The sequence below is a fragment of the Coturnix japonica genome, unplaced genomic scaffold (genome assembly GCF_054131305.1).
Source record: "Coturnix japonica strain WE unplaced genomic scaffold, WE-NBRP24 Scf040, whole genome shotgun sequence".
NCBI lineage: Eukaryota > Metazoa > Chordata > Aves > Galliformes > Phasianidae > Coturnix > Coturnix japonica.
In genome coordinates this window covers 1,928,097-2,072,275 of record NW_028188943.1, presented here as the reverse complement: position 1 = coordinate 2,072,275, position 144,179 = coordinate 1,928,097, and the positions used below count along the sequence as shown (strand labels likewise).

The window sequence follows — 144,179 nt, the reverse complement described above, 5'->3', positions numbered from 1 at the left end:
AGTTAAACAACAGGCCTAACTTTCGTGCTGACAGAAGCACAAGACAGAACCAACTTTCTCTGTATACTTGTAGGTTTTCACAAATGTAATAATGAATCTCTGAAGAGACGAATAAATGCATTTACTTCATAAATCAAAGGACAAGACAACTTAACATGGCAGACAAGTTCTCTAAGAACACATACATTAATAGCCTACAGCAGAAACAAGCCATTCTACAATGTCTAGAAAACATGGAATAAAACTTATTCTACACCAACCTTTAGAGTGTATAATAGAAGGAGAGCTTTGAATAAAATCTCCAACTTTTTGCAGTGTTTCATCCTTCTTTTTAGTCAGTCTTGAAGCATGTACTCGCTTTCTCAGGAAGTAGTCTTTTCCGGATTTCTGTTCAACAGAGATGTGAACATGTGAAACAAGAGCATTGTTTAAACTTCATTTTAGTTCAACGTTATTTTAAGTTGACATTTTGAGCTTTACTACTGACACCTCTGTTCATTATGCTGATGATACCACAACGGCAAGTAATGTAGACAATTTTATACCCTTTAGGGAGTTGTCAAAATCTCAGCTATTTCAAGGCATACGTTTCTGAAAGTTTCTTAATAAGGCAGTAGTTTCTTTAAAAGTAGCTCCCAAGCGGTGGAGTTGTTTCTTACATAAGCTGTTCTAATTACATAAAATAAACAAACATACAAAACAGAAGACAACAGATGGGAAAAATCTACTACTCATACTCTGACCATGCCAAGGATACTGCTATCACATGTGAACATCTGTTTTTAATAACTGCCATGCATATTAATGATATGAACCTTAGTTTAATACAAGGGCTTCACTTACAAAAGCACACGATAATACACTAAAGCTTCTCTTCCCAACTATTCAATGTGCAATATCCTTCCCTCCAAATCATTACACAGTACAGCCATTACACGCTCTGGGGACAGACTGACTTGCCCTTTGGTTAGCTTATGGAATTTAATAGGAAGAGCTCATAAGCATGTAAGATTCCCATTCAGGTATACACATAAGGATAAGACACTGCTTCTTTCGTGTGACCACACAATTACAGGAAGTCCCAAGCTAGCTTCAAAACTAGAACAAAAACCAACCATTTTCTCGTCACTTGCAGAGGGTGAATTAAAAGCCATGACAGATTTTGTATTTTTCGTGTTCTCACTTTTCACAAAATCCTGGGAAAATAAGACAAGTTTCAGCCATGATTCTTTTGGAAAGAACAATTGATGTCACAAAAGTGAACACTTTAAACACTTTTGCTAATAGTAGGGAAGTATTTGCTAGTGGTAACTATTCCACTGTAAATCAAATAATAAATAAGCATTCAATTATAAAAACAGGACATTAAGATATCAGTATTAGACATCTCATGATGTCTAAAAAGCTGATTTATGTCTACAGGTTTCAAAGAAAATACACAATGAAGTTAAGAGAAATTCCCTTCTCTTAAACCATTATCACTGTGCTTGGCTATTACTTTTGTTCATTAAAGCAGTTCATTGATTAAATTCTTCAACTACTTTACTGAGGTAGAAATAGCATTTTTTTAATGCTTAAATGAGAATGGTAAAAAGGCATCAGATATTTTGTTTTCTGTTGGGTCTAGGTCATACCTCATCCATGTCATCACTTCTTTTCTTTTTTGCCTTAGGCATTTTCACTCCTAAAGGTATCATGCTGCCGTGCTGCTTTATCTCCATCTTATCAGGTTGCAGAGGTGTCAGTGGGATTTCCAGCTCCGGTTTTGGGAACCGACTAGTTTTGCCATTTTCTGCGGACACTCCAGAAGAGTCGAGAACAGTTCCCAAATGCTCCTGATAGCACAGAAGAATTTTAAGTGCAAGTGTTAAGGTAGCCATGAGATTAAAAAGCTATAAAGCATCTGGAAAAGGATATGTAAGCATTCAATTTTCCTGCTGTAAGAACACTTGTAACAGAAGGAGTCTATTTCAGTTACAGCAGAGTTTTACCCCTCTTTCCTAGAACTTGTTACATTTAAAATTATTTCCAATCTATGATCACAAAAAAAGTTCTCCATGTTAAACTGAGCCTGATACTTTACAAGTCATTTTTTCTCAAGGGCACAGACAACTACACTTTTTTTAAATAGAGGATGGTGGTAGAACTGACACGATTTTCTTCATCTCAACTCTGCTGCGTCAGAACTGGGCAGGAACAGGAGCATTTGATTCAAGTGTTCAATTAACTTCCAGCTTAATCTTAGGGAATTTTCCCTTCCTCTTCTACACTAGAGATGTTATTTACATAAGTAAGGTCCAGCTGGCAAGGTGCAAGCCCAGTACAAGTCATTAAAGAACTCCATTGCTATCTTTTCCCTGGAGAGAATACAGACATTCAAGCAATGACACCGTACTTAAGCTGAAGGCTATCATGTACCTGCTCATGGTCAAATGGCAGCAAATGCACAGCTAAGTGACAGGGAAATGTCAGTATGCATTTCCCCAGCAGCACTTACTGTCCACAATCCACCCAATCCTGTTTTTCTCAACAGGAACAACAAAGTCAGAACTGAGATCACCTGGACTCCTCCTTCTCTATGGCAGGAATTCAGCTAGCATATCAAAAATGAGTTCAGATGCTGGTTGAACACATGGAAGACAGGCTGCTGGGGACATCAGAAAATGGTAGATGGCTGCTTCTACTGCTGCTAGTAACTAGCAAACTCCAGTGTCCCAAACACAGACTAGCAGCTTTTACTACTTACACTGTTCCGACCCCCTGAGGGGAGTCTTCTTCCTCTCAAAAAGTTACCGAAGATTGTAGAAAGACAAAAAGTAGTCAGAGCCACTTTATCAGGCTCTGCTAAGAATCTGAATGGAGTATCACCACCCACTGTATTTCCAAGAATTAAGTTGGTTAATAAATACTTTGTTTTTAAAATATATGTAACTGCTATTTTATGAAAGTTAGCAATTAAAAACTTATATAGGAATGATTAACATCATCTGCTAACAAAACAATATCCAGAAATCCTGCAGAGGAAGAAAATAAGTTCAATTTGCTGTGCCCGTTTCAGTGGCTCCATGAATTTTTTCCAAGTAACTTATCTAATCATGAGCCACTTCATAAGCATCAACATGAGGAGAGTTTTCAACAGCACCTGACAAAAATTCATCACACAATTGTTTCAACAGCTTTTATTCCTATCAAAGGCTATAAAAACAGGTGATCTGATCACCTTGAAAGGGATAAATAAATTAAAACTTGGGAATTGTTTAGAGAACATGAGATCTTTTCCTACTCATTCCTTATCAAAAGCAATACAATCACAACATTTTCAGATCTGAAGTTTCATACTAACCTCAGATTCATTTAATGAAGTGAGGCTCCTAGTACATGGAGGTGACAAATAATTGTCTTCAGCTTTGCATCTTAATGGAATACTTTCTCCAGTTTTAGTTTTGCTTTGTTGTTTCCTAGGCTGTAAATATTTAAAAGGAGTAAAGATTAGGCTATGCATTAGACCTCCAAAATATCTCGAGTTTTCTAAAGTTACAGTGTAAAACCTCAAGCTCAGACGCCACATGAACACGTAAGCTGAAACACAGCACAAGTGTGGGAAGGTAGTAACATCTATTCATTGTGTGATCTTCAGATACACCCTACTGGGTCTCACTAACAGTCTCAGGCAGTATTCTGCCTCCAAAAGAGAGAAAGCGAGACATTATTTAGGGACAAAATCTGTAACGCTGGTCGTTTTGTCATCCATACCCCCCATACTCTGCACGCTCACAGCTGCTATGTTAGAACACCAAAGGCTAAACCTCTGCCTAATCTTCAGCATCCACATATGAATACATGGAAAACTGCATGGAAAAGTTCCATAATGTAAACAGAGAGATGGTGTTCTAGTAAATAAAATATTTTTGAGAAGATGAGAGCTCATGTTTGAGTGGAAGACAAAAAGAACCAACAAGTACTCATCACTGAATATGTAGTTAAAGGACTATATGCTAAGAAAAATGATTCCAGCTCCAGTATCTCCTAGGAAAACAGAAGAACAAAAAGGGGTTAACAAGATGTTAAGTACTTACTTTCTATAAATATAATCATACTTTTTCATTTACAGAGTCATTCCTTCTACTTTGTCTTTCTTCAAGTAAAGGTATTTCTGGCAAACACTGAGGGCTACTGTGGTTAATGCGTTGTTTTAATTCCTTTATAAAGTCATCTTTGTCAGCCAGTTCTTTTCTTAACTCTTCTATCACAGTTGCATTATCCTAATAAACAGTAAAAACTGCTGAGTTGTGGGATTGGCAAAAGGAATTAACACACACAAGCAGTATTGCAATTACTTAGTAGCATCAGTTTTAGAATTGCAGGCTAGAACACTTAACTATTCAAGAACAGTAACATTTCACGGATTTGTACGGTCACTGTTACAAGTGCAGTAGTCACAGAATTGCCTGGGAAGTTGTAATACAATATATTTTGATTCTTCTATTTTACTTATGTGCTTCAGCCTTCATCTCCCTTAAGATATAATAACCCGAGCTTTTATTTGTTCCCAAATCCTCGGTACTGTGAGAAAGTCGGCAGTTGTAGGGGAAGTTTTGCTATGAGAACATCTTTCTTCTCAGAGAAAGTGAATCCAAACATTCTCAAAAGAGCACAACTCATTTAGTCTTCTGTTTAGCTTCTGAAATTCTATGCTACGGCTTAGATTGGCTATCCTGATTAAAAGCTGGATGTTGAAATAAGAAATGCAACTTCCAGAGATCATCCCCCCTCTGCTTTTTGATGCTTCCCTTAATCTCTCTCCACATCCCCTTCTGTCTTTTCATGCCATTGTAGATACTACCTCAGAGAAAGCAAAGAAAGTAAGAAACCTGAGACAGAACTACTGTCTGAGTATTGAGCCTAGCTTGGGATCCGGAAATGCTGTGAATTATCAGAAAAAGCTACAGATGTCCAGTCTGACTGTAGGATCATAAGCATCAAACTGACATCTGCTTATCTGAACTACTGAAAAAATTGAAATTTTAGTAATTAACAGAAATTCTGTTTCTGAAGAACAAAAATAAAAGCTGGTGCTTTTTTTGGTTAGTTGCACATGATGTCAATACAACAGTGTTCAAGAACAGAAGCACACCCAGAATACAAAGAGCAGGTACAGGAGTTTTACAGAATTTATGGGTAGCTAATCAGGTAGGAGGAAAGGAGAGCTGACCTTGCTTGAATCCTTTAAGGCAGATTGTCTCAGTTCTGCTATTTCTGTCTCTTTTTGTATGACATTAGAAGCCAAAGTTTTGAGCTGTTCTTCCAAAGCTTCAACAAACTGATCTCTCTCTTCACGCCACTTTTGAAGATTATGGTCCTTTTCCTCCAGCTCCTATATTTCATGATGATAGAAAAGCATACACAGTAGAAACAAGCAGAATTTTTAAGACAGCCTAGAATTAATAAGTTTTTCATATAGCATAAATAAGGACTCAAGCTGATAAAAAGAGTTTATGGTAAGACATTTCAATTAACATATCATGATGTCACTCAACAAGATCAGGTTACATGCATGTATTACATATGTATTTACTATGCAGATTATTGTATTTAAAGCAATCTGCCAGTGCTCTGTAGTGACTAATTATTTGAATATCTTTCATGGTCTACCACTAATTTCAGTTGGCCACTTTCATTTTGCTCCAATTTTTTTTTTCACCTTTTTCCTGTTGCTTTGAAAACCTGCATCATTCATTTAATAAAAAATAAGAGCAAGAAAAATACCTGTTTAAGTTGTTGGATAGTATAGTCTTTATAATCCAGCTCATCCTTAAACTGGTTATTAATCCTTTCAAGTTCATCCATCCTGTTCCTGAGGGATTCCTCCACAGAACGCATCGTGGACACCTGTAATGTAAGCACAGCTCACGGTTCATTAAAAGACTTCTGTAATCCAACCTGGCCAAATACTTCTTTGTTAAATAAAGAGGAATTCACAAACAAGTGCTGAGTAGGAAAACGACAGCAAGTGCAAGGTTACCAAGGAAGACATGAATTCATTTTTAAGCTTCAATTTTCCACCCCAAGCACACCCAATAAACTTTCAGACTAAGATCCTGCAAAATGGGTTTTAAGATATCTTCTTGTTTAATAATTAAATTTTAACTATTAGCATCACTGAAGCTGAAATTGAAGAAAAAAAATATACATGCTTATATTAAAGAGCCTCTGGAAATTAGTCTATTTCTCTTCAAGTAAATAGCATTCTTCTTCCCAGTTATCAGCGTTTTTTCACAAGACTTAGGTTTTAGGCTTTGGAGTTACCACGGATACCAATGGCAAGTCACCAGTAACGTAGAGATAATAACAAGTCCCCTCCAGAGGCAGATTAGCTATTCTCTTCACAAACCTTATTCCAGACTACTAACCAACTTTACTTTCCTCTGTTCATTATCTATGCGAAACCATGTTTTAACTTCTGGTCCCCTCTAGACCTTCAATGGCAACTTTACCTAAGATTTGCTGCTAGCCACACTAGTGTGAAATTTCCAGCTTCATAGTTAAAGTTTGAGAAGTTTTAACAGCAGAAAGCCAAGCATAATCTTACAGCAAAAAATATCTCAGTTGACTACAAACCTCGCTTTGTACTTGCTGAATTTGTTTCTCGGCATCAGAATGTTTGTCTTTTAGATCTGCATACTCTTCTTCTTTCCTCTGCAAATCTTTTTTCAAATTCAGTACAAGGGCAGAACTCTCAGAAAGAATATTTTCTAGCCTTATGATAAAAATAAAGAGACAAAGAACATTACTGTTACACATCTCATGGAAACAGCAATTACAGCTTAATCCATGCCCTGCCTGTTGGTTTCTATTTGTAAATAGACTCTTAAATCTATCTAGACCAGTGACAAGATTTAAACAATTACTTTTGAATTTCAGCTTGCTTCTCATAATCAGATGCTGAAGCAATAAATTATTCAGATGCTATTCTGAGGGATGGACAACAAAACCACCAGAAATCCCCATATTATTCTTTATTTCCTTGCACACTCCTGTTTTCCCTTGGAACTCAAGTAGCATACCAAAGCATCCTAAAGTAGTAGTTTGGCCATTGATAAGCATGCAAATGCATTAAGTCGAAGGGATGTTCCCATTAACTATTTTTAACTCTAGTTCATTCTCAAAGGGCTCTAAGTTAACTCAGTGGTTACTTACGATTCTATACGTTGCACTTTCTCCATTTCACTCTTTTCCTTTTCCCGAAGAGAATGTTTCATCTGCTCCAAGCTGTTTTTCAGCTGCATAACTTCTTGAATCAGATTTGCTTCTTTGCTACTTAACTCTTCAACCTTTTTGTCTGCATTAGCAGACTTCTCCTGCAGAGTTGCTGTAACTGTCTCTAGATTAACAATAATAGATTCTTTTTCTTTAAGTAATTCATTGAGTTTTGACACATTGTCTTCCATTGTCTTGGAAACCTCCAGGAGATATTCAAGCTCTCTTATTTTTACCTCACAGTTGGCAACTTCCTCCTGAAATTGTGCAATCACTCTCTGATCTTCTGCAGTCTTTTCTTCAAAGTCCTGAGTTTTCTTTTCTATTTGCTCATGTAACTGATTCACAAGATCATCTTCCTGACTAGTGTGAGTTGTAACCTCACATAGCTTCGTTACAAGTTGACGATTATGATTTTCAGCATTATTCAGTCCCGCCTTTAGGTTTTCATTGTCTTGAAGCAGTGCTTTGATGTGCTGACTTTTTTGTGAGGAAACATCAACAATACTTCTGCATACTTCCCAAATCCTTTCAAGACTATAGTTAAAGGAGAGGTCCTGCACAAGATCTGAGATGGAAGAAGTCTGTGACTGAATGCATGCAGAACTAATTTGAGATGTCCCTGGCTCATCTTTTTCTGAGTCTGAGGAATCCTTTACACTGACAAAGTCAGTACCGATGGCGTGAAACTCTACGTGACATTTGTATAATTCATCTAATTTGGTCCGCATTTTTTTTACTTGTGACACTTTATCAATTATATATTCTTTGGCAACTTCTATGTTGTTAGTTAGTTGGGCATTTTTGTTTTCAAGTGTCATATTTATAGATTTCTGTTCATCCAGTTTAGAAGCAATTCCCTGATAGTCAGCTTGACCCTGCAGAATTTGTTCACGGAGGGCATCAGCTGTTTCTTCATAAAAAGAAAGCTCAATACGCAGGCTTGTTACCTGCTTACTGAAATCTTCTTTTTTATTTTGTTCTCTGCTGCATTGTCTTCAAGCACAGCTAAATGACGTTCCAAGATTTCAGTTCTTTCCCTCAGTGCTAGTACTTCCTTTCGGTACGTGGAGCACTTTTGTTTCATGTGTTCAATTTTCTTTTGCTCTACAGTGTTCTTTTTCTTTCTCTCATTTACAACTACTGTAAAACAAACAAACAAACAAACAAAAAAGGGAAAAGGAATGTAGCTCAGATTGATTAAAATCATTATTACATAGCAGTTCACAACACCAAGTAGCAACTTCTAAGTGAAAAACTGTCGTAATATGCAAGCCATGCCCTCACATCACATAGTATTTGATACTAGTGAAGGAATTCAAGTCCTCTGAACACGTAATCAGGTGCCTCAGATTTCTATACAGAATTAACAGCAAAAGGTTTTCAGTCTGGAAGAACACTTTTACCATGGCACTACTCAAACCTTCCACTCCACACCAGTAGAAAATCTAATTAGATTTAAGAAACATGGGAACGAGATAGATAATTCACAGCTATATTCTTTCTATCTTCCGTGCTTCAGCAATCCCTATAAAGCAGCCAGGAATCACTCCATCTACATCTAAATGGTAGATAAACAGTTCTCTAAGAAATTTCATTCCAACTCACAGTCCTCTTACTTTCAAAAGAAAGATAAAACCCTGGACAAGTTGATCACTTAAGTGTTGATATCTGTCTCTCTTATTCAGTTGATCTCTAAACAAAATATGAGGATTCCTACTTCTGTCCACACTTACTCTTTTGCATATAAAGTTCACTCATAAAGTTGTACAAATTTGCAGTATGGAGGAGTCCACATCCCTCCCTCAGTCTCTGGTAAGATGCTTATATGTGATGCCATTCAGTGGTCACATTAGGATTCAATATTTATGCCAAATAAAGGCAGCAGGGACAAATCATCCAAGAACAGCATCTCATCCAAAGAAGGCCTTGACTTTCTCCCTTGCACATATTTTGCAAGAGGAATACAAGAAAGGAAGGGACTACAGCTAAGTTTTAGATTTTCCCTTCTACATTGTATATGCCTTCCGTAATTCTAGGAACACTGATGCTCAGCTGTGCCCAGAAGTGAAGTTAAATGCATCAGAGCTTATCCAAACCATTTTGCTCAAATATTGCCCATGAGCGAGCAATTAGCAGGTCGTCAACAATTTTGATAGTTGCTTCAGGAAAAACAAAACAAACAAACAAAAAAAAGCACTTGAACAGCTGATGCTACTCAGAAGATCAGCAACAGCAGTTGAAACAATCCTAAAGAAACTGCTTTAAAACTATTACCAAATCTGCAAGTGCATCAACAGATGAGGAAAAAGCAGCAAAAAGGAAAAAAATAGTGCAAAAACCTTTTATTCTTAAGCATTCAAAAATGAACAGCATAGGACCTTCTGAAAAAGGGATATTTACATAACAGTTACTTCTATTTACAGTTTAACACAGTGGCTTTTCTCCTTATACCATAAGGTACGCGCTTCACAGCCTTTTGCTTCCTATCCGGAATAGGAAGCAATTTATTGTTTTGGAAGACACCCTGTTCAAGGATGGAAGAAACTGTACCTTTCTTTGGAGGTGGCTCTTCCACAGTAGGCTTATCTTCATCAGTACTGCGCTTTCTTCCCACTTCCAACTCAGTTTTCTCTTGTTTCAGTGCTTTAACTGAAAGCACTGAAAATTGGCTACTTTCAGTTCCTTTATTAGTGTTCTCTTCTGCCGGTTCTGCTTTAATGGTAGTTAAATGGTAGGTAGTCTTTTCCTGTATTGATATAAGATCAGTTACATTGAAGCTTAACAAAAGGAGCACTTAAGTCTCAGTAATCTTCTGTAGGCAAATATTTACACAAAACCATACAGCTAAAATATTTACCCGGTTACTCCATAGACATCAGTTACAAATCTCAATAGCAGACAGAACAAGTACACCTTCAGATAATGACAAGTGCAATACTCGGTAGAGTATACAAGGGAAAGCAAGAGCCTAGCAGGTTACAAAGTAAAAGACTTGCACACAATCAAGAGTTTACCAGTTTATCAAAGAATTTCCTGTTTCCAAGAAGTCAACAAAATTACAAACATGGTCAAAGAGCAAATGGTCAGCTCTCATACAAGTTCATCACATCACACTTCTGCTAAGCTGCTAAAATCACTTTCATCGTGACAGATATAATCCAACCTTAATGCTTAGTCAGCTCTGTCACGCATATTTTAGATTGTGTCCTTGAGCACAAGTGAAGCTTCCTTACTTACAAGATGACAATTGTTAAGCCATGCTGGCACTGCCAAGGACTGATTATTCATCTTTAGTAACTTACGAAAAGAAAAGCCTCAGAAGTGTTCAGGCCACACAATCTCACAGATAGAGTTGGAGCCTTGTTCTTGGAAGAAGTAATAGGTGAGGACATGACTACTCATCACAGTCAGCTTTAATGCCATGGAAATACTAAGTTGCAGTGATGCAGACAGTCAAAGACTAAGAAGGGTCAAGTTGCTAAGCTTACAAGGTTAGAGATCTGAGTGACAGAATTAACTATAAATGTTTTCAGAGCTACTTCAGGCTACCAAACATCAAAAAATGAACAAAAACCACCAGAAGTGGAATGCACACATACTTAATCAAGCTAGTCTTCACATATTCAGTAGCTCGCAGTACATTAGTCAGGATAAAGTTTTATGGACTGCATAGAACGTGGAGATATCCTGAGCATTCATAGCATTTTAAGCTACCACAAGTTGGTATTAAAACAATTTTACACAACATCTTCTTGATAAAGTTACCTCAGTTGCTTCTTTAAGTTTCTCAGCAGACTCATCCAATTTAATCGCCTGCATTTCAAAGTCTGTAACACACAGAAAAGGTTGTGTTACATAAGTAGCCAATAGATAGTTTATTAAGTAATCAATTTTTCCAGATATTCTAATGTTTAGGTAGCTTTTGAACAGATTAATTAATTTGCATGTAGTCTTCACTTATTGGGAGTGATTCAAAAGTTTTCTATATTTCTTGGAACGAAAACATTGCATCAACAAGACATAAAGAAGAGTAGAGATTACAATATAAAAGTAAAAATCAAGATATAGACATTTAACCCCATACTTACGAAAGCGTAAAGCTGCTAGTTGCAGTTTAAAGGAGAGGGGGAAAAAAAGAAAAGAAAGAACCAAAAACCGTGGAATTGCTGAACCTGAATATACACAAGGAACAAACTATCACTATGTTCCAAAGGTAGAACATCTCCTCTAATTCCTACTCAAACTGGTTATTTCTCTTTTAGATTAATGAACTATTTCTGTCTTCTACCTTTCACATTGCATAACTCACCTTTGTTCTTCTGCATCAGCTCTTCTTCAGTTTTAAGTAGTTTGGTGTTTTCCTCTGTTAGCTCTTCTTTGGTCTCCATCAGTTCAAAGTTAGTTTTCTCCAGCTGCTTTTCAAACCAGCCAATATCTTCCTTCGGGTCCTCCACGGATACAATGGAACTATGTGCTGCCTCAGCTTGCTCTTTAATATCCATGACATCATAATGCACAGAATCAAGAATGCCCTCAGGATCAACACAGGTGTCAGGCACTATGCTATGTTCTCCACCCTGAAACGTAATTTATAATCAGTTAAAACTGGTGAATAGCTGACTACATAATAGCTGTTATTTCTACAGATAGTCTGGATAGCCACTATGAAGACAGCCATACAAGAAGTTTTTAATTTCAGCTTCAAAACCCACCTCACAAATTCACATACAACATGACAGTGATTCGTATGGGGGGAAGATAAGTGGCATTCTAGTAACAGCTAATATATTTTATAGTATTTGATGACCACGCTCCCTTTTTTTTTTTTTTTTTTTTTTTTTTTTTTTTTTAAATATTACCCCAGATTGATCTCCTTCAAATTTAACGTACAAGTTTGGACTCCCCTTTTCTTTGTATACAGCGTAAATTTTCATTTTGTGTTGCAGAAACAAGGAAAATGCCCAAATTCCCAAAGCTTTCTGAAACTGTTCTTAAGGCTCAGCAACTATTCCTGCTAGATGAAGAATAGATGTATCTTGCTCATCATACAGCAACACAGCATGCACTTCTTTGTAAACAGCCTTGTGTTTCTATAAGATGTGCCCATAGCATTTAAATAGTAAAAAGGAAAATATTTAAGAAAAAAAAAAGGAAAATATTGAAGAAAAAAAAAGAAAAATACCAGGGTGTCATGGTTTAATAATTTTGTAATTTTGCTATCAGTATTCCACATCATAACATCATAGAAAGCATGAATAATTTTACTGAATCTGCAACTTACAGAAGAAGACTACATCTCCCAGGGAACAACACGATGGGTCACGGGACCTGGACTCTATATTAACTCTGTCGCAGAACAGACTGACGTCTTTCGAGTTCTGGCGTTCAGGGCAGTGTGTGGGAGCCTTCAGCCGTTCGCCCAGATTCACAGTAGGCCTCTCGGTTACGGGACTCATTCTCTCTCCTATTTTGCTTGATCTGTTAGCTCAATTTTCAATTTTCAATTATATTGTATTATATTGTGTTATCCTGTATTTCGATATAGTATTTAGTAAATAAGTGTGCCTCCTTAGATCGTTGCTGCTGTTTTCTTTTCCTAATTAACTTTTTCCTTTCGGCCTGGGGCCCCTGCGGGGCCCACGGCCCCTGTCACGGACGCAGGTGGACTTTTAGTTCAAACCGTGACAGATTTTGGTGGAGAATGCGGGCAAACTGAGTTGCTGTTTTTCTGTGTTTTCTTCTGTTGCTCTTTTAGCTTTTAACAGAGCTACAAGTTTTTTTTCCTGTTAAGGAGCTATCTTAGGTTTGCGATTCTGCACCTGTGAGCTTGACCTTGAAAGTCCAGGCGGACTGCCAATACTCCGGTATATTTTATAAACACTGCTGAGCTTTGGTTTTTAGGTTTTTTTTTTTACTTTTTTTCCCTCTCTATTGGAAAAAAAAAAAAAAAAAAAAAGTTCCCTCTACTAAGTGTGCTTTATAAGGTACTGCATTTCATTAGTTCCTCTTTTACGATGCTCCAAACATATTGGACCATGTTTAAGCTAGCCTATTTTTCCTATGAAGTTATAGGAATGTATAATAGATTGAAAGCATGGTTAGCAACGCTTATTTGGTATTTGCATGCAGCTTCAGAGGGAGCAACTAATTGCAACTAATGCAACCAATAGTACGGAAATGGTGGTTTTTGAGCGTGCTTTTCCTTTTTTCTTTGCATCTTTTAAGCAGTCTTCGACTGACCAGTTGTCCCAGTGGACCACACTGTCAATCGTATTAATCTCCCTGAATTTTCTGTTGGTTATTGTAGTGATCTCACTCCGTATCTGGATTTATAACATCAGGAGGAAGTCTTCCTTAGAGTCAGAGAATACTGAGTGGCAGGGAGTGTGGAGAAACTTTGGAGAGACTTTTAGAGGACAGACATCTTTAGTGTCATGGAGCTTTACTCCTGAACACTTAAAGAATCCTGAGAGTTTGACTGCATATTTGAGACAGGAATGTTGTGGCTCAGGCAGATCTAAGGAGGCACAAATGACTTGGGGCCTAGCTAATGCTTATCAGGCCTTATTCAATACCATTCCTGAGAGGGAAGATTTTGAGGTTGAGAGAGAGAGTCTCAGGGCCGAGAATGAGAGTATCCAATCCAAACTCGACACTCTCCAGTCCGAGCATAACGTCCTCCGGTTCGGGTACAACACTCTTCAGTCCAACTACGACAGCCTCCAGACTGAGTTCGGTGCTGTCCAGTTCGAGCGGAACGCTCTCCGAGACCAGCTATGTGCCCTCCGGGGTGAGCTGAATGTATTTAACCAACTACCAGGGTCACATGTAGTCCAATTTGGCCAGCCACTGGGGGCGCATGTAGTCCAATTTGACTAGCCACCGGGGGCACATGTAGTTCAATCTGACCAGCCACCGGGGGCACATGTAGTCCAATTGGACCAACCATCGAGGACACCAGATACAATGTTGATTGCCCCTGTAAGAGGGCGAAAGACAAAACAAGTTTCAACTCTGTTAGAGAAAATGCAGAAGGAGTTAGAAGAGCGGAGGGAGTTAGGAGAGCAGGACTCAGGAGAGCAAGGGGACTCAGGAGAGCAGGGGGAGTCAGAGGACCAGAAGAAGGTGGAGGAGCAGAGGATGTTAGAGCAGTATAAGAAGATGTTAGAGGAGCAGAAGAAGTTTCAGGAGCAGATGAAGTTGGAGGAGCAGAGGATGTCTGAGGGGAAAAAGAAGATGTTAGAGGAGCAGAAGAATTTAGAGGAGCAGAGGAAGTTAGGAGAGAGGAAAAAGAAGGAGCGTTACCTGGAGGAAATAACACAAGGGTCGGGGTCAGAGTCTGAAGAGGAGCCAAAAGCTAAATTTTCTTTACGAGAATTTCTCGAGTCCAAACTTATAGATGGGGCAGCCTCATCAACACAGTTGCCACCATCAACACCTGGGACGCTTCATAGAGCAAAAGGTGAGCAAAGTATAACGACCATTATTGATCGATCTTTTAAACTGAGTGAAATTCGAGATCTAAGAAAGGATTTCACATGTCAGCCAAAAGAAAATATGGTCACTTGGTTACTTCGCTGCTGGGACAATGGTGCCAACAGTGCATGGCTCGATGGCAGTGAAGCTCGCCAACTGGGTAGCATTTCCAGGGACTCACGTGTGGACAGAGGTATTGGCACATGCCAAAATCGGTCCTACACCCTCTGGAAGCGGATGTTGATAGCGGTAAGAGATAGATTCCCCTTTAAACGGGACTTGGAGCCTGAGAGAAAGAAATGGACTGATATAGAGAAAGGTATCCAATCTTTGAGTGAAAGTGCTCTGGTGGAAATGCTATACAGCCCCGAGTTCAATTGTAACGATCCAAACCAATTACATGATCCTGAAGCAGTCCGCGTTCCACGACAAATGTGGCGTGACTTTACAAAGGCAGCTCCAGAAAAGCATGCCAGTGCACTTGCATTAGTATATGGCAAAGGGGAAAGGAAACCCTTTGTGAATGAACTAATTGGCAGACTTCAGGAACTTGAATTATTTATAAGCGCTACAGAAGTTAATCTGTATACTTCAGCCATTGTCAAAATTGTGGCAAGATTAAACAAAATGGAGGGAACACAAAATGATATTATTGACAAATTGGCTAATGTGCCTGATGTAGATGAATCCACGGTGGTACAAGATGATGGAAACCAGGATTTCCACGATCGCCTATTGAGAAAGCTAAACAACATGAGTTCCTCTCGACCTGTATCATCGAAAATCTCAACCATTAAAAAGAGACGTCCTCGTATTCAAGCAAATGACAATGATAAGTCACCTCGAATCAACGATGAGACTACACGTCTTGCCTTGTTGCTTTTCCTCTGTAGTCATGGGGAGGACATGAAGAAGTGGTGTAATTCATCCACTTCTGCACTTCAGGCACGAGTGGAAGAATTACAAGGTGAAACAACTACCAAGGTGAACTCTTCCAAGAAGGGGAGAGTTCCAGTTGCTGCAAGCCACCGAGGTAAACAATAGAGGGGCCCTGCCCCCAGCCAGGGGGGGGAAAGGGACAATAGAGTATACTGGACTGTGTGGATTAAGTGGCCTGGCACATCTCAACCACAGAAATATAAAGCCTTGGTGGACACTGGTGCACAATGCACCCTAATGCCCTCAAGTCACCAAGGGACACAACCAATATATATCCATGGAGTGACTGGGGGTTCCCAAGAATTGACTATGTTGGAGGCCGAAATAAGCCTCACTGGTAAAAACTGGCAAAAACACCCTATTGTGACTGGTCCAGAGGCTCCAAGTGTTTTGGGTATCGATTACCTTAGGATGGGATATTTTAAGGATCCCAAGGGGTATCAATGGGCCTTTGGGATAGCTGCTGTTAACACAAATGGTGTTTATCTGCTGTCAGCTTTACCTGATCTGTCAGATGATCCTTCTGCTGTGGGGTTGCTCCAGGTAAAGGACCAACAGGTACCAATTGCCACCAGAGTGGTTCACAGACGGCAGTACCGCACCAACAGGGACCCATTGCTCCCCATTCACAAGCTAATTCGCCAATTAGAGAATCAGGGAGCGATTAGCAAAACTCACTCGCCTTTTAACAGCCCCATATGGCCAGTGCATAAAGCCAGTAAAGAATGGAGGTTGACGGTGGATTACCGTGGCCTAAATGAAATCACACCTCCATTGAGTTCTGCTGGTGTGTATGCCACCATTGACATTGCTAATGCCTTCTTTTCCATCCCATTGGCTGCAAAATGAAGGCCACAGTTTGCTTTTTCCTGTAGAGCTGTTCAGTATACCTGGAACTGTTTAGCTCAAGGGTAGAAGCACAGCCCAACAATTTGCCATGGGTTGACCCAAGCTGTCTTGGAACATGGTAATGCTCCCGAACACTTGCAGTATATTGATGATATTGTCGTGTGGGGCCATACAGCAGCAGAGATATTCAAGAAAAGAAAACAGATAATCCAAACTCTTTTGCAAGCTGGTTTTGCCATTAAGCGCAGCAAGGTGAAGGGGTCTGCCCAGGAAATCCAGTTCTTAGGTGTAAAATGGCAAGATGAGCATTGACACATCTCAGCAGATGTGATTGAAAAAATCACTGCTATGTCTCCTCCCACCAACAAGACAGAGACCCAATCTTTTCTGGGAGTAGTGGGCTTTTGGAGAATGCGTGTCCCAAACTACAGCCACATAGTGAGCCCCCTCTATCAGGTAACACGGAAGAAGAATAATTTCTCATGGGGTCCTGAGCAGCAGCAGGCTTTTGAGCAGAGAAAACAAGAGATAGCCCGTGCCGTGGCCTTGGGGCCAGTACGGACAGGACAGGATGTAAAGAACATCCTCTACACTGCTGCTGGAGAGAAAGGTCCCACTTGGAGTTTGTGGCAAAGAGCTTTAGGAGAAACCCAAGGCCAACCCCCGGGACTTTGGAGTCGAGCATATAAAGGGTCTGAGGAGTGCTACACTCCAACTGAGAAGGAGATCTTAGCCATGTATGAGGGGGTTTGGGCTGCTTCTGAAGTAGTTGGGACAGAGGTTCAGCTCCTTCTAGCACCTCACTTGCCTGTGGCCCCCCTGTCACGGACACAGGTAGATTTTTGTTTAAACCGTGACAACTACCCAGAATGCAGCATAAGGGAATTTTTGCCTAGAACTCTGGAGGACTATTTTTAACTCAGAAAGGTCAGAGATAGAAAGTTCACACTGATTTCTGGGTCACCAGTCTCACCGTACATCAGCATTTTTGGTTTTTAAATGATACATAAAGTTCTCAATGGCACTGCTCTAGTCGGTAGTTCTTTCCCTTTCTGTGCAGCTTGCTCTGTGCATGGCTTGTGAACCGCTATTCAGGCCAGACAGCTGCAGCCCCAAAGACCTGCCATAAATGTACAAATTCTACCAGGATAATGTCTTGGTAGTGGAGAAACAGGATGCGCAGTCATATGGCTCTCACACATACCTTGTACAACCAGCTTGGCTCTGGACTGGGCATCACCAATGTCACAGGTGTACACGTCACTGTCACTTTTCTCCAGATTTTTTATGCTCAGCTGCAGGTCTCGTCCTTTCTGTGCCCTCTTGTATTTCCTGCCAGGCCTGAGCTCAGCAATGCCTTTCCTCCATATGACGAAGGATGCGGCTTTCTCGCTCTGACATGTAAAAAGTGCACTTCCACTTTCTTCAATTTTCACATCTGAAAGTTCCTTGATAAAGTAATTAGGTTTTTCTGGAAGGAAAAAAAAAAGGATGATGGTGTAGGTCAAAGGGATTTGTTACCCCAACAAGTCCCAAGCATACAGAGGTGTCCTGAATCTCCTTTGCCCTCATTTCAGAATATCACATAGAGATGCAAAGAGTCTAAGAAGACCACAGAGTCCACCCATTTACATAGGTTTGATAATTCCAGTAGATATCTGGAAAGTTCAATACCATTATACATGCGCTGGTAGGATCTCATCTGATCAACTGCATATAGTTTTGATTACACATATTCAATATAGACTAATTCAGATTGCCATCTTTTCTTGGCTCACTAACACCCAAGATCATAGAATCATAGAATGATCACAGAATCATAGAGTGGCCTGAGTAGAAAAGGACCTCAAAGAGCATCTAGTTTCAAACCCCCTCCACGGGGTCACCAACCACCAGACCAGGCTGCCCAGATCCACATCACACTGGAGAATCATTCAGTTTCCAGATTATTTTAAGGAAAAGATTTTAATCCATCATATTTTCTGAAAACTAAGAATTGATCCTGCTCAAGGAAACAGAAGAGAAAAACATCACCCACAGGCTGCAGATATTTACCTCGACTTCTCTACATGCCATCCCCAGTGTGCTTTTCAACTCACCTTGCACAGTGACCCTGGCTTTTGTTATGGAGTCCTCTGTCTCACAGGTGTACTCCCTGCTGACCTTGGCAGTAGAGTCATGGATGATCAGAATGGCCCAGTTCCCTCCTGCTGCAAGTCGTACTTCTGGCTTTTTCTGATTACTTTGCCATCCTTGTACCACCTGATGTTCAAATCCGATTTTGACAGCTCACAGCTCAGGCTGATGTCCTGCCCTGCTGCTGCTGTCTTATCCTCCAGCTGTTTTGAAACCTCAGTAGGTTTTCCTGGAAGAAAACATTGCTTTTTGAGTAACATACACTTAGGGTAGGATGCCTCTCTCAAAATACATGCATCTACATGCTGGAGATAAGTTAGAGAGGCTCTTGCAACAGACGCCATCCTACAGCCAGCAGTAATCTGCAAAGTACAGACAATAGAATTCCAGGCAGCATTTATTCTCTCTTAAATCTACCCAATTGAGGATGATGAACCATGTCTGAAAACTGCCTCTCTCTTCTCTCCACTCATCACACTGGGAGCCTCGGATGATGCTCTCAGATGCACATGTTCTAGATAGGAATTTGTTGTACAGCTAGATGATGTGAAGGCCATCCCTTCAGCTTATACTTAGAGGATATTTGCTCCCACAGTTCCCTCAACAGATCATTCCTGATTTACTGTTAATGGAACAAGCTGTAGTTTTATGTAGAGATGCCCATTGCCAACACTACCCCAGAGCTTTGGGTAGTTCTCACATTTGTGTAAAATGTTTCCTCCTTTTACTTATTTTTAAGAGAAATTCTCGGTGCTTTGAGGTTCAAGTAGAAGGTTGCTATTCACTTTAACCATATTATGAGTTAGCTCTCACGACAATCTTATCAGAAGACAGTTGAAGGAATCAGACCCCAGAATCTCTCCCATCTCATTACCTTTCACAGACAGAGAGGCTTTGGAGGTTAGACGACGGGCAGTAAAAACGACTTCCTCAGTGTCAGTAGGAGTCACACTTTTGATAAGGAGAGCCTATTTCTGACTCACGTTAGAAGCTTTAAATCGCCCACCACTTTCCACTCTGCTTCCATTCAGTGTCCAGTTGAACTCATCAATGCTTTCATGGGACGGAATGCATTCAAAAGTACAATCTTCTCCCTCCTGGATTTCAGTGTTTTTCAGCCTTTTGGTAATGCCACTATTCAGCTCTGGAAGGTAAGAGATAGGTTAGTATGAGGTTTATATGGAGAAAAGGCATTTGTTACTGACATGAGTAGCAGTACTGGTGTTTTAACTCAGGATTTGCAGAACATGGCTGTGTTCCTTACTGATGTATTCTCTAAGACATTCTCCACTCAGAATTACCAGAAAGCTATAAAAAAAAAGAGACGTGAATCTCTTGGCTTTGCTCTGGAAGAACTACAATTAGAGCAGCTCAGTCCATGGAGCAGAATGAAGATTCAATGAGCTACAGAGGGAACAACCTAACAGAGAGGACAACTCTAGGATGCTGCGTGAAAAAAAGGGTTTTGCCTATGACAAGAAATTAACTGTTTCTATTAGCTCATTTGTTACCATCCTACCCCTATTGGTGTTCAAACCATTTCTCCATTTTAGGGATGGTTTGAAAGGAAATATTTCCAGGACATTCTTGACATGTCTGGTGATTTTCATGGCAAAATGAGATACATTTACATCAAAAGCAATGGGAATTTTCCAGACATCACTGTGCTAAATTGCAGTAATACACTTCTATTGTAGAAACTATTAAGGCTCGTGGGGGAATAGGTGTAAGACATAGTGACCACACTGAATGTGCTTTCAGCACTCCTTTACTTTCCACAGTACTTACCCTGAAAGCCGACCTTTGATTTGGCAATATCACTGCCAATATCACAGGTATAGAAACCTGCATCTGACTTCTCGAAGTCATGGATAAGGGGACATAGGGTCTTCCCAGACTGTACCAGCTCATACTTGTTGCCAGAAGTGAGCAGAACACCGTCCTTCATCCACACTGGTTTGACCTTCTCTTTAGAGACTTCGCATTCCAATTTAATCACACCCCGCTCCTCAACAAAAACATCATCCAAGGACTTCATGAAGACAGCAGGCTTCTCTGCAATTAAACAGGCAAAACAGAACACCATTATACAGAAGATCAGACATTTCCAGTTGCTTTCAGATTTTTAAAGAGGGATAAATAAATCTTCACCACTACTGATGACACCAAGATAGAACCTAAAGCGGTTTCATGTGTGTTGACTGAATGCACTTTATGGAATTCTGAACTAATCAGTAGGAGAATACAGGGAACAGGAGGGACAGCCTGCATTGCCGGTGGGTGGGACTGATATCATATGAAGTAATTGGGATACAGCTCTTCTAAAGCTGGAGAGCTGGCATTGCCCTCACATGGAGCAGAGCTCATACAGCAGGCCACAGGATTAAGAGGATAAGCTGCTGAACACTTTTGATTTTCCTGTTTTATTGACTCCTTTTATCTCTCTTCTATTTCACACATCAGATGTTTATACTGGGGAAAAAACTTCCACCAAATGCAAAAGAAAGGAGAAAGAGGAAATCCTTCAAACTCTGAGCGCATAGAGTAAAAGAGCTTAATTGCTGGGGAGAGCAGATTAGAATCACAGTACCCTTAGAATTGGAAGAGACCCTTAAAGGCCATCTAGCCCAGCTCCCCTGCAATAAAAAGGGACATTCACAGCTAGATCAGGTTGCTCACAGCCTGGTCATTAGTCATCCCAGAGGCAAAACACACACTGAATGATCTCTCCCTGCAGTCATAAATCCTTGGAGACAACAGCATTGACACTGCATGTTACTGAAGCAGTAAAAGAAACTGCTCTTGTAACTCTGCTTGTGCTAAATAAAATGATGATAGAAAGCAATGGAATGCTTTGGCAGGACACCAAAACCATCCTCCTTCGTTGATATCTGCTGCAATGGAACCTTCCAATAGAAGAAAGCCTCTGATGACTTGTCACCCCAGAGAGGTGAGCTTTAGAAGCAGGACTGCTGCACAATAGAATGAACTGGAGCTCCTTAGCATCTCTTACATCCAGGAGGGGTGTGATCAGACCCACCTATCACCTTCAGGTGCGCTTTCTGACACCTTGTCTGACTTCACTGTCACTGTGCCAGCATCCTCAGGCTTAACCTGCTTCATTGTCAGTGTGCAGCAATTGCCAACTTTCTTGATGTCACTGTAATTGTCGGTGTAAAGGAGGTTGCCATTCAGGAACCATTCCACGTCCTCGTCATTATGGGACAGCTCGCAGGATAAGACAGCAGAGCTCTCTTCTTCAATTTCTACATCCTGCAGGTGCTTCGTTACTTCTACATTGCGGGCTGTGGGGAAACAAGGTGAACTGTTACCACTGTTACTCTAAATCATACTGGGATGTGGTAGAATGGTTGGACTAGATGATCTTTGTGTAATCTTCTCAGTGAAGATTATACATTTATAAAGTTAGCAGGAGAGAACGGCAGAAATCAACCCCAAGAAGAGAAATCTGAGGTGAAATAGGACGTGGAAGAGGCCACCCTCCCTGCTCATACCTTCAGCTGTCAGCGTGGCCTCAGTCTCTGCAATTCCTGCCTCGCACTTGTACACACCAGCATCATCGGGCTTCAGCTTCAGAATCTTGAGCTCTGCTGAATGCTTATCCCTCTTGATCTTGTACTTCTCAGAGGGCTTGATGAGTGTGTGGCCTTTGAACCATTTCACAACCTTTGGAGAAGGCCTGAAGTCACAGGACAGGATGACAGAATGACGTTCCAAAGCTGTCTTGTCCTCCAACTTCCTGGTGATTTCTATATGGTAATCTGCAAAGCAGGGGTGGAAGAGAAGAAAGGATGAGGACAATTGGAAGAAGAGGAAAGTCTCTTGCGTGTATTCCATTCCAATTAATGTCATGTTCACAATGGTTCTTTGAACGACTCTAAAGATAAAACAAACTATTGTCTATAGGGAATGCCATTGACTACATTTCTATAAAGTAATACTGTATATTATCTACCAAATGCAAGGTCCAGCTCTTGTTCTGTGCTTATTAAATTGCTCCCAATTGTTGAGGCTTTTATTCAAATAAGAGTGAGTTGAAAATATAACAAGTACTTTAGGATGTGAATGGAGACTCTTACGCTGGGGACAACAGCAGATAAAAAGCCTGCAAGTTTCTTTCAGATGAAATCAATGACAAACTGCATCAAATTTAGGTGCTACCAAACTTAACCTTGTCTAGTTCAGAAATACAATTAATTTCACCTGATCTGACTTCTTTGGTATAGCCAAGGACAAAATCTCAGCTCTGTAGATCTGAATAGTAAGCACATCACAGCTATTCAAACAGATCTTTTACTGAGATGCAGCTGTCTCATTTAGTGTCCAACGACTTTGAACTGGAAATGGAGCAGAACCTCCAGACACACACAAAATATTTCAAAGACCCCAGTGAAGGAAGACTGTACGTTAATTAATTCTTCATCTTCATGATGTAAACCAAGCCAGGATATGTTACCTCTGACAAGCAGATTGGCTGTGGATTTTGATTTGCCAATTGAGAACTGAATGGTGCTTGTCATATCAGTGGTGGTTTTCGGTATGGTCAGCTGGTGGATGGTGCCTTCTTGCTGCATAATCAAGTTTCTGCCAGCCTGTAAGAGTTCCCCACGTAGGAATACCACTTGGGAGGTTTCACAGAAGGAATGGATATCTCGCATTCAAATTTGGCTTGTTCAGGCTCAGTCACATAGTCATCACACAGCTCCTTTACAATATTAACTGATTGCTCTTTAAGAAGGATGGAACAAGAGAAAGCAGAGATTTAGAAGGAATGTAAAAAACCCTTACATTATCACCCCACTTACTCACGTCAGCATTACTGCACATGAACACTACACCTATCAGCTCAGAATGCCTTGAAACATCATTAAAAAATAACAGAAAGAAAAGAATGTTGTTAAGAAGTCAGACAATAAGATTGACAACCTGAAAAGAGCCCAGATCTTCTGATTCCCAGTCCAACATCTAAATCAAACCATGACCTTCCCATCCCAATATCAAACTCCTCGCATAACGAAATGGAATAGAGGTTGAATGAAACACGGACATTGATAATTACTTTGGTTAAATACAGCAACATAGCTCTGAACAACAAGTTTTCACCTAGTAAAGGTCTCTGTAGCTCAAATGTAATGACTCTACTTAGGAGAAATTCATTTTCCAGGAAGTTCTTGCCCTTATAATTGTAACAGTGGCAAAGCTGGGGACTGAACTCTTGAGTAGTGTGCTAACTCAAACGTCTCCCTTTTCTTTATCACACTTAACATCATATATATACCCTAACATTGTATATATTAAAAAAAAAAACCAAAAACAACCCTGTGCTCTTTTCAAACAGCAAGAGAAAATGAAGAAAAAGTCAAGCTATGTTTTTTATCCCTCAACGTTCAAACACAAATCTGAAGTCTAAACGTAGAAAATCAACCTCCTAAGAAAATAATCTGTTTTACTTAGCAAAAGTAAATTCCAAAAGAGAAGCTGGATATTTTGTGGGCAGAAAGGTAGGTAGGTAGGAGTTTTTATTTCTGTGAAAGGTCCTGGTGGTGTTTAACTTCCTTGACATTAAAGCAAAGGATGTTAGCTCGTTTATAACATAATTTAATCAAAATCGTCATCAGAAGCATAATTACCTTTAACTGTAAGATGGGCACAAGATTCACGAGATTCTGCCTTTTCTGCTACAGATTTTATTTCTGCTGCATCCTTGACTTGGACACGTGTGTAAGTCAGCGAGTAGCTCTTTCCTGAAGCAGAGAACCACAGAGTCACTAAGGCTGGAAAGGACCATTAAGGTCATCTAGTCCAACCGCCAACTCATCCCTACCAAACTGTGCTCTTGAGAGCAAACCCACAACTACTCTTTGCTTCCTTGAGCAAAGAGCTCTGAGGCACATGGCCAGGCTGAGCATCATCCATCTGGTTTCACAGCATCACTGCCTGTTCTCTCATGTCAATGAAACCACCCATTCCCCCACGTCCACATCCCCACCAAAGTGTAATCTAAACATGGCTTCTACAAGGACTGACCAAATGTGGCCGCCGTCACCTTCAAAGTACCTGATACAGAAGGATCACACTCACTGTCAGACAAAACCTCTTTGGAGAGGTGAACTGACTGCCCTGTTCACCCTCACTTTGGAAATAACTGCACTCATTTCCTACCTGCTCCTGGCAGTGTGGGATGGTGGGATAGCATCACACTTCCCACACTAAGCATCCCACCATGTCACTTGTTCCACCCTAACCTCAGTCCCAAAACAAAAGGGGAACTCGCTTCTGAACCTTCTTCACTTCATTTCAGATGTCTTATATGCTTGATCTCCAACCCACCCCCCACTCAGGAGAAAGATCCCCCTCTTACACCCTACCATCTTGCCGCATTCTGATGTTGTCATCAGCCTTCAGCTTGTTGTCATCTTTGTACCACTGGCTCTGAACCTCATCGTGTGAAATCTCACAGACAAAAGATGCACTCCCATATTCATTCACTTCCACATCTTCCAGTGCTTTAACAATCTTGATATCTCCAGCTGTGAAACAGTAGAGATATATTTGTCAGGGTATTTCCAGAACTGAGTGCAGCATCTTTTCCTTACACATATTTGCATAGAAAATAAGTAGGATTATGTTTTATTCTAAACCATCATCCATTCCTGAGTCATTTCTCTCTTCAACACAGTCAATGCATTATTGCCCTTGAACTTAAAGATAGACTTACTAGCTACAGTGGAGCTCCCTGCAAACAGTTTTCTTGGAAACGAGAATCTCATTTATTCTGAAACATTTTAAGTAAAATTAAGGGTAGAAAAACAATAGAACTGAATGAATCTTTAAGGTCATTTAGTTCCAATCCCCCTGCTATAGGCAGGGACACCTCCCTCCACACCAACTCTTCTCCTCAGGGTCAAGGCTTCTCTCAAATCATTCTCCTCTAAGCCTGTGCCTGTGCTTGGGATTGCCCTGACCCAGGTGCAGGGCCTTGTACTTGGCCACACTCAAGTTCATGAGGCTGCCAAGGGCCCACCTCTCCAGCCTGTCCAGGTCCCTCTGGGTAGCATCCCTTCCCTCTAGCACATCAACAGCACCGCTCAGCTTGGTGTCATCTGCAAACTTGCTGAGGCTGCATTTGATTCCACTCTCCATGTTGCCTACAAAAATGTTAAATAACACTGGTCCCAACACCACCCTCCACCTGGACACTGAGCTATTGACTGCAGCTCTCTGAGTGTGACCATCCAGACAGTTCCCTAACCTGCAACTGGTCCATCCATCAAAACCATTTTTCTCCAGTTTGGTGACCAGGATGTCATGCAGGACGGGATCAAATGCTCTGCACAAGTCCAAGTAGATGATGTCAGTTGCTCTCCCATTATCCACTGATGCTGTTACTCCATCATGAAAGGCCACCAAGTTTGTCAGGCATGGCTTGACCTTGAGGAAGCCATATTGGTTACCACCATCACCTCATCTTTATTTTCCAAACTATGCCAAGGAGAAATAGACAGGACTCTACAATGTCGTGTCACTACAAACCTGTCTGAATCATTGGCTTCTCTGCATGCTCATCACTAGTCTCTCCTTAGCTTGTGTGCCCACAATGTATGGGGAATGTCAGCCACAAATCTTACCTAGGGGACATCTTTGATTCAAAATCCCTTGAACATCACACAATCCTTTTTAACTGTCCAGGTCTGCACTTATTTATGTCAGAATCAGACCATATTTCTGTGCTGATATTTCCCTTTCCTTCTGAAGGGCCTGGATACAACTTGGATTAACCTCAGGAGCAGAGTTCCTGCATAAAACAGCCTGTACTGAAACAGCAACTCAACCTGGTTGCAGACTGAGAGAGAAAATGAGAGTTCACCGCCTGTGAATAATGAGACTTCTCTTATTTCCCTGGGAAGTAATGCCCACTTTTTTATTTTGACTGAGCTCCTTCCCATCCTAGAAGGGAAAATATCAAGTCAAATCTACATTAGTCCTTCCATCTCTGCACTGGGCAAAGGCAGCCTTCAGATCTATGCTTAATTCACCCACTCCCCTAGAATTAATGGAACTGTGCTTACTGGAACATATGCTGAAGCTTAAGCACAGTGCAGTGTTTTCAACATGTAGGAATGGCTATAGAACATGCATAAATTCTGGCTGACCTATGACAGCTTAAAGCACTGCAGAGGACTGTTAACAAGCTCGTTTGGACATCACCTTGAATAAATGACGTTATCCCCAAGTAAGGGAAGGAACAGCTGAGCACCGGGGAGGTACACAAAGGGCCAGAGCAAATTCTCACACTGTCAGGTGCAAAGAAAACTGAGATTTCACCCTAAAACCCAGTTCACAACAAGGCTACAAAATCCTGGCTGAGAATTTCTGAATGCTCACCAGTTGTTTCCAGCTCGAAGGTCATCTTCTGGCCAGCAGCCTCGCAGATGTATTCTCCAGCATCTTTCTTCTCCAGCTGCTCCACAACCAGACGCCGTGTTTTGCCCACAGATTCCATTCTGAACTTTCTGGAGGAGGCAAGCAGTCTTCCATCCTTGAACCATTTTACTCCAGTAGGATCCTGTGCTACTTCACAGCTGAGGGAGGCACTTGCTGCCAGGGCAGCACTCACCTCTTTCTGCACCTTCTCCTGGTTTATAAACACAGGTTTTGGCTCTGAGGGAAGAAAAGAAAAACAGAAGGACTGAAGTGAGACCATCTTGCAGGTTTGTATGTACAGGTTGGAACAGGTTTAGGTTACCACTTGTGCCCAAACTAATAGCCTTCATAGAGAATATCAGCTCTTCTGTTGAAACATAGTGTCAAATCTAGGCAAGAAAGAACCTAGGAACTGAAGGAACCAAGAGGGTCCTTGAACACCAGTCCCATGGTTGCAAGTCACTATGCAAACATATTGAACCCAAAAGAACATCTGTCCTGCAGGCAACCAAAACCTGAGTTCCTTTTGCTTAAGACCCACTGTGAAACATCAAAACACATAAACATGTGATAGTCAAACCACTGGCTGCCTTTTCATGACCCAGAACAGTACTCCTGGCTTCCTGAACAGACTCCTCATGGCCTCTACCATTGCCACAACTGTGACTGTCGAAGGCACAAAGGAAATATGCTCACCAACGCAGTCTTTTGTTCTTTGTGTGTGATTTGCAGATATCTTACTTTGAGCTCTGGGAATAGTCAGCTCTACCAGGTCTCTTACTGTGAGTAGCAGACTCACCTATCCAGATGCAGCCTCCAACATAAAGGCATAGTAAAAAGGCAGTGTACTACTAGGAGAAGTTCCTGCTTCTCCTGCCATGAAAGGCTGCACGTACAACATGCACTCCAGCCTCACTGCACATACTTCTCTTAGTCAAATGTTTCGGTGAACAAGAATTACAGTTTGGGATCTCAGGCACAGGAGAGATTTGAATAATATCTTGAATATTTCTTCCACTGTACATATATCAGTAGTTATTATTCTACAGACAGACTGAAACAGGTCTTTGTGCCATACTAAATCCAAATACTTGCTACAAACCCAGGCAATCAAGTATAGGGGAAAAAACCTCAGCACAGACTACTGCACCTGGATCACTGTATAATGGAAACTAGATTTTACTTTACTGTTCTCTGCTGTATTTCAGACAACACCTGTCTTACCTGTGACATGAATCTTGAAGGTGAGTTTCTGGCCAGCAGCCTCGCAGCTGTACTCCCCTGCATCTTCTCCACCTGGCTCACCACCAGCCGACGCTGTTTGCCCTCTGACTCAGCCTTGAACTTCTTGCTCGAGGTGATCAGTTTCCCCTCCTTGTACCACTTCACCTCCGTCTTCTCCTGGGCCACCTCGCAGCTCAGCGTGGCATTTTCTGTTGGTGCAGCCTTCACCTCCTTCTGCACGTTCTGCTTGTTGATAAAAGCATCTTCTGCTTCTGGAATTGAAGGCAAATGGGCACATTTAAGACATGAATCTTTTCTACACAGCCTTCCCCAAGTGCCCAAATTAGTCTTTGGACTGTACCGTTGAGGACAGCTTTCCCACTCACATTTCCTGACAGTGCTATGAACTGAATGCCAACATCTGAACTATATCAATTGCCAGTGAAGAACTTCCTCCCTGCCAGACCAAAACAGCTTAGATAGCCCTAAACTTGTTTTCATTTCCACCAGTATCATGTTCCAAAATCTTCAAAAAGAAAACAACACCCCTTTCCCCACTGTCCAGCAGCACACCAGCATACGCAGTCATTGAAAAGTCTGTTTCATACAAGGGGACAGGCATTACATTGTCCAAACAAGCTGACAGCTGTAAGTTGCTTTGCCAGCAAAAGCCAGGTGAGGGTCAAGGTTAAATTCTGTTTGTGATTAAGTCATAGTGAGGAAATGTATTTTTCTCACCTAATAATTTCTGAAAACAGTTCTAATATCTCCTGAGTTTACAGAGGCAGTAATAAAATGGTTTCCCCTATGGAATCATAGAATGGTTTGGGTATAGAAGGAAACTTTAAAGATCATCCAGTCCAACCTCTTGCCGTGGTCAGGGACATCATTCACTAAATGAGGCTGCCCAGGGTCCCCATCCAGCCTGGCCTTGGACACTCCCAATGATGAGTCACCCACAACCTTCACTGGACAGTCTGTTCCAGTGTATCACCACCCTCATCATAAAGAACTTTTCTCATGTCCAAACTGAGTCTACCCTCTTCACTTTTGAAACCATTGCCCCTTCTTATGTTGCTATAGACCCTGGTAAAAAGCCTTTTTCCACTTTCTTATCAGACTCTCCTAATAAATAGAACGCCTGTCTTCCTCCATTTCTGGAAAGAAAAGCACCAGCTTGAAGCCTTTCTATTTTTAAGCATTTCTTTTGTACCTGCTATAGAGAAGAAAACAAAAGAAAATACAGGAAAACCTTTTTAATTGCAGGTTTCATTAATTTAATAGAAACCACCAGTGCCGCCTTCTAGCATTGTGACCAAATGCTGTCTCTGAGACTATTTAGGAAGAAGCATTTGCAGGGGTGTGCTTGTGCCCTGAAGATATCTTTAATATTCTTCAATTTCCCCTGTAATTATTGACTTCTCATTTTGCTATCATTGCATCTACTTGAGATCCCCAGGGAAATTCCCCAATTATTTCCAGCCTGTCTTAAGCTGAGGCTACCCAAGTCCTCTGCGTTCATAGCTTCAGAAAGGAAACAGAAAACTATATGAATTAAACAGAATTTAAGCACCGTCTACATCACTGAATGCTGGGGTTAAATGTGTCAAAGCACTTAAATTTCCCCTCCTTCTTTGTTGGGGGGTTCAATACAGTCGAAACAATTTCTCTCAGCTGTGACATGAATCTTGAAGGTGAGTTTCTGGCCAGCAGCCTCGCAGCTGTACTCCCCTGCATCTTTCTTCTCCACCTGGCTCACCACCAGCCGACGCTGTTTGCCCTCTGACTCAGCCTTGAACTTCTTGCTCCAGGTGATCAGTTTCCCCTCCTTGTACCACTTCACCTCCGTCTTCTCCTGGGCCACCTCACAGCTCAGCGTGGCATTTTCTGTTGGTGCAGCCTTCACCTCCTTCTGCACCTTCTGCTTGTTGATAAAAGCATCCTCTGCTTCTGGAACTGGAAAACATTGGTTAAAATATACATTAGATATGAACAACTTGTGACTGGAAGACATTAAAAGTTGCTTCTATGTTGTATTGGACCATTTCCTGGAGCAACACTGCTTCACAGTGTTTATCACACATTATAATGCATCCTCAGCACAGTCCCTATGGTCATCCCATCCCTCTGGGTAGTCTTTACTATCAGCTTGGACTCCTAATTTTCAGATTTCTTCTAATGAAGACAATGACAGATCTTCATCTGTCTGTCTTTTTGATATTGCTCCACTCTGCACTGGAGATCAGCCAAATACAGCTCAATTATGAAGTGAAGACCTCAAAATCAGGAAACCATAGAAATTTAAGAGCAGAAAACCATCTTTTGACTCTACCCTTTGGTAATGATATAGCCCTTGATATGGTGAATATTTGGCCTACATTAGATTTTGTAGCTCGGTTTTATGCATAAAGCATGGTTTTGTACTCTCAGCAACCCCTGATTCTTCAGAGAACTGGCTGAGGTCATCTCCTCTTAATACCTAACACATATAGAAGAAAGTGTTTAAAGCCCACCTTACCCTTTGTGTCAACAAATGGAGTTAGCATCAGAAAGATAGCAAGTGTAATTAGTTAGGCATACACACTTCAGTTAAGGGGATTCAGTTAATCACTTTGCTAAGTGGGATCGATTGATACATTGAATCTTTTATTGATTACTTTAATGACTGTTTTATCTGGTTCTCCTTTTACCAACAACTGGTTGCTGAGAGCATTCATGCTAGTTCATATTTGAGACATGGGAGAACAGATAAACCCTAAATAAATGGGCTTCCATTTCTATTCCATGGTTTTCCCTACAAAAGGCTGTAGAAGTGCAGAATATTTCTGACGCACTTACATCATGGACTTCTCTAGTGCTAGCCAGCTTCTAACAGCAGAGCAATTTTGAATAAGCTTCCTATGCTTGTTTGGGTCCCAGGAAAGATCCCAGGGTCCTGATGTTGATACCAAGACAGAGGCTCCAAGCATGAATACAGGACTATCAGGTGTGAGGGGGATTGACATTGCCTTTTATTTGCAGTGGAGACATGGAAGACCACTCATTCAGATCATTCATGCAAGCATATTCAGGCATACCCAGCTCAGGTGACCGGGAAGGCTCCTGCTCCCCAGCAGTCATGGCAAACCCTTCCAGGACCTGTCCCCTATCTCCTTCCTCCCCGCTGTCACTCTGTGAAGCCTTCTGCTGCCATCCCTTTCCCTTCCTTCATGACTTTCTCCTCTGCATGCTGTCTGAATTCTGAGTGGCAGCAGCTGCCCAGGAGGGTAAGTTCAGCTCAAGTTCCTGTGCTGCTGACCGCTGCAGTACGTGCAATCCCAGGATTCACACCACAGCTCTACCACCAGCACTGCAGTCCACTGAAGGCCAGGGAGCAGGGCAGCAAGCCAATGCAAGAATGCAGTTGATACACTCTACATTTGATCTCCCTGCTTGTATTGACTGCAGAAGCATCATTCTCTCCGCCCATCTTCAACAGCCCCTGTTCTGACTGATGATTTTCAGGGGAGGTTCAAGTTGGATGTTAAGAAAAACTTCTTCTGAAGAGGAATGGTGATGTGGTGGCACAGCTTGGCAGGGAGGTGGTGGGGTCACCATCCCTGGGAGTGTTCAATAACCATGGAGATGTGGCACTGAGGGACGTGGGCAGTGTGCATGGTGGGATGGGGTGAGGCTGGATGTGGGGATCTTTGTGGTCTTTTCCAACCACAATGATTTGATGAAGATCAGAAGGCTTGCTTATTAGCAAGACAACAAACATGGCCTAGACCAACCAGGTGATGCAAAACTTCTCACAAATGCAATGGAGCTTTGGCCCACTTCAAATAAGGATTTCAGCATGCACCACAAATACTGAGATAATGAGATGGCAGAATCAGCCCTTTTTACTCTAGTTTTCTATAGGTTTCCAAGGTGTGCAGCACTTGTTTCTTTTAAGCAAGAAGGTCTAATCTGCATCCTGTAATGCTCAACACTCAGCACCTAACATTCAACATGTCCTTAAAATGGGATTGTTCTGTGCTACCAGTGGAACCCTGGGGTAGAGGAACCCTGAAAATCTTTCTGAGTGCAATGGTAAGAGGACAAATTAAGACTCAGGAAGCCATTGCACTTTGGGAGAAGCTAGTAAGATGAGGATTTCTGTAGTGAAAGAGCCAACCACTCCAAGAGTACTCATAATCCCTCCTGACTTTCACACCACATCATTTTGCAGTGAGGGCTGGACTTGCACGTCATGTTACAGTGGTAAACATGAGAAATACAGCAACGGTAGCTAGGCAAGCACTCTCCACGTATGGCAGAGGAGGAAGTATTACATTACCCTGTGCAGCCATGAGCTCATCCGGTCTGAAAGAGAACAGAAAACCTTTGGTTTCTGAGGCAAACAGCTAATCATAGCCCTCAGCTAGCAAAATTCAAGTGTAAAAGCACTACATTGCTGTGTTTTCTCCCTACACCTCTGCAATAAGACGTGGGCTGGCTTTGGCTGCTGAGGATTAACTTGGTAGATTCCAGCTGTTGCCATAGTCTTTCTGTCATTGTTCATATTTCATTTTCTCTGACAGATACCTCCCAAATCTACCCTTTCTGTAATCCACTCTTTGCTGAAACTGCCAGTTTCCTGAGCCAAAAGCATGAGCTACACAACTCACGGAACAGATCCAAAGGCCCCAGAATCACATCCACATGGTGTGGGAAACGTAAAAGCTGATAGTTTAGAGTCTACACCACAGGCAGCAGCAAAACTGTCTACTACAGGAGCAGAGATATATTGCACACCAGGGACTGAAGGAGCAGAATGCCCCAAGATGGAGAGAGCAAAGACTGCAACCTTTACAAGGGAACAGAACGCAAGCTATGCCCTGCAAGGACACCAGGTCTGTGTGAGCAGAAAGGCAGTAGACTCCCAGTACAGTTGCTCCTCCACATAGCTGATCAAATGCCAAACCTTGACCAGGATTAAGCTCCAATGTGTTCACTGCCATAAGAAAGAAGAGGAGAAAACAGATTCCCTGTCCTGATCAGCTCAGAATACAAGACAAGAACTGTAAAGTTAACAGAGAACAAGTTGACTTATGAGCAAAAACCAGTAGAGTGCAGCTACAAATAAAACAGAAGACAAACCCTCGTCATCAGCCAGCTCACTAATGGTCACTCAGAATGCAGCTGATGTGCCCATGGCTATCTGGAGTCTAAGTTAAAATTTACTGGATCTTGTGCAAAATATACTGACACCAGAGCAATCTCTACTGCAGTTGGAGTGAGAGATCTGCCTCTGTTCTAAACCCTCAGACTAATGAGAAACGTACAATTAGAAAGGTATCAATGGATTCATGACTGGTCATTACATTTACAGAACATGGAACGAATGGTTGTCAACATGGGATTCAACAAACCAAAGGCAAGTGCAATGCCTCTGAATAAAAGTTCTTAGGACACCAACAACCAAACCTCAGTGCAGCCACAGTAGAGATCTGTAACTACTACTGTTGAAATATCAACTGGAAGAGCAGTGTTGCACATTGTACAAATCACAGTTGGACATCCATGGACAGCTGATGATAAAGTAGTTGTAGGGGAAGAGCTGGATGAAACACTGTTAAAAACAAATAATCATTTTAGCTGCACGTTTGTAAGCATTTCTTTTCATCCTCCCCAAAACAGTTTCATGGCAGAATCAAGAGGACACATTCACACAGACGTTTCCACAGCCAGACTATGGAATAATCAAAGAATATCAACCAAAATGTGTTTCCTACCAGTTACATGAATCTTGAAGGTGAGTTTCTGGCCAGCAGCCTCGCAGCTGTACTCCCCTGCACCTTTCTTCTCCACCTGGCTCACCACCAGCCGACGCTGTTTGCCCTCTGACTCCACCTTCAACTTCTTGCTCGAGGTGATCAGTTTCCCCTCCTTGTACCACTTCAGCTCCGTCTTCTCCTGGGCCACCTCGCAGCTCAGCGTGGCATTTTGAGTCAGTACAGCCTTCACCTCTTTTTGTACCTTGTCCTTGTTTGTAAACACATATTCTTTCTCTGCAGGGACATCACAACAGTCACACCGTTTTGCTGTAGTCTGCTGCAGAGATTACTCCAGTTCCCCGTTTTCACTATACTTGCCCTTCACAGGGAGCATTGTGATACCTCATTAAGACAGGAAAATACTTTCCCCTCTATTTTGCCTTGGGAAATGATAAGCATATCATTTCATATCACATCATATCACATCATATCACAAAGCTAAACATTTCTCAGTCTGATAGCAGATTTGGACATGAGATTTAGAACACCTGCATGCACTGCTGAACCTCCTCCCTTATCTTTTTTTCTTCTCATGTCTCTCTACATTTCCAGTAAATCAGAAGGGAACGGCCCTCTAGAACAGGTTGCCCAAGGAGACTGTGGATGCTCCATCCCTGCAGGCATTCAAGGCCAGGCTGGATGTGGTTCTGGGCAGCCTGGGCAGCTGGTTGGCAACCCTGCACATAGGAGGGGTTTGGAACTGGATGAGCACTGTGGGGCTTTGCAACCCAGGCCATTTATGAGTCTGATTATTTGCATTTTCCACCTCATTGTGTCATTCAAATTTTGTAACCAGATCTCTTCAAACACCTCCCATTTTCTCACTCCTTGCATGCCTGGTGTGCTCTTGCACTGTAACCCTGCAGACACCAGATGACTACAAGAGCTGCACAAGTTACCCTCCTTGCCTATGGTTTGTTGCAGTAATTCATTCCTGGATGTAAAAGCAAATGTAGAAAAGTGTTGCTATGACACTAGATGACAAAGAAAGTCCTATAGCGAAAATGTTTTGCACCAGAGAGGCTGTCAGTTGATCCTCCAAATGCAAGACACACCAAATGAAGCGTTCCTTTATCTCTGGGTTTCCAAGCATTTTCTCACCTCTGACTTTCACTTGGAATGTTGCTTTGTCATCTTTTGTTTCACAGCTGTAGCTCCCTTGGTCTTTCAGGGTCACATTTTTGACCATGAGCTTGCGGTGCGTCCCCTGGGAGATGATGGTTGTCCTCTGGTCCTGCTTCACCTCTGTTTGATCTTTCTTCCATATGAAAGCTCCGCTTGCAGCTGACACCTCACACACCAGCTCCAGGTCTTCAGAAGGACTGACTGATATTTCTGGAGTTGTTTTGGGCTTGTTGACAAAATTAATGGCTTCATCTGAAGAAAAAAAGAGAAAGTGGTTTACATCCTGACTCAGGCTTATTCAGCACAGCATGAAGATACAGTTAGAACTGATTGTAATGTCTCTGCTCATTACATTTGGGTGATCGAGTTTCACCTCTGGAGGTACTCACATACAAACGTGTGCTTGATTCTCCTGCGTAAAGGAAAGAGTAAGTTCTATGCAGACAGTTCTTATATCTTTTAATCAATTCTGTATTCTGCACATGTTCTTCTGAAGCTAGAATGAAGGCAGCTAAGTAACATGTTTGCAATACATGAACAAACCTATTTAACACCTTGTCTCTAAGCTAACAAGCAGCGTTTGATGAGCACATCAGTATTTCATGCCCTTCATTCCATCCAGACAGAACCTGCCTGAGGAGCAAGCTGATGGCTGTCAGCTACAGGCAGACCTAGCTTAGTATTGCATTTCTTAGAGCAACAACTGTTGCTTTCAGTCACTGAATATGAATCCTTGGGACCTGATGAGGTGCATCCATAGGTGCTGAGGGAGCTGCTGGAGGTCGTTGCTGAGCCGCTCTCTGTAATCTATCAGAGGTCTTGGAGAACTGGGGAGGTGCCTGAAGACTGGAGGACGGCCAGTGTCACTCCTGTCTTCAAAATGGCAAGAAGGAGGACCCGGGTAATTATAGGCCGGTCAGCCTCACCTCTGTCCCAGGGAAGGTGATGGAACAGCTTGTGCTGGATGCCATCTCCAGACAACTGGGAGAAAAGGAGGTTATCAGCAGTCCTCAGCATGGGTTCACCAAGGGGAGGTCGTGCTCGACCAACCTGGTGGCCTTTTATGAAGATGTCACTAGCTGGGTGGACAGGGGGAGAGCGGTAGATGTAGTCTACCTTGATTTCTGTAAGGCTTTTGATGCTGTCCCCCTTGACATCCTTATAACAAAGCTGAGGAAGTATGGGATAGATGAGTGGACGGTGAAGTGGGTCGAGAATTGGCTGACTGGCCGAGTGCAGAGGGTTGTCGTTGGTGGTGCGGAATCTGGCTGGAGGCCTGTAACTAGCGGTGTCCCCCAGGGGTCTGTGCTGGGTCCGGTCTTGTTCAACATCTTCATCAACGACCTTGATGAGGGGATAGTGACCACCCTCAGCAAGTTTGCTGATGCCACGAAGTTGGGAGGATTGGCTGACACGCCTGAAGGCTGTGCTGCCATTCAGCGGGACCTGGACAGGCTGGAGAGCTGAGCAGTAAGAAACCGGATGAGGTTTAACAAAAGCAAGTGTAGAGTCTTGCACCTAGGGAGAAATAATTGCATGCACCAGTACAGGCTGGGGGAAGAGCTGCTGGAGAGGGGCTCTGCTGAGTGGGACCTGGGCGTCCTGGTGGACGACAGATTGACCATGAGCCAGCAGTGTGCCCTTGTGGCCAAGAAGGCCAATGGCATCCTGGGGTGTATTAAAAAGAGCATGGCCAGCGGGTCGAGGGAGGTGATCCTCCTCCTCTACTCTGCCCCGGTGGGGCCTCCTCTGGAGTACTGTGTCCAGTTCTGGGCTCCCCAGTACAAAAAAGACAGGGATCTCTTGGAAAGAGTCCAGCGGAGGGCCACTAAGATGGTGGAGGGCCTGGAGCATTTCCCCTATGAGGAGAGATTTAGCAAACTGGGTCTGTTTAGCCTTGAGAAAGGAAGGCTGAGAGGGGATTTGATCCAGGTTTATAAATACCTGAGGTGTGGGTGCCATAGTGGCGTGGCTGGTCTCTTTTCAGTAATGTGTAGGGACAGGACTAGGGGTAATGGGATGAAACTTCAGCATTGGAAGTTCTGCACGAAGATGCGGAAGAACTTCTTTACGGTGAGGGTGACGTAGCACTGGAACGGGCTGCCCAGGGAGGTGGTGGAGTCTCATTCTGTGGAGATATTCAAGATCCGACTGGACGCCGAGCTGTGCGACGTGGTGTAGGGAGCCTGCTTTCCAGGAGGGTTGGACTCGATGATCTCTAGAGGTCCCTTCCAACCCCTGCAATTCTGTGATTCTGTGAGGCAACCACAGCCTCACTGGGAAGACTGTTCCAGTGTTTCACCACCCTCACAGTAACGTTCTTCCTGGTATGTATTCTAAATCTACCCTCTTCCAGTTTAAAACCATTTCCCTTCATCCTGTCACTACATGCATTTATAAAAAGTCCCTCCCAAGCTTTCCTATGCACTCCCTTCAGATACTGGGAGGTGGCTATAAGGTCCCCCTGGAGCCTTCTCTTCTCCAGGCTGAAGAGCCCCAGCTCTCTCAGCCTGTCCTTCTAGGGGAGGTGCTCCAGCCCTCTGATCATCTCCATTTCCCTCATCTGGACCTGCTCCAACAGCACAGTGTCCTTGTGTTGGGGTCCCCAGAGCTGGACGCAGTACTCCATGTGGGGTCTTACGGGAGCAGCGCGGAGGGGCAGAGTCGCCTCCTCGACTCGCTGGTCACACTTCTCTTGATGAAACCTGGGATATATTTGGCCTTCCAGGCCGCAAGCGTACACTGCCACCTCGTGCTGAATCATCTGAGACCCCCAAATCCTTCTCCTCGGTGCTGCTCTCAAGCCATTCTCCACCCAACCTTTATCTGTGCTTGAGATTTCCCCAACTCAGGGCACTTGTCCTTGTTGAACTTCATGAAGTTGACATGGGCCACCAAGTTTGTCACGTCTGACTTGCCCATGGTGAAACCATTTTGATTACCACCAGCCACCTTGTCTTTATTTTTCCGTGTGGTGCAGTAGGGCCTTCAGTTGGATCTACCCCGCGATCTTACCAAGCACAGAGGTGAGACTGACTGGCCTGTAGTTCCCTGGATCTTCTTTTTTCCCGATCCGGAATAGGGGGGTTATGTTTCCCCTTTTCTGATCAGTGGGATCTTCACCAGACTGCCATGACCTTTCAAATACGATGCACAGCGGCTTGGCAAGTTCATCCACCAGTTCCCTCAGAACCTGCGGATGGATCCCTTGGACTTGTGCAGCTTCAGATTCTTTCGATGGTCTAGAACCTCATCTTCACTTACAGCACTTACAGATCCACCTTCTCCAAGTTTTACTGTTGCTTTCTGCAGTTTGGGCTCTGGGCCTAGAGCACTTGCCAGTGAGGCCTGAAGCAAAGAAGTCATTGAGCACCTCAGCTCTCTCTCTGTATTCCTCATGACCAGGCCTCTAGTTGCCTTCCAGAGAGGGCCCACATCCTCGCTTACCTTCTTTTTAATCACTGATATACCTGTTCCCCTTTCTGTCCCCAGCTAGATTTAGTTCTGCCTGGGTTTTAGCTTTCCTAACCTGATCTTTGAGGTTCCCATACTACTTGGAAGAGGAAGTTATCATCAGCACATTCCAGAAACCTCTTTGATTTCTGGTGCAATGCTGTGTTGTCCCTCCCACAGATATCAGGGTGGTTGAAGTCCCCTGTGAGGACCTCATCCTCCATGTCCTTCTTGTAGTGAGGAGCCCAAAACTGAACACAGTACTTGAGATGCGGCCTCACCAGAGCTGAGTACAGAGGGATGATCACCTCTCTGCTCCTGCTGGCCACACTGTTTCTTATACAGGCCAGGATGCCCTTGGCCTTCTTGGCCACCTGGGCACACTGTGGGCTCATGTTGAGCAGAGCATCGACCAACAGCCCCAGGTCCCTTTCCTCTTCACAGTCATCCAGCCATTCTGTCCCAAGCCTGTAACACTGCATGTACCCCCAGCAGAGAACAACTACATCCCCCAGAGGATTGCTTGCTGCTCTGTCACCCTTTATGTTCAGTGCAAAAGATAAAAGCCATCCGTATATCACTTGATCTCCCCTTTCCTTTTTGATCCCAGCAGCACGAGAACTCCCTGGGTTGTCTCACCTCGGCTTTAGAATAAGGACTTCAGTTTTCGGACACACTTTGTAATGTTATTTTTTTAATTTTTTTTATTGGTTTTAATTCTAATTCTGATACTAATTATGATATATTGTACTGTAGTGTGTTATCTTGCATTCTGGTATCATCTTTGGTCAATTAATTAAACAAATTAAAACGAATTAAACAAATTAAAATTAATTAAGCCAATTAAAACTAATTTGTTGCCACTGTTTTGGTTTTTGGCCAATCTCTCTACTTGTTTTCCCCTTTTTTTCCTTTTCCCTTCACTGGGGCCTGGATGCTTCTAGGGACTCTGGAGTTTGTTTTTGGGTCAGAAGCAGTACGAATGCTTCTGGGGAGTTTGGAGTTTGTTGTTGACGCAGAAGTAGTCTGGATGATTCTGGGGAGTTTGGAGTTTGCTGTTGGGTCAGAAGCAGTACGAATGCTTCTGGGGAGTTTGGAGTTTGTTGTTGACGCAGAAGTAGTCTGGATGGTTCTGGGGAGTTTGGAGCCTTCCCTGCCCAACGCAGGTTTGGGTGACTTCTCAGGCAGCTTCATTGCACGCCCTGTGCTCCATGAGTCTCCCTGAAGGCCACGCTCCATCAAAGCCACATTCCTTCTGCATTGTCCAGACAGAAGATTATAGCATGAAGGAGAGGGGCCAGCTGGTTTATGAAGCATTGTGGGTCTGATTTTCGAACCCGCAATGTAATCCACGGGACCGGGCTGGAACTTGTCCCTGGCCATCTGTAGTCTGTGGATCGATTTCTTCAAATTGGAAATCTCCTGAAGAAGCTCATCCTGGAAGGGAACAGAGGGTTTATGCTTGGTCTTGTCTTAGAGAGTGCTTCCCACCCTAAGTACTGCTGCTTTACGCAGAAGAGGGCAAGCACACTGCTTCAGCCTTGCAATGAGGGCAGAAGAGAACGGCTGCCACAGTGCTCTGCTTGTAAGCAAGCAACTTTCCAGGCTGCCTTCACACCAGCACGCTGTGCTAGCTCAGCTCTGAGCTGAGCTGTCCTTTCCATGCCTCAATGCCTAGACCACCAGCCCGCCCCTCACCTTTTCTGCTTTCCCCATCTCCCTCAGATCCATCAAGTAAAGCCCGTGCCCTCAGTGCCATGCTGCTGACACGTGCCTACCAATACTGGGCTTTGCCTACCTCTTCTCGCCTCTTTGCTTGCTTTTTCTCCAGCTTCAGCCTGGTCAGGTACTGCCTGTACTCGTTGAACTCCTTCAGAGTGCAGACAACCTACAGAAGAGACAATGACAGATGGCTGTAGTGTCAGGCCCCTGCCTGGCAGACTGGAAAGCCCTCCTGAGGAGACCCATGTTGGTCAGCCCAACAGCCAAACTTACGTCGCCATCCTCGGTGACCAAGCCCCGTTTCTTCAGGTTCCGCAGGTTGTTTTTGCGGTTGTGGAACTCCCGCAGATGCGGGTCATGCAGGCTGTTGTACTCTGTGCACAGATTGCGACTGTACGGATCTCTCAGGTCAAACTGAGGAGAAGGCTGGTGGAGCTGGAAGAGATGTGTTGTAGAGTGTGAATGGGGAAGGAGAGAGCAGCAAAGAGACAGAGACACTTCCAAGCTGCTCACACCCACAGGCTGGCCTCTTGCCTCTTTCCCAAACAGTCATGTCTGGGTTTTCCTAAGTCCTCCAAGAGGGAGAGCAGAGGGTTGCACCCTCCTCCAGGAACGACCCGGTCTCCACATTTCTGTGCCTGATGGGTGCCTGGCCCCAGCATCCCAACACATGGGATTGGCATCCCAACACAAGGCCTCCTTGGCATGGCGGCAACCCCAGGAAACAAGAGCCCTTTTTGACGCTTCCTTACTCCTCTCACCTTTTCCCCCAGCTTTCTCCTGGCGAAAAGGAGCTTGGTGCCGGGCTGCACAGGGATTTTAACCCCAAGTGGAAGGTCCAACAGCCAGCTACCTCCTGCTCCAACTTCCTGTCCTCTGGGTCGGAGCTAGAAAGACAAAGACACGCTTGGACACTCAGACACTCCATTCCCCTCTCCAGCCCACCTCCGCTCCCTTTGGCAGCTCCCTCCCCACTTCTGTAACCGATGCTGGGATGTGCAGAGAGGTGCGATTCCCTGCAAGCCTTCTCCAGCACCAGCATGAGGAGAAGTGTCCCTCAGCCTCTGGAGAGCATCTACAGCCCCAGAGCAGCCCTGCATACCCCAGGCTACTGCACTCAGCCCTCTATTGATGTAGCAGCTCTCACCTTTCCGCTCTTCCCCGCTCTGCTCAGAAATTCATCTGGATTTCGGAATCCAGCACTGCAACAGCACTCCATGGCTCCTGGTAGGAACTCTCTGAGAGCTGCAACCCTCCGCTACCACCTCTCGCTCCAGCAGCAGCGAACTGAGGCCACCCCAGCCGGAGTTCCAGCCTGCAGCTTTATGTCACGCTCACCCACTGTTGCATCACAATGACATGCAATGACATGCGGCAAGCCTGCAGCTGCATGGAGGCCCTTCTGGGTGCACTCGTGGTAAGCTGCTCCAGCTGGCCCTGCTTTGAGCCAAAAAGGCTTGCTGAGTCCTGAGGCCTGCTGTAGGCTTCCTTGGTTTCTATCACAGGTGATGCTGCACGTGGAACAAATACCTTCTCGGGTTGTCCCAGAGCTTGTTTTATAAGTAAATGACACTGAAACAATGTGGGAGAGCTGGTCTGTTTTTCTGTCCTAGAATCTTAGAATGGTTTGTGTTGGAAGGGACCCTTAAGATCACCTCGTTCCAACCTGCTATAGACAGGGACACCTCGCTGTAGACCACGTTGCTCACAACACATCCAGCCTGGCCTTGAGTGCTTCCAGGGAGAGGAGGGATGCTGAGGAGGTGGAAATAGTGAACGCCTTTTTTGCTTCTGTCTTTAGTGAAAGGGCTCTCCCTCCGGAATCCCAGGCCCTGGAGGTTAATGAGAGAGTGTGGGGAATGGGAGATTTCCCTTTAGTCAGGGAAGAGGTGGTCTGTGAGTGCCTAGGAAACATTAAGGTCCATAAATCCTTGGGACCTGATGGGGTGCATCCACAGGTGCTGAGGGAGCTGCTGGAGGTCGTTGCTGAGCCGCTCTCTGTAATCTATCAGAGGTCTTGGAGAACTGGGGAGGTGCCTGAAGACTGGAGGACGGCCAGTGTCACTCCTGTCTTCAAAATGGCAAGAAGGAGGACCCGGGTAATTATAGGCCAGTCAGCCTCACCTCTGTCCCAGGGAAGGTGATGGAACAGCTTGTGCTGGATGCCATCTCCAGACAACTGGGAGAAAAGGAGGTTATCAGGAGTACTCAGCATGGGTTCACCAAGGGGAGGTCGTGCTCGACCAACCTGGTGGCCTTTTATGAAGATGTCACTAGCTGAGTGGACGGGGGGAGAGCAGTAGATGTAGTCTACCTTGATTTCAGTAAGGCTTTTGATGCTGTCCCCCTTGACATCCTTATAACAAAGCTGAGGAAGTATGGGATAGATGAGTGGACGGTGAAGTGGGTCGAGAATTGGCTGACTGGCCGAGTGCAGAGGGTTGTCGTTGGTGGTGCGGAATCTGGCTGGAGGCCTGTAACTAGCGGCATCCCCCAGGGGTCTGTGCTGGGTCCGGTCTTGTTCAACATCTTCATCAACGACCTTGATGAGGGGATAGTGACCACCCTCAGCAAGTTTGCTGATGCCACGAAGTTGTGAGGATTGGCTGACACACCTGAAGGCTGTGCTGCCATTCAGAGAGACCTGGACAGCCTGGAGAGCTGAGCAGTAAGAAACCAGATGAGGTTTAACAAAAGCAAGTGTAGAGTCTTGCACCTAGGGAGAAATAATTGCATGCACCAGTACAGGCTGGGGGAAGAGCTGCTGGAGAGGGGCTCTGCTGAGTGGGACCTGGGCGTCCTGGTGGACGACAGATTGACCATGAGCCAGCAGTGTGCCCTTGTGGCCAAGAAGGCCAATGGCATCCTGGGGTGTATTAAAAAGAGCATGGCCAGCGGGTCGAGGGAGGTGATCCTCCTCCTCTACTCTGCCCCGGTGAGGCCTCCTCTGGAGTGCTGTGTCCAGTTCTGGGCTCCCCAGTACAAAAAAGACAGGGATCTCTTGGAAAGAGTCCAGCGGAGGGCCACTAAGATGGTGAAGGGCCTGGAGCATTTCCCCTATGAGGAGAGATTTAGCGAGCTGGGTCTGTTTAGCCTTGAGAAGGGAAGGCTGAGAGGGGATTTGATCCAGGTTTATAAATACCTGAGGTGTGGGTGCCATAGTGGCGTGGCTGGTCTCTTTTCAGTAATGTGTAGGGACAGGACTAGGGGTAATGGGATGAAACTTCAGCATTGGAAGTTCTGCACGAAGATGCGGAAGAACTTCTTTACGGTGAGGGTGACGTAGCACTGGAACAGGCTGCCCAGGGAGGTGGTGGAGTCTCCTTCTGTGGAGATATTCAAGATCCGACTGGACGCCGAGCTGAATATACCAAGGCCAATTGCTATGCCAGGCACATTTATGGCATCAGTGAACAAATAATGCCTTAAAAATTGTAATAGACAGGAGCCATCTATTCTTTTAAAACTAGGTGACCAAAGAAGAACAGTCCCTCTAGAGTCAAGCTGTTAAGAACTAACAGCATCAATCAATATCACATAGATAGATTACTTCCCTGCCCTAAGACCATCTTGTGACCATTTGGTGCTCCTAATTAAGCCCTCTTGATGGCATTTTGTCTGAGCCATGTGACATTTTGTGATAGGAGTTACTGCTAGTGTTCCCTTAACCCTACACCAAAGTAGGAGGTATCCATTCTCAGGGAATCATGCAGGCTTCCTCTGTATCTGATGCTCAGAGACAGCCCCAGAACTTTTTAAATCTTAGCTTAGCTCTCATCCAATAATGTTCATCAAACAGTGCAACTTGTCCTTTGGGGATGTCCTTTGTTCTGCATCAACCAGTTCCAACGGAGTCTTCTTGGCTTGTTTTAGATCAGTTTTTCAACAGATAAAGCCAGGGTCTTTGAATTACAAAGTGAAATTGCAGAATGCATGATTCTCAACCAAACAGAACAGGAGGTGGGATGCAGGGTGAATACCTGAGCCAACACCACCTGCAAGCAATCCTTCAGTATCTTAGGAATCTCTAGCCATCCCAAATCCAGTGTTGTGCTTGATCTATCATCTCTGCTGAGTTTTTAGCTAGCTGATGGTGAGCATCATGGTAGTGATGGGTGAGCAGTCGGACTAGAGGGTCTTAATCAACCTTAAGGATCCTGTGATCAGAGGAATGTGAATGTGCTGTTAAAGGTCACAAGCGCTGCGCTGCAGCATGAGCATACACAGCGAAAGGCTTTCAGTAGAGCTTCAGTTCATAAATGAGGACTGGGTTATGGAAAATAGGCTCAAGATAGAAACCAGAAAACAGATCTTAACGCCAGGTTCTGTGAATGCAGCCAGCTGAATTTCACAGATATTGAATTTCAATGACCATTTCTTGTGTTATTTTACCCTCCAGCTCCACCCTGAACATGAACATGTCAGTGACAAGCATTACTCCTCCAGGCTTGACCTGACAGAGCTTTACTTGTACTATGAGCTAATGCCAGGAAGAGCAGGAAAAGAGTTTCATCCACGTGCCTTCTCCTTCCTTAGTAAAACCAGTGTGAAACTGCAGCCACGTCAGGCTGAAGGAGACGTCTCAGATGTCCTGCCTGGATGCAGGAGGTCACGTGTCAGAGGATGTCTGGCACGTCAAGTCTCATGGCAGTGCAGTGCATGACAAACTGCAACAACACTTTCCTGTGGGCTCCTTTGGGCACGAGGCCCAGCGGGTGACACACCTCTGGCTGCAGCTCTTCAGAGCCTCCCAGCAGCCACGTGATGCCCATGGGAGAGACACAGCTGACCCGCACAGCAGATGATTTACCAGCTAGCTCTGGTTTACAGCAAGAGAAGATACAAGTGGTGATGCTGAATGGTGAAATACTGCGAGTGTGTGGCATGGGTATAAGATTGGTGAGCCTGAGGATGTTCAAAGTCAGGCTGGACAGGGCTCAGAGCACCTGATGGAGCTGCGGTGCCCCTGTTCATTGCCAGGCAGTCCAACTAGCTGACCCTTAAGGGTCTCTTCCCTATCTATGAGATACACGAAAGCTGATTCTGCAGTAACCAAGCTACCAACAGCAGTTGTTTGTCTTACAGCTTGCCAACACAGGTTTTAAAATAACAGCATTGATTACTCATTTGATAGTCACATTACAGTGCAAAGCACATGGAAACGTCCATCAGCTAATTCAGTTAATTCTGGGGGCAGACCTGCCAGTATGAAATATTATGCTAACATGACTGAGAGAAGAAAAGCAAAATTAAGACTAGCTGACAAGCCTTGGCAGGAAGTTCTGCTCTCCATCAATTTAGTCCCATTATTCAGTTCTGTTTGGAGCTGTCTCCATGTCTCTCTGGAGTTTGTTCTTTGAGAAGAAGCAATTAAGTAAGCTCTCCAATGCCAAAGTGCATACACTACTCTAGGGCTTTGTTGTTTCTCCATGGATCAACAAGGGTGACAAGCCAGCAGAATATGATGAAGAGCCTCATGCATACTCAGTGTGAAAAAAAAAAGGCAATTGTTGCTGGGAAGAAGGTGCATTTGCATTTGTGTCATCTGCAGAGGGTACTGCAGAAATGGAAAGTCTTCCACTGGAGAAAACAAAGGGCTCTCATTTATTGCAATCAAGGCCCAGCGTGTGGATCTCAGAGATCAGACCTACACCCTGCAGCAAAACAGAGACCTGCGTGGGAAAGTTAAGTTTCTCTCTACATCTGTGCAAGAAAAAGCCCACCATGGAATGACAGCTAAGTAAACATCCCTGTGACTCTTCACAGGTCTCTTCTACATTTGGGATCACTGCTACAAAAAGAGCTGTTTACATCATCTCTCGTGGCCACCCTGAGAGAAGAGCAGGAAGGCTGGGATGCTCTTTTTCCTATCTTTCCCTTCATTTCCTCTATATCTTAGGGACGAATCACAGGACAGAACACAGAAATCAAATGGCTCTACAAAGCAGATTGGCCAGTTCAAGTCAAAACAGCCACTGAAAACACCCCAGATGCTGTCTGACAACAGCTGGACTGTCGGGGAGTCAGGTGAATGCAGTCTGCTGGCCCTGGGCAGGAAGAGGACAGCCCAGACTGTCACATACCTTTCACTGAAAGCTGATAGAGCATTTTATCCCCCTCACAGATGCACTGATAACTTGCAGCATCATCCATGGAGACGCTGTGAATTTTCAGGGTGTGTTTCTTCCCCACAATGTGCAGTTCCTATTTTTCACTGGCCTTGAGCTCCTTCCCATCCTTCATCCACTCCACAGTAGCACCTGTGTCTGAAAGCTCAGCCTGCAGTTTGGCTTCCTCACGCAGCGGAGCAGAGATCTTTTCTACATCTTTGCTCTTCTAGGTAAATCTCACTGCAGCACCTGTCAGGAGCAAAGGCCTCGTTATTTCAATTTATATCAGGCTAACGTGGTCAATGTTTGCTGCAAGATCTCTGAAAAAGTATCACCTTCTGTTCCTGCACTCATCATTGTGTAGGTGCTGAGCAATTCAAGATATTTAATTTGTTCTTCTTGCCGGATTTACTAAGTAAAAATCAACCAAACATCTCCTTCTACTGATTAATAATGCTCTAAACATGCTTCTGCGGAGGTTTCCACCCAATGACAAACAGCTCCTCCCATAATGAATCTTTATTTGTTTTATTTTGTCATGCAAAGCTGATTGATAGAGATATTATTGGAATGATTGCTCCCCTACTTCTAAACTATTCCAGTGCAATCAGAAAGGCTGTCTGAACCTGGAGCTGAAAGTACTGCTCTATGGTGATGCAGTGGTAAACCTGGTGACTGAATGCACTGGCCAGTAGCTGTGAACTGCAGACATTCATCAGCTGGCATGAAGCAATCTGGTTCAGATACCAAGCAGCTGGGTAGATTGGCTTACCCTACACTCAGTGCTATCATGTTTAGGTCATTACCAGGACTCACGTCAGTCCATGGGATGCAATTTCAGGTATTTGGTACAGTCCGTGAATGCCTGCAGCCCCAGTTCTAATCATCAGATCACAGCAACTATGCCTTGACTGTAAGAGGAAAGGAGAAGGATCAAAGCAAATACCTCTCACTCTCATCTTGCTGCTGACATCAACATTTTTGGCAACAAATTTCACTTCTGCTCCATCCTCGTTCTTGGTGACGTTCTTTATGATTAGGCTGTGAGTAGTTTGGGTTCTCTTGATGATCCAGGTCTCGCTTTCCTGTAAGACTTTACCACTGAGGTACCAAGTGCCGCAACACGTTGTTGTAAGGTCAATAGTAAACATGGCATCCCCTCCAGGTACAGCTTCACCAGTTGTTAGGGGGGATTTCACAACCAGGACTGGTTCTGAGGAAGAACAACATGTATGTCTTAATGCTCTTTAGATGCAAGTCTGGTATCTCATTTAGAGATGGAAGATTAAATCATAGGGACATTTCTACTTCTCCCTTTGCATGAGTGCTGGAAGAAGCACTTCTATGCTTAAGATCTGTTACAGATCTTGCACATATGAGATATCAAAAGATAAGGATATTCATGTCCCTGTCACAGAAACATAACTTGTATCACTTTAGTGGTAGCTGGAGTTTGATAGGAGATAGGAGAACTAGGAATAAGGGAAAGCCTTTGGTGTGTTAATGCACTGCTATCCTTAAAGTCAAAGGAAGCATCTTTAGGGAACCAACACAGCTGCTCAGCACACACTGACCCATTTCCACTGGGGTTTTTGTGCTTACCAAGGTGCACGCTCCCTGGGAATTCCAGAGACGGGCTCTGTCCATGCGCATTGACTGCAGACACTCGGAACTGATCATCAGCCTCTTCAGACAGATTGCCCACCGTGAACTCTGGGACGGGGACATGAGACTCGTGGCACCTCACCCAGGTGAAGCCAGTTAGTTTCTTGCATTCCACGACGTAGCCATTGATTGGAATGGGGCGGTGCATCTTCGGAGGGGTCCATGCCAGCATCACTGAGGTTTCTGTTTTATTTTCCACCACGGGGTCAGCTGGGGGCTGGGTGGGAGGTTTTCTGGGAGCTGAACAGAAATAAATACAGAAATATTAGCATAAGGTCATGTAGGCTGGAAAAGACCTTCAAGATCAGCAGACTCAACTTTCAGCATGACCTACTGAGTCCCACCATTAACTACTGTGCTACCTGAGGACATACATGACAAGCTTATTCCTGCAGGTATTTGCATAGTGAATATATTCACCCTCTGGTTGCTTTGGAACATTTTAGAGGTTAAAATCCCATCAGACTTTTTCACTGTGTGCAGCCACTGATACAGGCAGGAGGCTGGGAATTACCTGATGGGCTCTAGTTACAGACTACTTACACAGTCAAGGATTGATTTCATTTCATTTTGGCCATCAGAAAGTTTGGTGTCTGGTTTAAGTCACCCAATTATAATTTAAGACTCCAAATATAATCATATGGAGAACAGTGCATTTAGGAGAACTCATCTCATCTTAATAAACCTGAGTGAAATCACAGAATCATAGGATCATGGGAGGGCTTGGGTTGGAAGAAACCTTCAAGATCATTAAGTGCTAGATGCCAAAGGTCCCACTAACATAGCATGAAGCCGAAAGCTAGACGCTGGTATCAGATCTCCTGACCTTACCATCAGAAATTGAGATGTCATATTTTGCTCAGAGGTGCCTGCTTGTAGGAGGGACAGCTTCCGAGCTTTTTCTGCTCCAGGAAACAGCTCGAGCTTCAGAATTTAAACAGCAGTCAGAAATTAAACTGAGCTTTGTCACCTTCATCAAATAGAAGGAGTGGTTGGGTGGTACAGCTTTCCAAATAACTTAGAAACTGTCACAACAATCAGATGCCTACCTTTTCTTTTTTAACTTGTTAATACATAGAGCTTAATAGCATCAGAATGCGCCAAGCACTTCAGATAACAGGACAGCTGTAAACCCTTCTTTAAGGATTCCTTTGTTTAATCACTGAGTAACTGTAATTCAGTGGTGCTGGTGGGAGAAGTGAAGTCTTAATCTTCCCAGATGGAGAGTAGAGTTGATGTTCACATGCAGACTGGTGCTGCAGCAGAGCCAGAAACCACTCATTTGGGAAACACAGCACCAAGAAAATAATGTGAATAGCTTCATAAAATCAGGCAGCTTCACCCAAATTTCATGGCAGGTCCATTATTCTTCCTATTTTCAGGAAGAAATGTTTTCCCTGTTTCTTGTAGTTTTATTTTCTCTTCCTTTCCAGCAAGCAGCTTTGTAGCTTACAAGTTGTTTTCTAATCACCTCCTGGTGTGGACAAATCACACAGGTTTTACTCCATGTTTTACATAGTTAGCATTTTATATTTGTTCCAGTATGGAACTGTACAGTCATAGAATGGCCTGGGTTGAAAAGGATCTCAAAGATCACAGAATCACACAGAATCACAGAATCCTTCTGCAAAAGAAAACACAAAAGCTACAGGGACTTGGAACTACTTTGTATATCGAGATCAGAAGGAACTGAGAAGTTTTCAAGTACAAAGAACTTACTTTTCCAGATTGCCTTTTCCAGACTGCTGTTCCAGCAGTGACAACAAGCGCAGGCAGCCCGGAGGACATGGCTGACATTGATGATCGGCTGGCATGGATCAGCGAGGATGAGTTTGGGCACAGCACAGCTGGCAAGGGATGCTGGGGTGGCTGCAGCAAGACAAGAGCTCCTCCAGCCTGAAGATATCCATCACCAGAAGAAAAAGGACAGGGTGAAAGTAAGGAAGACGCGCAGACGAGAAGAGCAGAAAGGGAGATGAGGAGGGAACTTGGTGCGGTGGCAATTCTGGGGGAGAAATTGTACTCTGATAATGTTACACTTGAAATTCAGTGTTGCAATTTGGAGGAAGGAATTATTGGGGTGGGAATCTGGGGGGCCGTTGTAATACCAGAAGAATTTTACAGAGCAGCAGCCATGCATCAAGAGAAGGGCTTCACACAGCAGCAGCTGTGGAGGGAGAAACAGCATGAGAACCAAGGACACCTCTAGGAAAAGAATGAGTAGCTCGGGGCTTTCAACGGGGGTTTTAGGGTTGTTATTGCGGTAGCTTTCCTCCAATTGGTGTCTGTGGTTTTTAAATGCCCTCGTCTGTCTGCTATAAAAGCATGGCTTTTCGGGCAGTCGATGGACGCAGCCATATTTAACCATACTGCTGTCTGGCTGTTTGTCCTAGCGGTCTGACCTTTTGCCTTCAGGTTCGCCAACTACTGTCTCAGGAACCAGAGTTATTAGGCATTATCCAGGTTATCTTGTGCTTCTACTATGTTAATAGATTGGATGTGAATCCAATGGGGTCTGATGTTACAAATGGTGCTGGAATCTGCGGCAATAATCATTGAATGTATTAGTAATGCTCGGTTATGATGCTATTACCTCTCTTATATCCAACTAATTTGGATTTTTCAAATATGACCACGCATCACTTGAGAGGAAGGCACACGCTCATAGAACTGAATGGGGGAGTTGATTTCATTTTCCAAGCAGGTGTTCCACTTGGGCTCTGTATCACGCACTGGCCACGCGGATATGGAGTACAACTGGAAGAAATCCCTCAGACCCTGAATGCAGGAGAGAATGTGTGGTGGGTGAGAGAGGAAAGGTGCACTTTGAAGCAGGGGACGCCCTGCTGGCACTGCCTGCCGCATCCACCACCAACACGGTTTGCTCTTTATCCTGCTCCACAGCTGCTGCTCTGTCAAGTCCTTCTCTTGATCCATGGCTGCTGCCATTCTTCTTGGATTACAACAGGGGGCTGGGAGGTTTTTGGCAGAGGGAGGGAAGTTGATTGGGGGTGGGAGTTTGAGGGGGTGGGATCAGAACAGATTGTTAGGATGGGAAATGGTTGGGAATACTGTCATTTCTTGACTGTTTGCTACGTTCAATGATTACATGTCTTTGCCATATTTCTGCCTGCCTGCGGCCGTTCCTTCAGTTACAAAGCCCACCTCCCCAGGCCCCCGGGCCCACCTTCAGGGCAATGTGAAAGGGCAGCAGAAAGGGCAGTGTCCCAGATCTGCCACCACCATTGGACCCATCCCTCCCCTCCTCAGTCAGTTCTGCGTGGGAATGGAGGGATGAGAAAGGGGGATGGACGGGGATTCTGGGAGAGCTGAGTGGCTCAGCCTGGAGTGGAGGAGGCTCACTGCCATCCCAGACACAGCCATCAGTCCCCAGGTGCAGAGAGGACTGAGCCAGGCTGCACCCTGCAGCACCCAGCAGCAGGATCCCAGTCTGAGGCCTGCCTAGGTCGTGTGGCTGCGCTGCAGGCTGAGCTATGGAGAAAGCCCCACTTGGAGATTTCTTCGCTCCCTGAATGTTCCCCCCTTTCTCCATCTTGCTCTGCTCCATCCCCAGCCGCAGCCCGGCGTCCCCGACATGTCGCTGTGCTTGCAGAGCTGGACTTGGCCCTTGACCTGTACAGGCCCCTGTCCCCACCTGTCGGATATCCACCTTGCCTTCTCACCCCTCTCTCTAGATCCAGTTCATGCCCCATCTATCTCACCTCCACGTCCCACCTACGTCCTCTCTACGTCTTTTGGTCTCCCCCAAACCACCCTCACGGTGCCTTACCTCCTGGCAGGCTCAGGGAAGGAGCACCCGGTGCCCTGAGCCCACAGGCCCAGCCCTGCACAGCACTGCACACAGCACTGTCATGGCGGCGCCCGGTGCTGCCGCACAGCATCCTGGGAGTGGTAGTTCCTGCGGGGCCTGCAGCTCCCAGCAGGCCCTGCAGCTCCCAGCAGGCCCGGGCGAGGGCAGAGGGGAGCAGTGCTGTCAGCCGGGAGCTCGCCCAGAGAGCCCGATGTTCGGAGCACTTCACACCAGGAACTTTGGACTCGGCTGCTTCTGTCCACAACGTCCCTGAGCTGCTCAGGAAGCACAACTGTCTCACCCTCTGAGAGCTGGGCTGTGCAAAGGAGGCTGCAGTTGCAGGCTCAGCTCTGCCCTGTTCCAGCAATGCACTTCCTTACAACTGGAGCACTGTCACGCTTGCTTCTTGCTTCAACGGAGCAATCGCCCACCGCTTTGCACACCTCTGTGCTCGTGCAAATGGCCACCACCCCATCCCTGCACACACACACACACACACACACACACACACACACACGTACCACCCCATCCCTGCACACACACACACACACACACACACACACACCACCCCATCCCTGCACACACACACACACACACACACACACGTACCACCCCATCCCTGCACACACACACACACACACACACACACACGTACCACCCCATCCCTGCACACACACACACACACACACACACACACACACACACCACCCCATCCCTGCACACACACACACACACACACACACACGTACCACCCCATCCCTGCACACACACACACACACACACACGTACCACCCCATCCCTGCACACACACACACACACACACACACCACCCCATCCCTGCACACACACACACACACACACACACACACACGTACCAACCCATCCCTGCACACACACACACACACACACACACGTACCACCCCATCCCTGCACACACACACACACACACACACACACACACACACACACACACACCACCCCATCCCTGCACACACACACACACACACACACACGTACCACCCCATCCCTGCACACACACACACACACACACACACACACACACACACACGTACCACCTCGTCCTTGCACACCCTCCCACATGCGTGCACAAATCTCTGCAGTGCGTGGACACACCTGTGCACACCCACGTGTGTGCAGCCCCAGCTCTGCCCACAGCTCCGTGCACGCTCATTTGTGCATGAAGAGGAACATCTCAGTGGAAGCGTGGCTGTTCCTCCCCTCTGACGGGGCTGGTGTGGGACAGAAGAGGAAAGCAGAATGCGGCCACATTTTCCTCGTGGCTCCTAGTTCCTGTCTTACCATGGGAGACAAGATGAGCAACTCTCCCTCTCTGTGATGCTTAGCTCTGTACCTCTGCCATCATCTCTATACTCAGATGCTCCTGCATGTATTGCTGCACACAGTGAACCTGCAGGTCCCAAAGGAATCCTTGGCTGCTCTCCCTCACCTGGAGGTTGCAGGGTGCTGGGCCTCCTGCCTGTACCTCCTTCCAGGTGTCATTAGCCAGACCCTGTATGTCCAGCTGGTTGGAACTGCAGTCAACTAACACAAACAAGATGTATGAAAGTAGTCTTTCCGTTTCCCAGGCATTCATCTTTATAAAAACACGTTGTGCTGTGAAGCACAGCAGGAAGCAACTCAACTGTGCAACAAATACTTGGAGCCTTGTTTCATCCCTCCCTGACCTCATTGAAAGGCTGACTGACACCTGCTTGCCAGCAGTGACTGTGGGTCTTTCCTCAGAGTCCAGAGCACATTAATCTCTTTTGAAACTCACACTCATTCGTGTTTCTTTTGTAGTTGCTGTTGCATTCATCAGGAAGGAAATGCACTGCACTTATTCTGCTGCATGTGCAGGCTCACTCTGCAGTGCCCAAGATGCCTTCATGAGGAGGAAAGGCAGCAAAGCCCTCTGCCAGCAGGGCCATAGAATCATATGTCTACGGCATGACATCTCGGCAGAGCACTCACTGCGCCTGCTCCTCCCTGCTGAAATACACGGCCACATCCACAAAGCTCGAGTCTCCTGCAAGCAAGCAAGAAACTCCAGTGCCAGTGGCTTTTCTGTCCCCGGCACACAAATGCTGGCTGAGAGCATCTCTCTGTCTCCCTGCGCTCCCATCTCTTGCCCCTTGCCTTCTCCAAAACCTTCCTTGGAGAACCAGGCTGATCAAGTCCATGCTCATCAGCATCTCCCACAGGTACTGTTACAGCTCTTGCTGTCTTTTTGGCCTTCTCATCCACCGGCATCCCTCTGTCTGAGTCTCACCAGCTTTGTCACCAGAAGAGATTTCAACACTTGAGAATGAAGAATGCACATCTGGCTCCAAGGAATGTAACTCTCCTATCTCCCAGAGATCCACGCCCTCTGTGTGCCATCTCACCTGGTCGTGAGCGTCCCTCACAGCCAGCCAGAAAAGCAAGCAGAGGCTGAGACCAAGAAACCCCTCCCTGATGTGCAGCTCTCTGACAGTTTCTCTTTACACAGAGTGCTGGCGGCAGCCGCGTGCATTATCACACGCACTTGTATGGGCAGTTGGTGTCTAGACGTGAAGGAGACTTGCTAAGTGCTATGCTGACATGTAGGGACAGAAAGAAAATTTCAAGGGGGAGCTGGAGCATGTATATAAAGGATGTACGGACCTACAGTTAAGGATGTGGATTTGCATCTGAGTCCGTGCCTGCAGACGATGCAAGCGCTATGCATTGTCACCCAATGGAAATGATCAAACAGCTGCTTTGGGACAGACTGTCTGTAGGGCTCAGGAAGTGCGGCCTTCCAAGGTGCTTAAGGTGTCCCAAAGAACAGAGGCAAGCAGTGATGATTCCTTTCTCTCTTCATTCTAATACTTGTAGGTAGAGCGCTTGAGAAAGATTTTGGAGGCTTTCCTCAGCCTCTACCTTTCCTTGTACCTTTACAAAAGCAGACTGTCTAAAAACAAGAAGACTGGACACACTTTTTGGGTTTGGTTATTTTTATTAGTATTTTTTTAATATTATAATATATATAATATTATTTATCATTGTATTTATTATATTATATATATTATGTATATAATGTATATTATATATATTATATTATATATATTATAATATCATATATTATAATATAGATAATATATAAATAACATATAATATATAAATTTTTTTAAGTTGTTTTGGTGTTTTTGGTGTTTTTTGTTGTTTTAGTCCAGTCCAATGTAATAAATTCTCAGTCTTACAAGGGATGAATTTTTAAGGCCTTCCTGCTGATGGACCACACTCCACTTGAACATCAAGTGGAGCATGAGGTAGCCTTCATCCAGAAAGGTGGAATCTTGATGGGATGTTGCTGTCTTATGGAGAGGAATCTTGGCGTCCCCCAGGCTGAGCCAACACACGGACACAGATTTCTGGATGGTGACCACTTTCTGCCCCTGCTCCTGCTTCCTGGTCTCTCTTCATCATCGGTATCCAGCAGGAGATCACGAAGCCCTGGAGGCACGGTGATATCCAGGTCATCGTCTGAAACTTCTTCCACCAGATTGGAAGGGACCAGTCCTCTTGTGCCATCCGTCAGCTCTCCCAGAAACCAGCCATCCTCATCCATGTCTCCACAGATGTAAACGTATTGTCCAGCTGTCAGTGGAAGCTCGTTTTCTGGGTCCTCATTAGGGCCCTCATAAGGATTTTGTAGCTGTGACGAGCTAAGAGTCTTCATTTTGGAGGTGATGGTCTGCGAAAATGTAGATGCAGACTGCCACTGGCCACACTTTTGACTCCCCTGGCTTTTCCTGGGGATTGGGGCATTCCTCTTTGGGATTTCTGTGCGGCCTCAGCTTCTTCCCCATCTCCTGGAGCTGTGTGCATTTTTCCTCCAGACGCTTGCTGAGCGCTCCAAGCTTGATGTCAGCCTGCTGGAGACTCTGCAGCTTCTGGCACGCTTCTGGAGAGCGTCCCTCTCTCAGCAGGTGGTTCTGGGCCTTCAGGGCCTGGCAGTGCCTCTCCAGGTTCCTCAGGGCTTGTTGGAGGTAGCTGCACTGCTCCAGCAGCTTGCTGCTGGTGCTGCCTGGGAACCCCGGGTCTTCCTTGGCCGTCTCATTCTCCTTTTCCACATGCTGTCCCTGCAGCTGGTTGACCTTCTCTGCCTTCTCTGTGGCCTCTTTGGATGCAGAAGAGGTCTCCTTGAGCTGCCGGACTCTTTCCAACAGCTGCTGTGTACGGAGGCAGAGCGTACGCGTCTTGTCCTTGAGCCACTCCACCTCCTCCCACATCTGCTGAGAGCTTCTGCTCCTCAGCAGGCAGCACTTCTCTCCAAGGAGGCTGCACTGTCTATGCAGCTCCTTCAGCTTACTCAGCAGATGGGTGTTCTGCTCCTGCTGCTCTCTGTGCTCAGGTGGGCAGGCCTCTTGTTGCTCTGCAGCCTCCTTTTCCACATGCTGTCCCTGCAGCTGGTTGACCTCCTCTGCCTTCTCTGTGGTGTCTTTGGATGCGGAAGAGGCCTCCTTGAGCTGCCGGAGTATTTCCAGCAGCTGCTGGGTACGGAGGCAGAGCGTACGCATCTTGTCCTTGAGCCACTCCACCTCCTCCCACATCTGCTGAGAGCTTCTGCTCTTCTCTTCAAGGAGGCTGCACCGTCTCTGCAGCTCCTTCAGCTTACTCAGGAGATGGGTGTTCTGCTCCTGCTGCTCCCTGCGCTCAGGTGGGCAGGCCTCTTGTTGTTCTGTAGCCTGAACACCCACCTCTGCTACAGCCCGATGGCAGGCCCTGGCCCTGTTGAAGAAGACGCGTGGCTGCCCCTCCACGTGCTCCAGGATGTACTGCAGGAAGTGTCTTCTCTGCTCCTGCAGCTCACACTGGAGGCGCTTGCTCTCCACGGCCTGCTCTGCATGGGACTTCCAGCAGAGCTGCCGCTGGACTTCCTGCTGCATTCTGCGGTCCGCTCTGCTGCTGTCGCACCTCAGCAGCGCCTCCGCCAGCTGCCGCTGCAGATGCCATGCCTGGCGGATGGTGTCGTTGCGCCGCTTCTGCAGCAGCTCCTGCATCTGGCGCAGCTGGGCCTCCTTCTCCTGCAGCAGTTGGCAGATCTCTGCTTGCCACTGCCTCAGGCTCTGCTCCCGCAGGCGCTGCAGCTTTGACACCCGCACCCGCTCCCACTTGGAGCGCAGTTTGTCGGCCAGCAGCTGCCGCTCCCGCTCTGCCGCCTCCTGCCGCTCACGTCTCTCAGCAGCGCAGCGGCGCTGCAGCTCCTGGGAGCGGAGCCGCTCGCCCTCCAGCTGGGCCTGCAGTGCCTTCAGCTCCTGCCTCTTCTCCTCCCGCTGCGCAGGGCAGGTGGGGGGCTGTGCCGGGTCCCGGCGGGGAGAGGGCCGGCTGCCCGGGAGCCCCAGGTCTTCCTTGGCTGTCTCTGGCACCTAGAACCAGAAAATCATAGAATAACAGAATGGTTTGTGTTGGAAGGGGCCTTCAAGACTCTCCCGTTCCAAGCCCATGCCAAGGGCAGGGACAACTTCCACTAGGTCAGGTTGCCCAAAGGTGCGTCCAGCCTGGCCTGGGGCACTGCCAGGCGTGTGGCAACCACAGCCTCTCTGGGCAGCCTGTGCCAGCGCCTCTGCCCCCTCATGGTGTCCTGTCTTCTTATATCTCATCCAGATCTCCCCTCTTCTACTTTCAGGGCATTGTCCTTTGTTGTATCACTACCCTCCCTTACAACCAGTACATCTCCAGCTTTCCCCAGGTCTCCTTCAGGCACTGGAGGGCCGCTCTGTGGTTTCTCCAGAGCCTCCCCTCCCCAGGCTGAACAATCCCCACTCTCTCAGTGTGTCATCGTACCTGGACGTGAGCGTCCTTCATGGCAAGTCGACTGGAGCCCTGCTCTGCACGTTGGCAGTGCAGAGCTCCCTCTTTTTCTTGGGAGCAGGATATTGCGTTACAGAGCACATCTGCCCAGCTCCCCACGATGTAATAGGTGAAGAGCCTCCTCTCCAGCTCCAGCTGACGCTGGAGGTGGCGGATGCAGGCGGGCTGCTCACCATCCGTCTCCCAGCGCAGCTTGCTGAGGACGTCCTGCAGCTGGGCATGGGCCGCCTCGCTGCTGGGGGGGTTCCTCAGCACCTTGGCCAGCTGCTGCTGCAGCTCCCGAGCCTGGCGCAGGGCTGCATCGCAATCACGCTGCAGCAGCTCCTTTGTCGCGCGCAGCTCGGCCTCCTTCCAGAGCAGCAGCTGACGGGTCCCCGTCGCCCGCTGCCGCTGCTCCCACTCCTTCAGCTGCTGCTCTTCCTGGGCCTGCTGCTTCTCCCAGGCACAGCGCAGTTGGTCGGTCAGCAGCTGCCGCTCCCGCTCTGCCGCCTTCTGCAGTTCACATCTCTCGGCAGCCCAGCGGCGCTGCAGCTCCTGGCAGTGGAGCCGCTCGCCCTCCAGCTGGGCCTGCAGCACCTCCAGCTCCCATCTGTTCTCCTCCTGCTGCACAGGATGAGCTCACATAGTGGTGCAGATGAAGAGGTATTGCACAAGCCATTCACTGTGCGGGCTATATTCATCTCTATAGCCGAACCATGCCAAGTCAGTGAAAGAAGTAACTTGCTGGATTCTAAAATAGTTTCGCTTGAGAACGGCGCTGTTGCCAACTCTACTTGTTACAAATTGAACTACACCAGAGTGAAAAGGAAAGGGCAGCAAAGTTTTATATTTCTTTAGGCAGATCTGACTTCAGCTAACCCAGCACAAGGTACAATCCCAACAACTGAACAATGCAGGGCAGCAGCTGCTTTGAAAGTTGCTTTACCAATCTGCCGATTACTTTTTACGTCTAATTGCAGTCTTTATCTTCCGACCGGGAACTGAAGATCCAGAGGCAGAGAAAATATTTTTTCCATTAGTCCTATGAATAGAAACCGGTAGCACAGAGTTAGGACCACGCAGAGTTAGTGCAACGACACATCATCAGTAGGGTAAAACTAACCTGTCTCACGACGGTCTAAACCCAGCTGACGTTCCCTACTGTTAGCTGACAGTTCAGTAGCAGCACTGAGCAGATATTCCAGAACAACTGTTTTATCATCTGGCTGCTCACTGCTCAGCAGCTGGCAACAGACAACGTATGATGAATGGGAAGAGAGTTCCAGAAACCAAAAGCAATGAAATCTCTCTCATTCAGCAGGTAAGCAGCAGCGTAACAGCTCAATTCAGATCTTATTTTTCAAGAACACTTCTCATGGCTGCATGATATTTCTGAGAGCTGTGCTGCTATAAAGCCATCGTTGCCTACTTAGCCAGTCACACTAACAGAGCGAGGAGAGATGCTGTCCTTAGACATAAATTCTGAAGTACATCTGAGCACCTCACAATTTAACATCAGTAGAGGCTGCCTGCGCTCCACAGATAGTACCAAAAGCTCAAGTGAAAATCTGATTTGGTCTCTTACCCCACTGTAAACGTTGCAGGCTGGCTGAATGAAAATCCTGAAGAGCCAGAAGGTTGTACCGATGCTGCCGGTGCAGGAGGATTTGCACCAAAAGTAAATACTTCTGGGTTACTCGTGAAGCTGGTAGCTGACTGGCACCAAATGCTGGTCCAGCAGCAGGCGCTGAAGACCCAGACCCAAAGACAAATGTAGAGGACGACCCTAAAGGAAAAGAAGAGAAATTTCAGTATGTGCTGAGTTGTTTTGTTTGTTACAGAGCTTTATGTTTGCAGCCAAGTAGGTAAAACAACAAACAGCACCTCATTCATGATAGGAATCCTACCTTTTCTTGTAAGTTACATGAAAAACAGCATACTTAAAGGAGTCAGACAACGCACACCTCAAACACGGGTTGTCTAGACTCAAATTACTGTTAGCCATTCATGCTCTAGAAGCAGGCTCCCACAAATAGCACAAGCTGATTTGTATTCCTAAGACTTATTTATACCACGGGTAAAGAACACTCACTCACTTATTTGTATTATTTTAAGCGTTCAAAACACAGCTCCTGATCTATTAGAATGAGGAGAACGCCAATCTTTCCTCTCATAAGCAACTGCACCCCTTCCTCATCCAAATGTTTACAATTATCAATTTCTGGAGACCACATCAGGCTTGCAGGGACCTAACTGAGCTACCAGAATAATTCTGTCTCTCCATATAATAGCAAACAAGCTCATTCAATTAGCTGCTTTGGTTCTGCATGGCCAGCAGAAATAATGAGAAAAAAATACAGGACTGAGCTGTGACTTCAAACATACACACTTCTGCTGAGCAAAAAGAGACCTTCTAAATAGCGCTATTAATCTAAATGCAATTTAAGCAGACGTCACGCAACACAAAAATACCAACTGCTGCAATGTAACTTGGAATGGCTGATTGTTTTTCCAGGAAAAAAAACAGAAGTTAAGACGGACTAAAAAGCATTCCAGTGCAGCGACTCGACACGGACTCAGATGTGAACGATCCAAATCGTTTATTACAAGTTCTCACATCCCTTATATACCTTCACAAGTTGTTATTTTCTAGCTTTCCCATCCGCCCTTACAACTTTCCCAAACACCTTATATGTCAACAAAGCATTCTACAAAACACTTTTCAACTGTCCATGCAGGCACATATCCAATCAGAGCTGTGAGACTCTTCTTCTCCTTGCAGAGGTGTCCTTGGTTCCCATGCTGTTTATCTTGCTCCACAGCTGCTGCTCTGAACAGCTTTTCTTGTATCCCCACATTCCAGTACTTTTATGAAGATTTGAAGATTATGAAGACCAAGAAAATGAAGGACTGGCTATCGTGCTCATTAGAAGTCATGCTTTACAAAGCAGCAGCTGCATATATCAATACTGTGTTTGTAATATACACCTGTGAAGGGTGGATAGTACAAATCTTGATGTTATTTACAACGCTCGAAGAGTTTTAGGTATGGGAGAGAAAAATTCAAGTTATAACTAACTTTTAACCTTCAGCACTGGATTGATACTGAGAAGAGGGAAATTCATTCTCACAATGACAAGTTCCTATGCAAATGAAAGTCAGTAAAGGATTATCCAATGCACAAAATATCACCACAGCCAGTTGATCCCTAAACTGTATTTCCCAGACTGCCTCAAAACTTGACCTGAGCCCCAAGCATTAGCACTGTTTATCTTTTGTTGGATGTAAATATTCACTACTTTTCTCAATTTCCACGCATTTTCCCTATCTATTCTCCAGGAAACACTCTTTCCCTGCTCCACTTTTGTGATCTAAGAGCAAAAACAAAAGCACCTGCTTAAATGTACCTGTTGAACTCGATGTGGCCGTGGCTCCAAAGGTAAAGCCAGAACTTGCTGCATTGCTACTGTTGGCTCCTGAACCGAAGACAAATGGATTAACTGCTGCACCAGTGGTGGAAGATGTGGTGGTGGGTTTGTTTTCTTGAGAGAAGCCAAATGACTGAGATGCTGTAGATTCTGCAGAATTGCCAAAAGCGGTGCTGCTCACAGTGTTGCTGGCTTGCCCAAACACAAAGGGAGTGGGAACTGGTGCAGGGTTGGAGGAAGAAGTGACGCTGCCAAACAGGCTGCTGCTGTTGGCTGAAGTGGCAGGTACGGCTGCGCTGGAGGAACTAGAGCTCAAGAAGCTGAAGGATGGCTTTGCTGCTCCTTGATCTGAGAGGGAGAACAGAACATAAAACGCTGCAAGACGGCAAACCAAGCGCAACAGAGAGACCCTGTTCCAGCCACTGTACAAGGAGAAATGCTGGACGATGTCTCAACTATTATCCAGCTACTGTGGATTACATAAAATCCAGGTTTAATACACTGATCGCTGCCATGTGCAATTAAAGGAATGGGAGAATTGTGAAGAATGATGACACCACCACAGTTCTAGGCTTTAGTAGTTACGGACACCAAGCACTGGCTATAACAACTGGAACCAGAATGAACCAGTACATCTCAGCTCCTCAAACAAAACTATTCTTCAGATGCTCTGAGAAGAACAACATGCATTACCTGCAACACTTCTGTAGTTTGCTAAATAACACAGCAAAAAAAAAACAACCCACAGTGGTACAGCTGCTTTTGTAGCCTCTCCTGAAATTACAGCCCTGTGCCTACAGCCCTAAAGCTGGCTAAGCCCATCATCCTGCAGCCTCACTCTTTTGGCTTAAGCTCACTGTAATTCAGTACTTTCAAGACCTGCTTTTGGGAGCCACGGAGAACAGCCCCCTGTTACAGAACTGTCACAAAGTACTGAGTGCAATTTTACATTTAAAGTTATCTTTTAAAGTATGCAGTTCTTCAGCTTTCCCTAAGCTTCTGCTCTCTCATTATTACACCTGACCCTGTTCTTGATTTCCCACTGCTGTTTTTCCAGAAGTTACGGACCCTTTTCATCTATGCCACTTTTAAGGGACTCTCTACTGTGCTGAAGAAGGCTCGTTAAAATCTCATTTTTACACAAGGTGTTTCATCAAATTTCCATGGTTAAATCAAACTCCAGAACTTCAACTCAATCATAAGAACCATAACCCCATGCGCTGCTTTTATTCTCTCTGTTCCTTCCCTTATAACTTCCAAAGTTAGTAGAAGTGAGTAATGAACGCTGTTCTGCAAACCATGGCTGATAAGTCATGAAATCAGAATCAGAATTCTTCCACATGGCAATTGTTACTAAAATCTTTCAGCCCGCTCTTTCAGAAGGTTAAAGATGCACAAAACTGTGTAGTACCTATTAAGCAATTTCCACACCTTCATGGCAGTAAATTGCAGCAGCACAGCTGCAAGAACACATGAATGAGACACCTCCTCACATCCCCTTTCACTATGAAAACCATCGCATGAGGCCTCTGTCACCACGCTAAAGACTGTACCACCAACTATGCTGCTAGCACAGAAACCATACAAACCATCCATGCTCATGTGGGATGCAATACAGGTTCCTTAATGTGTGACAATATGTATATATTTTTTGTCTAAACCTAGTCTTAAAACTCACTGAAATCAAAACAGGAATTCTACTAATTGTCTATACGTCAACAACTGGAACACAAATCACACTGCACAGAGTAATTAAGCTTTTTCTAAAGCTCCAGTACATGAACCCAGCAACTCCTACAGATTCTGTAACTTATGACTTCAGAGGTACCATCTGAGGGACTTAGACAACTGAAGACAAAAGATATTCTGCTTACCTGAAGTATTGGCTTGGGCCCCAAATGAAAAAGTTGGCTTTGCCTGCTCAGTTTCTTTCTCCGATGGTTTAACAAAGCTGAAGTTGAACATAGGTTTTGCTGTGCTTTCTTCTTTGGTACGTTCAGGCTGCCCAATGGAAAAGACAGGTTGTGCCTTTGACTCTTCATTCTCAACTTTCTTCCCAAACAGTAACGGAGGAGCAGAACTGACAGAATCCTGTTTCTCTTCTGTCCTTCCCAAAACAAACTGCGAGGCAGGAGCCGACTCCACGTTACCAAAAGAGAAGCCTCTCTTTGATGCAGGAGTTTCGTCCTTTTTCTCATCTGATTTCTTAAATGCAAAAGAAGCTGATGCAACTTCATTTTCTGCCACAGTTCCAAAACCAAACCAGACATTTGCAAGTCTAAGACTGACAATCAAAAAACTGCATTTTTCTCTCCAAACTGCAATACAGCTCTGACTTACTCAACTCAGTATGAACTAACACCAGTTAATTTCATGAGCACCACAGAAGTTAACTTGCAAAAGAGCAGATACAGACTCATACAGGAAAGCATTTATAGCATACAACATAGATTCACCTTGTTCATCACTGATGTTGAAACAGTGCTTGGTGACGATGACACAGTACTGCTAGTCAGAAAACTAAAGTTGAATGGAGCCAGAGATGCAGTACTGATGGGTAGGGATATTTTTGGGAGTACCGGTTCCTCCACTTCCTAGAGTTGTAAAGTAAAATTTTTCTCTTTTACAAAACATGCTACTTTCTCATCCTGCTCCGCTCTGATTCGCTACAACAGCGAATTTGGAACAAATATAACATTTAAAGTATTGTGTACTGAACCCACACAACAAAACACAAAATACCTACAAAGAAAACTACAGATGAAAGAACATTTACTCTGGTAAATCCAGCCTATACCACATGTAAGGATGCAAATCATATATCAGTACATCTTAAAAACAACAGCGTTTGTTCTTGCCTTTTAAGCTATTTGATAACCAAGACTGAATGAGTTAGGGTTTAAATGAGAACTGCCAATCTAATCACAGGCTGCACAGAAGCACCAAGATCTAAATAGAAATGAATGACTAAGCAGAGGGATAAATTGGTACTACAGACATTCAAGCGTATCCTACGACTTACAAGTGTTTCACTATTATGGTCTGAAAAGTTAATGGAACTTAGCTATTTTTATCTGTATCACTATTTTATTTGAATTACATAAACATACTCCATTGTTTATGATTTCTTTATATTGCATCAGCTAAAAGACCAACATAAAGACTGACACTAAAGATACAGTCATAGGCAGCTCAGATAACATCCAATCAGAAAAATAATCTTGAATACTTGTGGCTACAGTTTGATAAAATAGATCTTTTCCCCTTAAAACAGGAAAAAAAGCCTTTCACTACAAGTTCAGTAAGTATCAGCAATCCTAAGTCATCATTAGCAGACATGCAGAACACCATTTTCTAATTCTCTTTTGGACTCCTGGCCTGTACAAGACTTAAACAGGAAAGAATAAATTCAATAAACTTTGTTTACATACTTGACAAATGTTTCAAGTATCGCTGCATTATAGAAACCATACAAACCTCCACCAAAACATTCCTACTCTTTGGATACCTTGAAAATTGTAATACCAGGCAGAGGAGAGACGTGGTTAAGCAGATAAATCAGCATATTCTTTCATATAATTTAAACTATAGAAATGAAATTGCAGTGAAATTCATGGCTTCCATAGCAGTTGTTACAAGATTTCCTCTTCTTGTATGGTATTCATGGGAAAAAGAAAGAAAGAAAAAAAAAAAATAGTGTGTTATTAAAAGCAATGGGAGATTTAGTTGAGCAGTGAAAATATTTAGTTCAGCATCTTGTTATGCTACACACTATTTTTGAGTTCCCTCTAATCATTTCCTATGGTGGAACATGATGAAGAACTGGGCCCCCTACTTAACATATTTCCCATTGCTACCAAGGTAAAAGGTCACCAATACACAGGAATGTTCACCTAACAACATGAGTCATGCAAATATCATCCTTTACCTGAAGGCAAATTCCTGCCCCTTAATATTTAAATCCCATCTAGCTTTCACTGATTTCTAAACATCACATCCTTCAAATATTCAGAACACACTGAGGGACAAAAAGTCCCTCTCTTTTTTCCTTCCCCTGTCTAATAGGATTTTTCACTTATTTTACCAAAGCAAAATGTTGGCAGAGAAAAAAAAGTCAATTAAAACAAGTTCCCTCCTTTGGCAAAGATGTTCACACTAAAGACAGAGCTGAAGACAGCCACTACTATATCTGACTTTAGAGACCTCAACTCTACTGAGACATCTTGTCTAGTACATGGTGCATTTAATGCATAATAGCAGTATATAATGCACTCAAGCTCACTAACCAAGGGACCATGTAAAATCCACTCTCCTCCACCCTTAGCTAACAACTATTCAGTAAGGATAGAGTAATTCTTAAATCTGCATTCTCCTCCAACTTTGTCATGGCCGTAGTTGATGCCACTGTCTCCTTGGAATTCACAGCTCAAAAATTTCTCTTTAAGACTGGTGCCCTTTCTCTCTCTTCTGAAGAAATGAGACAAGTAGGTTTGATTATTTGTTTTTAAATCGCTGCCAAGTGGTACAACTTTTCAGATGACCTTCTTGGAACAGGACCAATATGGGAAGTTGGTTCAGAGCCTTGTCAGGGTAGTCTGCTCTTAGACAGGTGAGGGAGAGCAACGAATGAGTTGAATTCCAAAGAAATATTCCATTTACCTATATTTGTCCCCAGAAGCTCTGTTCTTGTTCTGACACTGTTAGAAACAAACAATAATACAGCCACAGAAGCCTGCTGGCATAAACACATCAGATGGAGAGCAGAATCAAGCCCACTGAATCTTTTATTGCAGTCACTGAGATGATACAGCTACATGGCAGTGCTATAGCTATCAGCTGCAACAAAGCTACCTGGAACACAGTCATTTTTCATAAAACATTCTCTATCCAAACAGTGGAAGAAAATAGGAACAAAGAACCATTTCTTCCAGATCAGCAGAACTTCGCTTCTACCAGGTCTGAACCACAGTGCAAGTCTGCTTTCACAGACACAAAGGTTAGTCCACAAAATACTAGTCCAGTTTCTAAGGCAGAGACAAAGCTTGCAGTGGTGATAGAGTGTTTAACTTGGGTTTCCAGTATGGTAGCACCACAAAGGTCCAAAGGCTTTTGGCCCTGAAGACCTTTTACTCCATTTTGAGTATAACATACAGAAATCCTTCCTTTAGACTTAACACCAAAACTTTGGAGAGCTCCAAATAGTTCGGGGAATAACAAAACCCAGCAAAGAAAAGTCAGGCCAATTACAAGCATGCCTTGCTCACTGTAGATTCAACCAAGTGCTTGGATCAGATCAAGAAAAAGCAGAACGATACACTTTTCCCCGATACTTCTGTCTGCTCATTCCCTCTCTGCCCTGGAGCAGTCAATTACTCATTAAGAGAGCACAGCAAAGACACCACTCTCAGCTGTAACTGCTTTTGCAAGGCCACATCTTCTGTCTCAGAAATCCCAGGCCACAGTCCGCTAATTGCTAACAGGCTGAAGAGAGCTTTGCAACCCCTTAATGATAATAACCCTGACAAGCCAAAGAACAAGGCCGACAGTGAAAGGAAAGAGACCTAAGTGTCACTCGTTTCCTTGCAGAGGCATTGCCAAGGAGAAAGTGTTTAAGAATTTGCAAAAGCAACTGAGCAGTACAGCTTGCAGAGGTGTTGGAGAGTGTTCACAGTCAGCCTAAGGCATGGTGGCAGCACCCAGGCAGGCATGGAGGACATGGGGACAGCACCACTGTGCTATGTGGGGCTCTTACACCTCATCCTGAGATTGCTCTAAGGGTCAGCACCACTCATTCCTGCCTTATCCCTGTTTCTGACCACATTTTGCTTTGGTTGTGATGGCTTTGGGATCCTTTGACTGACTTCCAATTGTTTTTCGGCCACTCCATATCTGACATTTTGACTCCTCAGATGTTTGATTTTGGCTTGTATGTTCTGCAATGCCCTATTCCTACATCCACCCTCACTGTGCTTTCCTGTGTTTCTTTGAGTCCTAATCAGGAGGCTGTCTGAACTGATAAATGCCCCCCAAGGCATGGTCCCAGCTGCAGGAATACAGTTCTGCAACCTTTTACTTTTATGTTTCAGCTGCATCCTATTCTGTCTCAACTCAATTTATAAGCCAGTGTTCATGGAACACCTGTGGAATTTCTGAAGTTCATTTACATGTGATTGTTGGCTTGTACTTCAGGCAACAGAAGCAAATAAAAACTGAAATTCATTGCAATGACCTAGAGGTACAGGAAAGCAGACCTTGAGTCTTAATCACTTGAACACGCCATGAATGACTTAACAAATTAATATTAAAAACTGTAGGAAATACAAAACCTTCTCAAAATAATGTTCTAAACAGCAGAGAGTGGTAAAGAAGAGTATTTATGCTTCTGTTCTACACAATTAATATTATTTACTACTTCAAAAGAAAATTACTGACAAAGCTGGCTACAACATAAACATAATCTAAATTTGTTGTCAGCTAATAGAGGCCATGTGCGCCATCACCTGGATGTGAGAAAATGATCAATTTTCCTGTTACTTCTGACTACAATGTCTCAACAAGATACAGAAAATAAGTAGTTTTCCTGCCTTGTCCTTCTCCTTCAGAGCATTTTCATTTAGTTCATATTCACATTGTTTAAAAACAGAGCAAACTCACGCTGGTCATGCTGGAACTACTTAACCACTCTAGTGTTTTACTGGAGCCTATTCTCCCTCTGCATTGGAGACTTCTGAGCTATAGGGAAGCTGGAAGAAGATTCAAAACACTGAACAAAAACAGATGGTTGAGAATGGTGTGCTAGAATAACTCCCAAACACAAACACATAGGAGAAAAGTCATGTTAGGTTTAAAAAGAGAGAATACTAACCAGGTCCCAGAAAAGTCTGAAAAGCTGTATTATGTTTTTAAGTATAAGAAACAATAATTCACCAAACTTTCCAGACATAATTTGATGATGCTTCTGTCTCAGGTGCAGAGAGAAGAAGAATTTGTTTAAAGTGTGCCAAATAATTCACCATGATATTAAGTTATGCCATCTGGAAATGGGATATAGAACTCAGATTTCTCTCAAGATCAGATTTAGAGAAAGCATCTCATACTTTGATAGGCCATTTAAAAGCAAACATCTTACAGCCGACCCCAGATGCTTTCTCTATTTGTATCAAGTGCTTATTAAAGCTCCTCATCATAAGTAGGTTTTTGTTTTCCAGTCTTTTTATTTCCAAGGGCAAACACAGATGGTGCACAGCAGCATAATGCAGGAAGGACTCAGGCTGAGAATGAGCAGCAGTGTGGCAGAGGGCTGTTCCACGTGGGGTGAAGCTCAGGCCTTGCAAGCAGGAAGATTTCTGGTCATGCAGCATTTGCTAATAAGCAAATGTCCTGTAAGCACAGTCTCGTGGCTTCAAGGTACTGCAGTTTTTCCTCAGAGTCCAATAAAGACCCATCAGGGATAAGCAGCATCAAAGAAAATTCTAGTTAAATAATAGTGAAAAATGTGGATCAGAACTGAAACTGGGGCCCATAAAGGGTATGGAATACTCATCCTTGGAGATTTTTAAAACTTGATTAGACAAGAATTCCAGGAACCTGGTTTAGCTTTGAAGCGTACCCTCCTTTGAGCAAGGCATTGGACCAGAGGACCCAAAGGTCCCTTCCAACCTGAATTATTCAATACAGCTAAACGGCACTAGCTGTACTGATGCAGAGCATTGGGAAAAGACAGGCAGGTAAGATCTGCAAAATCTGTCAGCCTCATGATATCAAACTTACACTTGCAGGGCAAAGCAACAATGGAAGTAAGTTTCATCATCCTTCCCCACCAACAGCAGTATCACAGGTATCCCACTGATCCTTCTCCCCAGCCTCTGACTCATCCATAGCATGCTCTTTATGGCAGGGCTGAAGTAAGAAAATCCATTTCCCTATACCCTTTCTCTGCTCTTTCCTCCAGTACCTCCCCAGCAAAGTTTTCACATTCCCACTGCGTTCACCTGAGCTCCGAATGCCTAACAAGAAATGCAAAAGCATCTAGCGATCATAATAGGTGTTAAAATCCTGCACGTTGTTTTTACCTGGTGTAACAAGCAACCATGAGGCATTATGCAACTGACCCAATTTGAGGCATTTAACATACCAAGGCTTAGCAAAGAGTGCCTGCTACAATCTACAGATTCTGTTCCCAATGAAAATCAGTAACCCTGTTACTGGAGGCAGAGCCAGACCCGACACGTCAGTGCCGCCTATCCATATTTCTAAATAAGTTGTGCAGGAAACATACTAGTTTCTAATCTTGGTGCTTCAGTGCCTAAATGAGCCTCATCACCATAGCAACAGATGGCTTCACAATCTTTAATGCCTTTATTTTCACAAGTCCTCTGAGAAATAGAGGAGGACAGCTGTCCCCATTTCACAACTGTGTAACTGCCAGGCAAAGAGGCAAAGTAATTTGCCCCAAATCCTGCAGGAAATGTATGGAGAGCAGGATGTCAGGGCATCAGGTTTCCCAGCCTTCCTACACATGCTCCAACCTACCCCATCCTTACTGCTAAAAGTACTTCCTACATCTATGGATACAGGAGCATGGCCTTTAAAAAAATGGCTTTTCTATTTGAAAGCTTGGGTCTCCTAAAAGGCTGGCCTGTCTCTGCAGGGAGATGACCTACAGAGGAGGTCCAAAGGGCAGTGGAAAATGGACTTGGCCAATTCATTAAGCCGGAAAGCAGTGATGCCATGTGTAAATCTCACAAGTTTCATAGCGTTTTAAGAGGCTGCTAAGGGTTCTAATTCTGTAATTCCTTTCTGTTGTATTTGGCAAGCATCTGGCTTTTACTCTGTCCACAGTGTGCACTCCAGGGAACAACACATTAAGGAAGCCAGCAAAACCAATACTTGTCCAGTTGTTCTGGATGTGTCAGATCACAGCAGATTTTCCCAGGCAGGCGCAAACTCTGCAGAAAGCCATATCTCCCCTTCCAATGTCATCTGAACTTGTATTTTGTTTTAATTCAGTCTATTCTCCTTCCCAGGCATAAAACTTAAATTTCCCAATTTGGGATATTCTGATCATGTACTTCTATGTTGAGCTGTTTCAGCACAATTCATTGCCCAATCAAGATAGGTTTCTAAACCCATTTTACGTTGTTCTGTTTCCTCTCAAAGTTCAGACATTCTCTTGATTCTCTTATTTATAATGGCTTATAGGTAAAACAAATTTAACTCATGCAATTTGTACCTCTATTTTATGAGGGGGAAAAAAAAAAAAAAAGAAGAAGAAGAAGAAGAAAAGAAGTAAGACAAGGTTCATTTATCAATATAATCTTTTTCGTTTACAATTAGCATCGGAGTTGTATACAAAACATCTCAGCCCTAAAATGCCTCTACTTATCACAGCAGTCTACACTGTTTATATTTATGAGGCAATTTGCACAAATGCCTTCAGATTGATGCGGCATTTATATTTATTTCATTTTTCTACTTCTGGTATTTTGTGTTCCTCTTCCCTTTATATTGCCTTTTTGAGAAACCTGCTTCATTCATCTCTCAGGAAGAACTGCTTTAAGAGAGGCAGATGGGAGCACCTATAAAGTGAAATATCGAAACTCTCTCTACATGACATAAGCGTCCTCCTGGTACTGCTGAATATTACAGCTTTTAAAAGTCATGTTTTACTTTGGAAATAGAAGCAATTACTTTTAATTGTAGTTCTCAGCATGAAAAACTTGGAAAAGGGATGTTTTTCTCCTCTTCAAGTCAGATCCTTATATTAAAAACAGAAACACTTCAGCACACACTGAGAAACAGGCCATAGTTACCCTAGGAATATACAGCAGCAGCACCATTAAGCATGACTGCATTAAAAAGATATGTTAAGTGTGAAGTTGCCTTAGGTTTATCTTGGCTGTCTTAACTCTGATGAGATTAGAGTTGCAGAAGCAAATGCAAACTGCCTGTCCCTGTTTTACTACAATAAACTTGGAGCTTCTTTAAACTACCAAAACATGTCAGTGCTTCACTGTATTGCCCTGTTCTGAATGTTATAACTTGGTTCTTCAGTTATGGAGAAGGAGTTGAAAACCACGACAGATGCTTTAAACTAAAGACGGATTGCAGAGCTACACCACTCAAGACAACTGATGCTAGGAACAGAGTTCAGCTCAGGCTACGCAATTGACCTCTTCAGTTCAAATATGCTGTGATGAAGTCTATCAAGCAGTCTGCTACCAAAGAAAAAAAAGTCAAGGCAGCACAGAGGACAACACGAGGATGCTGTGGCAAAAATAGACATAGAAACCAAAGGATTCATGTCTATGGTGTGGAACAGTTAAACAAATGGACTTCTTGATGGATGTCCCAGCAATGGGGATTAGTGTTGCTTTTGTAACACTAAACTGAAGGTTTAGTTCAAAGGTTGAACGTCCACATGCTCATATACAGAAAGTGTAAAAATGACCTGTCTCCCTTCATAGGGGTGGAAATTAAACAGCATTAACTAGTAACTACTTACTGTGGCATCACACACCATCGAAGAGAGAAAATAGAAGTACTTTAAAACATATGAGGCGCATAACAATTTGATGAACAGGCAAATTCAGCAGTCTTTGCCTGAAGTTGAACAAAACAGGTTTCACGTGTCAGTTTGCATTTATGGTTACTATCAACAGCTATTGGCAAGGATTAGGTCACCAAAAGTAATTTAGATGATAGAGCACGGCTGGAGTGGCATACTCCCAATCCATTTTCATTCCGTGTATTAAAACAAACTTCCCTTAGATTTCTACTTGCATTTCTCTGAAACAGTCTCACTAGAAGATAGCACAATTGAATTAACAACTGCTTATATCAAATGCATTTTTCTTGCATGTTCTACCTGCCCAGAGGTATGTCTGAAAGTGGACCAGAGTTTAATGGAGATGAATTTAAAGAGCACCTAGAGACAAGCAACCACTAGTCACCATTATCCTTCATTTAAATAGGTATTAGAAAACAGTATCAAAATAAATTGCTTATTTGAAAGACCTTGGAATCAGTTTCCTATCCGTATTCCGTAGTATTTAATTAAGGAACAATACCATTAAAGTGTGGGTTGTCACCCTCTGACACTGTGTTCAACAGAAAATTGAAAACCAGAATGCCTGCCTACGCTGTTGAAACCCAGTGTCAAACACATTAGAGATTTGCTGATTTATAAAGCAACAGACAGAGAAAAACAAAAAATAATACAATTAGAAGCCTTAGAAACTATCCTATTTCATGAAAATAGTTCTGTGTATCTCAATAAAGAGAAACAATGGTTGTAAAAAGAGATAGTGTCTCAAGAGGTTGCCCTCATTTATATGAGATTGTCATCACAGACGCATTTTATGAAGGAGTAGACAACTCATTCTCACAAACACACAAAGAAAGGATATACGTGGCACTCAGTCTGCCCTCTTGCCTGAATGGGACTGGGAGAAAACAGCTGGTGCAGACTGAGACTATGAACATGGAACAGCCAAAACAGATGCATCTGTCAATTCCTGACAGTCTAAATGCTATTGAGAATATCTCACACGTTGGAAGGAGCAGTGCAGAGCATCTCAAACATAAGTCAAGCACTTTGAGCAGAGCTGCCTACTAAGTTGAGCATAGTGGCTTTGGTTAGAAGGTGACAATGAGCAGCACACTGAAGGTCACCTCTCGATACACTTTCTCAAAAGAGACACATCTCAAAAGATTTACATGTATGGTTGGTGTTAGGAACAACGGAAATTTAGAGCTGGTACAGTAGAAAAGCCTGTTCAGGTAAAGGTTCAGATGCTGTACTCCCTAGTATTAATTCAGAATCTCTGTTTTATTCTGTGGCCTAAATTCACACTCATACTGATGAAAGCAGTAGAAAACTTCTTGATTTACTTATTTTTCAATCTTGCTCCTCACAACAAAAAGCAAACTTAGCAGCTTCTGACCAAAGCAAATTGGAGGTTCTGCAGTTAATATTGCCTTCACATTAGTGCACATACATAAAATGCCCCTTGCTCTTCCCACTGCTCATGCAGTCACATTTTGCTGTCTATTCAGCAGGTGATGCAGTAACAACTGAACACTGATAAAACCTTGACACTAGCTTACCAAGAAGGCTTGGGCGCAAAGCTAAGCAGCAGCACGTATCCTTACTTTCAGCAGATGGACAGAACTACTTCCAGAGAGCTCCCTGGGGAGCCCTTGGCCAAGAAAAGCTGCAGATTTCTAAATGGGCTTTACCAGTTACTCTGCTCTTGCTGTCACGAAGGTCCTTCTCTCAGTTGCTTTCCTCTTTAAGCCAGCAGTAAGGCACCTCAGCAAACGTCCAACCACGTGAGATGGCAAAAATTCTGCAAACATCTATGAAGATTACAGGCATGTCATGGGGAGGTGCTACAGAGGAGAAACTTCTTCACTAGTTTAGTTGGTTGGGATGAAGTAGGTAATGAAGTAGATAATACACATAACAAGCTTTCCTGGTATTCTGCAGGCATAGACATAACTGACTTCAGAGATGAGCTGAAAATAGTGACATAACTGAGCATACTTCCAGTATAAGTGATACAAATATTTCAGCTTTATTACATCTGCTGCTTAGCAATCGGGGAGGTAAAAATCCATGCTTCTTTGGCTTCAGAGTGACTTCACATGCTGAACTGCCTTCAGTTCTAGTTAGTAGATAGCAAATTTTGCTTTATGTTAATAAAATGGACAGAGTTTAAAGACAAGTAAGACACATGAAGTAAAGGAACTCATCTATAAGGGAGAATTAAGAGTCTCCATAACCTGTCCAAACCACTGGATGACACACTTTTGCTTCATCTGCACTTCCATGCCAGAAACCACTTTGTTAGTCTGCCCTTCTGCTTCTATCTGTCACACAGCAACAAAATGCAATGGAATATTGGTGGGAATTTTCATTCTCTACTGCCGTACCACCACCATCTGCCTCTAATGTTGTAGGCCAACAAAGTAGGAAGCATTATTTTTGAAGCAGACCTCATATTTCACCAATGTGGATGAATTATCATTAGTTTTGTTCAAAATTAATTTTAGGTGGAATATATGCAGCAAAATAAGAAACCTTTTCCTCTGATGAGAACCTTCCTGTGAACTCCAGAAGCATGAAGCTCAGACTGAGCTTCCCTGTGTCGATGGATCAGCACGAGTTCCATACAGAGCAATTTCATACACTGCTGCATCAGATCTCTTAGAAACAGTACACTTGATATCTTAAGTATTTCTTGATAGTGATTCGTATTAGGCAGTAGAACATCCTCCTGAGAAAAGATAAGGCAGCCTTATTGTTGAGAGCATATCAAACCAGGAGAGCACAATACTAGAAACCATAGTCCAGAGAATAAAACCTGTAACGGCCTTGTTGATGACTGAATAAGGCTTTTCCATCTTTAATATCTCCAGCGATGCACAAGCCCTTAGGAAAGCAAAACGGATTCATATCTAACAAGTCACAATATTAAATTCATATTTTGGAGGAAAGAAAAAAAAAAAAAAAAAAGGGAATTTTTCTTGCTATCCTAAAGATAAAATGAGGTCTATCTAACTACTAGCACTACTGTGGGACTTTAGGACTAAATTTTAAACAATCTGCCATTCTAATATAAAATATGAACAAAACTACTGAATGCTAATTTTTTCTGAACTAATACTTGACATATTTCTCCTTCCTTTATTCACATTTTTCTTCTCCTTCTTTTCCACTGTAAGTGGACTCACATAAATACTGTTCCATTACCTAAATTCCCAGTCCAAATTACAGCAGTTATTCCTCTAAGGAATTGCTGAGTTCTGAATAATAAGATCTTAGTGAGCTTTCAGCAAGAAACCAGAGAACAAGGTGCTCCTCTAAAGCAATATCAGAATTGATTTCTTTACATATGTCAGAAACAACTGGAAAGAAAATGTATTAAGTACAGCACTGTCAGCCACAATCGACTGAAAGCCTGAAAGACTGGGGGAAAGAAATTGCTAATCCAGGACCCTCAGAGTCTTCTTGACGCCTACTTTTCACAGAAGATCCAGCTGTTCTAGAATTCAAGATGACCAAAGCTTTCAGAAAGAAGACTGCGAAAAACTGTGGCCAACCCAATATTCAGAAATATGGAACAAACAGATGCCAAGAACCCAATCTGCCCTTTTCAGAAAACATGCCAAATATCGTTCTCTACTTTCCTGTATTCCCTCCTGTATAAACTTGCTTTTTTTATTTTTATTTTTTTAAGAAGGATAAAGAAATGGTTATATAAAAGCACACAGAAAATGGCTTAATTTAAAGAAAAGCTGTGCTCTAAAAGACCAGGAATACTTCACTTATGCTTGTAGAAAAGCACCATAAGCTACTCAAGTAACTCCCAGACCATTTAATTTCAGTAAAAATCACCTGAAGGAAAAACCTGTGAATGAATATCATGATTCAGCAGCAGAAACAGCTGGCTTTACACCAGAGCTAAGCCCTCCATCTCCATCCACTACATAGAGTGAAGCAAGACCAAGGAATGCAGATCATGCCCAGAAAACAACCTCAAAATACAAGCGTGAAATAACCACAGCCTATGCCATTTCCTCCCCTTACTTCAATCTTTTACCAACTTCTGATAAATTAAATTAATTTTAAAAAGCAAGAGAAGTTAAAGCATCAGAATGAACATACTGAGTTGATCTCTCTCTTCCCAGATGTACTGGTTGCTACCAATTTCCCGTGAACTTATCTATGTTAGCCAAATAGGCACCTGAATAGCAACAGGTTCTCCTTATGCCACAGCAAAATGAGAGTGCAGAGTGCATAAAACTGTTATTAAATGGAGCCAGAATCTGTCAAACAGTCCTTATATAAGTGACTCAAGAGGAAAAATGATTTGGGACAAAGGCTATGCCTTTTTTGTTACTGTTGTTCCAAAACACTTTCCTTGTGGGTATTAACAGTTCAACGTGAGTTCCTCCTGTTTCAATCCTTAGCTGTTTTTTTCTTCCTTTTGAAGTTTTGCCCAATCACTTATAATAATAATGAATAATTTACTAAAAGAAAATCAAAGAAAACATAAGTCTGTCTTAATATTGGCATGTCAAATGATGTTTAACAGTTGCTTAGCACCACGGATTTCAGTAGAGCATTTCCTCATCCTCATTAGTGTAAGTCAGAGAAGCAGCAGCAACACAATGAAACATTTGCAGAATTTTCTAAGTGGCTTACTTCATCTAAGAGGAACAGCACTTCACTATAATAGGAATGATTATATGTGGATTTAGCTCAATTAAGCATCACCTTGGTAATGCTCTCTCTTTTGTTATCCAAACATCCTTGTGTATGTTTATCAGGACGACTGAAGTTTGCCCAGGAAGCCAAGTTAAATTTCTAGCTTTATAGTTAAAGGAGCCAAGTTTAAAGAAACATTTCAAACACGTACTGGCTGTATTCCCTGACAAGTCCCTTCCACCTTTTTTCTGAACCTTACCCAAGAAATTAAATATATTAGGTTGCATGATCAGAGAAAGAGTGGCTGGTCATGCATTCCCACTGAGCATACAAGGTACCTATAGAAACTAAGAAAGACTTCTCCCAGGCAGCTGCACAGATAAACTCATTTTTCAGAGTTGTTCTGGACTCTATGCTTCTGTAAAAGATAATACACATTTCCAGATAAAAATCTCATTTCCCATCTGTGCTGCATCCGATGCATCATGACAAACATCTTGAATAAAAAGAAATCTAAGGGACTCCTAGAAATAAAGTATAAACTCAAAGGGCATTTGATGGAAACTTCAAGAACAACTTGTGAGTGGTTTTTTTCATGTTTTGTATTTGCACCTACGTGGCATATTAACTTGGTACCAGCCTGCACATGCAGACCCCAGAAAATTATGCATGAATGCTCTGTGTCCTATCATTTATAGGGAGCAAGTTCCAAACACACTGCCTACTTTTTCCTTGTCAAATGGCATACACAAGAGGCAATGTTTACCATATTTATAACACAGTGTTCACGTTTGTAAGGCTTAAATCCTACCTGTGGCAGCAAAATTATTCTGTGCTCAAGTTACTCATGTCCCCTCGTTAACTCTTTACTACAATTGGTGCCTCATGGCAGACAAGCAAAAATCTAAATTCCTGCATTAAGGTGTCATAAATCACAGTGTGGCAGACTCAGATTACACCAGGATTCATGCAGGCTTTTAAAAAATTGCATAGTCAGAATGAGCAAGCTAACTGCTGGGAAGTTAAAAACCATGGCATCTCTTTGCGGCAGCTTTTCCTCTTCTGGTCTGTGTCCGGACAGTTTCTTAAAGCTGATCACACATTCATGTGTTCAAAACTAATAGTGACAAAAGCAAAAAGATAAACAAAGAGACATAGCAAGTTCTCTTAAAGCATTCTGAATTCATAAAAAATTAAGGTGATAAACAAGAAGTACAAAGATCATGCTCCTTTAAAATAAGAAGGCTCATCACGAAAGAAAACTCAAACGACAGTCACCTCACAACAGAAATATCCTGGTTTTCAATGTTTCTTTGACTATTCAAGCGCTCCAACAGCCAATAAGATCAAAACACTATGTATTTTTAGTAAGGTACCCAAATTTGACGTATTTCATAACAAAAACTCTCAGAGAGCATTCTTGTTCTTCTATGTCAGCTACTGCATTTGCATCAGTTTAAGGGCAAAGTTCTTCTAGTTCAGAAGAGAGACAGTTCATCTTTTTGCAGTAGAATTTTCATCTTCAGCCAGGAATTGCTGCCCCTGAGCCTTCAAAGCTAGCTGAAAGAGAGAAGCCTCAAAACCACTTGCTGGGAGACAGCATCAATTCAGCCACAACTCAAATAGGACAGTCCTTATGCAAGTCACAAGGCAAGTCTGATACTCAGTAGCACTTTGAAAGCAGTAACAAAACATCCATTCACTTATGTGGGTGCCATTTTCTACATAGTGCCAGTACAGCATTCAATTGGGCGATATTCTGTGACAGTAGATATGCTCTCCATACAAGTGAAGGTGTAAGAATCATAAAGTACCTTTGTCTGGAGATCAGCTAGAGCTGAACTGTTGTTGGTAATGCACTACATTTTCTCCACTGAGTGCTAATAACTTGATGTATGTGCATTTGACTTCTGTTTTGTATCTCTTCCAAAACAGAAAAACAAGACAATGGATGTAAGAAGTACCTTTTTTACTCAAAGATAAATCTACTCCAAGATGGCTTATGAAAATGGCTAAATCACAGTGTTATGTACAGGAATAAAATTTATACACTTACTAATAAAAACTTCACTTTACTAAAAAACAGAAAAAAAAATATATTTTTAATCTTGCATAATAAAAAACCATGTAACTTTCCTTTACACCAGCAGCATATGTCCAACTAAAAACTTGGATAGAAAATTGTTTCTTATTTTACCTTCTTCAAACTACTTGATAAAAAAATCTTAAAACAGATTCCATACACTGGCAGTGAAAATTCATTAACAAAGGTTTCCCTCAGCATCTAAATCAGAGTGATCTTGGGTAACACAAAATCATAGATTCATAAAGGCCGAAAAAGATCTCCAAGATCACCAACTTCAAGAGACAGAGGGAAGCAGGAAATTTTATTGAATAATAAAACGTGCAGCACGTGAGGCTGGCGCATAGTGATGAGCAAGCAGTGGATGACGCCGTCGCTGTGGGACGGGTGGTGATGTCCCCCAGTGAAGGCGAGGCCCAGCAACACGGCCAAGCCCTGGTCTGTGACATCTCCGTGCGATGGATTGTGACTGCTTGGCCCACGCTGCTCCAATGCGGGCGCAGCAGCCCAGCCCAGCAGTTCGTGCCTGGCCTCCAACCGAGCGAGTGCGCGAGGACTGGAGTGTGGACAGGGCGAGTTTTGGAGCTGGAACGTGATCTGGGTGTTGCTTGCGCAGCACTCAGCCGCCGTCCCAGAGCCTCTTGAGCTGTACCCCGACCCTGCTGGTTGCAGGCGTCTGGGACATCTAGGAGAGGAGCGTGCAGCAGCGCAGGTGGGCAGCGTGGCAATGCCTGACGCCAGAAGCTGGGGGTGCTTCTTGAGGGCCCCTCCCCAGGCCGGCCTATGCCCGTGGGGACATGGCCTCCGCAGTGGCAGGAGGGGAACAGGGACCGGGAGGGTTTGCTGATGAGAGACTGGGACAGTGAGTGACCGTGGCCTCTCTCTGTCTTTTGCAGTTGGTGACACCGTCTTTCTGCCTGCTGCAGCACCTGTGAGGGGAGCAGCTTCCCGACCTCAGCTCTCCCCAGCCCACCGAACAGCCCGGGCCATGGATGTGACATCCGACTGGACCTGCCCCATCTGTGGGCAAGTACGGGAGGATGTGGCTTACGTGACCCCCTGCCAGCACCAGCTGTGCTACGGCTGTGCCGTCTGGTGGGCACAGAAGAAGCCGAGTTGTGCCGTATGCGGGCACAAAGTCGCCACCATCCGATACTCGGTGAGGTCGGACGAGGATTACCTGGAGTGTGCTGTCCCGCAGCCCGCAGTGCACTCAGGTGACGGCCTGCAGGACGAGCAGGGGCCTGCAGAGCCGGTGCTCATCCCAGCTGAGCACAACTTCCCAGCCGAGGTCTGGGCTGCCTTCTTCCAGCAACATCCGGAAGACCTCGGACCCCTGCTCCGATGGCTGCAGGGAGAGATCCATGAGGTGTCCAGCGACGACTGGTGGGAAGTCTACGTGGCACAGTGCACCACCGTGAACTTCCTGTGCCAGCACGGGCTGGACCAGGAGGCCTTGGTGCAGGCGCTGCAGATGACCACCAGTGGTGACGTGGTGCCCTTCGTCAGAAGGCTCATCGGCATCGCTGCAGCCCTGTACGGCCCCACCATCCGCCACCAGCTGGACCACCAGGACACCCGTGCTGCTGGAGGGAGGGAGGACAGTCCTGCAGCCAGCACCATCACCAGCACCTCCCATCAGGAGCCTCCTGCCTCGGGCCCAGGCCGCTCCACCAGCACCGCAGGGCCCAGCACGGAGCCAGGGCAGGCGGCCACAGCGGGTCCCTCTTCCCAGGGCAGGGACCGCTCGTCTGGGGGGCCCCGGCGTCCCCCGAAGAGGAAGGCCCGCAGCAGCCCCCAGGACTCTGCGCCGCCCTGCAAGAGGCGGACCCGGCGGCGGCACTAGGACGGCTCCGGCGGGCCGGGAGCCCAACATCTGCCTCTCGGCCTGCTGCTTATTTATTAGAATACCTAATAAACATCCCTTAAAACTCAGAACAAAAAGTCTCTCTGTTATTGACAAGACTGCTGGCTTTGCTGTTCCTACCCATGCTGCCCATGCTGCTTTCTCCATATTTCAGTCCTGATAGATAGAGGGTGTTAAATTTCATCATTGTTGCCATGACCATAAATCAGTACTCATGATATTACTAATAAAAGAGACAAAGACGCCAAAAAGCAGAAGATGGACCAATTGTGATAACATGTGCTGACTTTGTGTGCTGACATCACAAAATCAGACCCCGTCCCAAACCATCCCACTGTGAGTAATACAGGAACTCATCAGAGGAAGGAAAACACACGGAACACTAAAGAATCAAACTCCAACCCAATAGCAGCACACAGCCTTGAGTGATACCCTTGATTTTTGAAACATTTAAGTTACATCATGATCTTTTTTTACTTGAATCCCCTGGTTATTTTTTAAATGGAGAACAGCTTCATATGTGGTACCTCTATTTGTTTTTAAAATCTGTCCATTGAAAAACTCCAAATAGCACGAGGTACCAGTGGCTGTTCAAGCGAGCATAGGAAAAATGAGAAACAATCCCAGATTATTCAATGAAGTGAAACACCGTAGCAAGCACACCTGTAATAGACTTACTGCCTCGTTCCGGAGCCCAACCAGCTCCAGGAGGGATGAGGTGCCAACCATGGCAGAAGAGCTGCATCTATTCCACCTTCACTGTGGATCACGCATCATCTGGTGATGAACTGGCAGAGCCTACGGCAGGGCCCTGTGGCATCAGCCCATCTGGGGGGACCCAGTGAGCCTCCCAGAGGAAGGCCAGTAACTACTAGGATCTGCCATCACCAAAGAAGAGGCCTCCCAACCTGCAGCAATAAACCATTGTCCCAAACCATCCCACTTCAAGTAATGCAGGAATTCATCAGAGGAAGGAAAACACACAGAACAGTAAAGAACCAAACTCCAACCCAAGAACAGCACGCTGCCATGAGTGAACTCCTTAATTTCTGAAACACTTAAATTACATCATGACCGTTGCCTTGAATTCTGTGATATCTGACAACAGAGTACAGCTTAATATGAGGAATTCAATGCAGTGAAAAGCTTCAGCAAGTGCACCTGGAACAAACCTTCTGGCACCCCAATCGAGAAGTCAGCAGAGCCACCTTGTCCACTCAGTGCAGACGTGGCAACAACAGCTGAACAGCAACAGACCAGAAGTTACACATGAAGCACGTCAGGCTTTTATTTCACCACATTTCACAGACTAAGAAGGATCAGGATAGCGATCCCTCATGTGTGTCAAGTCACCACTGCAGGCCTGGTACTGGAAGTGTACGGGCTATGCTGCAAGCAAACCCTGTGTAGTTACTGAACAAAACGAGCTGGGACTGCCCTGCGATCTCGCACAGATGGCCATATTCAGGCAAGGCACACACACACATCCTACTCACTGGTGGCCAGTTAATTCCACAGCACTCTGACAAGCACACACAGTTGCCCCAGTGGCTACTCAGCATCTCAGTGATGGAAACGTATTAGTAATTCTAGTCCTCTATTCTAGTCAAATGTACTCCCCTTTTGCTACCCTCCCACAGCTAATTAGCAGCCCTATGCCTTTTCTGCAGTGGCTGGCTTTCCAGCAGACCAGAGTACTGCACTTAAGGTTGAAGAGTAAAAACAAATGCTTATATAAAGGAATGGTGACAATGCTGGGGACAGTGACGACCTTATGTTCCACTGAAGTGAACGGTTCGCTCAACAGCCATCTTGGGTAGCACAAAATCATAGAATCATGAGGGCTGGAAGAGATCTCCAAGATCACCTACTACAAGAGACAGAGGGAAGCAGGAAATTTTATTGAATAATAAACATTCTTGCTTTATGAGACTGGGGCTGTTTGCCATGGCCACGGCCAGAGCTACCAGATGGCGCATGCGGGAAGATGAGGCCCAGGCCCCGGAGATTGGTGTGAAACACGGGTGCCAAGCAACAAAGAGGTGGGGGGTTTCGAGGAGTGGGCAGCAGCGCTGGGGAAAGCCCAGGAACGTGTGCTGGGGCTGGAGTTCTGCTGGCACACGTGCAGCACGCGAGGCTGGCGCATAGTGATGAGCAAGCAGTGGATGACGCCGTTGCTGTGGGACGGGTGGTGATGTCCCCCAGTGAAGGCGAGGCCCAGCAACACGGCCAAGCCCTGGTCTGTGACATCTCCGTGCGATGGATTGTGACTGCTTGGCCCACACTGCTCCAATGCGGGCGCAGCAGCCCAGCCCAGCAGTTCGTGCCTGGCCTCCAACCGAGCGAGTGTGCGAGGACTGGAGTGTGGACAGGGCGAGTTTTGGAGCTGGAACGTGATCTGGGTGTTGCTTGCGCAGCACTCAGCCGCCGTCCCAGAGCCTCTTGAGCTGTACCCCGACCCTGCTGGTTGCAGGCGTCTGGGACATCTAGGAGAGGAGCGTGCAGCAGCGCAGGTGGGCAGCGTGGCAATGCCTGACGCCAGAAGCTGGGGGTGCTTCTTGAGGGCCCCTCCCCAGGCCGGCCTATGCCCGTGGGGACATGGCCTCCGCAGTGGCAGGAGGGGAACAGGGACCGGGAGGGTTTGCTGATGAGAGACTGGGACAGTGAGTGACCGTGGCCTCTCTCTGTCTTTTGCAGTTGGTGACACCGTCTTTCTGCCTGCTGCAGCACCTGTGAGGGGAGCAGCTTCCCGACCTCAGCTCTCCCCAGCCCACCGAACAGCCCGGGCCATGGATGCGACATCCGACTGGACCTGCCCCATCTGTGGGCAAGTACGGGAGGATGTGGCTTACGTGACCCCCTGCCAGCACCAGCTGTGCTACGGCTGTGCCGTCTGGTGGGCACAGAAGAAACCGAGTTGTGCCAGATGCGGGCACAAAGTCGCCACCATCCGATACTCGGTGAGGTCGGACGAGGATTACCTGGAGTGTGCTGTCCCGCAGCCCGCAGCGCACTCAGGTGACGGCCTGCAGGACGAGCAGGGGCCTGCAGAGCCGGTGCTCATCCCAGCTGAGCACAACTTCCCAGCCGAGGTCTGGGCTGCCTTCTTCCAGCAACATCCGGAAGACCTCGGACCCCTGCTCCGATGGCTGCAGGGAGAGATCCATGAGGTGTCCAGCGACGACTGGTGGGAAGTCTACGTGGCACAGTGCACCACCGTGAACTTCCTGTGCCAGCACGGGCTGGACCAGGAGGCCTTGGTGCAGGCGCTGCAGATGACCACCAGTGGTGACGTGGTGCCCTTCGTCAGAAGGCTCATCGGCATCGCTGCAGCCCTGTATGGCCCCACCATCCGCCACCAGCTGGACCACCAGGACACCCGTGCTGCTGGAGGGAGGGAGGACAGTCCTTCAGCCAGCACCATCACCAGCACCTCCCATCAGGAGCCTCCTGCCTCGGGCCCAGGCCGCTCCACCAGCACCGCAGGGCCCAGCACGGAGCCAGGGCAGGCGGCCACAGCGGGTCCCTCTTCCCAGGGCAGGGACCGCTCGTCTGGGGGGCCCCGGCGTCCCCCGAAGAGGAAGGCCCGCAGCAGCCCCCAGGACTCTGCGCCGCCCTGCAAGAGGCGGACCCGGCGGCGGCACTAGGACGGCTCCGGCGGGCCGGGAGCCCAACATCTGCCTCTCGGCCTGCTGCTTATTTATTAGAATACCTAATAAACATCCCTTAAAACTCAGAACAAAAAGTCTCTCTGTTATTGACAAGACTGCTGGCTTTGCTGTTCCTACCCATGCTGCCCATGCTGCTTTCTCCATATTTCAGTCCTGATAGATAGAGGGTGTTAAATTTCATCATTGTTGCCATGACCATAAATCAGTACTCATGATATTACTAATAAAAGAGACAAAGACGCCAAAAAGCAGAAGATGGACCAATTGTGATAACATGTTGTTATGGTTTTGCAATTTGGTTGGTGTTGGTATTCCACATCAGAACACCATGCCTCATAATGGGAGTAAAGGGGACAAGTTTTTTTTTCTGTGAACTGCCTTAATGAGCATGTGGGGTGGGGCACCGGAAGGGAAGTGAGGAAGGGGACGGCGTTGCTGGACCGGCTCCCTGCGAGGAGACAACGTGGTCAGAGCTTCCTGCCTTCCACAGCTCCATCGGTGAGATTTGGGACTTGGTGTTCTCTTTGTTGAAACTCTCTTGTTGTTGTTTAGCGTTATTGGGTTATTAAACTGCCATTCGTTCTCAGATCACCTTTTTTTCTCCCTCATTTTTTGTTAGACCTAATCGCAATCTCCCTTCCCTTCCCCGTCTCCCTAAACGCACGTGGCCGGGCCGCGCCGGGCCGCGCCGCATTGCCGCTAGAGAAAAAAAAGGGGGGGGGGGGCTTTTGTTCCTGCTGCCCCGGGTTTGTACCCACTGTCCCGGAGTGAGCTCTAGAGAGAACCCCATGACATTTTTGGTGGAGAATGCGGGCAGAGCTCAGGGCAATGTTTTGGGCAGTAATTAGGTGGTTTTTTTCAGCAGCCCTGTATGTAGGACTGATAGTCCGTAGGTTCCTGTGGTCCTGGCTTAAGGACTTCCTGATGTTGGGGGTAGGGGTAGATTTATTAAGCCGATGGCTGGCAGGGATAGAGATATCTGCCTGGCTCCCTTCCAGACTAACGAACATCACAGGCACCGTGCTTGAACTGGCTCACGAATGCTCTGAATTCCTTAAGTATGACTGGGGTGTCAATTGGAATACTGTGTTGTTAGTCTCTCTAATTGTAGTAGTTTACTATAAATTGCAGAGAGACTTGCAAAGAATAGTGCAGAGAGACTCAGGAAAAGGGCCAGAAGCATCGGGACCCCCAGTATCAGGTAATCTCACCCCTGAACACCAGAGGGACCTTGGGAAATTAATAGAACCCCTGAGTGAGTGTGGGAGATCAGGGGGATCTCAGATCGAATGGCTTATGAAAAAGATAGAGAGTCTCGAGAATGAGATCCAAACCCTAAGGGGAAGGCAACAAGTTAATCCCAGCCGACCACAGGAAGCACCAGCATCAGTGTCAGTCGCCCCAGTGGAAGGCCAGAGATGGGAACGTGTGTCCTCACGTCTGGAACGGATGGAGGAAGTAGAGGAAGATCCAGGCGAGGGACCCTCCCCAAAACCACCAAGGAAGGCAACTCAGAAGACTAACAGACATGGAGAAGATAGTGACGATGAAGGCCAGAGATGGGAGCGTGTGCCCTCACGCCTGGAACGGATGGAGGAAGTAGAGGAAGATCCTGGTGAGGGACCCTCCCCAAAACCACCGAGAAAAGCAACTCAGAACACTAACAGACGCGGAGAAGATAGTGATGATGAGGGAAAAGTCACTGCTTCCTCTACTCGTAAACCTCTGAAAATTACTGAAATCCAAAGTGCGAGAAAGGAGTTTGCCCGACTCCCAGGTGAACGCCTTGTCACTTGGCTGCTCCGGTGTTGGGACAATGGGGCCTCCTGCATGTCTCTAAGCTGCGATGAGGCTCGTCAATTAGGAAACATTGCTCGAGACTCATCTATTGATAGAGGGATCAGCAGATGTCTCGATGGAGTCGCCAATCTCTGGGAGAGGATTCTATCAGCTGTAAAGGCAACCTGTCTTCTCAAAAGTGATTTGGAGCCTGTACTGGAAAAATGGAGTACAGCTGAGGAAGGTATCCAGTACCTGAGAGAAATGGCTGTGGCAGAAATGCTGTTCGATCCCATGTTTGTCCCTGGGGACCCAGAGGATTACCATGACCCAGAAAAGGTGAGCGGTACTCCGGAAATATGCAAGAAACTCATGCGGTCAGCACCAGGGAAGTATTCCAGTGTACTATTAACGAACTCTAACAGGTATGATGAGCTGGATAGGAGACCTGAAATTTTTGAGCTCATCCTTTCACTGCAAAATATCGAATACTCACTACTGCCACACCGTACCACCATCGCAGCCATCTGTAAAATGGTGGATAGAATGGACCGAATGGAGAAAAGACAGGACAACATGCAGAAGAGCTGGTCTGCGGCAAGGAACCACAGTGAACCTGTGGCAGTCTCAGCTGTCAGACGCAAACGCACACCTGTCCGAGTGAAGGACCGCAGTGAGCCTATGTCACGTGGTGCCATGTGGAACTACCTGCGTGACCATGGAGAGGATATGAAGAAGTGGCATGACGAACCCAATTTTGTACTGCGAGCACGGGTAAGAAAATTACAAAAGAGGTCACCCACTACTGAGGTTGCCTCTACCGCTGCAGACAACCAATAGAGGGGCCCTGCCCTCAGCCAGGGGGGGAGAGGGATAATAGAGTGTATTGGACGGTGTGGATTCGGTGGCCTGGCACATCAGAACCACAAAAATATAAAGCACTGGTGGATACCGGTGCACAGTGCACTCTGATACCCTCAGGTTTCGAAGGGACAGAACGGATACATATACATGGGGTGACTGGGGGTTCGCAGGAACTGTCTGTGTTGGAGGCCGAGATAAGCCTCACTGGTAGAGACTGGCAGAAACATCGTATAGTGACTAGCCAGGAGGCTCCTTGCATACCTGGAGAGGTGTTCAGTACACTTGGAATCGTTTGCCCCAGGGGTGGAAACACAGCCCGACCATCTGCCATGGGCTGATCTAAGCCACGTTGGAACAGGGCGGTGCTCCAGAGCACCTGCAGTATATAGATGATATCATTGTGTGGGGTGATACAGCGACGGAGGTTTTTAAAAAAGAAGAACGGATAATCCAGATCCTCCTGTCTGCTGGTTTCACTATTAAGCGAGACAAAGTGAAGGGCCCTGCCCAAGAAATCCAGTTTCTAGGGGTGAAATGGCAAGATGGGCGTCGCCATAGAGTGGATCTATCACATCCCCTATCACGCACCAGCCGCTGGTAAGATCGAGCGCCACAACGGTTTGCTGAAAACCACACTGAAAGCGATGGGTGGTGGAACATTTAAGAACTGGGAGAAACATCTAGCAGAAGCCACCTGGCTGGTAAACACCCGAGGATCAGCCAACCGAGACGGCCCTACACAGTCCAACTCCCTGCGTACCGTGGAGGGAGACAAGGTTCCTGTGGTGCATGTAAAGAATATGCTGGGAAAAGCGGTTTGGGTCCTTCCAGCCTCTGGAAAGGGGAGGCCCCTCCGTGGAACTGTCTTTGCACAGGGACCTGGGTGCACCTGGTGGGTGATGCAGAAGGATGGGGATGTTCAGTGTGTGCCACAGGGAAATCTGATGCTGGGGGAGTGCAGCCTGTGATTCCATGTGTGTATATATATATATATATATCTGTATGTACATATGTAATGCATGTTAACTACTGTTCTGTTTATATGTTGATAAAAGTTAGGCATGATGTGATGATGTGTAATAAGGGGTGGAATGTTATGGTTTTGCAATTTGGTTGGTGTTGGTATTCCACATCAGAACACCATGCCTCATAATGGGAGTAAAGGGGACAAGTTTTTTTTTCTGTGAACTGCCTTAATGAGCATGTGGGGTGGGGCACCGGAAGGGAAGTGAGGAAGGGGACGGCGTTGCTGGACCGGCTCCCTGCGAGGAGACAACGTGGTCAGACCTTCCTGCCTTCCACAGCTCCATCGGTGAGATTTGGGACTTGGTGTTCTCTTTGTTGAAACTCTCTTGTTGTTGTTTAGCGTTATTGGGTTATTAAACTGCCATTCGTTCTCAGATCACCTTTTTTTCTCCCTCATTTTTTGTTAGACCTAATCGCAATCTCCCTTCCCTTCCCCGTCTCCCTAAACGCACGTGGCCGGGCCGCGCCGGGCCGCGCCGCATTGCCGCTAGAGAAAAAAAAAGGGGGGGGGGGCTTTTGTTCCTGCTGCCCCGGGTTTGTACCCACTGTCCCGGAGTGAGCTCTAGAGAGAACTCCGTGACACATGTGCTGACTCTGTGTGCTGACATCACAAAATCAGACCCCGTCCCAAACCATCCCACTGTGAGTAATACAGGAACTCATCAGAGGAAGGAAAACACACGGAACACTAAAGAATCAAACTCCAACCCAATAGCAGCACACAGCCTTGAGTGATACCCTTGATTTTTGAAACATTTAAGTTACATCATGATCTTTTTTTACTTGAATCCCCTGGTTTTTTTTTAAATGGAGAACAGCTTCATATGTGGTACCTCAATTTGTTTTTAAAATCTGTCCATTGAAAAACTCCAAATAGCACGAGGTACCAGTGGCTGTTCAAGCGAGCATAGGAAAAATGAGAAACAATCCCAGATTATTCAATGAAGTGAAACACCGTAGCAAGCACACCTGTAATAGACTTACTGCCTCATTCCGCAGCCCAACCAGCTCCAGGAGGGATGAGGTGCCAACCATGGCAGAAGAGCTGCATCTATTCCACCTTCACTGTGGATCACGCATCATCTGGTGATGAACTGGCAGAGCCTACGGCAGGGCCCTGTGGCATCAGCCCATCTGGGGGGACCCAGTGAGCCTCCCAGAGGAAGGCCAGTAACTACTAGGATCTGCCATCACCAAAGAAGAGGCCTCCCAACCTGCAGCAATAAACCATTGTCCCAAACCATCCCACTTCAAGTAATGCAGGAATTCATCAGAGGAAGGAAAACACACAGAACAGTAAAGAACCAAACTCCAACCCAAGAACAGCACGCTGCCATGAGTGAACTCCTTAATTTCTGAAACACTTAAATTACATCATGACCGTTGCCTTGAATTCTGTGATATCTGACAACAGAGTAAAGCTTAATATGAGGAATTCAATGCAGTGAAAAGCTTCAGCAAGTGCACCTGGAACAAACCTTCTGGCACCCCAATCGAGAAGTCAGCAGAGCCACCTTGTCCACTCAGTGCAGACGTGGCAACAACAGCTGAACAGCAACAGACCAGAAGTTACACATGAAGCACGTCAGGCTTTTATTTCACCACATTTCACAGACTAAGAAGGATCAGGATAGCGATCCCTCATGTGTGTCAAGTCACCACTGCAGGCCTGGTACTGGAAGTGTACGGGCTATGCTGCAAGCAAACCCTGTGTAGTTACTGAACAAAACGAGCTGGGACTGCCCTGCGATCTCGCACAGATGGCCATATTCAGGCAAGGCACACACACACATCCTACTCACTGGTGGCCAGTTAATTCCACAGCACTCTGACAAGCACACACAGTTGCCCCAGTGGCTACTCAGCATCTCAGTGATGGAAACGTATTAGTAATTCTAGTCCTCTATTCTAGTCAAATGTACTCCCCTTTTGCTACCCTCCCACAGCTAATTAGCAGCCCTATGCCTTTTCTGCAGTGGCTGGCTTTCCAGCAGACCAGAGTACTGCACTTAAGGTTGAAGAGTAAAAACAAATGCTTATATAAAGGAATGGTGACAATGCTGGGGACAGTGACGACCTTATGTTCCACTGAAGTGAACGGTTCGCTCAACAGCCATCTTGGGTAGCACAAAATCATAGAATCATGAGGGCTGGAAGAGATCTCCAAGATCACCTACTACAAGAGACAGAGGGAAGCAGGAAATTTTATTGAATAATAAACCTTCTTGCTGTATGAGACTGGGGCTGTTTGCCATGGCCACGGCCAGAGCTACCAGATGGCGCATGCGGGAAGATGAGGCCCAGGCCCCGGAGATTGGTGTGAAACACGGGTGCCAAGCAACAAAGAGGTGGGGGGTTTCGAGGAGTGGGCAGCAGCGCTGGGGAAAGCCCAGGAACGTGTGCTGGGGCTGGAGTGCTGCTGGAACACGTGCAGCACGCGAGGCTGGCGCATAGTGATGAGCAAGCAGTGGATGACGCCGTCGCTGTGGGACGGGTGGTGATGTCCCCCAGTGAAGGCGAGGCCCAGCAACACGGCCAAGCCCTGGTCTGTGACATCTCCGTGCGATGGATTGTGACTGCTTGGCCCACGCTGCTCCAATGCGGGCGCAGCAGCCCAGCCCAGCAGTTCGTGCCTGGCCTCCAACCGAGCGAGTGTGCGAGGACTGGAGTGTGGACAGGGCGAGTTTTGGAGCTGGAACGTGATCTGGGTGTTGCTTGCGCAGCACTCAGCCGCCGTCCCAGAGCCTCTTGAGCTGTACCCCGACCCTGCTGGTTGCAGGCGTCTGGGACATCTAGGAGAGGAGCGTGCAGCAGCGCAGGTGGGCAGCGTGGCAATGCCTGACGCCAGAAGCTGGGGGTGCTTCTTGAGGGCCCCTCCCCAGGCCGGCCTATGCCCGTGGGGACATGGCCTCCGCAGTGGCAGGAGGGGAACAGGGACCGGGAGGGTTTGCTGATGAGAGACTGGGACAGTGAGTGATCGTGGCCTCTCTCTGTCTTTTGCAGTTGGTGACACCGTCTTTCTGCCTGCTGCAGCACCTGTGAGGGGAGCAGCTTCCCGACCTCAGCTCTCCCCAGCCCACCGAACAGCCCGGGCCATGGATGTGACATCCGACTGGACCTGCCCCATCTGTGGGCAAGTACGGGAGGATGTGGCTTACGTGACCCCCTGCCAGCACCAGCTGTGCTACGGCTGTGCCGTCTGGTGGGCACAGAAGAAGCCGAGTTGTGCCGTATGCGGGCACAAAGTCGCCACCATCCGATACTCGGTGAGGTCGGACGAGGATTACCTGGAGTGTGCTGTCCCGCAGCCCGCAGTGCACTCAGGTGACGGCCTGCAGGACGAGCAGGGGCCTGCAGAGCCGGTGCTCATCCCAGCTGAGCACAACTTCCCAGCCGAGGTCTGGGCTGCCTTCTTCCAGCAACATCCGGAAGACCTCGGACCCCTGCTCCGATGGCTGCAGGGAGAGATCCATCAGGTGTCCAGCGACGACTGGTGGGAAGTCTACGTGGCACAGTGCACCACCGTGAACTTCCTGTGCCAGCACGGGCTGGACCAGGAGGCCTTGGTGCAGGCGCTGCAGATGACCACCAGTGGTGACGTGGTGCCCTTCGTCAGAAGGCTCATCGGCATCGCTGCAGCCCTGTACGGCCCCACCATCCGCCACCAGCTGGACCACCAGGACACCCGTGCTGCTGGAGGGAGGGAGGACAGTCCTGCAGCCAGCACCATCACCAGCACCTCCCATCAGGAGCCTCCTGCCTCGGGCCCAGGCCGCTCCACCAGCACCGCAGGGCCCAGCACGGAGCCAGGGCAGGCGGCCACAGCGGGTCCCTCTTCCCAGGGCAGGGACCGCTCGTCTGGGGGGCCCCGGCGCCCCCCGAAGAGGAAGGCCCGCAGCAGCCCCCAGGACTCTGCGCCGCCCTGCAAGAGGCGGACCCGGCGGCGGCACTAGGCCGGCACCGCAATGCCGTCACAGCACGGCTCCGGCAGGCCGGGAGCCCAACATCTGCCTCTCGGCCTGCTGCTTATAATACCTAATAAACATCCCTTAAAACTTAGAACAAAAAGTCTCTGTGTTTTTGACAAGAAAGTCTCTGTTATTGACAAGACTGCTGGCTTTGCTGTTCCTACCCATGCTACCCATGCTGCTTTCTCCATATTTCTGCCCTTATAGATAGAGGGTGTTAAATTTCATCTTTGAAATTTATGACCGTAAATCAGTACTCATGATATTACTAATAAAAGAGACAAAGACCCTAATAAGCAGAAGATGGGCCAATTATGATTGCATGTGATGACACTGTGTGATGACATCACAAAATCAGACCCTGTCCCAAACCATCCCACTGTGAGTAATGCAGGAACTCATCAGAGGAAGGAAAACACACGGAACACTAAAGAATCAAACTCCAATCCAATAGCAGCACATAGCCTTGAGTGATACCCTTGATTTTTGAAACATTTAAGTTACATCATGATCTTTTTTTACTTGAATCCCCCGATTTTTTTAAAATGGAGAACAGCTTCATATGTGATACCTCAATTTGCTTTTAAAAAAACTCCAAATAGCACAAGGCTCCTGTGGCTGTTCAAGGGAACACAGGAAAAATGAGAATTAATCTCGTATTATTCAGTGAAGTGAAACACCGTAGCAAGCACACCTGTAATAGACTTACTGCCCAGTTCAGCAGCCCGACCAGCTTCAACAGGGATGAGGTGCCAACCATGGCAGAAGAGCTGCATCTATTCCACCTTCATTGTGGATCACGCATCATCTGGTGATGAACTGGCAGAGCCTACGGCAGGGCCCTGTGGCATCAGCCCATCTGGGGGGACCCAGTGAGCCTCCAAGAGGAAGGCCAGTAACTACTAGGATCTGCCATCACCAAGGAAGACTCCACCCCGCCAGCAGCAGCAATACAACAGTGGTGGAGCTGGCAAGACTGGGGCTGTGTGGCAGCTGGGACACAAATCAGCTCCCATGGACTCCTGTCATTGCTGTCCACTTCCACCATGGAAATCAAGCAGAAACAGAGATGCAGAATCGTGTTGGTGCTGCCAACAGCATAGTGGTCATTGCCTCCCTACCCCAAATGCTTTCTCCCCTTTTTCCTGCTGCTGTGCCACTGTTACATTTCAGGCAGGATCCCCGTGGGTCTCAGCGAAGGGAAGAGCAAATTTCTGCAACTGAGGAGAAAAATCACCAGGCTCTTTCATAGATGGTGCCAACCATCTGGACAGTAAGTCAGAGTTCTGCTGGACACTAGGCAGAACCAGCAGGGAGCCCTGGCCACTAAGGTGAATGGTGTCCTGGGCTACATGAGGGCAAGTGCTGCCAGCAAGTGAAAGGTGGTGATCCTGCCCCTCTGCTCAGCTCCCAAATGCTGCACCTAGAGTTAGGCAGCCTAGCACATGATGGGATAAAGATGCCAAATTCTGTGATGTCTCTTTGTGGATCTAGTTCAGCTTTACAGAAAGAAAAGGCCACAAGTGTAAAAACGAATCAAGTTGGCCTAATTTTATTACGAACTTGCATCAAGAGTGGGAGCAAGACAAGAAAAAGCCACCAAGAAAATGTAAGGAAATAGATTCTGGTAAAATACACTTTTCTTTTTGATATCTGCAACATATGCATGTAGTGCAGAGCCAACAAAATCCATGAAATTCAGCAATGGCTGCATACATGACCATGCATATGTTGATTCACAAAATAAATAAGAAATCCTAGTTCAATTCTGCATCTGATGACGGTACTCATATTAGCAAACAACTCTCTGGATACCGAAAATTGATTATTTCCTTCCTCACATAGCCACCTTGGATATTTGAAAAACATTACCACATCCCACCCTGTCACCTTCCCTCTATGCTGAGAAATTGCTTCATTCAGGTGTGTCTTTCCCACTTTGATTATTCTCTTCTGTGAGCTCTCTATAGTTTGTTCACATCTTTCTTTAGCGTGATATCCAAAACTGAGTAAACCACACCAGGTGAAGAGTTTGGCAGTATCTCAGGTACTCAGCAAAGCAATTACTTCCCATTTCTGCATCCTAGAATTATCTTCTTTTGTTTGTTTGCTTTGTGTGGGGAGGTGACTTTACAAGCTTCCCCTTCCTATTGGTCTGTTTTCCAAAATGCTTATCAGTCTTATCAGTTTGCATAGATCAGCAACTGCAAAGTGCACAGCTGTAAAGAGTATTTTTCCTACTTTCTCTTGAAACTTTGAGACATTTACTTTAACTGTACAGCTACATGATCTTTCAATGTATTCTCATGCACATTTCTCCCTTTCATTCTCAACATGCAATATGTGGATTACTTTATTATTTCACAGATTTCAGCTGACCAATACCACTTGCAGTAAAAGAATCTCCTTACATGTACATACATAGATACTTATACCTATGTACACACCACATATATGACGCATACAAGTTTTCACATTTATGTATACACGCACTTAGATATTCTGAATGCAACCCTATTCCATACCTTGTATTTGCTTATTATATTATTGCATTGCTGACAGCTCAAATGCAATATTCTTTCCAAAAATTCGCTCGCAATGGCAATTACACAAGACATTATTTGGAGTCCTGAAGGAGGAAAGGAATAGAGTTAAATACGCTTGAGAAATACATCCATGAAAATAATCAAGCCTGGATTTTTCCATGACAGAAGGCATGCTTAACACAAGGAAGAGTGCAGAGGCTGACATAAATTCGCCCCTAAAGGCCACTTTAAACTCCTTGCTCACTTTCAGACTAGGACTCCTGTGGAAGTTACGTTTCCTCTGGGCTCAGTGATGGCCCTCTGCACGAAGGGAAGTTCAGCCACCTAGGATGACCCCTGTACCACTGCAATCATACCATGCTGTAGAAGCAGCCCAAAGGAGAAAGTCCAAGATATGCATCAGTGGGATTGTTGGGAAAGCAGACCTAACTTAATGTCACTTTGTATAATAATGAAAATAAAAGGTCTTTCTTATACGTGGTAGCAAAAAGAGAATACAAAAGGGTCCTGTACACTTCAGACACTCATCAGCAGCATGGGGTAAGTGGTTCGGGGCTGCTCTTCCTGGTTTAGAACTGAGGCTCCCTCTCCAGGCATATTTACAGCCAGAGAGAAGAGCTGTAAAGAAACCACCAAATCACTTCTGTTTTGAATAAAATAAACTACCAGAAACTTTCAAACAGCTTTGTTGTATCTTTTCCTTCAATTGCTGCATGCGTCAACAGGAAGACTTATCTCCTCAACTGGGTATTGGATTAAGCTCATATAAGCAGAAATAAAAGAGGAAATCATAATCATGTGAGGCCTAAAATACTTGGCCTCCTGGTCTCTGGAAAGACAGGTCCCATTTATCAACAGGAGGCAGTTTTATAACCCGGAACAAACTTAGGTCAGTGGTAATATTTGTAGGCATGTACCCACACAGCAATAAAAAGGTTAAAATACTTCAGTGGTGCGGCTATAAGAACTCCAACAATTTTTATTTCCCTGGCCTTTCCTTAGAAAGATTCTGGGAGATGTACCCCCTGGAGTATAAATTAAGGAATAAAATCTCTAAGCTTGTACAAGCACTCTCTGGATATTATTGGTACAAGATAGAAGAGGAAACAAGTAATGTTCAAGAGTAAAAACAATGCTGTGGTTAATCAAACTGGGGTGGGGAGGGGAAGAATCCTTCTTGTCTTCAGTATAACTGTGGCATTTACTTTTATTTTAATGTGAAATATGTCTTCCCCACAAGAGACTTAGGATTGACAATTATAAGAGGAAAAAGAATGTTTTAACACTTTATATTCTTATAAATCAGTGTTTGTCTGTGATGTTAAACCCCTCCTGCCTTATGAATCACCAGCCTTACAGGTAGAGCAGAGCATTCCAGAAGAACCCCAGACTCATCTTAAATTGGACCATAAACCCATTCATGCATCAACTGTATGGAAAATGTCCTCACATAAAGCAAATGAATGGAATAACACTCATTCGGCCATCACAAAGAGGAACTTGATGCATTTAAAATGACAAGCTAACAGAGCCATCAGCAGCCAAAACTAAGAAGCTTAGTTTCTACAAAGTTTTGATCCAAAGCACAGCTCTGCACTCTGTGTGCATTTTCCAAGGATTTTTGCTTTGTGGGAGCACGCACAAGACCCATCTTCTTCAATGAGACACCTCTGCTCAAGAAACTAATGTGAACTCATTCTTTTTTATTATTCTACCTCTCCATCAGTTAATTGGGTCAGGAGGTAGTTAGGACGGAGAGAGGAAGAAAAAGACATAGCAGCAAGTGCAGCACAAGCGCACGGTTTTCATTTAGTTTTCAGTGGTCTTCTACAGGAAAAAGAAGAATTGTAATCACTGTCCTTACTTAGCAAACCACAGAAAACTGAGGAACCATGGTCTGAGCTAACATTATACATTCAGTTCACCAGGTTCACTTAGGAAGACCAGAAAAAGTCTCCTGTACGCTGAAAATAGTAAACAGCTGAGCCCACACGATTACTTTCCCTCTTTCTTGCCTTTCTATGCCTTTCATATCATTCACGGAATATCATTTCCATTCCTGCACAACCAGCTGGGCTTTGTGCAGCATCAGCAGCAGCTCAAGCAGACAGAGGAAAATCAGCCTTGTTAACAGCACAGGACCAAGGCAAATCTTGGTTTTCATTTGCTCATAAAACACCTGATATTCACTCTGCAAAGAGAGGCGGAAATCTCAGGGTGATAGGACTGTGGGGTCCTATCACCAGGGGAAAATGTATCCTTTTACAATTCATGGGATCTGAACAGATGTCCAGAAAATTAACTTACTAATGTTGTTGGACCCATAGCTGGTTCTTTCACCTCCCTGCAGTCCTACTTTTGCCGTGCCTCTGTGTTTGCCTGGGTAAGGCACTTTGCTTTCCATCTGCAAAGCATCAGTCCCATGCAGTCCCTGCCAGGCTGAAGCCCTTGCTGTTGTTTCTCGCCACATGAAAAGAGTGGCTGGATCCAGAAGACAGAAAATGGAGCAAAAACACCTGCGTGTGCTGTGTGCCAAACCAAACTGCAACAGAACTTCATTAAAAGTTTTCAGCCTGAAAGGTAACTCCCATTTTACCACAGTGTCAAGAAACATTTTTTCAGTAGGACCACAGTCACAGTACCAGGCACATGGCTCAGTGAAACAACAAAATCCCATTGGATTTTGCTGCTTCCCTTGCTTTTTCATTTTTTTAACCACTTTTATGTTCAATGTGTCTACTCTAAAGGGCAGAGATTTGAAACAGTTGGTTCTATGTCCTACTTATTAGAGTCCTTTAAGTTACACAGTATGCACAGTGAGCTTAATTATGAGACAATGATAGGAAATTAAATTTTTCCAAAGAGCAGTAGACGTTAAAAATGAAAATGTGATGTTTAATTTGCAAATGGACTAAAAATGTGAATTATTAATGGAAGAAGTAACTCAACTTATAGTGGTCTCAAAGATAATGGCTCTATTATTTTTTAAAACCAATATACTATTAGTCCTGCATCGGCTAATAAATAAAAATAAGCAGCAAGACCAGCAAAACCACTAACAACCTCCCATTACAGGAAGGAATGCTGCAAAAATAAGATGCATAGGCAAGGATGATTAATACCAGCGTAAGGGAGCATGCACTTTGTGTAGACCTCCACGTTTAGAAGAAACTCTGAACAGTATGGACACCTGTGATATTCTCACCCCAGACAATTAATCAGACCAATGTACTTCAAGAGAAAAATTGACCAGATGTGAAGGGGTCTGGAGCACCAGCCAAAACTGAGAGATTCTACGTACCCAGCAACAGTGTTTGTGCTCACTGGGTCATTCTTGCCAAAAGTTGGAGTGCAAAAGAGCTTCTAATACTAGCAAATAAAAGTTGGTTCACCATAGAGTAAAAAAATATATATATAACAATGACTGGGGAATCTTTGTTGAAGCTGAACATCCTGGCCTCCTTCCCTGTGTTCCACAGGAAAAAGATTGTTTGTTATCAGAATGCCTTTATAAGAAGAGTCATAAATTCATTACAACCATGCAAGAAATATCTCTATCACATCACTGTCTGTAAGCTAATTGTACAAGACTCCATTCATGTTAAACACAAGGAAGACAAACCAAGAAAACACTGAAATAGCTTCAAAAAAGAAACAGAAACCCAGTTGCGCCGCTATGCAGTAGAAATTCCTTCAAATCTGATAAGGTACTAAAATCTCTGATAAAAACAGTAATGGCCAGAAGGGTGACCGAATTTCTGATGCACCTCATCCACTGTCACAGTGCACTGAGACATGAGCAAACTACAACCCTGCTCAGTTTAAGACTCTTGGGAAGCAGATCACAGGATAAAAATCCAAGTACATAACGTCTTTTTGTTACTGTTGTCAATCAGACTGCATCTTTTAAAAAGTGCATGTAGCTGGTCACAGAACAATTATATCCAATTTTATTAAAATAAAGAGAAAATGCTCCTCAGAATAACACTATCTAAAAGCTCTTCAAAAAGTAGTAACATAATTCAAGGAAATACGACTTTTACTATCTTCCCTTCAGAGAAAACCAATGTAGATGTTACTGCTTACTTTGTCCTCGATAAGGAAAACTATGAAAGCACAGAATCATTAAATGCCTTGTGTTAGAAGGGACATCAAGGATCACCAACTTCCAACGCCCCACTGCAGGCAGGGTTGCCAGCCACTAGATGCTGGTAAACGCTTCAGCATCACCGAATAGGTTTCACACATAAAATTCTTTCCAAAAATTTCCCAGAATTTCCAAGGGGAAAGCACTGGAAGTGTCTGCACCAATACTGGCAGAGTTTGATTTCAGTAAATTAAAATGTTTCTCCTCCCTCTGTGCTCACACTCTAATAAAACACATCTGGAAAATAGTGAAAATATTCAGAGAAGCAAAATTTTCTTTGATTATGATGATTCATTGAAAGCAAAATCAAATCTGTTATTAGCCATTAGAGTCTAAACGCTATGATGAATGTCTGGGATTTACATGGCACTTTGCATCTTCAGAGTACTGTAATTAATTACTCTTACACTGTGAGGCATTGTTTTCACACAAGGCTCTCTCCAAGACCAACTAGATGTTAATTATAAGGGCCCCTCTCCTCAGATGGCATAATACAGTAAAACTCTGTTCATGTACCTAACACTGATATCAAACAGTGCTCTACTGAACCCTGCAATGACATAGCAGCACTTCTGATGCTTTTTATTAAAATCTCCCTCTAAATATGTTTTAAAGGGTTTTCTTTCTTTTTTTAATAAGAGAAAGCTCCAGAGGGAGCCCATGCACAAAGAATATATACATAAAATAGCTTCCAGACTAATAGTAAAACTGTGTGCAGAAAGTTCTTCAAATCTATTGTTGAGGTTTCAAGGCAATCTATATAGGGAACTATAAATTCCAATATATGGAATAATGCTCCAAAGAACTTTTACAAAAACAGGGCTTAACACTGTTTTATTTAGTGCACGTATGTCAATAAACAGAAAGAAAAAACACTACAGAGTTGTAATGGAAAGAATCTCCAATATCAAAGATATTAAATCTCTGCCTCAGATAGAGAAGAGCTCAGGATAGCCTGTGGTTAGTTACTCATGGGAGATGAGAGACATCTAAAAGAAATATTAAAATAACAGTAAGAGATTGGGGGCTGAAGAGGAATGGCTATATTGCAGCACCCCAGGACAAGTATCCAGAAAGCCATCCAGCCAGAAAGCCATCCAACAACAGCCTGCCACAGAATACATCAAGGTAATCAGGTGCACAATGGACTGCTTTTCTACCTCGCCTCTGTCAAGAACTGTTCCATGAAATATATCTTACATTCTGTTCTCACATATACACAATTCATCAGCTTTCTCTGGAACTCCTCTTTCTTCTCTAGCCCTTTCTGACACTGCAGATTAGGCCCTCTCCTAAGGCCTCTTCCTCTCTGTTTCAGTCCCCATGGAATTAAAGAACTAAACCCCTCTACTAGCATTTCACTTTAAGTCTACAGAGAATTTGAGCCAGTTTGGAGACTTAATAAAAAGGTTAACCCAAAGGAGAAAGCGCGAGAAGAGTAAAACAGTGAAGACAAAGATATTTCAGACAATGCCACAATGACATTCCTCTAAGGACTGGTGTTGAGAAGGAGCATCTCATTCCCTTCTCCTCCAGCACTTGCATAACATTTCTCATCTTAATCATTGTGAACCTTCACATCTTCATTTTACAGCCAGGAAAACCCAAAGCTAGAGGTTCAGTAAATGAGTTGTCCCAGATTAGAACACACGTCAGGGAACAAATCAGAAGAACTCCACAGTTACTCTCTCTAGATCCCAGCCTGAGCATTGTTGATCTTAGTGAAATTTGGGCTCCTTCTCTTCAAAATATCCACTATTGCTTTGCTTTGGCTAGAAACTACAAATCCTCCAGCAACTAGTCTTAAGACAATTTACCATATGGGTTCCCTTCTGATATTAATTGTTCTTCTAACCCCAAACTCTCCAGTGGACTTCAGTTTACAGTTACTGTGGAGTATCAGGCAGCAAGGGCAATAGCAACAGTTCCTCAATGGACATCGATTTTAGCATGCTCTTTGCTAAGAGCAGAGATGCACAAACATACAGATGAACTAAAATAATGCTATTGCTTTGTCTCGTTTGGAAGGGCTACAGGGAAAAAGAAAAAACTACCTGAGTGAAGAATGGAAATATTTGCTATGTTTGACAGGGGAAGCATGATTAAAAAGCACTGACGCTGAAATAATGACTAAACTCTATCAAGACTAACACACACACCAGCTCATACCACAAGTACGTACCACAATTTGTAATGTGGGTAAGAACATATAAAAGCCATCCTGTCTCAAGGCACACCTTATAACTTGTGGCTATTACCATTAAAAAGACATTTCCCAGAATATCTCACAAGACTCAAAGAGGTAGAGTTGCCTATCAATGCATCTCTGGAAATGGGCAGGAATTTAGCCCTGCCAGCAGGCGCCCCTACATAACCATCACTTCTCTGCTTTCTTGCTCAGTACTCTCTTGAAATTCCCACCGTACACGAACTTCACTAAGAGTACTTCAACCAGGTGTATCTTGGGTCAGAACATATTGGGATCCTCCCTTGTGCCTAATTCAGTGGCAGATGAGAGCACTGTCCCTGTAACTCAGGCCTGAAAGGGTCTTGTGGTCTTTCTGTCAGGTTTCAGAAACACACTGCAGAAAATGAACTTAACAGCCCCATTCAAACATGTGAGGTCCCAGGCAGATCAGCAGCAGTGAGGTGAGTCTGGCCCTCCTGGGATCGTTTCAGTGCCCCTCACCTCAAGGCAGCACCTACTGCATTATCCATGAGGTGCCAGCATGAACATCAGAAACAATGTAATACAACTTTCTGATCATAGAATCACAATGTTGGGAAGGACCTACAAGATCATCTAGTCCAACTGTCCTCCCATTACCATTGCTACCACAAGCTACTAAACCATATCTCATAGCTCCTCATCCAGACGCCTCTTGAACACTGCCAGGGACGGCGACTCCATCACCTCCCTGAGCAGCCATTCCAGTGCCTGACCACTGTTTCAGATAAAAAGTTCCGTCTTATGTCCAGTCTAAACCTCCTCTGGTACAACTTATGGCCATTTCCTTGGGTCCTGTTTGTTGCCTGGGAGAAGAGGCCAAGCCCCTCCTCATCACAACCTCCCTTCACAATGAAACCTTCAGGCTGGAATCAGATAACCCCCCTCTCAGAGACAGGCTCCCAGGTCTGCATATAAGAGAAGAGATGCTCTGCGATTTGATATTCCCCCAATCAATGACATTTACATGCCTTTATTCACAGACTCCTTCTGATTGTTTTTTTATAGCCCGCACCAGTGCCCATAAAACCCCCAGCCGAACGCTGATCATCATTTATCTTCCCTTTCGCTCTGCCAAACACCAGAGGAAATTTCTTAGTCAAAAGATAACCTGCTTCTCTTTTTTTAATTTTTTCCCTTCATTTCTACATAGTTTCTGAACACCTGTGCTTTATGTTGTACTGCAAAACATCAGGCAATTAAAAACTTAGAGAACAAGTGAAAACAAAGCTTGTCTGTATACAGAGAATTATACATTAGACAGTAATGGCTACACTGCAGCCATGAGTTAAGACATTAATTTACACGTGTATTCAGCGCTAAAAATTGTTGGGATTTTTTATGTTTAGACTTTAAATTCCAAAGTAAAGAAATTCAAAAGTGAAGTACCCATGGCAACCTTAATTCTATTCATCTTACCCTCGGATGCAGCATTTGTTCAGCAATTACATACTCCTGAGTAAAGCTGTGCCTCCCAGATGATGGTAAAGCAAGGTTAAAGAATTCTCAAAATTAATAAAGTCCTCCCATACACTTGTAAGATTTACAGCTAGGGGCATTCTAAACATTAAAAAGGAAGAAGAACTTTCTTAGTCTTGTGTAGGAAAAACATGTTAATTGCCATCAAATAATTTTCATCTCCACTACACTTTTACTTTTCTTATTCCTTTTCACATTGCCCTCGGTCTCTCAGTGTGAGAAAGAAGCAGCATCTTAGTCATCTCAGCACTGGACGCTGGGTTTCTGCGTCTTGGTATGTGCTCCAGTGAGAGCTGAAAAGCAGCATTTGCCATGATCGTTAGGGGATTTTTCCTAACTTCCCCCACTGAATGTTTTTATAATGATTTGTTTAAGTGAGTCAAGTATCATGAGGATGTTTAAGATACAGAGAACCACATCATAAATTCACAGGAATTTTACTATTTATTTTTAGCCTAGTTTTCTAATAGTAGTGTGCTGATATATTCATGCTGTCTGTCCAGCAAATGTGCAAACTGCAAGTCCTCCCCTATCATTTGAGTTCAGTAGCTAACTTCACCCGAATTTGAAAGGGGAGGGTATAGCCTCTAACATAACTGAGTTCTTACAAGTTTAGTGGATGCGTAGGCAGAGTAGAGAAGACAGAAATCAGCACAGCCAGCAACACTCCAGAAGAGAGACAAGCAGAGCAGAGCCGTCTCCCATTCTGCTTTACAGCAGCCAGGTGGCATTAACATACTGACAATGCAAGGCTGCAGGTCAGCCATGGGGTTACTGCAGTAGTGCGGGCAGGAGGGACAAATCACGGGTTTTCCTATTGGCAACATTCTCCAACGCTGCCAATAAGCAAGATTTTTCAGCCGTACTGTTTCCTCAGAAAAGTCTAATGCCTCAGTGGATTGAGGTGTTCTCAGCTAAGGGGCACCGTGCTTGATGGAAAGATTTATGTAGCCACACAACAAAGGGCAGCAGAATGAGAATGTTAGGGCAGCTGGTACACTTCGAGAAGGGGCTACAGATTACAGAGTTACTGCAGCATTCATCCCAGCAGACACACAAGGCAGCAAGAGGAGACCACTACTCCAAATACACTGCTAAGGCTGAACAAAGAGTTGTATTACTCAAAAAAAAAGTGCATTACTAATATCACAATCATATTAGATAAAAAATAAAATAACAGGATTTTCACTTCTCCCTGCTAGGAAAAAAAAAAAACAAAACAAAAAAAAAACAAAAAAAACCCGAAAGAATAATATTCAGCATTAACTCTGACAATGACAAAATGCATTGGTAATAATTAACATAGTCCTCATTGTAACTTTAGTGACAGTGTGGGAAGTTGCAACTGAAAAATACTCCTCAGCCACCCAATATTCCACAGGACTCTGATCGCAGTTTGGGGCACATAGCAGCACTGCTCCAGAGTCTCAAGGAGCTCTTAGATGGCCCAGTTCCTTGAGAAAGAGCATCTGATACTGAGAAGTATTTTGTGGAGATCTTACACATGTAAAGAAATTTCAGTCATGCTCAGAATCTAGATAGGTCACATCTACATCTGTCTTCTACAGTCAAAGCTACAAGCTCTTTCTGTGGGCGGAAAGAGCTATGAGCAGCCCTCACTATACACCAAAGAGTAAATGAGACCAAGGAGTACACAGAGAGAAACCCATCTCCCTTGCTTCAGCCCAGTGCCACTCAACAATTCTGAGCAAAGGTGTCTTCCAAGAGGACTGCAGGTAGGAAGCAAAGCAAATGAAGTTCTGTATACTCGGACACATTTCTCTCCTAATAACAAATATTTGAGGCCACAAATGCCCATCTCTTCCCCATCCCTTTATCCTCATGATGGGTTCCCACCTAGTGGGACCAGGCTGTGCTACTCTAAATTCTGCTTCAGCCCCCTCAGGCCCAAGAATTTTTCCTCTTGGATGAGAGGGACATTTCCCTCCTGAGCCTTCCCCAGCCTCCTCTCAGCAGCAGCTAAATCCTACTATTGGCCCAAGGTCAAGAAGGACCTGCTGGGGATCTGTTGTGCTAACAGGAGGCTGCTGGACCATTATCCTTGTGATGTGAGGGACTTCCTTGCCTTTAAAAGCCATGCAGAGCCCGGAGACTGCTCGCAGCCTCAAGAAGATGGGTAGTTGTGTGGGCTGTTTCACTGGAGTAACCAAGGAGAGGCACCGGAAACCTGATGCAGGAGAGTAAACCAAAAAGCATGGAGATCCTTCTGAAGGTAGACAGGTCAGCTAGGAAGGGCATACAGCAGAGGAGGGTGGAAGGCAGCAGCAGGGAGAAACTTAGAGGGCCAAAGCCAGGATAGGATGCAGAGCATTAAATGTTCAATGGAGTTTCAATTTGAAACCCCCACTTCCCATTGTGGTTTCTTCAGCCATGCCCAGAGGTTGTCCATCAGTTGCTTCTCAGGACAGGGTACATAAGCACTCTCCAGGCACACAAGAAAATGAGTTTCTCTCACAAAACACAGAGTCCATTACTCTCCAGCAAACGCATAAGACTCAGAAAACGCTACCTTGGCTCTGTTAGCAAGTTTATCAGTTTCAGCTCTCACAGAAGCCACACCATTCACATGAGCAGCAGTGCCATTCTCAGACATTTTGTTCTCATTTGTGATGCTACAGGCAGCTCCAGCTGATGATAGTTGCCAAGCTCTGTGTGCATCACACCTGTGTTCTGAAAGAAGCAGCACTTTCCCCAAACAGGTGAAGAGAGGGAAGCTCACACATCTTCTCTGCTAGCCATCTAGCTGTTAGTGTAGCTGCAGCCCATTCCTCTAAAGTTCCAGTAAAGAAAGCATGTTGAGAGATGTCCTACAGATGAGGCAGCACCGAAGGGGGCCGCCTTGATTAAACCAGGTTGTTCTGCTGAGAGTCCTCAACGCACGCTCTTGGTTATGGCTGTTAGAGCTGCAGCAGGGTGACATGAATTGCCTTTTATCTAATCGGAAAACTCCCACAGAGTTTAGAAGTACTCATTTAGACAGGCAAATCAATAAAGGAAATGGTAAGTGTGAGAATATAGTGAGACTATAGAGTCTATGTGGGTCCTGTATGCTTCTGCTTTAAAAAGGTTAACTCTTGCCTTCAAGAGTTTACTGCAATGCCAGCACTTGGAAAACAGCAAAATGGGTAGGTTCTACCCAAAATTTCAGTGAGTAAGTTGGTGGCTGTATATAAGGGCAAGACAACAAGTTTTCTGTTAGAGACCAGAAATTCAAGAAGAGTCATAGAAATTCAGAAGACATTGCAGAGAAGGAGGGAGAGAGGGAAAACTAATCTTAAATGTTACAGCTCTGAGGCTGGCAATGAGATCAGAAGTTTTATTAAAAGGAAAAGGGAGCAAAACCTGATTTGCAAAATAGTAAGGGCTAGAGCTGCATTTCTACGGAGTTCTGCTGTCACAAGGAACATTGGGATAAGGGAAATGAGCAGAGAAATTACTCCTGCTTTCTCACCTAAGAGCTTTCCTTGTCCTTTCACATCCACCTTCATCAGGGGCTCTGCAAATCCCCACCCACAGAGCCGCTCCAAGACTTCAAAACCATTAAGAATAGTTATTTAGTTGCTTAAAAACTCTAGGTTTCAAGGAAAATCACAAGAAAAAGCCCACAGTTCTTACAGTTGCTTGGTTTAGAATTAGTTTTGTTTTTCTTATTTCTCTCTGGCATTCCTTCTCCTAAATATCCAATCACTTTCACAACAGGCTTATGCTGAGTAGCTTCAGGCAGCTGAGGAAAAAAAAAAAACAACCTGTTTAGCAATGTAAGTTATCTCTTCTCCCACCAATGCTAATAGGAGTTTTGTGCATAAATCAGGCACACACTGATGGGAGGAGAGATCGTGAAATCTATGTCTGTTTTTTTATCCACTGCAGTGAGGGTTTTATTCTCCTCTAATTTACACCAAAATATTGGTCTCAGGAGGAATACTTCTGACACACATGGTATAAGACAGAGGAGAACTAGGCCCATGGGGTGATAGCAGATATTTCAACATCTTCATCCAGTGACAAAAGGCAAGTATATTAGAGTACCACAGACTGACTCATAGTGGCTTCTTAGAAGCCAACAGCATGGGATAGGCTGGGATTCATGGTCCAGCCTCATCCATCCTTGCCTTACCATCCCTCTTCTCCACTACAGGCTGGCAACCACACGTTCAGCCCTTCCACACATCACAGACATACAGATAGCCTGGTACTGCCTCACTGGAGGACAACTGGTTAGAGAAAAGGTCTGAGAGGGAGTAGACAGGACTGACAACCACTTCAGACTGAGTATGAAACCTCTGCTAATAACCACTGCATGAGGCACGATTCCACAGAGCTCACTGTGTATTTTTCATTATAGGACTACTAAAACAGGACATCCCTTGCTTCCTTCTTGCTCCTACTTAGAAACATCAAGAAAGTCTTCATGCAGTGACCTCTCCAAGCCAGTTCTAGGGAAAGAGTGCACAAAACAAATGTAACACTGACCATTTTTATCTGGCAAAATTCTGATGCCTCTGGACTGCCAGTAGCATCTTTTAACATTGGCTTTCATGATGCCCTCCAAAATATCTGGTAGGTCAGAAGGCAGTCACCTCTGCCAAACACATATCAGGGTTTGCAGCATAGGTCACTGAGGCCAGTATTTCTTTTTCCCTAGTGTGGGTAACTGGAGGCAGAACAAATGTCTTAAGAGAGAAATATCATGACCAAGAGAGCCTAATGGAATACAACTACAGCTGGGATGATCAGGAGCTTCCTAATTGGCATATAAGTGCACAAAAGTAATCTTTTGGGGAGAAGGTCTACTTTCATAACAGCAGACCTACTAAAGATTGTGAGAAAACACTCTGTTTTTTAAATATATATGTATATTATCAGGATTTTATGTAAGGTTTTATATATGTATACGATATATGATAGCTTGAATTCCTTTGTTCATGTTTTCTTTAAAGCCAAAGTTTTATTGATCAGCATTAACAAGCAAAAATAAACAGCCTCTTTAAAAAAAATAAAAAGGTACTTTTTATTGTACTTATGTTCAGTTGGAGAAGGAAACACATAATAAAATTAATTGATTTTTCATGAGTTTCGTTTCTTACTGACAAAGTGCGTATTTTAATAAGGACTTTATCTCCCCTTCCTTGATCCTACACTGAAGTCATGATCCCGTACTTTGGACATCAGTCTGTTGCCATGGAAATGATCATAATATCGCTCAAAAAAATGAAGTATTATGATTTCACTGCAGGATCAAGGAGAGATAAAATGATAGGCTGCAAGGGATCAAGTCTTCAAGCTGCAAAAGCCTTAGTTACTAACAAAAAGAACATTTGCGAAGAACGTCCAATGTAAATTCCCTTACATCTTGCAATGTTCAAAAATTATTTTTCCCCCTATTTATTTTTTAAAGCACTAATTTCAGAGATCATAAGCACTCCGTTTCTCTTCTTTTGATCTGCGGTCCCACCCTCAATTTGAAATGCACCTTTTCTATGAATGGATCCTGGTCATCTTTCATTCCATTCCTATTCAGTGCCCACATAGAACCTTCCCACCCAATGTGTTGTACCACATTATTACTTAAAGGACTAACATTTTATTCAGAAAAATTAATGCAATTGAAAACAATCATTTAGTTCGGGTGATGTGTGTGATGGGAAAGGTTGGCACGTGCCAGATCTTACTTCGAAATGGAAACAGTACACGGCTAGCATAACACAGATATCATTAAGTTCCCTCTAAACCTCAAAGCACATACTTTTAGACACCAAGTATTCCCAGTACTGTAATTTACCTCTAAAGAGGTAAAATGAACCCTCCTGTTCATTTTCACCATCTGCCACAGCACTTCTTCGTACTTGTTAAGAACAATGTTAGATCTTTTCCGAGAAGTTCAGGGAGCCAACCCGAGAACACACTCTTCAGATATGTCCAGGCCACTTTCAGATGTCACACAAATCCAAAGGTCCAGACTTTGAGGCCTTCTCTTGTATCAAACACTTACTGAAACCTGAAGCTTCATCCCCAAAGGCCTGCACAGATGAATTAAAAACTCAGAATAAGTTTTCAAAGTCTCAAATTTTAATGGCTCACAAGGGGACCTGCAGGAAGGTAGGTTCTACTGTACTTCACTGATGTCATTCCTGATAGGAGCAACAACATCACAAGGGCAACAAACACACTTTGAAAGACTTCAGAAGAGAGTTGTGACCTTAATAATTTGCTTTCAGGCCTTATCTGTTTTGACGAGCTCTGTTCTAGTGACCACTTTGAAGGGTTGCCAAGAGCCAGAGAAGGGAAGAGAACAGGTGCTGCTAACAGAATTCAACTTCAGACTTTGAGCTTTAACAAGCATGACTTTCTCCCAAAATCTGTCAGCTTTGGCAGCTCTCTTAAGAGCTCCTTTCCACATATCCCACATCAAACAGTTTCCCCTACAACCCTGTCACAGGAAGAAAATAGGATTTGTAGTGGTAACAGACAATACAAAAGGTGCTGGAAGAAAGATTAGGGAGAAAGGAGGAAAAGAAATGGTTGAGATAAGAGTGTTCTCCTTCATGGGTTCTCTCATTTTCTTTGGGATGGAAAAAAAAGTCTTTATTTTGAACCCCAACATAAACACTTAAACATAAGCATAAACAAGCTTATGAGCTTGTGATTGCTTCTGAATTCACACGAATACAGCTTGAGTTTCTCAACATTACTAAATCTTCCAAGTGAGAAAGCCTAGAGCATCTGTATTACATACCAAAAGACTATTCACTCTCATTAAGAAATCGCTGATTTTTTCTGCCTCCAGATGTGTTTTAAGCTGCTGGGAAGCCTCAGAATTGAGCAGATTAATGCATTCTAAATGTCATTTGACAAAGGGCACTGCTGCCAATGGTTCATTCACACTGTACGGATTTAATTATCTAAATGAAGTACACTCCAAGAAGTGCACGTTGGGCTTTTTTTGTTCTTTGCAGTTGTGTTTTATTGTTGTTTTTTCTGTTATCTTTAAAAACAAAAAAACACTCCACTTCAGTTTGTATTTTTCCATTCTAATTGAAATTAATTTCCCAGGCTGTTTTATTTTTGAAAACACCTGGAACAGGGCTATTATTTCAAAGAGGTAATTATGAAATTAGAAAGATAACTACGATACTTACTTCTTTAATTACGGATATAAATAGGGACTTTAATGCAGAAATTGCTTACAGACATCTTCCTGGATTGCGCTGGAAGAAAACTGCAGAATCTGCTGCTCCTCTAATTCCAAGGAGATACGAACCAAGATGAAATGAAGAGGTTGCTATATCTGCTGGAGTTCTGTCTGAAACTCTGACAAGGCCCTTGCCTCTCATAGTTCTGCTTTGGCAACCAGAGCAAAAATTGCTGGTTTTGGTTTTGCCACACAGGAGTGTGCTAAAGGAAGGTGACACTGGTGGTGTTTAAGAGCAGGTGAGATAAGCCCACCCCAGGCACAAAATGGCCACAGTTGGTGTGGGGCTGCCCAAGGCCTTTGGGTCTTCTCCCAGGCCCACAGCACTGTGCATTTGGGTCTCCAGACCAGGAACACCCAGCATAGACCTGAGAGACAGCAGCAACACAGCCAACAGTCAGAGCTAAGTGCAGTTATTCACCAGTCCTGTTCAAAGCCCTCTGTTATTTTAGCCGGCCGTAGCAACAGCGATAATTAGGCACTCTTAACACAGCACAGTGCTTTTCAGAAATCAAGGCCCTTTCCTCCTCCACAAGAGCCGTGTCAAGGGGCAGCTTCCACAAGTGCTGGCTGCTGACCCCTCTCTGACATGACTTGATCATTTGCAGTTATTGATCTCAGCTCTTTTTTCTCCCAAGCCACCTGCCAGGTAATAAAAATCTGCATCAGAATGCAAGGCACACAGGGTGCTGAGAGCCAGCAGCAACATTTGTCTTACAGACCTGGAAACCTGGCAGTGTCGATAGGGGCCAGTTATCACAGCGCTGTGTGATCTTTCTGCTGAGGCTGTAAATAACTTCCATCAGCATCCGAATAGGGACAGAGAGAATCTGCCACATTAACTACAGAAGCGAAGTGCTGCTTTGTCAATGGCAGAAGACACTGTTAAGCAACATAAACAGCGTTGACAAGATCTCTAAAGACTCCCTGAGTTTAAAAGGGAAGGTTTAGGATGCTGAACTTTTGATGCACCATCATTAATCGAGCCTTGCCTTTCTTCTGAATGTGTTTGTATGCATGCCCAATGCAAGCATTTCAAAATGTTGTAATTGAGTCCTATAAGGGTACATGACATTTCACTCCTAGTCTCACTCAGATGGCAAAATTCTGGATCCTTTTGCTCTCCAAAGCACCTCCATATGCCAGTGGAAACAAACAGATCCACTGTTTGAGATAAAAGCATGTGGGCACTACAGGGATCTGCCTCTTTTCCTACTTACTCTTTCCTCCAGTGTGCAACCCCAGCAAGTGCTTTACATGGCTTTGTACCTGCATTAAACCCCACCTTCCAAAAGCCCACATTGTGCCAATTTTACACTGAAAAGTCAGTGTAGTAAGCCAGCATAATGATGTAATAAAAGTGATGAAGAACTAGAGTTAGTGCCAATCCTTTTGCCAAAGAAGTAAGGCTTACAGATCTGACTGACTGCTTTTCCTATTCCCATTCCAGATCTCTAGCCCTGAATGAGCTAAAGTAAGCTGCAAGAGAAGACAGATTCAGTAAAAATTAGGCAGAAAAATAAGGGGGGGGGGAAGGAGAGAAATAAAGGCAAACTCACAACAGCTGTTCTTCAGCGTGGCACACAGATTTACACAGATCCAAAGTGTGGAAACCAAAGCAAAACAAAGCGAAGGTCCATGCTTACAGAAGAAACTAGTTAGTCTGGGTCTTTGAGGGACAAACTAGACCATACATTTTACAAGGAAAACCCAAACTCCAAATGCATTTTGCTAATCCTCAGACCTTCAAAGATCTTTCCTGCAGTTCTGCCTGTCTCATCACCTGGAGTCTATTAAACATTGTTCACTGAAGAAACTATTTGTCATGAGGGTGAAATTTGCTGAATTTACTAGTGTTTTATGAATCTACAAGAACCACAATCTAGAAGACACATCAGGACACCTTTGATCCCATTTTGCTACCTTACATAAATCAGCTGTAAGCTCAAAGGTGGAATGGTTTTGTACAGTCTCTTCATTTTCAGCAAGATACATTGAAAGTAAGCCTGGAATATGAACGTATTTTTATGCCAAGTGTATTGGCTAGCTTTGGGAACTGATAACACACGTACCAGACTTCCATTTCATCTCAATTTCTTTTATAGATAGTGATTAAAGCCTGTTGTAGTTAAAGGGGTTTCTGAATGCACATATAGAATGATTCAGTGGTTTCGCTCAAGTTTTTAGATGACAGTGGTCCATTCTAATACCACTAAGCTCAAGAGGGATGGGGCAGGGGAAGAGGGAAGTAAACTTATATTTAATCTCCATGAGTAACTATCTCTCAGTAATTGTCATTGAAGTATCCCTGGTGGTGTAGACACAGAAGTTGACAAGACAGTGGGCTTTTTCCTTATTAATACATTCAGATCTAGAGGACCTTTTCTTGCTATCCCAATCTAGTCCCTTTAATAAACAGTAAATTATCTGTTTAGAAATAATCTTTGCTTCAGTCTAGTTGTTTAAAGCATTGCATCAGGAGACATTTTACTCATCTTCTTACTTCAGATAGATCCACAATGCACAGATAAATGGATGGTCATATATTTAAGGAAGATTTTAAATGCATTTTTTAGTAGATGTCAAAAAGGATAGCATTTTATAACCAAAAAATACTGCTGAAAACTGAGTCACTTCCAGATGAGACTTGAAGCCAAGACAGTGTTAGAAGACTCGCTCAGTCTTCTGTGCACACACACACAACCAGACACAAAGCTCTCCCAGTTTCAGCACTATTCTTTTTATAGGCATTTTATAAAATCATTGAGCTTTGTTTTTTTTTAAGTGACATTTCTGACACCAGCAGCCAAGAAAAAAAATAAAACTGAAGTTAAAGCTGTTGTTCTACATTTAATGTGCTGCATTGTGAGGCAACACGGGTCACACATCTGCATCTGTCACTTTGAAATGCGTCTGGCAGGTCTTGACAAAAAACAAAGATCAATAAGGTAAAAGGCATAGCTGGACATTACAAGCAGTGCTGGCCATCACCGCCTGGTCCCCAGGCTGACAACACTTGTGCACTCTGTGAAATGTCCTAAGTTTCAACAAAGCCTCCTATGCAAGCATGGTTTTTGTTTTAGTTTGGTTTTCTGTCTTTGTTCACTTTTCAAAGCTCATTCTAACATGGTTTCATAACCAAAAAAATAAAAAAGATAATGTTTCTTGTTTTGTATAATTTGGCTTCCTCAGATTTGCTAATTCTGCTGAATTCTCCTAGTAACTGCCTCACTATGTAGCACGCAGCAGAGGTCTGATACCTTCCCTACTGAGACAAGTAGCATTGCCTTCTCCTTTGGGCTCTCCATACTCTTCCAAATTATTCTGATTGATATAGACCTCGATCCATGCTAATTATGCAGAGCTTCCCTTATAAAGTGTAGTTGCCATAGGAACAGTACCGGGTGAACAGGTGCGTGGAAAGCTGTGATATATTAAATGACAGCTACCCTCTGCCACTGCGATGCAGATTGCCATTCTCAGGGTTTATTTATAGCAGGTAGTAATTAATCTGTGTGAATCTCATTTCATTGCGAAGGAAAAAACAAAAACGCACAGAATCATTAGCAAGATTCCTAATTACATCCAAACCTTTGATTCTCAGAATTTTGTTGCCATCAGACAACCCTAACACAGAACTACTGGATTATTATTTGTGTGGAGCTGTCATTATGAGAAACTCTAAGCTGTCGCCTGTAACAAATACCTTCTTACAGCTACCACATTAAAACTTGCATTAGCGTTGCTGCAGTGGAGCAACAAAATAGTTTTTACCCTTTAAAAAAGTAAAGAAACAAAAAGGAGATATAAGCTTTAGTTGGCTTTTAAATGGAGGCTCCTAATTCTGGAATGGGAATCAAGTGTACAGAAACCTGAATTTAGCCCAGACACCAACTGTTTCTGTGCCTGAAGCAAGCCCCTTAACCTCCGTTTCTCAGTCACTGTCTCTCAGGTGTTAGGTGAACTAAGAGCAAACAGTCTGAAAGCACTTCAAAGATGAAAAAACGACTCGTTATGCTATGAAAGGGATAAGCACTGTAATTTAAATGACTGCATGAAGTAGACTTATCTACCAGGCATACCAGGCATGACTCAGCCTGGTGTCTTAGAGCTGCTTGCGTAAAGTAGATAAGCTTGAGAAGACAAAACTAAACTACATTTTCTGTGGCTGATGAGAACAATGATTCTCATAGCGAGGCAATACTAGCACCAGGTAGAGTACGTGGATCTTGCCTGTGTCTCAGTTTTCATCCTCTTGCTTTCTTATTATTATGTTTATGATCACAGTTAGCAGCAAACCCTCCAAGAAAATAGAAGTGATAGAAAATGATCACATTCTCAAAACACTCTTCTAAAAGTTTTGTCAGTACACATCTCAGATGAAAACATACAGTGATTCCCAGTCGCTGTTAGGGATGCCGTTGGAAACATTCTTACAGGCAAGTGTTAGAATCACAGCAGTGTTAAGGGATACCCTGCAGAACATTATTCTAGAAATCATGCAAAGGATCCACATCAAGATTTAATTTCAGCTACATTCCAAAACAGCATTTCGTTCGTGGTTCACCAGGTTCATATTAGAACCCTGTAGGCAACAGGTAAACTTGCAGTTCTAAGATAAAGCAAAAAATCACAATGATGTAGCAATTACTCATTTCTTGAATAGACCCAGTTAAATCACAGCATGAAAAATGAAGGCTACATTGGTATATGCCTAACCTGCTGGGAAATCCTCCCATGATAAAATCCTTCTTGAGAATATAAATATTTCACAGAAATGGGTTACACATGGTCTGAACCCTGATATTAATCACTGCCTACTCAGACCATGACCTAGTTTTTAAGCTAAGCACATTCCACCTTTGCAACAGGCTCTACCAAGCTTAGTTCTGATGCTGGATAATACAGGGCAATAGAGAGAACATAACTCCTGCTATTGAGAAACTAAATCCCCTTTTACTGAGTCTTATACTAGACCTGCCTATATTTGATCAAATCCAAGAGATCTGATGAACATGAATTGAAATTCATTAGCAGTGTTTCCACATCATTATAGAAAATGAGGTCTCAGAACAATGGAAATGAGTTACTCTTGCAGACGAGACTGTTTCCACATCCAGGCTTGCGTGCTAAAGCTTTCTTCCAACTGGCCAGGAAGACCCACACCATTCTTAGTCTCAAACAGATATTGCCCTGTTAGACCAGGCATAGCTGGAGAATGGGATGCTGTAACTTTAACTGCTGCTTGTATCCAGCATGAGTCAGGGACACTGAGCAGCCTGCAGACAGTTTATATGTGCTTTGTACCAGTTAAAATGTTGCTAAACTGGGCAAACCCAAACAGATTTCATCCTACTTCACGCAGCAAGAGAGGCCTGAGTATTAATGCAAAACTTTAGTTGGCAGGATATCAAACCTGAACCTCTCAAATCAGCTCATTGCTCAAAAATCCCCATTCAGGCCAATTTTTTTCCTAAGTGTTCCCTGCCTAATTAAAGATCCCAACCTAATTCACAGGTCAGAATTCCTCATGTTTTCCTACATCTGCCACAGGCCTCAAAAAATGAAAGAACACAGAGGCCAGCTTGGCAATTGGGAGCTCACATCTACTGGATGTTAACATGTAACCTCACAAGTTTCATCAGTTCCTTCAAAATCACTTCTTTTATCCCCAGTACCTGAATTGTCAGCTAGGAGAAGCTGCTGATAGCTTCTGAAGCTTACTGCATTACGTACTTGGTCTTCAAAACCAAAACCACATGGAGAACTGACCTTTGTAAACATGCTTTTTTCACTGTCTCTTCCTGATGCTGCTCCTTTGCTTACTGCACCTCACCATGGAGTCTAGTCCCAGTCAGACTGCAGCTTCCCCCAATAGGACCTCTCTCATTTTTAATCAAACAACCACAGAACAGCAATAGTTCATAATGTAGTATATAACAGAGTTATGGTCAATCAAGGACATGGGCAAGAAAAGCACTGAATGGAAAGAGAAAATACTTCATTCTCCCCACCTCTCGCTAAGAGATGTTGGGGGGAAAAAAGAAAAAAAGACAAATTCTTTTACACCCAGGAGCTTGTCTTTTTTTTCCTTCCAACTCTACCCATTAGTTTAATAAAAGACAGTACTTGCTTTGCCTAATAATTATTAGGTCTAATGTCAAGAGAGTTAAGGTCTTAGTTAAACTCTATTTAAGCAGGATTTTAAATTTAAGCATGCAAACTTAGCACTCTTTACTGTGAGAGATCCCTTGTGTGCCTGTGTAAAAGAAGAAGGTGGACTGTATGGGTCACTGCTAGAACTCATTTAGAAATAGCAACCTGGATTATTTTTTTCTCCTCTCCCTTAGCAAAACCAGAAATATTAAAATGCAACACATGATTTCCACTAAGGCATTGGTTTTTACTTGAAGCATATCAAGTACTCCATTTTGAACGCCTCCTCAGGGTCTCCCTTCTAAAGAAGCATCATGCAGTTCTAAGCTAAGGACCATACAACAGCCCTCTTCTGCAAATTCACATTCAGCTTGTGATTACTGTGTCACTTTTTCTAGGTGACACAACGTTTCTGCATCCAGAGGACAAGAGGAAAAGTTTTTCTGTTCTGCTAACGCAGGTTCCAAAGGTCTGATTCCTTATGAATCCATAAAAACAATCTCACAAGAGTTAACGCAGAATCAAAACTTATCACAGACTGATTACACCGCTGGGAAAATTGTCAGTAAAGGAAAAAGGGACCCACTATAATAACCCACATTCAAATTCCACTGCATGGCTGAAAAAGAGTCAGCTAGAATGACATCCAAACTAAACTTAGATTTGTGCAATCTGTGGAAAATACGTAATAACCATCAAGGTTTGGGTCCAGCAAACTTCTGGACAATTAAGGAAACCTTTTGTTGTTGTTTTGTTTTTAAATCAACAGGATTAACAACACACAGGAAATGGTCTTTATGAAGAAATCCAAGGCCTGCCTATCCAACTGTCTGTACAATTCATTGTCCGGTTTACTTCATGCTAACTTTGTCTTTCAGCCAAGCCAGCAAAGAGTTTCTCTATAATATTTACAAGAAAGCTTCATTTCATTTCAGTCCTTTCCCCCAATCCCAAAAGGAAACTTCTCTTTTCTTCATTGAACACACTCCCCTTTTACATTGCTTTGATAATTCCCACTTCATCGGCCTTTGTCAGAACTGTCATCTTTTCACTTCTGGAAAACCTTACTGGGATGTATCTCGGGACATGGCATCAGTGACACTTTAGTGACCACAGAGTTTGCTGTTGAATGAGCCCAACCTGCTGACCCTCAGATTAGAAGTTACGTACCACAGCAGGTCTCTGCTAGAGCTTCAGAGCAAGCAGCAAAACAGTAAAACATTTGGTAGGGAAAGGAGAGGCATCATCAAATAGCACAAACTTTCAATATATGCAGAGACAGGAGGAAAGCTATCCATTGCAAATATTGTATCATTTCGGTTTATTTTCCAATCAGCCTCATCTTTCTCTTGCTTACCAGATTACTGCAAGGCACGGCTGCAGTTGTCCCAGGGCTCCCAGGCTCTGAAGGCAGCTTTCACTGAAGAGAATGGATTTTCCTCATAAGGATCCTCACCCTGCCTGGAAACTCTCAGTCAAGCATGCTCTGTGTGCCACGCACCCTGAACCAACTAGTTTAGACCATGCTTGTTTAGACAAAGAAAAAGGAAAGATCAGATCAAATTTCACTGGGATGTTTGAAGCCACTGAGGACTGCCAGTCCCACAGATGGCAAACCTAGAAGAAACAACCAGCAGAAAAAATTAAGGGCACAATTATCTCAGAAGATACAATTGTTACAAGGTACGAGTGCACTGTATCCTAAAAATTTATGAAGAAACTTAAATTTATATTTATATACATGTATGTATGTATATATATATATACATACATACATAAAATAGATATTCAAAGAAAAGAGATGAGAATTCAGAGCCATCAGCTGCTATGGGACATCGATAGTCCATTGTGATGCAATTCCTGATCATTTTAGCTAATAAGCCAATAGATTGATCTACCCATGCAATCCCTGCAAACCCAGCTCTGTGCTCAGCAGGCATTTTGCAGAGGATATTGCATCTTTTTTACTGCAGCTTGAAGTAGATCAAAATTCAACCTCAGCAGAGGCACAACCAACAGCTGCTGCTCCCTAGCACAGAAAAAAGCCATTGGAGTGCTTTTCAAAGCTAACCTTCTCAAGCTTGTGCCTGTGACCTGCTCCCCTCTCCATTCTGACCTCACCCAGGAAGCTTGCCTTCCTTGTAGCACATTCATTTTGTCTCTTTTGCATGGGTTGTACAGGCTGCTGTGTTTTCTTTTCCATCCACATCTTCACCCTCATCCTTCCCCCTACCTTTTTTTTTACTTCTTTTTTTATACTGTGCAGGCAAGCTGCCAGCATTAACACTTTGGTTAAGGACTAAGCTCAATCACTGGCCTGTTTCAATACAAATCCCTGAGCTGCTCTCCTGGGGGAAACAGGTTCTTCACTCCCCACTCCTCATTCAGTTTTCCCTCAGGAAACACCCGGCAGGGAACAGGCAGGGACCGGCACTGTACCCCGGAAGGACAGAGGAATAACTGGCTCAGACACTGCCCTCAGACCCAATGCACCTTCGTTCAGTGAGAAATAAGGTAAGCAAATAAAAAAGCAGGGGAGAAGTTTCTCACCGCTTGCCCTACTCTGCTTTTGGGACATGCATCCAAATAGCTCAGAACTGTTCATACAAACACCTCATAGTGTGCACATCTCCATTAAATCAACACAGAAGCTTTTCCAGATAAATCTTCTCTGGAGAACAAACTTGGAAAAAATGTGATTCTATTTCTTTCCTCACCTCATTAATTAATGTGGGAGCGTTGTCTGACTCCCACATCCAGATCTGCTGCTGAACTGGTCTCTCTGGGCTGCTCTGCACATTGAGGCTCTTCTCACACATTACCACATGCCTCCTGCTCATCGAGATTCAAGTGCAAAACTCACACATCTATTTTTTTGTCTGTTTACCGATCAAGACGAAGGTATCCTAAATTGACCTTTTCAGGAATTGCTGTCTTTAATACAGTTACTCCTCTAAGAAGCCCAGCCCTACACAACCCTATCAGAGTAGAGAAACAAAACAAAAAAGGGAGAGTGGTGCCCAAGGTTCATGTTCTCCTCCACCTGCATACAAACCATTCTCACTGGATTCTGTCCTTGAAGCAGCTTTTACGCCAGCCTGCAGCCCGCTGTCTCTTGGGCAGAGTGCTTGTACTTCCAAACACAAACACCTTCCAGCAGGAGAGCAACTCTCAGCAGTTCTCCTCTACTCTTGTTGTCTCAAGCATAGCAACCTTGTTTAGTATGACTGAATATTAAGACAGTCTTAAAAACATGTTCTTATCTTCCTCCTTGCCCCACAATTGCTTCTAACTAATGTCTTCACTGATGTAGCAAAGTTATAAGCAATTAGTAAGTTCTAAATAAGGTGATTTGGCTTGCTGCAGGTTTTTGTTCTGAATTTAAAACTTAAGCATTTTTTCAGTGCCAGCCCGTTGCCTCCAACAGTCAAGACAAACAACCAAGGAGCGAGTTTTAGGACTGAGTCTCCCCTCACCTTAAGAATTCTAATCCACACCTTTTCACAGCACCCAGGTATACCTTGCCAGTGCCTGATTATTCCAGGTCACTCAAACCCTAGCTAGTGTGCGCACAACTCACCAAGGCAGACTGCTGGCTTCTTGCCCCCTCAAATCATCTTCCCAGCTCCAAGGCAGTCACAGGACACACTCAAGATGTGTTTCATGAATAAACTTGTTTGGAGTCACAATGCCCAAACAGGTCACAGAATTAGTCCAAGAAATAAACTGATGTGGGGCAGAGGGAGTGACGTCTTCTTTTTCACCCAGGTCATCTCAAGAGTCAGCTTTCCAGCACAGACCTGCAAACTGCAGCACAAGGCACCTGAACCACATGCCAGCTTTCTCCCTGAGGAAAATAGATAGCAGAGCCAATCTGACTCCTTCAGAGAAGAGCAGCTAGTCAGACAGAAGGAGAGAAGGGACTACTAAAAGCTGAGCCAATCCAGCAATAGGAAGCCAAGTCAAATCCATAAAGATATGTCCTTGGTTTTGGATTTTGGCTTGTTTTAAGGATTTTTCTCGGTGGTGTTCATGTTTGGTGAACTTTTTGTTGTTGTTGTTCTTGTGTTTTGTTTTTTAAAGATAGTGTTCTTGAAGAGTTAAACTCACTCAAGTTCATTTTACAATGAAATCGGAATGTTTTAGATGGAAACAACCTCTTATAAGTGTAATCCTATATTCCTAATAAGCAGAATTAACAGTTCTAGGACCATTGTTCTCTCACACACTATAATGGAGAGCATTATACCAGCAATGGACCATCTGGAACAACAGGCAGGGAGAGCCTTGGAGGATCAGAATGGATAACCATTTCCAGACTACATGGTTTTGGGGGAGTGAGACTTTAATAGCAGAGTGCAAGCATCTGTTTTCCCAGATACATGATCTGATTTGAACCATGACTCTTTGATACTGGTACCTACTGTTTTACTAGAGCCAAGTGGCTCTAAACAATGTCTATTCAGTTACTGCTAAAGAGAAATAAACAAATTAACAAGCTTATTTTCAATAAAGTTTAGAATTGGAAGAAGAATCTACTTATGTTGTGTAAATCTCCAGCTAGAAATTAAAATATCTGGACTTGGTTTAATTACATTTTGAATGTGGCCCCCAATAGGACTCTGTAACCTTTAGGGTTTAATAACTTCAGCTCATTTAATGTCCTTTCATTACATTACTGTAGCAATCCAAGAGTAAGGTTTGAAAACTAAAACTCTGTGCTTCCTCCTGGGCTTTCCCATATGTTCACCATCTTTAGCTTAGACTCCCAGGATACTCACGCCAAGTCTTACAAAATTGCCTTAGCAGAACAGAAAAATATCTTCTTTCACTTTATTCTATATACTTATTCTTTGTAGAGGAAGGAAAGGGGGAAAAAAGTTTGCCAAGCAATGCTCTGCTGAGTACCTACAGAAGATCCTGCCTAACTTCATGGAGAAAATCCAGGCAGCTCTCCTCATCCAGCCCCAGGAATAGGTCAGATAGCAAGGTACAGGCCCAAGACTGGCTGCTATGTTATGACCTGTTAAAAGACAGATTGCCCGACTTAAAACCTGCCACTAATAACCATGAATTTGAAAAACTCTGGATGAAGAGTCATAGAATTAACCAGACTGGAAGAGGCTTTTGGAGGTTGCATAATCCAACCATGCTCAAAACAGGGCTAACTTGCCCTAGTTGTAACAGCAAAGGACCCATTTGACAAAGTCTCCTACAGCACCTCCACTTCTCTCCTATGCATTATGTCAAACGAAGTGTTTTAGAATGTGGTTCTTGTGCTGACAGGCAGAATTAAAACATCTGGAGACTACATTTTCACATCTATGAACTCTAAAGTCAAGGCAAAAATCATACTGGTGTGCAGGAAAGCAGAACCACAGAAATGCAGAGCGGGAGGCCAGTAGATGGGAAGCACCTCACTGCAGGAACCACTCTGTGCTGACACCACAGGTGGGATGCACATCACTGAGCTTCAGAGCTGATGACTGTGATACAAACATCTACTCTCCCTCCATAATCAGTGGAAAGAAATAAACCTCTCAGGCACAATTAATCTGACCTATTTAAGTGTTGCTTTAAGATAGCAGGAATTGCACTCGAGAATCTACTGACTGTCCTGATGCGATCTCCACTGACTCTAAAGAGACATAGTTGTAAGGAGATGAATCCTACCCAGTGATTGCTTTTACTCACAGCAAACCTTAAAATAGAAATAATGTGCATATGTGAACAAAGCAGGGGTGGAATATACCTTTCAAAGCCAATACCACTCAATGGAGACTGTAAAAGGATAGCGTTTCTCTTACAGTGAATAGATACAAATCTGTACAAAAGACTATCTAAAAATACATAGACATACACTTATAAGTGTTTCTCAGAGTTCCTTTCAACTACAATTTCTGCATCTCCAGGCAGCTGTCCCCCTTCATTAACAAGTGCGAATACATATCGAGATGCCTCTGACTCCACAAACAAACTGAATTCATGCTTTTACTTTACAGGGTGCTTTAAGAAAAAATATATATGTGTATATATATATATATATTTTTTTTAATGACACTTCATTAATTTTTTTTCCTAAATCCTGTTCATAATAAACTAATTTCTCATGGCCCAATAACAGTGTGGATAGGAGGATGTTCTCTCCATGGATTAACATCAGGACTGTAAGTCCCAGTGCCACAATTTGGCCATGCCCACACAGACAAGTACTCTTCCCTCATTTGCCACTAAGGAAAGATTAGGACATCGTTTAATTCCTAGACTGTTCTAAATCCAGAACTGCTAGAAACAGAAAAGACCAAGATTCTTTTGATTCAGAGCTACTAGATATTGGAAAACACTGTGAAATTAATGCAACAGCCCAGAAAGGGAATGCAGTACATGGAGTGCTAACGCACAGATATAGAGTCTGCTGGCATATTTTTTCTTGTCTAAAAGCAGCCATAAGGAAGAGCCCAAGAGGACATAGCAGTTGCAATGCTCCACTACGAAATGAGAAATGCATGCAGGACGTTTCAGCCCTATTGTGAACCTATTTCCTAAGAGAAGGTCAACTCAGAGAGGCACGGAGGGTATTCAAAAGGCAAAAGCTTTTGACCCACAGGAGCTGTTGCTATGCCTGATATGGCTCTGAACAAAGACAACTGTTAAATCCAGGTATTATACACATATAGAGCACTTATACTTGAGTGCATAAAATAGCCACTAGGGCAATTACCATTTAAAACCATAAAGGCAATGTTATAACAGAAGTCTAGTGTTGAACATCCTCTAAATATTATGGTTAAGGTTTTAAGCCTGATACCTACTCCACTACAAAATGAACGTGAAAACTGCAGCACCAGACTATAATCCGACGTAGGTTTAATCAAGACTGAAATTTGTCACTACAGACCTACATTTAATTTAACAAATACATAGGTGAAACATCTGTGAATCTACCACGGCAAGTTTCAACTTGATGTTATGCGCCCCATGTTTAACACAGGCCAAAAAGACAAAGCTCTGATGATGGAAAGCCTCAAATCAGGAACAAACAGCTCCAGATTTGTATGGCTTTGTACTGCTGCCACAGCACCCATATATGTCATTTATGTATACAAATCCACTCATACACACTGCTGAGCTATTACCAAATCTTGAAAGGAATTTCCCAGCTGCACAAAAATGAACTACCACTTGGGCTAGCAAATGAATTTGTATGTGCAGCAATAACATCTGATTGATGTCACTGTCACATTCTCTTTAGTTTCAGAGAATTTGATAACCCCATCAGATACTGCTGCTGTGAGGAGAATCCCTATTTGTTAATCCAAATGGCATCTGTTACTGGAAAAAAGTAGAGACATCATTCCTCAAAGATGCAGTTCATATACTGTTGTTCATATATTCCCAGCTAGACATGATTTCAAGTACTCTGAAGATTAAAGAGGAGCTGTTTTGTGTTTCAATTAAGAAACAATTTGAATCAAACAATCAGCTTGCCTGCTCCTAAGGAATTATATTCTCAGTACATATATTTATGCCTACACAAATTACCTTTTGTGCATTCTCCTGAGTGTGTGTGGCATGTAGCTGTGTGTTGAGCTGCCCAGTGGGTGCTGGCAGACACCACACCTCTGTACTCATATTTGGGAGGAAGACGTACCAGCAACTGCCCCTAAGAAGTGTATTTATTGATGCTTGTACGCAAGTATGTCATGATGACCCATTGCTTCAGTTTTTCCTTCTGATCTCTTCCCCTCCCCTGCAAATCTCTGCTGAAGGCATAACAGTCCTTGAAGTATAGTTTTAAAGCAGATAAATGATTTCATTTAGGACTCGCCATAGATCCCTTTTTGTACCCAAGCTATCAAGACCAGACACTATCCTCTTCAATTCTGCTAAAAGAGCAGAATGATACAAGTACAAGAACAGAGGTAAAAGTTGAATATGACAAGATTCATGTTATAGTCAGACATCAATTATATTACAAAAGCATTTTCATTTGTGTCTCTAACAGCTCTAGAAATAAACAAAAGGAAGGCACATATGATTTAAAAGTTACATCCGATTTTTAAAAGCCTGCTTTAAAAGTTCTGATTCCTATAACATATGTAAGAGCATTGAAAGTGGAAGAAGCACATGACTCTAAATAAGTACACAAAGGTTTAATGCAATACAGGGTAGGCAGTGTAACTGCCATTAGTGAAGTTGCAAGAGCAATTGACCTTATAGGACAATGATATTTTAAGTGTCTATAAACTGGTAGTAAAGATGTTTCAACATTAAGTGCCCATATAAGACTTCAATAATGTTTGCGGGGTTTTTTTTGAGTACTTCATGTTTTACTACACTGCATTTCTGGTAATAACAGAGCAAGTAAAACACAGCTTAAGATTTATAGCTTAAGATGGTCAAGAAATAAAGTCAAAGTTTTCTTTAAACGTAAATTATTTCTGCTCTCAAAAAATAACCTTAAATATCCATTGTTCACTATGCTCTCAATAAAGCAGTCTTTAATGAGACACTAAAATTTGTTTGTGGAGATTTGTTTTGTAACAGCACTGAGGACAAATCTATTCTAGCGTCATGTACAACCGTAACAGTGTTCCCTTTAACTTATCATCTTACACTACATTTTTAAATTAGAAAGACCAGATTATCTTTAACTAGCTAGTCAGCTGCAGCTGATGCGCTGAGGACCCCACAACTTCAGGTTTCTCACTCATATTGTGAGAATGGCTCTTCCTTACAGTTTCAAGCACCCAGGACTGACGAATGAAAACCTAACATGATGCACTCTGCCACAGCTACTGAATGAAATCTTGAGTGTGCAAAGCATCTGACCCAAAGCCCAGATGTAGACATGAGAGGCGTGCAAAGCGTTTCCATTCAGAAATGAGCATAACAAAGCAACTTTGATTTCCCATGAATCTGACGTCCAGGATGATCAGAAGGGTGAGCGAGCACAGTGATTTTCAACCTGAGATCCATCATCCAGAGACACTGAGCCTGTTGGCCCAAGCCCCATCATCAACTAATGCAATGTGCGACTCTTAGAGATGCCATGAATTCTGCAGGTTTCATTAAATGCCAGCAACTGACCAAAACATTCATAGGACTGCTCGTAAGTGTGGAATTTTGAAAGGCACAAGTTTCCCAGCCAATCAGACTAGTTTTCATATCTCCTGAGCATTATGTACCAGCATTTCCTATTTCCCTCTGATATTTTTATAATAGAAATTTATTACAAGAATTTAAATTAGCATCAACAAGATTAGTTAAGAGGTTTGTGACTTTACTAGTTTCTAGAGCATCCCCCTCATGTGATTTGACACGTGGCTGAAATTGGTTAAATTAAGTCAATGAAAAAGGGCTTGCATTACATATTTTGTTCAATTGCATCTATGCAGATTCACAAATTCTTCTTGCTTATAAAATGAAAGAGTCTGAAGTTAAATTGGATTTTATGTCATTTCCTTTAGGTTCTGCCCATAGGTTAGTACAGTGAGGTTACAAGAGTGTTCATGAAGAGCAAAACTGCTTTCCAGTTATGATTCTATGAGACTGGGCTCTTCCTACCTCCTCTCTTCACAGCAACAATGTGAAATTTAATTTAATCTATTTCAGAACTGCAAAGACAAGTACTTTTTTAGCAAAGCATAAGAGGGTTATCACTTTGAAGAACCACATTAGGCACTATAGTTCAGTCTTACACAAGAGATTAATTGACATGTGCTGTAGATTAATCAGAATAAGGCTTTTCATTATGAGTGGCCAAACATAACCAAATCACTTTGGAAGCAAATTACTGACTTGCCTAGAAATATATATGCAACAATTGCAAGTTTATTATTGCTGCTTGATCAAATGAAACAGCCTTTCAAAAACATTTACCTTGATTCTACATGAACCTCCTCTCACCTGCAGAATGCCTACATTAAAACTAAAACTAATCAAAAGCTACTCCACACTCAACAGAGTACTAAGTTGTCAAGCACAACTGGCATTCTCCTCTCAACAGCAGTGCTTGAGTCAAATTTCTGGCTGAAAAGGCTGCATCCTTTCATATACATCCAGTTGATAAACTATGTTCTACAAAGAGAAGTTTAATGAACAGGAAGAAAAGAAATGGAAATAGGAAAAAGAAACCACAGTTCTCCTTTTGTAGTATAGCCTTGTAACAAATAGTGCAGCGAAGAATATAGAAATTCTGATCTTTTGTCACCTGTCAAGGAATCCAAAGGAGGCAATACATGTTGTTGACACTGTGAAACCCAAACTTTTTCGTCTGACTCTCACACCCACTTTGCCCATTTTCCATTTGTTTTTAAATAAGGTCTGGAAAAAGCCCATAGAGCTACCACAGACTAAGAGCACAATTTAGGGCTGTAACACAACAGAAAGCACAACTACAACAGCAGAGGAGCAAGATCACAGGCTGCAACAAGTGAGGATTTGCTCAAACACAGCAGACACAGAAATAAAGAAAAGTAGCTACTTACTTTGAGAAGGCCTCAGGTATACAGGAATCTCCAACAAGATATCCTCACCTTCACCACCAACCCTCAAATGAGATGTTGGAAAGGGTAGATCTTGGCTCCAGCCCTTCCAATCACTCAGACACATTACACGCACTTAAGCTCCCCTGGGTAGGCCCTGCCTTCCCACCAGGAGCTCCGTCACTGGTGCAGGCTGTGACTCAGCAGTTCTGCTTCAAGAGTATCTATGGGGAATGAAATAGAGAGAAACTTACCAACCACTGCACCCTGAAATTCCACAACATGAAGAGTATTTTCCTGAGTGCCACACCACAAAAGAAAAACCTTCATACACGTGTCCCATTTTTTCATAGGCTATTACTTTGGTTACATGCTTCACCCACCAGAAGGCAAGTTCTAGTTCAAATTCATTTTGATTCAAGTTTAATTAGCATCCTTTTCATGGAAAATTATCCTGTGTAACTGCTGACATGTCAGTGCATCACATACTTGTTGATCTTTGTTTGGAAGCGGAGAAAATACATTTTTATGGCATTTCAAAAGAAAAGTACATCCACGTGGAAAAAAAAAAAAATCACACACTTGACTATAAAACACAAAAGAACTTCACGTGTACCAAAGCAGCAGCATCTGTACACTCAGCCCAGAAAATAATGTTTCTTTCCTGTGTTAAGTGCAAGTTTCTAGCACAAATTTACTTGGTGCAATTTTGTTCTGGAAAAAAAAAAAAAAAAATGTTAAAAACTGTTTGGATACACAGTGAAATCAGATGCAGTACATCTTTATTTTTAATGGAATAATAATTGTACCCAAATTTCATATTCAGCCTTTGAAACATTTACCAGGGGAAAAAAAAAAAACAAAGGTGTGCTGTGAAGGTTTTTTCAGCATGACTCATATTGCTGTCATAAGAGTAAAAAAGTTTGAATTGATTTTGGTTGTATTGTTTCTTTATCTATAGCAATTGTCTGTCCTCTACTATCTATCTGGCCACCTACTACTTGTGTCAAACGAAGAGATCATCTAGCAAGTGACCCCTGACTTTGATTAGGACACTGATTGCACTATTACCTGATTGCATATTTGTATTCCTTGTAAAAGAGTCTGAACTACAAGAAGAAAGTATCTAAGCTCAATTTTGAATGAAATATTTTTGTTTTGTTTTGCAATAGATTCACCTCTCCTAGCACCTATATCACACCATCTTCTAGAAGTAAACAAGTGTAAGCCTTAAGTGAGATCTGATTTTGTCACTTATCATCTAGACACAAATGGACACAGAGCAGTCTTGTAAATAAACTTACAGATAAACAGGTAAAGGGCAAAGACCAAAGATTTCAAAACAAGGTTTATATGAATAACGTGTCCTCTCTATGAACTCTGTTTGACAGTGGATTGTGCACATATGGGTTTTCCAGGGCATAGGACAGGATATGTCAGTCAGAATAAGGTCATGAGCCCAAATGCTGACAACTACATTGCATGTGGAACACAGAGCTCAAATGCCAAGACTGGGACTCACCTTCTGGCATAAACCACCCACGAATCCCAGAGCCAGCAACTACCAGCAACTCATGAGAAATGAAGCTTGCCAGCACGGGTACAACCTGGAAAACAAATCAAGGACTGATTGGCCAGAAATTTATTCCCACGTAAGGAGTATGTTATTTGATTTCCATGCCATTGTTCTTCTTTTCAGAGGAGAAGCTGAGTTATTCAAGCTCAGTTTCTCTTTGTACTTATTCAGTTCATTAGTTAATGAAGGCTTCCTTATATTAGTTAAATTCAGCCACCATTCATCTACCTGTTCCAGAGTTCACAACAGATGCCCTCTGGCACTTCACAAAGACCAGAATCTGCCTCAAAACAGGAATAATATATCTTATGAAAATGGAGATGCTATTGTTCATATGCTTTACCCCTGACCTATTTCCTCTGCACTCACAGGGCTGACCTGTTCTCTATAATTTTATACTGACTAAAGCAGTAAAAGGCTGAAGTTTATTGTAATATTCCATCAGTCTTTGTTTAGCCAGAAAGGAGGAAACTGCATTCAATCTGTTTGGGTTCTTACTGAATAGTGAAAAGCTCTGTACTCATCCAAAAGCTGCAGGTTCCTCTTCCTCACTAGCAAACACTGATAGTCAGTTCCCTTCCTCAGGTCTTTTAATCCCTATTCTGCTACTACACACACCAGCTTCATTTATACCCCTACAGGTCACCTTCAGCTCTTCTCTTTCAGTCTTAATTAAAGCAAGTGGGTGCAGCCTACCTGTAAATCTTTCCCAGACTCAAAGCTGCTTCTTCTTCTCTTATTTTAGAGATGCTGATGCACACATTTTCATACTCCCAAACTGACTATCCTTGCTGGCAATCCTAACTCATTGTTTAACAGTTTGTACGGAGCAAACTCTGAATAACGCACTGATGTGTCAATTATGTGGGGTGGCCACAAACTGCTTGCTGACATTCTTGGCAGTGCCAACACACTGCCTGCCTCTTAGCTAACTTAAGTGCTGCTGATTGTTAAAAACTCCACATTGACACCATGAAATGTGGGAAAAGGTACAGAGCTGTGGACACCACCTCACTGTGGGAGCAAGGGGGAGCCCTGCTGGTGGAGTCTTACTGATATTCAATCCCCACAAAAAAACAGAGCTTATTCCTACTCAGAATGTAACTGATCCAAGGCTTTGCAAACTTCCTACTTAAAGATTAGAGACTGCCTGACTCTAACATGGGCCATCCCAACCGTCTCAGTGAATAATGGTGCTGATTATGGATCAAAGTCTGGTAACTCAGCTTTTCCATCAGCAAACCCACAGAGGGCTGCTTTCAGTCACCTTTCTGACCAGGGTGTAGGATTGCGCACCAGAAAGTTACCACGTCACTCACTTTCCGTGCTTGAATGTGAACTTCAGGATTCTGCCTTAAATATCCCCAGCTTAGGCATAACCCACTGCTCACTTGTTTTGAGAGCTTCTCTCCTGATTTGCTCAACACAGCAGACATAGTTATTTCCTAGTTGCAGACAAGCTCCAGATGTAGGTCAGGGAGTATTTAGCTAGAGGAGGCTAATAAAACAAGTCCCCAAGTGATGGGCTTGTCTTTGTTTCCCTGACATTGCTTACTTTTGAACATCAGAGACTACAAGACTGTTTTGGTACAGGAAGTATGTTATGGCTGATGTAGCATAACAAATACTAGCTCTACATCCTTCTATTTAGGCTTCAATAATGTCAGAGGGCAGAAGTGACAATTAATGTATTTTGCATTCAGCAGAGATGACAGGCAGCTAAGAGCAATGGACAGACACAACATGGCAGAACAGAAGGTACTTGCCTGGAATAAATATCATCTTTGCTCCAGGCCTTCAAGAAATAACATTTCCAGTTTAGATTAATTCGTAATGCACAATGTATGATTGCAGACCTTGCTTTTGTACACAGACCTGGCCTTAAACATTGTTTGAACTGGTGTTGTCAGTCCTTTCTTGATCATTAAATTTATTTCCTAAAACTTAAGAAGCGTAAATGAAAGGCAGCTTCTGAAAAACAGTATTCAACATTTTTATGGAAAGTAGGTTTCTGGCTCTGCTCTTACTAATGCACCCTTCAATCATAAATAATAAAACTGGTGAGTTCTATCTCTTTTTCAGAAAAGTTAGACGGAACTATCACCCAGTGTATACAAAATAGGGCTTCAAAGACACCCGCACTGTAACATAATAGAAGAAATGGTGCTGAATGATGGATGGGAATCAGTTAAACTGATTTCTGGGACACGTTGTGCATTAATAAATCAGAGGCTGTGTGTTCACTGAAAGAAGCGTAGGAGGCACATTAAGAACTTTTATGGGAGTAAAGAAAAAAAAAGTTAACACTGTATTTCAAAGGAACCTACAGGAGGATTAGTACTAAAATCTTTTTATGAGCACTAATTCTGAGCACTTACATGAAGATCAAGAAAATAGTCAGCTCCACAGGAAATCCTGGAAGTTAATTTTTTTAGAAGACACTGCCACATTTCACTGCATTTAATGACAACCACGCGCTATTTCTGAAGCGCTCTTGCCCAGCTCACAGCAAAGGTATTAGTTCCAACACTGATTGCTAATTCTAACACTACAAAAACACCTTCCTGCTTAGCAAGAACACAGCTTCAGAAACCAAGAGAAAAGCACTGAAACTAGAATCAAATATACACCTTCATCATGGATCCCAAGAAGTGCCCGCTGCAACACTATATTGTGAGCAGAGAGAGAAGCCTACAAGTCCTCGTGACTTGAGTCTGCAGACAACCTCAGTGCTATCTCATCTTCACCTTCCAAGTGGCTGGCTGAACTACATTTAAAAAGGAGGAAGAAAAAAAAAGAAATAAAACTCCTCCCAACCTGAACCAAAGATTGACTCCTTGCAGCTCCCAGGGACACAGAACTTGTGTAGGCAGAGAAATTTCACCGGAAAAAGGAAAAAAAACAGATATTTTGTCTTATTCATTTACAGAACGACCCTGCTGCTAATAGCACATTGAGGGTGCTGTTAGAGGCTACAGAGCAAAATGATTAAGACAACCATAGAACAGCTATATGCTAGGGAAACAACATTTCAGTTAATAAGACAAGATGGTGCAGAAGTCTGTGAACACAGAACCACTCTTCTGTCAATAAACTCTTACCCTGTTTTCCTACTTTATTCAATTACAGACTCTTAGAATAAATGTACCACCATATAGTGGGCTTATATACCATTCAGTTAAGGTAACCTAACCATAAATACTTCCATGATTTCAGTAAATTGGAAAAAAAAACACGGTAAGTGAATACAAAATATGTCCTTCATTTACTGTCATTGTAATATAGTCGAGCTACAACACAATCTTCATTTAGGCAGCTCTAGGTACTAGACCACTTTCAGCAATGGACATGTTATAGCACAAAGAAACACGGGTTTCTTGAAAGCACTCCTGCATCAAAAGCTTAGCATTGTTATGGTGTGTGCATTTTAATGGAGTGGATTGTGTTGTGTATTCATCCTACAGCTCATAGGAGACACATTTTCTAGAAAGCTAGAGGTTAGACAGCATTCTTAAGATGAAGAGCAGGCTGTTATGAGAAAACATAAAAACATGATTTGAGACAACTAAACTAGAAATTTAGAAATATATTGTAAGGCTTATAAATAATTGAAAAGAGAATGTTCCAAAGTTTTGATGTGTCATAAAAGCTTAGTTTAGAAGGTGATGAAATTATTTCAATTAAACAGAACAAATGTCAGCCGTGAATGCCTAAGCATTTTAATGTATTCATACTGTAAAAGTACGGTGCATGCTGAGGCACGGAGGTGGTAGGGGCTCGCACAAAGGCAAGTTATTTGTGAATATAATTTGGACTGTACAAGAAATACGTTCCCAGACTGAGGAAGAGTTTCTCAATACAAAATCTGTAAAAGCTCCAGTGTTGCAGTAGAAACACTGACTTCAGAATGACAATATACAAAGATGAGGATGCAAATGGTCCAAAGCTACCGAAACAGTTTGGTCATAGCAACAGAAAAAAAAACTTCTTTAACTTGATCCTAATGCATATAAAACAGTTTTGGAACAGACTGATTCCATCGTCTTAAATGGTAGCACTCCCCACCCTGTAAAGGATACAATATTTTGTCTAACATAGGAGCAATATCTAAGTACCTAGTCAGTCCAAAGACAACATTCCCCTCAAGCAAAAACATGAACAAGGCAAAGAAGCTGCGCACAAACAAATACAGTGGGTAAACCTGGTACTCAGATTATTTCCCTTTAAGAAAAAGTGACCAGAGAAAGAAAATAATCAGAAGGCAACAAGCTTTAAAGTAAACAAAAACAACCTGCTGCTTGGGCACTTCAGAAACTATCAACTGTAGGACCCCAAAAGCACTTCAGAATACAGCTGGTTTTGATACCATTTCTTCTTCTTTGAGCCTGATTCCCTCAACCAACCATATCATTGAACTTGATACCAGATTTATCATATTTGCTAAATAGTGAGCATACATTACATACAGGTGAGTAAACAACCTGTGATGGTGCCCAATACTCCAACCTGTGGAATCCAGAGATCCCAAGCTACAGACTGTGTCATATTCAGTATTCAGTATGCTGATGTACAATGTGCATTGTTAGTTATGATACATTTTCAATTTGGCTGCATCTAACAGCAGCACCATGGACTCAGCTGATGTTATATTACCTGTAGATGAAGGTCTTAGGAAGGTGGCTTTGTCACATTGTAGAGTGAGAACCAAAATCAGTACTTCAGGAAAGGTCTCTTTCAGGCAACTTCGTATTCTTACACATCTTCCTGTAGGAGAGCAAATAAATGGATGATACTTGTAGCTGCTCACAGCAGTTCCTAAACACCTAAGAACAAATGGATTTGAGTTATGACAATCATATCAAACAGACAAACATACAGAAAAATATAATACAAGCTCGAAGCACTAAAGAAGAGTGTTTATTACTGGTATTTAGCTTCTGCCAGTATCTTCCAGTCATTCTATCCAGCCAAAAACCAAAGCTTCCAGATCATACAAATAAAACCTGATTCCTTTGCTCCACAGTAATAATAATGTACTGGACTATATTTCATAGAACTTATTTGTGTCCTGCAAAACAGACTTTTCCATGACTGCCTGTTGTTAATAACCTCTCATGGGCTCACGGGAAACCTCAGTTTATGGCACAGCGGGAGAAATGTCTCCAAATAACAGTTTCATTTTAAACTTCTTTGGCAATCCAGCCAGGTGCACCAACCTCACTAAGGAACAGGGATAGAGTTCCATCTAAGAGACTGTCAGATGAGTGGTAACTCACAAAGCCAAGGAAAATGGGTATTTGGTAGGTAAAATCAGGCCTGTTGGAGACTTCACATGGGACAACTGGAAATATCAAAGGCCTGTTGAAGTGCAAGACTGAGCACAGCAAACTGAGAACAGACTACAGTAATAGCACTTAGGGAATGGTGGAAGCTGTTACACAATCATTACAAACAGAAAGAAGGCAAAACACTGCAGGTATTCAGCAATTTGTAAGAAACAGCAGCCTCTGACAGGGTGTGAGCTATGTAGACAAAGAATGATTATGGATCTTCAGGCTACAAATGAAATTCATTCCTAGGATTCAAGTGGAGAGCAAGCCAAACTTTTGTGAAGAAAACTAGGAGGAGGTCTCTTCATCACACAGAGAGAGGAACAAATTGTGATACTTTAAAAAAATAAAAAAAAAGTCATGAGAAGCATAGAAAAGGGGGGAAAAAATCTTTCAATAATAATAGATGAGTCCAGAATAATCAAATGAAACACTTGGAAAATTTAGATATATGCAGCCATAAGCATAAAGCATAAGCATAAAACTACTTAAATCTGCTTTTAATTTCTATTGTAATTTTTATCTGCCCAAAATGGCTATTAGAGTTTGCTGAACAGCACAGTCATTGATATGTTGATACATGATTACACAAGGCACAATGTCACATTTGGCAATCCAAATCCTAATTAATGAACAGTCCTTGAAATAATACTAACTCGAATGATCAAAATTTAAAGTGATGAGCTTGCAGAAGGAAGCAGCATCCCATGATTTCTTTTCCACTGAACCATGAGATCTACAGGAACAAAATAGAAAATGAAAAATAAGGTTTTATGCAATCAAATTAAAGACAAAAGCAGAAAAGAAAAAAAACAATAACAGTTTCTTTATCATCCCGAGCACTGGTAGTAAGAGTAACTTATTCCTCATAGCCTGGAATGTCATGGCTGAAGCTGGAATCGAGAAATCAACAAGTCACAATCAGCATCTGGTTGATGGCCAGAAGGATGCTCAACATGTATTCCGGTATTAAAGACAATCTACAAGCAGATAATAACGTTGCAGCTTGCCTTGCCTAATGGTGTCCAGTGAATCCATATTTCACATCCCAGCCACACTTCTTGCACAGCCATCCTTTACATGAGGATTTCATACATTACAGATGTAGTTAATCCGATACCAGCAGAAAGCACTTCCAGGCCTCCCATACATGCAGCAACCTATAGTAGCAGTAGCTGCATTCAACTTATAAAACTAAAACCAAGAGCCTCCTATTTCTAGGAATATATTATATGGCGAGGTACAGAGTAAATGAACAATAACTTGTATCTTTTCCTATGTATCATGGATTTAAGTTTTAACGAGAGCGGGAAAAAAAAAAAAATACACTTTTATAGAGGATTTTACTAAGATGAGTGACACTGTTCTAATTACATTGAATAATCTTGAACCAAAGAATTTTTTCCATTTCATGCCTTTAATGGATTTAAAGAAAATAAAAAATAAAAAAGAAAGAAAAAAAGAAACCCACAAATTACCTTAAGAACTGAATAGTTCTGACGATTAACAATATTTAACCAGAAAAATAAAGAAAGTTCAAAGACATAAAGCATCTTTCCAAAATCCCATTCACCCAGCCAACAGGAACAAGCAGGTTGGTTCTGCAGAACAACTAGCAAGGATATGGCCTGCCTCACTGATTTCCACAGCAAAGCTGACTTATCCCAAGGAAGACAGTGAAATGGCATCTGAACTCCTTACAGAAATGTGAAGGAGAACTCTACGGGTGATTTTAAGGAACTCATCTGAGTTCAGACTCCTTCCACAGCATCCTGCTGAAGACCAAGGAGATTTTTTTGCCTAAGGCCCTGAAGCCAGCTGCTGTGACAGCCTGTGCAATGGGGCAAAGACATATCTGATTGCTCTGGATCTGGATCTTCAGGATGTTAGGTCTCACAAAAACTGCTCAGTTGCCTTTTTCAAGGGGCAGGAAAACCCATAGGAATGATACCAAAGCTTTGGTCAGTTACCTTGACATTCCCTATAATACAAGCCAGGTTAAAAAAAAAAATAACAGGAAAAAAAAAAATTAACAGAAATCTAATATTTGCCTTGTTTCTAATGTTGAAGGACAAATGAACAAAAATAGAAGTGTGGTTTTCTCTTTAATCTTCTCATTTGAGGACCAGACCTAAGAGGTTTCTCACTCTATTCTGCAGTTTTAGACGAGACAACCCTGTGATGAAGGCTCTGCTCTTTGAAGAATCCTTCAGACCTCACATTCTCAGAGGAGAATACAGACAGAGGGACACGTTTGCTACAAAATCCTCCCCCTTCTGCATGGCACTCCAGCTACTTTCAGATCTTGGTCCTTTTCTCAACCTTTGGGAATACCCTATTTAGCTTCAATAAGGATGCAGTTTGGGTAGTATTTCCTCACTACCATCTTCTCCCCTCCTCTACTGAGTGCCCCAATTTCACTGAACATGCTTGAAGTATAGATGTCTCTGTGAGAAAGTTATTAAAAAAAAAACAAACCAAATCACATTATATCCACAGTCAGGTCACAGACTGAAGAGGTAAGATCTGGACTAGAAGCACTGCTGACTTCCTAAATCAGTTTCACAAACCACACCAAGCATTCCACTGCTCTGCGCCAGCCACCCAAAAGATAAACTGAGGAGGGAAAAGAGAAATAAAGATAAGGCGTGATCACCACGAAGAGGAGAACTGTACACTCAGACACAGAGCGCCTCTACAGTGACACAGGTTCATGCAGATAAATGCATTTCCTCAGCACTTCAATAGAGATCAATAGCAAACCCTTGAGATAAACACCGCAAACAATATGCCACCACGGGAATAAATCAGAAGATTAGAAGCAGAAAGGATTATTTATGTAAAAGAGCTGCATTGTGTTTATTCCTTGGTTTGTGCAGCAGGTTTCTGAACGTCTCTGAGGAATTCTAAACTGTTCACTTAAGGACTGCTCATTACTTATAGCACTGAAAGGCAGCCACCCCAGGCCCGCTCTCTAGCCTCCACTAGCAATAGAGCCAGCATTGTTATCGTACATTGTGCTTTCCTTGAAGATGTGGCCATGGTTTTCAGATTATACAAAGAAAAGTCTCAGTCCTTTATTGCATAAGGAGAAACATGAATGCACCCTTATGCCAAAAAACTTGATAGCTACAGGACTGACAGCTGGTGTGAGAGCATGATGACACCACTCACTCACCACCTCCCCTCCAGTTGTTTCACCAAATACGACAGTCTTAGCAGACCCTGGCCTGTAGCCTTGGTAGAGGCAGATTTGTCCAGGACAGGTTTATGCAAGATCAGGTATTTCCACTGGATGTAAGACACTTTCAAGCTGGCATCTAAGAAACGCATCCTATGGAGAGAGTTTATCAGGGCTCCTAAAAGCAGTTTACAGTAATGGAAAACCAGTTCCTTAAAAGACAATAAAATAAAATAAAATAAAATAAAATAAAATAAAATAAAATAAAATAAAATAAAATAAAATAAAATAAAATAAAATAAAATAAAATAAAAATAGAAATAGGAAGAAATCACACACAGCACAAGTGTTCCTCATGAAAGGTGCTAAGCCTTTGCAGTGCTGCAAGGAGTGCTGTTTCGTACAGTCCTGTTTTTAATTCAATTATCTCAAGCTCTGCTGGAGGTAAGGAAATGCTGTTTTGACACAAAGGCTTTGACTTCATATGGTATACAAGGCTAGAGATGGTAATGTTGGGCCTTCAGAAAGCTTCAACTAAAGTCACAAAATTCAATGAAAAATAGTATGGATTTTCCTTTTTGATAGGCGCAAGGATTATCTTCCATCACTAGAAAAAGCTATAAAGTTATATTCTGTGAGAATACCTTGAATTGATATTTCAAAGGGCTTCTTTTGAAAGAATGATTTATAGATCACAAAGATCAATGGGTCTTTTATCAAAGAAAATGGATTCCTTTTCTGAACCACAAAGAAAAGAATAATGACATCCTAGACCATATTTTTGAAAGTTGTGTACAGCCAAGAAGACAATAGCTACAGCAGGTTACCACTTTACAGCAATGCGAACAACTCACTAATTACAGATGAAGTCCTTACGGTGCTTTGTGGAAGCCAGAAAGCAAAAGTTATAGTGCAGGAAAATTCACACTGAGAGTTATCTTACTCACTCAGCACATATTAAAAATTACACGGAGGTTTTCACTAATAAGTGCATATGACATAATAGAAAAATGGATACAAGTGTGCCAGTGTGCACACTTCATATCTTACCAGAACTCAAAACATGCATTTATGTTAAAGCATGCTCCCTGTATGAATTTTAAGTTACCTACTTCTTGACCACATCCCCTCCTCAGCTCAGCAATGAAATTCCTATCAAGTTTTTATTTGGATAGCCTGGATAGACAGGCTTTCCAAAATTATTTTCAGTGCTCAATGTGGTGGTACAGTTGATCTATTTCCATCATTTCATGCGCATCTGCTAAAGCATTACTCATCACAGCAGACATGAGATTCCCCCATTAGTTTCCTATAGAAAGTTCCTCCAACCCACCAAGCCCCAACCTTTTTCTGCAGCTCATGAGCTCACAGAACAGTCTAACCCATAACCCTTGGCACTCGACAACTGAGCTAAGTCAGGCTTAGCAAGCAAGAAGAAAAAGAGCATATTAAAATAACATAATGCAACCTGCAGCACGGTTTTTTTATTAGCTTAATCAAATAGACATGATAGTAAAGAAGATAAAATTAAGAGTAAATCCTTACACAAGTTTATCCCTTAGATTCCCAAGATATCCAAGGACAATATTATTTCTCCAATATTTTTATCAGTGCTTATTCCTCAAGTGCAGCATCACATTGTGCAAAGGGTACAGTCACAGGTAAGAAAAATCTTACTTCTTTGCTGCTTCCCTTTGTCTTTTTACTCTTCTTGTCGTCGAAAGCTTTGTTCTTTTGGGTTAATGTGGCATGTCTCCAACACAGCCTTGGAAAATGACTATAATGTGATTTGGGTTTGGTGTCATTAAACCTGATTACCAGGGAGTGCTCATGAAAATCCATAATTACCACACAAAACAAAAGAGACTTTTGTTTTTGTTTTGCCGGGGAACAACAAAGAGCTTCACTTCAATTTAACTATTTGGAGTACTCAAGAAAAGTTAGTCATATTTTTCTCCCTCTGCACTTCTCTGGGCTTTGTAAATATCATAAAATACCAAAATCTGCTGAAAACATCAATCTTCTCTCAAAACTGATTTCTTATATAATGCCAAATATACAGTCTTTATTTAAAAAAAATAAATAAAAATAAAAAGCCCTAGAGAACATAATGCGTCTTGATGGATGTGCTAGTGCTTTGGGTACAAGCTGGACTTTATGATTAGATCTATAATAGTGGAGGAAAAAAAGAAAAGTTGGCAATATCAGTGTAGTAAGCATTCAGATAATCGAACTGCCTCACCCCCCAGAACAGCAGTGTTGCAGGAGACATTAACCAGTAGCATGGTTCTCCTCCCCAGTTTTGGGGCAGTTCTACTACCACGGCTGATGGACAAGTGATGTCCACAAACCAGGAAAAGCTGGTTCAAGAGGCTTATAGTCTCTCCAGTTGTGTTAGATTAGAAGTTTATGTGGCCACAACCCTGGTTTTAAGCTAGTGGGTGTTCTTGAGCTACAAATGCCACAGACTCCTCCCCAAGCAGCTGTTATATCTGCATCCAGGGTTGTTCACCACAGGGTAAATACTGCCCCATTTTGACACTGAGACACACCAGGAATACCTGTGCAAAGCTTGCTGAACTCCATTCAGACACTTGATTAACTGTCCTCTATCTACCTGAACAGCAGGGTCTGTAGGCTGGGAAGCTGCCCTTGAAGTGCTCTAACATGCAAATTCAGCGCTGTAGGTGGAAACACTTGCTGTAAAATAATATTTGAGGAACTATCCAGCCCTAGGCAGTGAAGCTAAAAGACACTGACAATCTCAGTTGTAAAGTGAGAAATGTAAGAGGTAGACCAAAGTCACCTTCACGTTGTATGAGAGAAGTAAGCAAACTCTCTGTTGATTATATTAGAAGCAGGTAAAATTCCACTCACACATTTGCCCTCCACATGCAGGATGATCACGCTATCTAAATATGTGAAAAATAGCAAGTTTACTGCAGAAGCTCTTGGCTTGCCTCTCATGCACAGATTTGTAGGTACATGCAAGTACAGCTGATAGATTAGCTAGCTAAAAATTCCACCACTCCCTTCTGATCCAGTTTCGATTAATTCATTAGAAACAAATACCTGCATATCCTCCCCCTGGACAGTTCCTTTTCAGCCCCACTGTATCAGAGACTTAAACACTGGGAGCCAGGTGAGAGCTTCCTAAAGCTGGAAACTGTCAGCAGTTCAGACTGAAAAAAGCCAGACAAACAGCTCCTGCATTTTCTAACCACTGAGAAGCTTTGGCTGCATGAGAGGTATTTAAGGCACCAAAAAGCTGTATGGTCATGTACAAAAGCACCAAATAACCCAGAGCTTCCATTTGCTTTCCAGTGAAAAAGAAAGCAGAACCTAGCTTACAATATGAAGGTGCATACAACAGACCTGGAGAGCTTTATCACACAAATCAAGTTGGTGGAAACAACCTCTTACACTTGCCACTTCCCCGTCATCTAAGAGTATTAAAAACAAATGAAAACCCCACCTGTTGGATTAACATTGAACCCGGACAAGGGACGATCACTTAATTTAGTAGAAAGTTTAAAACAACCTTCAAGTATCGTCAGCAAAGGCAGTGTAGAAATTCTCCTTTTTGCATGACACAGTTCTGCCAATTAGCCGAAAACTGCAATTACCAGTTCTTTGCTTTATTATTTGTGAAGAACCTAAACTTTCTGAGGATGATAAATGGCCTCGTGGAAAATGCAATGCTCAGTTCTGCTAAATTTGCACTTTTCTGTTGGTTTTTTTTTGTTCTTGTTTTTTCTTTTTTCCTTTAACTATTCTTCCATGTCATCTTTGAAGAGAAAGAGGCAGGGGCTGCTGGGGGAAACAAGGCAACAGGACACATATCAGGGCAGAAAATGGCAGGGAATGGTTTAGAGAAGAACACAGAGCTGTTCTCATTTAGCTCGCTGACCAGGGCCAAGGCATATTCCTACACCTTCATTAATTAAACAGAAAAGTTAACATTGTTAGCAACATTAAGAACAAAACCTCATTTAAATTGTTCTGAAACAAAATTAAAAATAAAAAAATAAAAAATAAAAAAGCCGATATATTCAGAGGATGACCTTTGAGAATTCTGGCTTCATTAACATTTCAAACAGCAAAGCACAAAATTAAGACAGGAAATAGAATTACAGAGCTATTTGACTGCAGAAGTATATATCATTAGCATGCCCATAATTAACAGGATACCAGTGTTTGTCCCATTGTCTCTGCTAATAATGGTGTAACATGCAAATGGGATTTCTTCTAAGAAAGTTAAAGGGGATATTTAAGTTCATTCCACGTTTCAAGCATACAAGCACAGCCAGACAAGCTCCTTTCTGCTCTGTGAAAGGGATGTCTCCATGCCTGCCTGCCTGCCCTCCCAGACTCCCACAAAACAATTGCAGAGGGAGGGCACCAGCTGCTGTGCTTGAGGCACAAAGGCCAGCTATCCAAGGTCAGACATCTTTTCCCACCTCACCACAGCAGTTAATTCTTTGGGGAGCTACCAGTGACCCACTCAAGTGTCATGAAAAGCAGTTCAGAGGCTAACATCACCCATCAACATGATGCCCTACAGGATAGCAGATATCATTCCTCTTACGGGGATCATATTCCTTAGACATGACAGCACAGCTCTGCCTGTCTCTTGTTCAAAATGCTGAGCTCCCATGACATCTGTCCATGACAGTTGTAAGCAGACACACATCTCCACCGCCCTTACAGTGCTTGTAACTGAGCCTGCTCTTCTAAATGCTTCGGGACTTGGGATCCTGAAGCAAAAGGAGAAAAAGGCATAAAAAATAAAGCTTTACAGGCAAAATACAATTGACCACCCTATGTTAACAAAGGACTCCACTCTGGCCTAATTCACTAGAATAAGACATGAGTGCAACACACTGAAATCAGACTGAGCTGAAGTGCTACCAGGAGTCTTCCTCTGGCATAAATCAGTGAAAATGTCCACCTTTGGGCAGCACACTTGGATCCTTCATTAGACTGCAAACAACCAATTGATGTACAGTTTCCCCACCAGGCAGATAACAAGCTCCTCCTCCTTTACAGGGCAGTGTGCATGGGTTGGTTCATAGTTATCACCCCACTCTTAAGATCATTTCTGCTGTTTTCCCAGTCATACTCAGTAGTCCTCACTGCTGTGAAACATTGCTCTGATATTCTGCCCAGTCTCAATTTCATTCTCTTTCCCTGTGTTAGATCTTCTCAAACAGATGCTCTTCATGGTGTTTGTACTCCCAAGCTGTGGCACCTGGAGGCTGCCTGATTGTAAACTGACAGGATGTAGCATTTTTCCATCTCTCTTTCATCAGATCAGCCTGAAAATCTGGTAAGATCCATCTCTGCCTTGTGATAGAGAGGCGAGACTCAGCTCGGAGTTTCTGAAAGGATCCTGCTTCTTCCGAGGGCACAAGTAAAGGCTGGGTGTGAGGGAGACTTGAAGCATTGCTGCCAGCCCTATAATTCTACGATTAAACAAGTTACATAATTTCAGTCTATTCCCTCTTTACCTCTTTTCCATGCAAACAGCCTGAAGTAGCACGGAATGCAGCTTATTGACTTGTAAGGAATGGGATGGAGAGGGGTAGAGGATTATCCATCACCTCCCTTTCTTTACATTACATCAGGGCATCATTTAGATTATAAGTTTGCTTACAAACTCCTTGATAAAAAAAAATCAGACAGATACTCAGCTGGTCAGCTGCTTTGGTTGCATAATAAACATGGACAGAATTTCTCATCCTCAAGCCATTGTTACAGCACAAACAAACTAAGGGCTAAGGAAATAATTACTGTGGGGCTGAGAGACTCAATAAACAGCAGAAGCTGTGGGATGAACCAGATTTGTTGATCCCAGCAGATAACTACAATTAGGATGTAATATTTCCTTAAGTTTTTGTTTACCCCTTTATTGTTTATCAGTATTAAAAAGGCAATTTATACTTTGCAGTTCTCTAGATCGACCAGTGTATTTCACAGCAGGCAGGTGAGATTAAACTGTCCATCACCACAAGCTGTCCTTTCCCTGTTCTTATATTATCAAAGCCTATTGAGATTAGAGCCATAGGAAACTGGAGGAAATGCGTTCATTTGCTTCAAGTTCATAAGCTTATGAAGTTTGATTCCTACACACCCGTAGTCTTCTTTAATAAAAAAGCAAAATCCCAGAAGTTCCTTCAATGGTAATGAAAGAATTTAAGACTGAGAAACATTATATGCATTTTCTGAACTTTTCCGAGACATCACAGAATGTCTTCCCAGAGTGCCCTAACACAGCAGCCAATTGGAAAAGAAACCTCCTAGAGGCTGACCTGTTTAAATGGGGAAGCCATTTATCCCGCTTGGCAAGATCACAAGAAAAGCTTCAAGCTGCTTTACTTTTCACAGATCCCTTACCCAGCGTCTCCCTCACAAAGCAGTCAGAAGAGTGGTCTGCAGGTGAGGGACGCTTCAAAACGCTTCACTGGCTCCACATATGAGCACCCAAAAAAAGTCTTTCCATGACACATCAGAAAGCTGAACGGATTTCTGTCTGGAGAAACTCTCTGCACTTTCCTAGGGGTCTGAACCAAAACTTTGAAGCCAGGAAAAACCATATATAAAATAGATTAGGGCTATAGCTGAGTTTGAACCCATGGAACAGAAAGATAAATAAATAAGAATACACTGAAATAAATAGACTCATTATAGTTGCAACATATCTTGTTCTAGTCAGCTTAGGCTGTAGGATTAAACTGACCAATAGACCTTTTTAAGACTCTGGCAGTCTGGAGCCATGACCACTGACCTGGGGAGCCTGTTCCAGTGCCCAGCCTCCCCATGGCTGAAGCCTTTTCCTGATATCCAACCTGAACCTCCCCTGTGTTATTATATAGTTAACATTCAGGTAAATTACTTAGCATGAGCTAATTCAAGTCATAAAATCCACAGGACATCTTGACACCATGACAAAGAGAACAGCATAAGGAAGCAAGGAAAGAATAAGAAATTGCCCACAGAAAACTGCCCATGGAGCTCTGTGTCAGAACGTAGGCATATTGCATAGCTTTATTTCTAGTGTAGGCAGAATCTGTCTTTTCCTTTCTAGACCTCTTGTCAAGACCAGAGAAGTGGCTCTTCCAACCAGAGAAACGTGGGGAAAGAAGGCACTCTGGGCTGCCACATCCTTTTCTGCTCTCTGTGCTGATCAAACTTGCCCAAACTTTACCTTTGGATGCTCACTCACAAGTCCCTATTAGCACAGATTTAAAAGAATTTATGTGAGCATTTTTCTTAGAAGCCTCTACTAGATACCCTTTATAATTCCTAGTCAAAACCTCCTTTCTTCCCACTAAAGCCCCCTGCCACTTAAAAAGGAGAATTGCCTCAGGACAGATGTATCCCTACTGAGAAACCACTGAACACTTCCTGTCCATCCCTTAACTCATGAGTCACATCCTCTGGGGTGTCAGTCAAACACACTGAAATTAAAAGCTTTCACAGCTTGGAGAACACAATGAAAAGGCAGAAATGTGAAAGAGTGAAGGATTGAAAATAGTTGCTCCTCAATATGATTGATTTTTAAATCCCCCACTTCACACATATTAAGCAGCAGTCCTGCATATCCAGATGTATGTTTCAGTCAAGATGAATGGGCTCAATAAATCCAGTAAACAGGAAACTGTTGAGGACAGGTGGGCATAATTCTTTTTTCCAGCTCCAGTCTGCTAATTGATAAAGTATACGACTGTTGGCAGTTCATTTTTCTCACCCATTTACAGGAACTACAGCTACATATTCTTATGAAACTCCTCAGCAGCTTTAGACTGCAGAAGCAGGGGATGGGGGAAGCAAAACCTTGCAGTTTGATAAACATACTGGAGCTAAGTGAAGATCTAATCTGGTACTATGATGGCTGACATTTTTGCAGGGTGAGACCTTTAGACAGAATCTACATCCAGATGCTTCTGTTTTCAGAAGTGGCCAAAATACACATCCTTGTGCTTTGCCCTCCCACCCTCAGATCTGGTAGCTCACAGTGCAGGATGTGTTTGAGGACATCTTTGGTGGGATCAAAACCAGACCTCACAATAATCACATTCAAGTT

At 43.5% G+C, this 144,179-nt stretch overlaps 6 protein-coding genes and 1 long non-coding RNA gene across 9 annotated transcripts; 1 reads left to right on the top strand and 6 right to left on the bottom strand.

The window, feature by feature from the left end:
• Positions 1-6,585: 6,585 nt before the first annotated feature.
• On the bottom strand, positions 6,586-8,112 carry LOC146752956 (kinesin-like protein KIF20B). Its single transcript, XM_085531045.1, has 2 exons — positions 7,198-8,112; positions 6,586-6,757 (listed from the first exon to the last, which is right to left on the bottom strand). The coding sequence occupies exons 1-2, from the start codon at positions 8,076-8,078 to the stop codon at positions 6,586-6,588; spliced, it is 1,053 nt and encodes a 350-aa protein (XP_085387171.1). The 5' UTR covers positions 8,079-8,112.
• A 9-nt stretch (positions 8,113-8,121) lies between these two features.
• On the bottom strand, positions 8,122-17,915 carry LOC146752955 (uncharacterized). Its single transcript, XM_085531098.1, has 5 exons — positions 17,729-17,915; positions 11,570-11,837; positions 11,026-11,087; positions 9,811-10,006; positions 8,122-8,400 (listed from the first exon to the last, which is right to left on the bottom strand). The coding sequence occupies exons 1-5, from the start codon at positions 17,759-17,761 to the stop codon at positions 8,204-8,206; spliced, it is 756 nt and encodes a 251-aa protein (XP_085387224.1). The 5' UTR covers positions 17,762-17,915; the 3' UTR covers positions 8,122-8,203.
• A 32-nt stretch (positions 17,916-17,947) lies between these two features.
• On the bottom strand, positions 17,948-20,711 carry LOC146752954 (myosin-binding protein C, cardiac-type-like). Its single transcript, XM_085531140.1, has 4 exons — positions 20,449-20,711; positions 19,535-19,804; positions 18,624-18,889; positions 17,948-17,995 (listed from the first exon to the last, which is right to left on the bottom strand). Exons 1-2 carry the CDS (start codon positions 20,696-20,698, stop codon positions 19,629-19,631), a joined length of 426 nt encoding a protein of 141 aa, XP_085387266.1. The 5' UTR covers positions 20,699-20,711; the 3' UTR covers positions 17,948-17,995; positions 18,624-18,889; positions 19,535-19,628.
• Positions 20,712-55,022: 34,311 nt separating this feature from the next.
• On the bottom strand, positions 55,023-57,926 carry LOC146752953 (uncharacterized). Its single transcript, XM_085531236.1, has 2 exons — positions 57,846-57,926; positions 55,023-57,427 (listed from the first exon to the last, which is right to left on the bottom strand). The coding sequence occupies exons 1-2, from the start codon at positions 57,864-57,866 to the stop codon at positions 55,724-55,726; spliced, it is 1,725 nt and encodes a 574-aa protein (XP_085387362.1). The 5' UTR covers positions 57,867-57,926; the 3' UTR covers positions 55,023-55,723.
• A 745-nt stretch (positions 57,927-58,671) lies between these two features.
• Positions 58,672-69,307, bottom strand: LOC146752952 (nuclear pore complex protein Nup153-like). Its single transcript, XM_085531044.1, has 6 exons — positions 69,234-69,307; positions 65,659-65,746; positions 63,154-63,484; positions 61,259-61,627; positions 59,437-59,637; positions 58,672-58,893 (listed from the first exon to the last, which is right to left on the bottom strand). The coding sequence occupies exons 1-6, from the start codon at positions 69,305-69,307 to the stop codon at positions 58,835-58,837; spliced, it is 1,122 nt and encodes a 373-aa protein (XP_085387170.1). The 3' UTR covers positions 58,672-58,834.
• Positions 69,308-78,696: 9,389 nt separating this feature from the next.
• LOC146752951 (uncharacterized) lies at positions 78,697-80,494 on the top strand. Its single transcript, XM_085531206.1, has 2 exons — positions 78,697-79,288; positions 79,473-80,494. The coding sequence occupies exon 2, from the start codon at positions 79,565-79,567 to the stop codon at positions 80,420-80,422; it is 858 nt and encodes a 285-aa protein (XP_085387332.1). The 5' UTR covers positions 78,697-79,288; positions 79,473-79,564; the 3' UTR covers positions 80,423-80,494.
• A 36,485-nt stretch (positions 80,495-116,979) lies between these two features.
• On the bottom strand, positions 116,980-132,925 carry LOC146752950 (uncharacterized). 3 transcript variants are annotated; one of them, XR_014940344.1, is made up of 6 exons: positions 132,236-132,925; positions 127,529-127,613; positions 126,010-126,230; positions 120,432-120,542; positions 119,100-119,326; positions 116,980-117,045 (listed from the first exon to the last, which is right to left on the bottom strand). It is a non-coding gene; the product is annotated as an uncharacterized LOC146752950 (long non-coding RNA). The 3 variants fall into 3 exon arrangements; XR_014940345.1 differs by lacking the exon at positions 120,432-120,542; XR_014940346.1 differs by lacking the exons at positions 116,980-117,045; positions 119,100-119,326; positions 120,432-120,542; positions 126,010-126,230 and adding an exon at positions 126,383-126,720 and having other exon boundaries at positions 132,236-132,508.
• Positions 132,926-144,179: the final 11,254 nt, after the last annotated feature.

Excerpts from the sequence above, each read along its gene's own strand:
- LOC146752956 (XM_085531045.1), bottom strand. The coding sequence starts at position 8,078 with ATGACACTTGAAAACAAAAATGCCCAACTAACTAACAACATAGAAGTT. Across the intron at positions 6,758-7,197 it reads AAAGTGCAACGTATAGAATC|GCTAGAAAATATTCTTTCTG; the intron begins GTAAGTAACCAC and ends TTTTATCATAAG.
- LOC146752955 (XM_085531098.1), bottom strand. The coding sequence starts at position 17,761 with ATGCCCAGTCCAGAGCCAAGCTGGTTGTACAAG. Across the intron at positions 11,088-11,569 it reads GCTGATGCAGAAGAACAAAG|ACTTTGAAATGCAGGCGATT; the intron begins GTGAGTTATGCA and ends TGTGTGTTACAG. Across the intron at positions 8,401-9,810 it reads AGAGCCACCTCCAAAGAAAG|TAGTTGTAAATGAGAGAAAG; the intron begins GTACAGTTTCTT and ends TTTGTTTTACAG.
- LOC146752954 (XM_085531140.1), bottom strand. The coding sequence starts at position 20,698 with ATGAAGTCCTTGGATGATGTTTTTGTTGAGGAGCGGGGTGTGATTAAA. Across the intron at positions 19,805-20,448 it reads ATCAAAGGTCGGCTTTCAGG|AGCTGAATAGTGGCATTACC; the intron begins GTAAGTACTGTG and ends CTTACCTTCCAG.
- LOC146752953 (XM_085531236.1), bottom strand. The coding sequence starts at position 57,866 with ATGAAGGACGCTCACGTCCAG. Across the intron at positions 57,428-57,845 it reads TGAAGGACGCTCACGTCCAG|GTGCCAGAGACAGCCAAGGA; the intron begins GTACGATGACAC and ends TTCTGGTTCTAG.
- LOC146752952 (XM_085531044.1), bottom strand. The coding sequence starts at position 69,307 with ATGCTTTTGCATTTCTTGTTAGGCATTCGGAGCTCAGGTGAACGCAGT. Across the intron at positions 61,628-63,153 it reads GGCCCAAGCCAATACTTCAG|ATCAAGGAGCAGCAAAGCCA; the intron begins GTAAGCAGAATA and ends TCTCCCTCTCAG. Across the intron at positions 58,894-59,436 it reads CCTGCAACGTTTACAGTGGG|GACTAATGGAAAAAATATTT; the intron begins GTAAGAGACCAA and ends TTCTATTCATAG.
- LOC146752951 (XM_085531206.1), top strand. The coding sequence starts at position 79,565 with ATGGATGTGACATCCGACTGGACCTGCCCCATCTGTGGGCAAGTACGG.